The 144,179-nt window shown below is 44.0% G+C and overlaps 1 protein-coding gene across 1 annotated transcript; it reads right to left on the bottom strand.

Annotated features, from left to right (window-relative positions):
* Positions 1–57,613: 57,613 nt before the first annotated feature.
* On the bottom strand, positions 57,614–133,238 carry LOC134592149 (uncharacterized). Its single transcript, XM_063444501.1, has 9 exons — positions 133,185–133,238; positions 103,828–103,897; positions 88,772–88,942; positions 85,416–85,471; positions 81,289–81,396; positions 71,567–71,735; positions 66,208–66,302; positions 63,163–63,264; positions 57,614–59,053 (listed from the first exon to the last, which is right to left on the bottom strand). Exons 2-9 carry the CDS (start codon positions 103,862–103,864, stop codon positions 58,781–58,783), a joined length of 1,011 nt encoding a protein of 336 aa, XP_063300571.1. The 5' UTR covers positions 103,865–103,897; positions 133,185–133,238; the 3' UTR covers positions 57,614–58,780.
* Positions 133,239–144,179: the final 10,941 nt, after the last annotated feature.

Here is a 144,179-nt window from a genome sequence, read left to right as displayed (position 1 = left end):
ACAGGCTAATCTGTACTTTGTGGAAGCATAGGTATACAGACTCAATTATTGCCCACTTTAGAAATAGATGCCACGCTGACTGCAACACCCATATTATAGTATAAATTCTCCCAATAATTGCTTACATATACCTGTAAATTACCCACCAGACATATTATTCACCTGATATATTATGATGTATATTATGCTGAATCTTTATAGGCCATAATGGACTATAAATGGACTCTGTGTCCATTTTTGTATATGTGGATGAAGTAACAGGGTTGTTGTCTGTTTTAGAGGTTACACAGCATTAGTTTATGACTGTGTAGTGATCATATGTTTTTACCAAATCTGTTTAAACTCTAGATGAAGAATAAACAGATTGTGATTACAATCTCTTTAACATTTATCAGGTTTATTCAACCAAGTGTAAATTTTTGAAAATTGTCAGGAACTAAAAACATAGCTGCAGTAAGATTTTTTTTGAATCTGGCTATTATTTTGCCCTAAAATAATTAACTTTTAATTCACTTTGCGTCCCCAACAATTCACACTTTAGTGAAAACCCTGCATGATTATTGTGAATGTAAGATAAATTATTGCAGTAACTTATTTTAGGGAGTCTTTTGGAACACTGACATTTGAGATGTCCAATACTGCCACTGGAAAAACAGATTTCCAAGTGCTTTTTCAACGTATTTTTTTGTGAATATTGTTCTTTATTGTTTTTGTATGATAAGTTGTTGAAATAGTACACACTGGGACATTTAGGTCCAATCATTCTATGACATTTTGGTCGCTCAGGACCTGATTCCTGAACTTGTTTAAAAAAACGAAGGGGCACGCTGGTCCCCAGGCAGGAACAATTATATGACAGTAGCACAAGTCACCTCCAGGCAGGATAGGGGGGAAATTCATTAATTAAATAAACAAATACATTTGGGTGATATATTTTCCGCCAGCTATTGTAGATATTGTTTACCCACCTCATCACAACCAGTCAAAAATGTAGCGCATCACATAACTTTGTATGTAGCCATGTAGGGTGGAGGTGGTTGGTGTCCACCATAATGGAGAGTCAAATAAAGGTGGGAAATGGCATGTGTCCTTGGGTTGAGTTCATCACGCAGGTGTTTAAATGGGGTCTTTGTAGGTTTGGTTGCTGGTGAATTTGGTTTAAGAATCTTTTTAATTGTTTAGATCTGAATTTTTGCATGAATGTGCCAGTTAAGTTACCTAGAATATTGTATAGCAACTTTGCTATCTTTTACCAAGTGTCTAATTTGTAAGTTTGCATGGGTGAGGAGACTGTAAAGGCCCTAGTCTCCAATTCCAGACAAAAGTCCAGTTTGGAGTTCAGGGCATGGAGGGGAAATAGGAAAGAAGACAGCCCCATCTTGGGTGCCAGCATGTGCAAGATATGTAGAGAAGAGCGGACAAAAGGCTGCTGAGACACTATTTTCCTACTAGCTGTAGTTGCTACAAGAAGACTGAGAGAACCATTAATCTGGGTTTGTTCTACACTCTTCAATAGTTTATGTACGCTTTACTTGGCCCACACTACCACTGCTGCAAGTGGGTGGATTGGTAATATCATAGTAAGTCAGACATAGCTAGTCCGCTATCCTTCTTGGGCATTGTGAGGATCTGAAACCTCAATCTCGGTTTCCTGGAACCCCATATGTACTTTATCAATAAGTATCTGAGTGATGTAATGTATGCAGGAGGAATTTGTATGAGAAGTATCTGGAAAAGATAGAGGATGCACGGTAGTAGATTCATCTTGGTCACAGAGATACAACCTAGCCAGGATATGTATGGTAACTCCCAGGACATCAAGGTTTCCCAGAAGTAAGTCAGCATAGGCAGGAAATTGGCCTGGTATAGTTGGGCAAGGTCCCTAGCAATTTTCACACCCAAGTATTTCACTTCCTCGTTTCACCACTGAAAGGGGAAATTCAGGCAGATCTGGACTTCTTTTCTGTGTGGCATGTTGATGTTTAGAATTATAGATTTGGTGTAATTAATCTTAAAGTGGGAGAGGGTCCCATATTATTGGAATTCCCTCATAATGTAAGGAAGTGTTATTTCCGGTGTGGTGATAAAAAAGGTTAATCCACATAGGTGTCCACCTTATGTCCTTATGTGTGATGTCTCTCACCTGGACCACTTTTATGTCTTGGTTCTGCCTGACTGATTAGAGAAATGGTTCAGGGCAAGGACAAAAAGCTTATCCAGCCGAACCTGTTGGGATCCAACCCCTGCACTGGTAGATAAAGGAACAGGAAGTCACAATTTACTCTATTGAATGCCTTCTCTGCATCTGTGGACAACATAAGAAGATCCTCATAGCTTTTCTGCAACTGGTGGATTGATGAAACCTCTCTGAGAGGCTGGGGAGATGGGACTGCAGTCTGGAAGCTAGGATCTTTGCGAATAACATCATATCGCAGTTTAGAAGGTATATGGGTGTAAAATTGGTACGCTGCTCTATGTCCTTGCTCTCCTTGGGAATAAGAGATATGTTAGCTGCTCGGGTCTAGGAGGGTATTGCATGTTGAGTAATGAAGTTAATGGAGTTGAAGGGTGTAAGGAAATGTGGATACATAATTTCTGGACATTTTTGTAATACTGAATGGGGAATCCGTCTGATTCCGGGGATTAAATTGCCTTAGTCAGCGTCAGAAGGAGTCTCTCTGAAGGGATTTCCTATTGGGTGGTTTTGTGGAATGTTAAAGTTCCTATACTATAGCTCCAAGATGAGGGCCAGATTTACATGGGACAGAACTAAAGTTATAAGGTGCCCCCTGCTACCCAACCCAAAAAAAGCAGTTACAGTAAGTATAATGAATTTGTTAACTAGACATCGCAGGCCAAAAAATATCTAAAGCACATATATTCATATTTTACAACTGCATATATATACATTTATGTATAAACATATTTACATATTGTTTTTGAATATGTTGGTATAGTGAGTGCAAGCAGCTGTGTAAATGCATGCAGGTTTAAATATAATGTTAAAAGTAGTTAGAATAAGAGGGGGGGGGGGGTATGGCTTGAGTGGGTTTAAAGAAACACTACCGTCACCAGAACCACTATAGCTTAATGTAGTGGTTCTGGTGTCTATAACCTGTCCCTGCAGGCTGAGCACTGTAAACACTGCCTTTTCCTAGGAGAACCTCTAGTGGCAGTCACTCAGATGGCCAATAGAGGTGCTTCCTAGTCCAAAGTTGCACAGTGAGCATGGAGGCACTGAACTTTTCCCATAGAAATGCATTGATTCAATGCATCTTATGAGGAGAGGCTGATTGGCATAGCTCTGGGTTTTGCCGCGCATGGATTAGTTGAGATCATCAAGATTGGGTCAAAGGGTGGTACCTTAACTTACAGGAAACGGCGAATCCCACAAACAGAGGTACCGTATATACTCGAGTATAAGCCGACCTGAATATAAGCCGAGGCCCCTAATTTTACCCCAAAAATTGGGAAAACTTATTGACTCGAGTGTAAGACTAGGGTGGGAAATGCAGCAGCTACTGGTACATTTCTAAATAAAATTAGATCCTAAAAATATTATATTAATTGAATATTTATTTACAGTGTGTGTATATAATGAATGCAGTGTGTGTGTATGAGTGCAGTGTGTGTGTATGAGTGCAGTGTGTGTATGAATGCAGTGTGTGTGTGTATGAGTGCAGTGTGTGTATGAATGCAGTGTGTGTGTATGAATGCATTTTTTTTCGTGCCCCCTCCATGGCAGGGAGGGTGGCTCTCACTCCCTGGTGGTCCAGTTTCATTGGCAGTTCAGTGGAGGGGGCTGGCAGAGAGCATTTACTTACCTCTCCTGCAGCTCCTGTCAGCTCCCTCCTCCTCCGCGCCGGTCCGGTCAGCTCCCCTGTCAGCTCACAGTGGCAACGCTATGACCCCGCGGCTCTTGCGAGACTTACACTGGGAGCTGACAGGGGAGCTGACCGGACCGGCGTGGAGGAGAAGGGAGCTGACAGGAGCTGCAGTAGAGGTAGGTAAACGCTCTCTGCCAGCCCCCCTCCTACACTGCCCCTTGTCTGTATTATGGCAATCTAAATTGCCATAATACAGACATTGACTCGAGTATAAGTCGAGTTGGGTTTTTTCAGCACTCGAGTATATACGGTACTTAATAGACGTATTACTTAGCCTTAGAGTGCCCAGACTTAACGTAATAAAGATAGAGACAAAGTCAGTAATAGCCAACATCAGATTTAAGAGAAATATGGATATACAAAAATAACAAGCTGGGTCAGGATACAAGAAATACATGAAGTAAAATACAAGCCATGGTCAATATCAGAATATCAAGAAAGACTTACTATAAGCACTATATTTGTATCAAGGCAGAAACCATGATAGGGCACTGAATAAGGCCCCAAATTAGCATTATAAAGGCTTACAGGTGTTCAGATTGGTCCATGTAACCTCTGTGACTCCAAAATTATATAAAATGGGGTATCCTAGATGACACAGTCATTTTAAGCGCGGGCATGATGTCACAATATTCAAATTATCAAAGAATGCAACATTAAAGAGGACAGCATCCAAGTGAATGAAGGGAAGCAGCGGCTGTGTTATATTCGGTCCACACTAACCAGGAGGAGGTGTGGTTTGCCGGCGATGATTTGCTGCTTCCATTTTCAGACTTGGAGCATTCTGTCAGCATGAGCTGAGGAAGGCAGCAGCTCGGGTGCGAGGAGCAAATAGGTTTGTTACAGATTGATGAGGAGGGTCAGCCATAGCGAGACAGGCACACTATGGGATAAATGTAAGTAAAAACTATTTTTTACTGCAATCTAAGGGGGGCCAGGGACCTATATGTTTGTATTTCTGACACAATAGTGTTCCTTTAACATCAGCGATAGATTACATAGGGTGTTTAAGGTTAACAAGATTAACAGCTTGAGGAGGGTTAAAGTTGTAGTATTCACTGTACAGGGAGTGCAGAATTATTAGGCAAATGAGTATTTTGACCACATCATCCTCTTTATGCATGTTGTCTTAATCCAAGCTGTATAGGCTCGAAAGCCTACTACCAATTAAGCATATTAGGTGATGTGCATCTCTGTAATGAGAAGGGGTGTGGTCTAATGACATCAACACCCTATATCAGGTGTGCATAATTATTAGGCAACTTCCTTTCCTTTGGCAAAATGGGTCAAAAGAAGGACTTGACAGGCTCTGAAAAGTCAAAAATAGTGAGATATCTTGCAGAGGGATGCAGCACTCTTAAAATTGCAAAGCTTCTGAAGCGTGATCATCAAACAATCAAGCGTTTCATTCAAAATAGTCAACAGGGTCGCAAGAAGCGTGTGGAGAAACCAAGGCGCAAAATAACTGCCCATGAACTGAGAAAAGTCAAGCGTGCAGCTGCCAAGATGCCACTTGCCACCAGTTTGGCCATATTTCCGAGCTGCAACATCACTGGAGTGCCCAAAAGCACAAGGTGTGCAATACTCAGAGACATGGCCAAGGTAAGAAAGGCTGAAAGACGACCACCACTGAACAAGACACACAAGCTGAAACGTCAAGACTGGGCCAAGAAATATCTCAAGACTGATTTTTCTAAGGTTTTATGGACTGATGAAATGAGAGTGAGTCTTGATGGGCCAGATGGATGGGCCCGTGGCTGGATTGGTAAAGGGCAGAGAGCTCCAGTCCGACTCAGACGCCAGCAAGGTGGAGGTGGAGTACTGGTTTGGGCTGGTATCATCAAAGATGAGCTTGTGGGGCCTCTTCGGGTTGAGGATGGAGTCAAGCTCAACTCCCAGTCCTACTGCCAGTTTCTGGAAGACACCTTCTTCAAGCAGTGGTACAGGAAGAAGTCTGCATCCTTCAAGAAAAACATGATTTTCATGCAGGACAATGCTCCATCACACGCGTCCAAGTACTCCACAGCGTGGCTGGCAAGAAAGGGTATAAAAGAAGAAAATCTAATGACATGGCCTCCTTGTTCACCTGATCTGAACCCCATTGAGACCTGTGGTCCATCATCAAATGTGAGATTTACAAGGAGGGAAAACAGTACACCTCTCTGAACAGTGTCTGGGAGGCTGTCGTTGCTGCTGCACGCAATGTTGATGGTGAACAGATCAAAACACTGACAGAATCCATGGATGGCAGGCTTTTGAGTGTCCTTACAAAGAAAGGTGGCTATATTGGTCACTGATGTGTTTTTGTTATGTTTTTTTTTTTTTTATATTCTTTATTTTTGTTGTGCAAAAAAGTTTACAAACAGGTCTGCAGTGCCACGATAGCAGTAACAGGCAAATCAAGGCATTCAGTATCACGACATAGGATTGAACTGCACAATGTTTAAATAAGTAAACAGGGTAATGCAAGTCATGCCAGAAGATGAACAGGTATGAGTAGTAAAAAAAAAAAAAAGTTATGTAAACTGGCATTTTTGGTATTTAAAATAGGATAATAATATAATAAGATAATAATAGTATGCTTCACAGGTATAACCAGCTTCTGATTTACTTATATGTTAGCATGGGATTGTAGATGAACAGTGAAACGTTCAGGCAATTTGCAATTCGCTTTTCAAATGGGAAGCGTGTTAGGTAAGTATAATTATTAATGTTAGGCCACAACATGTGTAGCTGCTGGTCAAGGTTACACCTTGTATAGGTAAACAGGGCAAAAAACAAAAACAACATGCTATTATGCCACAGAGTAGGAACTAAAATACACAAAACATAGGAAACAAACACCACTGGGTAAGGCAATGTTTAAGAGAGTAGGGACAGCCTGTGTCGTCACAACTGCCAATTGTGGTATTTAAACATCTAGTGCAGCTCATATAATGCCACTGGGGGCCAACTATAAGAAAATATGCTATACAGGTGAAAACAAAACATCTGCACACTGAAAAATATATGGCTAACATATATGAGGCAAATAAGCTCCTCTGACAAGGTTTGTGGCTAAGTCAGTAAATTCCCAATGAGGGTGATAAGACTAGGACAGGAGGCCATTTGCTTAATGTAGCTTTACATCTCTCGTATTTACACTCTTTTAATTTCCTGAAGGAGTTATCTAAAGCAAATTCAGCAAGTGTGTACCTCACCTATAGTGAAATATTTCTAATAATGTATTTTATGTATCTTTCTCACAGGAGCTTATAGTGGTACATACCCCAACAATTTGTTATGCTTATCGATTCATGGTATTAAACATAAAGTAAGGGTAGATAAGTAGAGTATCTGTTACATATGAAACATGTAAGGGCTAAAAAGTATACCTCTCAGTAATATTGGTCAAAGTAAATCATAAGTGTTCATCTGAAAAGTATAAGATTAAAGTAAAGCAAAGTACGTCCCCCAGTCATTTACGACCTGACTCTCTACTCTGCGGGTCTGGAGTCCATGTGAATGGTAAGGGTGGTCGGTAGTTGTGGATGGTCCGGAATCAGGTAGGGTGCGCCAATCTCAGAGGCCCAGAGATTTAGCCGATGCCTCTACAGGGCCACTTCATGCAGTCTCTGTGAACTGAGCCTCCATGGATCGAGTCCCATATAGCGGTGCTCCACCGGCCCAGGGCTCCAGCATATTCCAGTGCACTCTGGTCCGCTGCCCGGGCGTAGTCGCCGCATCCGCCGCCTGTGACCTGTCGTGCATGTCGAGTCTTTGTTCTCCCGGGATGCAGACCGTGCCTTGGGACTTGTCTCTGGTTGGACCGAGGCTTAGGTAAGTTTAGGCTGCCGCCGGGGCGGCGTTTCTGCGGTCGCCGAGCTCTCTGCTTCCTCCTCTTCTGCCTCCCAGAGTTTGGCGCTGAGGTAAAGCGGTGAACTGTGGGTTTTGAAGGTTCGAGCAGAGTGGAGGTAGGAGCCCTCGGTGGTTGTCGCTGGGTTTGTGTGGGTGAGGTGGAGATGTGTGATCGGCTTTCTATGCGAGACCAAAAATCTTGGCATATTTTGTCAAATCTGTCCATAATGCATTCCAGCCGGTCTGGGCTCCCAAGGTCTGCTTGGTTTCTTGGGGCAGTCGGCGTGTCATCTTTGTTCCGCCACGCGGTCTCAGGGTTATCAGAGACCGCGGTTGCGGCAGCTTGATTAGCGTTCCCAGTGGGGACCGGGATCTCCCCCACCGGGTAGCGGGGCTTCAGGTGGTTCACTACGGGGTGTGCAGTCCCAGGCGGGAGATCGGCCGCCTCTCCCCACCGACGGTTCCACCGTCCCGAAAGTGCACTTTTTTTTTTTTTTTAATTCTTTATTTATATCCAGGCAGAGCACCAATAATGATACAAACAACACAATACAGTAAGACACAATGTAGTATAGCATACATCCAATATTGCACAAGTGAGGAAAACAAACACAGTGAAATAAGGTATTCTCCGAGTGCATGCGTAAATCGTGTACAGACTGTCATATCCCAAGTTCTGAAAGTGCCCCGCCAGGGTTTTTTATAAGAGAGATAATATAAGAGATGAAAATTATCGAGATCCGACCAGCTATCAAGTTCCGTATCTTCTCACACCATGCTCATATGTAGTTACCCATATAAAGTACAGGTGGGATCAGAATGTTTGAGGGAGCCTAAAACTTTCACAGAGTCGTCAGCACGTATCTGCCAGCATTACGCCAGTACCGCCTAAGACTCCACACCTGCGCACCTGAGCCCACCTACTTGGTGATAAAGGAGCACTATTATCGGTCAGGACCGAGAAGGTGACATATAGAAAAGTGGAAGCACATAAACTTCCAAGAAGTAGAGATAAAGGAGAGAGGGGTAGGAGGAAGGTATAAGAGGGAGAAAGGAGGGGGACAGGAAGGGGTGGACCAGGGAACCAATCGCCACGACCCCAACAGAGTCACGCGGCCCAGGCCCACAATGGAACTCGAGCAATTAGCAACATTCGTCCCTACGAAGGAGCGCCGGGTGGATGAAACAAGGTCAGGGGATGACGGCCAGCAAGAGACGCAAGGGGCTGGGGGAGAAACCTCCCCCCACTCCCCGAAAGTGCACTTTTATGAAGGTAAAACTTGCAGGCTTGGTGATCTTTGTTGAGAGTATCGTCTGTTTTCGGTTCCGTGCTGATTGTTTCTCTTTTCGTTCAGTTTTAGCCCATTTAGGCCTTGTGCTGGTCGGAGCTGATATAAAGCACGTCTGGCCCGCTTGAGGATCAGGCCCCGCCCCCCTTTTGTTATGTTTTTGAATGTCAGAAATGTATATTTGTGAATGTTGAGATGTTATATTGGTTTCACTGGTAAAAATAAATAATTGAAATGGGTATATATTTGTTTTTTGTTAAGTTGCCTAATAATTATGCACAGTAATAGTCACCTGCACACACAGATATCCCCCTAAAATAGCTATAACTAAAAACAAACTAAAAACTACTTCCAAAAATATTCAGATTTGATATTAATGAGTTTTTTGGGTTCATTGAGAACATGGTTGTTGTTCAATAATAAAATTAATCCTCAAAAATACAACTTGCCTAATAATTCTGCACTCCCTGTATAAGGGCTGTTTAGGATTGGAGTGGGGTTCAGTTTAGCATTTGAGTAAAGGGGATGTTATAGGATTTCTGAGTTTAGAGTTAGAATTCAGTTATATTTAGTATTTCGTACAATAACTGTTTTGTTTTAAGAGAATTTAAACATAGGATTGAGGTAAAGGATGTATTTCCAGGTTTATGCTTTGAGTGCTCAAGTTTAAAGGGTTATTTGCAAAGTACTCACTCTCCTATGATATCAGAGTTTCAGGAGCTAGACATGTGCAATTCGTTTTGGTCCGAAGTTAAATTCGGACAAATTTCGGCAATTTGGACATTCGGATCCTTCCGAATGTCCGAATTGCCGAAGTGCCGAACCAAAGAATTTCGGAAGTGCCCAACAGAATTGCCGAAGCACCGAATTTCAGAAGTGCTGAAATGCTTCGGATTTCTGAAAAGTGGCAAAACAGGAGAGGGAGGGAAAATTAAGGTAATGATGATAAGAATCTAACCGTAACCCTAACTCCAACCCCTAACTTTAACCCCTACTTCTAACCATACCCCCACTCCTAACACTAGTATGGGTAGGGGTGGGGTTAAGGTTAGGGGTAGGGTTGGGGTTAGGTTAGGGGTAAGGTTGGGGTTAGGTTAGGGGTAGTGTTAGGGTTGAGGATAGGGGTAGCTCTATTGGTAGGTTAAGGGTTAGGTTAGGGGTAGGGTTATGGGTAGAGTTTGGGTTAGGGTTAGGGGTAGGTTTAGGGTTAGAGTTAGGGTTAGTGGTTGGGGGTTAGGTTAGGGTTAGGGGTAGGGTTAGGGCTAGGGTTCCAAAGCCCCAAAGTGCTGAAGTCACGAAGTATCGAGCCGAAGTCACGAATTTCGAAGTGCCGAACCAAAGTACCAAATAGCCAAAGTCCTGAATAGCCGAATTCCCAAATTTCTGAAGTGCCGAACCAAATTTTTTGCCCATGCACATCCCTATCAGGAGCTGCTATACAGTGCACATCACTGAGAGCTTCCCCTGCTCATACTTAATTTCCTGTGTGAGAGGTTACTAGTGGGTAGATGAGAAGTAACTCCTTTCACTTTTTGTCCAGCCTCACACACACACTGGTGGAGCTGGGACAGAAGTTACACCTTATAACTGTTCCTATTATTAAGTCTGACTTTACTACACAGGACACTTGCCAAAGATTTTGGTACTTATCTCTCCCTTGATCGGTTTAATAGAGCCATATAGGACACCTATCCCTCCATCCCCCATTTTAAAAATATGATTTACTCACCTTTTTTCCAGCGCCGTGCGTGTCTCCTTATGGTTGACCCCGCCCCTGCTCCGCTGAGACTTCATCGTCAAATTTGTTTATCAAATTTATTTATCTCAGCCAATCCAATGCATTCCCATAGGAAAGCATTTGAAGGCTATTGCACATGTGTGGCAAAATGCTGTGCAGCACCAATCAGTATTTCCTCATATAGATACATTGAATCAATGCATGTGGAGCGTTCAGCGTCTCCAGTGCAGCACTAACCCAGCAAGCACCTCTTCTTTGTCTGAGTGACTGCCACTAGAAATGTTACTAGGCAGTAATGTTAACATTAGAAATCCTGCAGGGACAGGCTATTGACACTAGAACCACTACATCAAGCTGTAGTTCTGGTGACTATAGTGATACTTTAAACTACAAAAAAAGAAGATTATAAGTGGTGAAAACAGGGGCCCACTACTGGACAGATGCCAATTCTGACTAATGGGAAACCCAACTATGTCCAATGCATAAGTACATCAAGATGCTTAGGCGGCTTTATATACTTTAAAGGGACTGAGAGAGAGCTTTTATATACATGGACACACCTTGTATATTGTACGTAACCCGGAATATAATTTACCATAGAACAATGGCAGAGACACTGTTAGACAATTTCTATAATAAATCAAATGCATAGAGGCTTACAGTGCAACTGGTATATAAACAAGCAGGATTGGTAATCAATTAATAGAACTACTCACAGAGGCGGCTCTAGACTTTATGAGGCCTTAGGAGAAATTTAGGCATGAGTCCCCACTAACACCCAAAGTATGGTGTCATCGCAGCCTCTGCGTCATTACAGGGCGTGCGAGTGACCTGTGCAGGAAGAGCACAGAGATCCCAGCAGCAACCACTGACCACCAGGGACTGAGGATCCACTCCAGCCCTTCTAGAGCAAGGTAGGGAGGCTGGGTGGACCTCTTATTTATTAAATGTGTGTATGTACAGGGCCGGCGCTACCCGTAAGGTGGACTAGGCAGCTGCCTAGGGCGCCCCTTGGGAAGGGGCACCGCAAAGAACGCCGCCCCCCTCATGCCGCAGCCGCCCGAGCGCTCTGTAGAGAGCCTCAGGCGGCTGCAGCTTTGCTCTGGCTGGTACGTCCATGAGGGCGCACCGCCCGAGCGCAGCATGAGGAGAGGGGCTGACAGGAGGGAAGCGCTCAGCGCTCCCTTCTGTCACTCCCTCACTGTAGCGTGGCCGAGCCCTGTATAGTCCGCGGGTACAGGGAGCATCTGTCTCCTGTACCCGGCCGGACTAACAGGAAGTGCACACTGAGTGTGTACCTTCCTTTTAGTCCGGCCGGGTACAGGAAACAAAAGCTCCCTGTACCCGCGGACAATACAGGGCTCGGCCACGCTACAACAAAGTTAGGGGAGGGTGGTGGGATAAATGGAAAGGGGGGGAGCAATAAATGGAAAGGGAGGGGGGGTAATAAATTGACAGGGAGGGTGGGGGGAATAAATTGAAAGGGAGGGGGAATAAATGGAAAGGGAGGGGGGGTAATAAATTGACAGGGGGGGTAATAAATTGACAGGGGGGAATAAATTGACAGGGAGGGGAGGGGAATAAATTGAAAGGGGGGGGAATAAATGGACGGGGGATAAATTGACAGGCAGGGTGGGGGGAATAAATTGACAGGGAGGGTGGGCGGAATAAATTGACAGGGAGGGGGAGAATAAATTGAAAGGGAGGGGAAAGAAATTGAGAGGGTGGGGGGGAATAAATTGACAGGGAGGGGAATTGACGGGGTTGGGAGGGGGAATGAGAGTGGGGAGGGGAGAAGAGAGTGACAACGGGGGAGACAAGAGTGACAAGGGAGGGGGGGAAAAGAGAGGGACAAGCAGGGGAGAAGAGAGTGACAAGGGAGGGGGGGAGAAGAGAGGGACAAGGGGGGGTGGAAGAAGAGAGTGACAAGGGAGGGAGAGGGGGAGAAGAGAGTGACAAGGGAGGGGGGAGAGATTGACATCCATCACACACACACAATGCACCCCTTACACACAAAGACAATGCACCCCTTGCACACAGAAAAACACACAATGCATTACACACACACACACAAGCAATGCAATCCTTACACACAATGCATTCCTTACACACACTCAATGCACCCCTTACACACACTCAATGCACCCCTTACAGACGCACACACTGCATCCCGTACATACACAGAAACACACCTTGCAGCCCTTACACATACAAACACAGATTCACACAATGCATTCCTTACACACATATCAGGATATCCCCTACTCCACCTCCTGTGAACAAACTCATTGGTGGAACATGAAGGTGGACCCTGGGACCCAGACCTTGAGTTGTGTAAAGGGCGTTAAAAAAATGGAGCTGCCTCCCGTTCTCCCAGAAGATTGATTTTTGTGACCACAGTTACAAACAGCCTCCAGAGAGCCTGTTCTACACCAGACCAGTGGAGCCAGACTGCAGCTAGAGCCCATCATCATCCTCATCTGGTTGTAAGTAGGCAATCTAGTATATTATTCGTGGCACTAATCTCTAATTTACCTCACATTAAAGAAACACTATAGTCCCCAGAACCACTTCAGCTTAATGTAGTGGCTCTGGTGTCTATAGCCTGTCCCTGCAGGTCTTTTAATGTAAACACGGCAGCACTGCAGCACTTGCGTTAGTTAACATGGCAGATCATATGGGTGGGGCATTGTGATATCATATGGGGGGAGGGGGGCAGCAAACTTTTTTTTTGCCTAGGGCGGCGAAAATCCTTGCACCGGCCCTGTGTATGTATGTAATGTTTGTGTGTGTGTATGTGATTGTGTGTCTGTGATTGTATGTGTGTGGGTCTGTGATTGTGTTTGTGTATATCTGTGATTGTGTGTATCTCTGTGTATGTGTTTAGTAGATAGCTCCCTTATTTGGTGTACTTAAATATTGCAATCTAATATAAGGATAACAAATAAGGGATGTATCTACTAAACAACTGAAAATAAGAAAAGGTCTTTTTAAATTTTGATCTTTAGCTGTTTAGTAGATAATTCCCTGAATTGGTGCCCGTATACGAGATTTCCATATTTAAAGATACCAAATGAGGGTGCTGTTTAGCAAATAGTTCCCTTATTTGGTGTCCTTAAATATGACAAGCACACATAAGGATAGCAAATAGGGGAGTTATCTGCTAAACAAAGATTTAAGAGTTAAGAGGTGTCAGCCAGCCCACAACAAGAAATCTGGGTGCCTAATGTGAATTATATGTAAATGTGTTGTCAGATGCCAGCATGTTTCTGCGTGTGTGTATATGTATCTGCATGTGTGTATGTCCGTGTATGTGTATATGTGCAGACATCTCAAAATCTCGCCAACACTACACACAAATACACTCATGCATTTCAATATCAACACTACATATAAACCCCACACCATTATATATAACCACATCACTGCATTCAAATACCACACAACACACAAATGCATGCTTGCATTCAAACACCAACACTACATACAAACACACCCATACATTCACTCACACATACTCCATACAAAAACATGCATACATTCACACACAAACACTGCTCAGTGCTAAATACATGGTTGTTTTTTACATTTAAAGTTGAGAGGGGGTGCCAAAAATAGGACCCACCTCGGGTGCCAAATGCTCTAGATACGCCCCTGTGTATACTGAAGGGAATATCGAAAACAAATATGAAAATTTTGTTTGAGCAAAAAAAGCTTTAAAAAAATAATTTAGCAAAAAATAAAGTGTGCATGATTTATGTCTTCAGCTGGTGACTGTGACAGAGTGAGTAAAGGGTACCAGTGGCAGGGAGAGTGTGACAGGACAAAGGAGGCAAATGTGACAGGGTGGGGGGTTGTGAAAGAGAATGAGGAAGGGCGAGTATGACATGGTTTGATGAGGGAGTGTGACAGGGCAAGTGGAGGTAAGCGTGTCAGGGAAATGATGGCATCATAAGAGGGGTGACGAGTGTCACAGGATTGGAGAGGTTAATGTGACAGGGTAAGTGTGGCATAGTTGGGGTGTGAGGTGGGGACAGTTTGTGTGCAAGGGGTGATCCTGTGTGTGTGTGTGTGTGTGTGTGTGGAGGGGGTGATCCTGTGAGGGACAGTGGGGTGATCCTGTGAGGGACAGTGGGGTGATCCTATGAGGGACAGTGGGGTGATCCTATGTGGGACAAAAGGGTGATAGTGTTTGGGAGGGGAGTGATACGGTGAGGAAGGAGATGATGGTGTGTGGGAGGGGTTGATGGTGTGTGGGAGGGGGTAATACTGTGAGGGGAGGGGGTGATACTGTGAGGGAGTAGGGTCATGGTGTGTAGGAGGGGGTACTGGAAGAGAAGGGGGTGATAGTGTGAGAGGGGGGGGTAATACAGTGAGGGAAGGGGGTAATACTGTGAGGGATGAGGTGTGATACTGTGAGGGAGGGGGTAATACTGTGCTAGATGGGGGGAATACTGTGAGGGAAATACTGTGAGGATGGAGGGTAATACAGTAAGTGGGGAAATACTGGGAGGGGGAGGGGGGATACTGGGAGGGAGGGGGTGATAGTGTGAAGGTGGGGAATACTGATAGGGAAGGGGTATACTGGGAGGGAGTGGGGTGATAGTGTAAGGGAGGGGGATACTGGGAGGTAGGGGGGAGATAGTGTAAGGGAGAGGGGAATACTGAAAAGGAGGCAGTAATACTGTGAGGGGGAATACTGGTGGGGGGGAATACTGGGAGGGACTGGGGAATACTGGGAGGGAGGGGGGTGATAATGTGAAGGGGGCATACTGGGAGGGAGGGGGTCATGGTGTGAGGGAGGGGGTCATGGTGTGATATGGGACGGGGGGTCATGGTGAGGTTGGATACTGGGAGGGAGTAGTTGATGGTGTGAGGGCAGGATATACTTGGAGGGGGTTATAGTGAGGGGGTTACTAGAAGGGAGAGGATAATGATGTGAGGGAGGGGGTATACTGGGAGGGGGTGATAGTGAGGGAGTGATGGTGTGAGGGAGGGGATAACTGAGAGGGGGATGATAGTGAGGGTGATACTGGAAATGGAGTGATAGTGAGGGGGATACTGGGAGGGAGGGGGTTATGGTGTGATTGAGGGGGGATACTGAGAGGCAGGAGTGATAGTGTGAGGGAGGGGGTATACTGGGAGGGGCTGATAGTGAGGGGGGGTACTGTGAGGGAGATAATAGTGAGGGGGATACTGGAAATGGAGTGACAGTGAGGGGGATACTGAGAGGAAGGGGGTTATGGCGTGAGGGAGGGGGTGTACTGAGGGGGTGATATTGAAGGGGGTTACTGTGAGAGAGGGGGTATACTGGGAGGGGGTGATAGTGAAGGGGGTTACTGGGAGGGAGGGGTTAATGGTGTGAGGGAGGGGGTATACTGGTAGGGGGTGATGGTATGATGGAGGGGATATACTGAGAGGGGGATGATAGTGAGGGGGTATACTGGGAGGGGGATTATAGTGAGGGGGTATACTGGGAGGGGTTTATAGTGAGGGGGTATACTGGGAGGCGGATGATGGTGAGGGGTATACTGGGAGGCGGATGATGGTGGGGTGTATACTGGGAGGGGGATGATGGTGGGGGGGTATACTAGGAGGGGGATGATGGTGAGGGGTTATACTGGGAGGGGAATGATGGTGAGGGGATATGCTGGGAGGGGGATGGTGGTGGGGGTATACTGGGAGGGGGATGGTGGTGGGGGCTATCCTGGGAGGGGGATGATGGTGAGGGGGTATGCTGGGAGGTCTAGTTGCCTTCATTCCCTGGTGGTCCGGTGGTGATGTCTGGTCTGCAGCTCCGCGCAGTATGCAGAGCAGCAGACCATGTGTCTCGTGAGACCCTGTAAGAGCTTTGCCATGGTAACCCGCGGCAACGGTCTGATTGGCCAGATCTCGTGAGACACATGGTCTTCAGCTCTGCACACTACGCGGCTACAGGCGCTCTCCCTGGCCAAATTAGCCATCTAATTAGAGAGCCACCTGTGACTACTCACGTCCGTTGATTACCAGTTGATGTTATTACAAATGTTAAAAGATATCTGAGTCTCAACACCAGTCTTGTTTATTTATATACCAGTTGCGTTATGAACCTCTTTCCATTGTTTTTATGATTGGAATCGTCAGTGTTCCTGTCGTTAATCCACAAATAGGTGAGATCACACAAGCAGAGTTATATACTGTATATTGCTGTATATTATGGTTCCATGTCCATTGCTGAGATCATAAATATTAAAGATCTCAGTCAATCAATGCATTGGGAGGCTATTGCGCATCCGCGGCAAAACTCCATGCTGCACCAATCAGCATCTCCTCATATAGATTGCAGGTGCTGAACGGAGATAGGAAGCAAGTGGCCGTCTGAGTGATGGCCACTAGAGATGTTTCTAGGCAACAATGTAAAAACTGCCCTTTCTCTGAAAAGGCAGCATTTACATTGCTCAACCTGCAGGAAGAGGCTGCAGACATAAGCTGCAGTAGTTCTGGTGCTAGTGTTCCTTTAATGTCTGGTAATTTGTTCAGAGAAGCAATAAGCACCTCCATGGCAAATATGTCCTCTGTTTTTTGTTTTAAAACCTTTGAGAAAGTATTATTCAGGGCCTCCACAGTGTTTAAAAAGTTGTTTCATTAAAAATGTCCTTCTCTACACTCACATTTCATGCTACGACGCCATCCCAATATATCACACACTTATCGCGGCCCTCACACTAAGAGCCTGGAAAAACGCAAATACCCCCAACAAGCAAGCCCTCCTCCAACAGACAGCTACCAATCTAGACTACGAAAAGATAGCAAGGAAACAATATAAATCCCATGGGGATTTTTCAGCTTGTGCTGCTATTTTTCGTTTCAGTGTGAGAATACACTGCAATACCGGCGACAGCCAGTAGGTGAATGGAGAAAGGCAGGGATAAGAAGCTACAGCTTATCCCTGCTTCTCTCTCCTGACGGCATCCGCAGAGGAGCAGCACAGAGTGCAGCCAGTAACTCCCAGACTGCAGAGACAGCCTACAGATCAGGTAAGTGAAGGATGGAAGTAAAGGATTGGGGGGGCAGCCTACAGTTCAGGTAAGTGAAGGATGGGGGGGGGGGGCAGCCTACAGATCAGGTAAGTGAGGGATGGGGGGGCAGTCTACAGATCAGGTAAGTGAGGGATGGGAGGGGCAGCCTACAGATCAGGTAAATGAGGGATGAGGGGCAGTCTACTGATCAGGTAAGTGAGGGCTGGGGGCTGGGGGGAGACAGCCTACAGGAAGGTAAAGTAGAAGGAGGAAAAATGAGCAGAAAGGTTCTGCAAGGGGCAGAAGGGGTCAGCAAGGAATTGGAAGGGGCAGAAAGAAGCAGGAAGGGGTAGGAAAGGTTTGCAAGGAGCAGGAGGGTAAAGTAGAAGGAGCAGAAATGAGCAGGAGGGGTCAGCAAGGAGAAGGAAGGGGCAGGAAGGGTCAAGTCAACAAGAAGCAGGAAGGGTTCACAAGTTGCAGGAGGGGTCAGCAAGGAGTAGGAAGGGGCAGGAGGGGTTAGCAAGGAATAGGAAGGGGCAGCAAGAAGCAGGAAGGGGTAGGAAGGGTCAGCAAGGAGCAGGAGGGGTCAGCAAGGAGTTGTCAGGGTACCTGAAGCCTCTACCTCTGAGAGAGGTAGAGACTTAGAAGTTTATCCGTCCGGACGGCATGTCTCCTCGGTTCCTCGCGGTTCACCCGGTCTTGCAAACGCCGGCCGCGAGGGAGTCACTTCCTTTTATAGCAGGAGGCCCGGAGGCCGACGTCATGACGCCAACCCGGAACGCCCTGTCACTCAAATCTGTGGAGACGAATCAGGACTCGCCGGAGGCGTGTCTTCTCTCCCTAACCAGGGTATTTAACAGTGTCTCTCTCATTTACTCATTGCCCTGTCGTGGTTCTAGTCTGCCTAGTCACACAGTGCTCTGTTATTCTCTTGTCTTTTGGTTCTGACCCGGCTTTGTTATTTACTCACCTGTCTTTCTGTTATCCTTGACCCGGCTTGTCTCTCGCTTACCTGTCTTCTCGTTCCCTCGACCTCGGCTTGTCTCTGACCATTCTATACGTAGTTTTACGTTAAGTCCGGCCATTCTAAGGTCCGGTATACGTATCTGCTACTCTTTGTACTCTGCGTGTTGGATCCCTGACCCGATCCTGACATTACGACAGGGCCATGGATCCTGCAGGTACAAATTGTCAGCTTGGTTCTCCTGATCCTAGGTTTGACGCCATGGAGCATAGGATGGATCAGATGGCTCTAGCACTACAGGCGCTGCTATCACGTCCTATTAATCCACCTGAGGAGATGCGTAATACGTCTGCTTCTTCTGTGGGTTCAGGGCTAGAGGAAGCTACTGTAGGTGCTTCTTCCCGAGTTACCCCACCTGTACGTTATGCTGGTTCTCCTGAGAGGTGTCGTGGGTTTTTGAACCAGATCAGTATCCATTTCGAGCTACAGCCCCGTTCCTACCCTACTGATAGGGCAAAAGTGGGATTTATTATTACCTTACTCATTGAGAAAGCTCTGAGATGGGCTAATCCGTTGTGGGAGAATGATAATCCATTAGTCTATAACTATAATGCCTTTGTAGCTGCTTTTAAAAGAACTTTTGATCCCCCTGGCAGGAAGGTCAATGCAGCCAGATTACTGTTGCGCCTTAGACAAGACAACCGAACACTTGTGGATTACGCACTAGAGTTCAGGTCTTTGGCGGCAGAGGTAAAATGGAATGAACAGGCCTATATAGACGTATTTTTAAATGGATTATCCGATGTAATACTTGACGAGGTAGCGACAAGAGAGCTTCCCGAGAACTTGGAAGACTTAATTTCCTTTATCTCTCGCATTGACGAACGTCTAAGGGAGAGGCAGAATACTCGAGATAGAACCGGTAGATCTTCCTTTAGACTAGCACCATCATTTCAAATTTCTGAAACCAAAACTCCACAGTTTTCAGAACCTATGCAGTTAGGCCTTACTCGTCTGTCAGAGGAGGAGAGACAGTACAGGAGAAGGGAGGGACTGTGTATGTATTGTGGAGCCAGAGGTCATGTACGTTTGAGCTGTCCCAGTCGTCCGGGAAACGCTCGCACCTAAGTTTCTCTAGAGGACAGACCTTGGGTGTTTCGATTTTGTCCTCTACTCATAACTACAAAGAACATAGACTCCTATTACCTGTCTCTTTAACTTGGGAGAAGGGAACCTTAGAGACTATGGCATTGATAGACTCCGGCGCTGCTGAGAGTTTTATCGACCAAAAGTTTCTCACCAAACACACTATCCCATCCCAGTTAAGGAAGACACCCTTGGCTGTTGAAGCCATTGATGGTAGACCTTTAGTTGAGCCTGTGATTTTCCGGGAAACCACACCTCTTAACTTAACTACTGGTATTCTACACAAGGAGGAAATATCCCTACTACTCATTTCATCTCCTTCTGTTCCCATAGTCCTGGGATACTCCTGGCTTAAGAGACATAACCCCGTTATAGATTGGAGATCAGGGGAAATAGTTTCGTGGGGTCAGGATTGTCAAGAGAATTGTTTAAAGAAAGTGTCACCTCTCTGTAGTGTTAACGCACTTAATAACGCTACCGACTCTACCAAAGTACAGATACCGTCCTTGTATCAAGATTTAAAGGCAGTATTTGACAAAGGAAAGGCTGATACCTTACCACCACATAGGCCTTTTGATTGCAAAATTAATTTACTTTCTGGTACTATGCCTCCCAGGGGTCATGTATACCCTTTGTCTACGAATGAGAACTTAGTTCTAGAGGAGTATATTCGTGAAAACCTAGATAAGGGGTTCATTAGGAGATCCTCCTCTCCTGCTGGGGCTGGATTTTTTTTTGTTAAAAAGAAGGATGTTTCTTTAAGACCCTGCATTGACTACCGAGGTCTTAACAAGATAACCATTAGAAATGCATATCCGATTCCCTTGATCACCGAGCTTTTTGATCGATTAAAAAGTTCTAAGATTTTCACTAAGTTAGACCTTAGAGGTGCTTATAATTTGGTGAGAATTCACGACGGACACGAGTGGAAAACTGCGTTCAATACTCGATATGGGCACTATGAGTATACTGTAATGCCTTTTGGTCTCTGCAATGCCCCGGCGGTATTTCAGGATCTTATTAATGAGGTTCTTAGGGAGTTTCAAGATGACTGTGTTATTGTATACCTTGATGATATACTTATACATTCCAGGGATATTGAAACTCACCACGGACAAGTCAGAAGGGTTTTACACAAACTTCTTCAGCATGGCTTATACTGCAAATTAGAGAAATGCAGCTTTGACCAATCCCAAACTACCTTTCTTGGTTACGTGATTTCTGGAGAGGGGTTTGAAATGGATCCGGAGAAGCTCCAATCCATATTAGATTGGCCTTTACCTAAGGGTCTCAAGGCTATCCAGAGATTTATTGGTTTCTCCAATTACTACAGACGTTTCAATAAGGGATACTCCTCTATCATTGCTCCCATCACCAATATGACCAAACAAGGGGCTGATACTAAGAATTGGTCTACTGAAGCACTTCTGGCTTTTAAGACACTCAAGGAGCTGTTTGCTTCCGCACCAATTTTAGTTCACCCTGATACTACACTACCTTTCCTACTCGAAGTTGACGCTTCTGAGACAGGTATAGGTGCCGTTCTGTCCCAAAGGTTGGGTGTAGATAAACCATTACATCCTTGTGGATACTTTTCCAAAAAATTGTCAGGTACTGAAAGCAGATATGACATTGGTGACAGGGAACTCCTAGCGGTTATCATGGCCTTAAAGGAGTGGAGACATTTATTGGAGGGGACTTTGCATCCTGTTACTATTTTGACAGATCATAAAAACTTATCCTATATTGGAGAGGCTAAACGACTATCATCTAGACAGGCTCGTTGGTCCATATTCCTCACTCACTTCAACTACATACTCACATATAGGCCAGGTTCTAAGAATTCTAAAGCCGATGCCTTGTCTCGCCAATATGAACCTGCTGCCATATCTGAGCCGGTTTTGTCCTCTATAGTACCCAAGTGTAACATTATCGCTAACACTACTCTCAAAATCCACTCTCCGCTGCTTGATCAGATAAGGAGCTTGCAGCATCTGGCACCTAGACTGACTCCTGCTTCTAGACATTTCGTTCCTCCTGAACTCCAACTGGAGCTCTTACAGTGTCTTCACGAGAGTAAGGTGGCTGGTCATCCGGGTGTTCGCAAGACGTATTCTTTGATCTCCAAGGATTTCTGGTGGCCTTCGTTACGGAGGGATATTAAGGATTTTATCGGAGCCTGTGAGGTCTGTACTAAAACTAAACTACCGCATTCGCTTCCTTGTGGTCTTCTACAACCTCTGGAAGTTCCTGACAAACCTTGGTCCTGTGTGGCAATGGACTTTATTGTGGATTTGCCTGTTTCTAAAAGGCACACTGTTATCCTCACCGTAGTTGATAGGTTTACCAAGATGGCACATTTCGTACCTTTACCTAAACTTCCGACTTCTCCTGAATTGGCGGAGATATTTGCTAAAGAGATTTTTCGCTTGCATGGGATCCCTTCGGAGATCACTTCTGATAGAGGCTCCCAATTTGTTTCACGTTTCTGGAGATCATTCTGTTCTCAATTAGGCATCAAATTGAATTTTTCTTCCGCCTATCATCCTCAGTCTAACGGAGCTGCCGAACGAACCAACCAGAAGATTGAGCAATACTTACGTTGTTTTGTTTCCGAACACCAGGACGATTGGGTCGGTTTGATTCCTTGGGCGGAGTTTGCGCACAACAATCTCGTTTGTGACTCTACTCTTTCAAGCCCCTTCTTCATGAACTATGGCTTTCATCCATCTATTCTTCCCTCGGTTTCTCCTTCCCAAGGAGTGCCGTCGGTTGATGTCCATGTTGCCAATTTGAGGAAGTTGTGGGATCAGACTCGACAAATTCTTCTACACAATTCTATGCTGGTTAAGAAACATGCTGACAAACGTAGAAGGGCGGCTCCGAATTTTGTTCCAGGCGATAGAGTTTGGTTGAGTACTAGGAATATTCGCCTTAAAGTTCCTTCCATGAAATTCGCTCCTCGTTATATTGGTCCCTACAGGATCTTGACTCGAATTAACCCAGTGGCGTATCGTCTAGCTCTCCCAGCTACTTTACGCATCCCGAACTCCTTTCACGTGTCGTTGCTGAAACCTCTAATCTGTAACAGATTCTCCTCCACAATCGCCCCTCCTCGCCCTGTTCAGGTGGAGGGTCAGGAGGAGTATGATGTTAACTCCATTATTGATTCTCGTGTCTCCCGGGGGAGAGTACAATATTTGGTTGACTGGAAGGGTTATGGTCCTGAGGAGAGGAGTTGGGTACCACAAGAGGATGTTCATGCTCCTCGCCTTCGCAGGGCATTTCCCTCCCGCTTTCCATCTCGCCCCGGCTCCTTCCGCCCGGTGGGCGTATCTGAGAGGGGGGGTACTGTCAGGGTACCTGAAGCCTCTACCTCTGAGAGAGGTAGAGACTTAGAAGTTTATCCGTCCGGACGGCATGTCTCCTCGGTTCCTCGCGGTTCACCCGGTCTTGCAAACGCCGGCCGCGAGGGAGTCACTTCCTTTTATAGCAGGAGGCCCGGAGGCCGACGTCATGACGCCAACCCGGAACGCCCTGTCACTCAAATCTGTGGAGACGAATCAGGACTCGCCGGAGGCGTGTCTTCTCTCCCTAACCAGGGTATTTAACAGTGTCTCTCATTTACTCATTGCCCTGTCGTGGTTCTAGTCTGCCTAGTCACACAGTGCTCTGTTATTCTCTTGTCTTTTGGTTCTGACCCGGCTTTGTTATTTACTCACCTGTCTTTCTGTTATCCTTGACCCGGCTTGTCTCTCACTTACCTGTCTTCTCGTTCCCTCGACCTCGGCTTGTCTCTGACCATTCTATACGTAGTTTTACGTTAAGTCCGGCCATTCTAAGGTCCGGTATACATATCTGCTACTCTTTGTACTCTGCGTGTTGGATCCCTGACCCGATCCTGACAGGAGTAGGAAGAGGTAGAAAGGAGTAGGAAGGGTCTGCAAGGAGCAGGAAGTGGCAGCAAGGAGCAAGAAGGGGCAGCAATGAGCAGGAAGGGGCAGACAGAATCAGAAGGAACACAAAGGTAAAGCAGGAGAAGGAACAGAAAGGGTCTACATGGAACAGAAAGGGTCAGCAAGGGGCTGCAAGAAGCTGGAAAGGGCAGAAAGATGCAGGAAGGAGCAGCAAGAAGCAGACAGGGGCCGCAAGAAGCAGGAAAGGTTTGCAAGGAGAAGAAAGGGGCAGGAAGGGACAGTAGAAGCACAAAGGTAAAGGAGCAGAAAGAATCAGAAGGAGCACAAAGATAAAGTAGGAGAAGGAGCAACGAAGAACAGGGAGGTAAAGTAAGAGAAGGAGCAGAAAGGAGAAAGAACAGAAATGAACTGGAAGGGGCAGCAAGGAGCACAACGGTAAAGGAGCAGAAAGAATCAGAAGAAGCACAAAGGTAAAGTAGGAGAAGGAACAGAAATGGTCTTAAAGGAGCAGAAAGGGCAGCCATGAGCAGGAAGGGACAGAAGGAGTCAAAAAGGTGAAGGAGCACAAAGAATCAGGAGCACAAAGGTAAAGTAGGAGAAGAAGTAGAAATGAGAAGGAACAGAATTGAGCAGGAAGGGACATCAAGGAGCAGTGAGGGTCAGCAATGATCTGGAAGCATCAGAAGGAGCACAAAGGAACATCAAGGAGCAGAAAGGAGAAGGAACAAAAATGAGCAGGAAGGGAAGTCAAGGAGCAGAAAGGTTCAGCAATGATATGGAAGGGGCATAAGGAGCACCAAGGTAAAGCAGGAAAAGGAACAGAAATGAGCAGGAAGGGGCAGCAAGGAGCAGGAAGGGTCTGCAAGAAGCAGAAGGGTGCAGGAAGGGGCAGCAAGGAGCAGGAAGGGGCAGCAAGGAGCAGGAAGGGGCAGCAAGGTGCAGGAAGGGCCTGCAAGGAGAAGGAAGGGTCTGCAAGGGGAAGAAAGGGATCAGAAAGAGAGAGGAGCAGAAGGGCGCAAACTTAGCAGAAAGTAGCAGAAAGGTAAAGGAGCAGAAAGAGCCAAGGAGGAGAGAAGACCATGTCAGAAGAAAAAGAAGACTGTGTCAAATGAAGGAAAATAAAATGAGATTGGAGCAGGAAGGACAAGTGAAGTGATCCCTCCACTTTATTCTGGACACCACATCATAAAGATTTGGTACCTGGGTCTGGCAGGGAAACTTTGGACTTTCTCATCTCCCCAGGTTAAAAAAATATCCGTGTTAATGTGTTCACATTTATTTAATGAGTGTCACGAAACACAGAGGGCCGCTGGGTAGGAGTGCCGCTGATTGGCTAGAGTGGTCAGCTGGCACTCTAAGCCAACCAGTAGCTCCCCATTGATAAAAATTTACAAAAATGTTATGAATCGGGAACTACCGATTGGCTTAGAGTGTCAGCTGACCACTCTAGCCAATCAGCGGCACCCATGCCTGACGTCAATCTGCACTTCCTGACATTCCATTTCAGAAGCCGAATACCACTGAGTGACCTGGAGATCTGGAGCTGGAGGAAGCCTTTGGGGTTAAACCATTTGAGAGCGGTTTCACCCCTTAAAGGAAAGAGAGCGCCCAGGGGCCTCCTTGTATCATAGCATTTTCATTTAGATGAAGTTGTTATGATGACCAGAATATTCCTTTAACCCCTTAAGGACCGCTGACGGTTCAGGACCGTCAGCGGTAAAATGTGCGTTTGGACCGCTGACGGTCCTGAACCGTCATAACGGTCAGGGGCTACTTACCTGATCGCCGTCGGTCCCACGGCGGCGATCAGTGCTCCTCCCGGTCCAGGGGGACTGCCTGTCTGCCCGGGCAGTCCCCCCTCGGCAGATCAGGACCCCACGGCCATGTGATCACTCGATCACATGACCGCAATAGGGGTCCATGTGTCTGCCTGAGAAATCCAAAATAAAGTGTAAAAAACAACAACAATCAGTGTAAAAAAAATAATAATATGTGTATATATATATGATACCGTATATACTCGAGTATAAGCCGAGTTTTTCAGCCCATTTTTTGGGCTGAAAAACCCCAACTCGGCTTATACTCGAGTCAAGGTCTGTATTATGGCAATTTACATTGCCATAATACAGACTGGGGGAGAGGGGGGCTGGCAGAGCTGTAACTTACCTGTTCTGCAGCTCCTGTCAGCTCTCTCCTCCTCCGCGCCGTCCGTTCAGCACCTCGGTCAGCTCCCAGTGTAAATTCTCGCGAGACTTACAGTGTGAGCTGATAGAAGGAGCTGCACGGACGGCGCAGAGGAGGAGAGAGCTGACAGGAGCTGCAGAACAGGTAAGTTACAGCTCTGCCAGCCCCCCTCTCCCCCCCTCTGAACTGCCACTGGACCACCAGGGAAGGAGAGCCCCCCTCCCTGCCATGTATCAAGCAGGGAGGGGGGACGAAAAATAAATAAAAATATAAATAAAATAAGAAATAATAATAAAAAATAATAATAATACAAAAAATAATTAAAAAAGGGGGTATAAGGACCACTGTGGGGGGGGGGGGGTATAAGGACCACTATGGGAGGGAGGGGGTGGGATAAGGACCACTATGGGAGGGAGGGGGGTATAAGGACCGCTATGGGAGGGAGGGGGGGGATAAGGACCACTATGGGAGGGAGGGGGGATAAGGACCACTATGGGAGGGAGGGGGGGGATAAGGACCACTATGGAAGGGAGGGGGGGGATAAGGACCACTATCGGAGGGAGGGGGGTGGGATAAGGACCACTATGGGAGGGAGGGGGGGAGAAAAGGAACACTATGGGAGGGAGGGGGGGATAAGGACCAATATGGGAGGGAGGGAGGGGGGGGATAAGGACCACTATGGGAGGGAGGGGGATAAGGACCACAATGGGAGGGAGGGGGGATAAGGACTGTTATGGTACTTTTTCAGTAAACCAAAATGTTTAAGTGTCTATCTGTTCCTGTCCAAATTGAAGAGAATTTGAATTGCGTATATACGCTGAAGTAATTCAGTCTGACACACGGAGTTCAGGTTAAAATAACTTCGAGGAAATTTATTGGCAAGTGAAGAATCAGAGGGCGCGCAGGCCCTTTTAAGAGACATTTTCGTCATCATTGATTATCAAGATATCAGTGAATAAACATCATTAATTGGATTAATTGTTAAGTGTCTGGATTAGTGTCCACCTATCAATATAATTAATTGGATCAAAAACTAAGTGGTTAGTTCCGTGTCCACCCACCAAGAGGTGGTACTTTTTTGGATACGGGTGGGGGACAAGGGGTCTTGAGCGTCATTTTACTCGGTCGGTGATGTCAAATCTCGTGGTTAGGTGCAAGGTCTCTTATGAATAGAACATTTCATTACTACTGTGTTCTCATGGCCTTTAAATTATACTATGTTGCGAGTTAGGGGAAATTCAGCAGTTCCTGGGTTAGTCATCTCTTTATGGAGAATACAGTCTTTGTCTATTGTGTTAGATGTGCTGAGAAATTCTGTCATGTAATGTAGTTTTCATATGGAGAAGTCAGGTTATGGGGACAAAATGGAGGATTTGTCACAGCATTAGGTTAAAATGGAGTTAGTGCAATAATTCAATACAAGTACAATAAAGATTTTTTAATAATTCTACATCAGTCCCCCCTATGAAATGTTAATTCTTAAGAGATAAAAACTTTATTTTGTTAGTATCAGAAGACGTGTTAGCCCAAAGGCACAGAAACCCCGTGGCCGCTAGCTAGGTGTTAATGCAAAGTGCAAGTCTGTCCCTAATTCTGACCCTAATAGGCTAACTCATCTGTCAGTATGGCTCTCGAACACTTCACACCCATGGGTGTCCCATGGCGGCTAACCCACCACTTCTCCACACGGGGCCTTTACCATTCACTAACAGATGCTGTCCCTAAGGTGGTCCCTTCCTAGAACTCTCGCACTTTATAATCAAAAGGGATAGATTGCAGCGGCAAACAGGGTGAGTTGAGATCCTGGAAGTCTTGGTCATCAACTTCAAGATGTGTGAAAGTGGGTGCCGCTTGGTCAACAGTCTTCGTGAGGGCTTTTCTCAGACAAGGGAAGACACAACAAAAGAGAAGAGCAAAGATAAAAAGAAAAATTAGAATTGCCATACCAATATGCATTAAAGCCTTTTGCCAACCCGTCATCCAACCAAACCATCTGTCCCAGGGATCTTTTATCCCAGAATTTCTTTTTTTTTTTTTTTTTTTTATTTAATTCTTTATTTTTGCATGTGCATATGAATTACAGACAATCTTGCAGGGCCACAACAGCAACTGCAGGCGTATTCTTGGTGTTACAATGAGTGGCATTCAGAAACAGCACATTTTTATATATTAAAGAGCAAGTTTGTTACATTCTAGGCAGACGTATGACATTCCTAGGTACATCTAGGTTTGGTACTCTAGTAAGTGGAATCTCAGTTAATTGTATGCTAGGACAACAGTGTAGTTATCATATCATTAGGCTTTGGCATTCGTTATGGAACAATATTAAAGTAGATTATTCAAACTGAAACAATAATTATGCATAGGTAAGTCGCTTCAATGCTTGTATCACCCCAGCCGACCGGGACCACCATTGCTGCCTCTGCGGGTGGCCGTCTTCCTGGTAGTCCAGAGACCCCACACCCCACCAAAAGACCCCACATTCAGCGAGAGTCCCACTATCTTTAGATACCTGCTCTGCCTTATTTATATACCATGAAGTGAGTGTTCACCAGGGCAGGCATCAGGGAACAGTCCATCCATACTGCCCTGTGGGGTGCTCGTTGGTCCTGTGAGTCTGCAGCTGTACTGTAATGTGCTTGTCCCTCTCGGTTTTCAGAGGGTCGGCGTCAGCCGCGGAGGGGAGCTTGGCATAAGGTTGTCGGTTCTTGGGTTCCTGAGTTTGTCGCAGGCTTGGTGTGGGGTGAGAGGTTGGTCCGCTTTCGTGTCGGTGACACGTTCCGTTGAGTCTGGCGGCGGTAGCCGGTGTGCAGGTTACCTCCTACTCCCCTGTGTCGCCGTTGCCGTCGGTGATTAAAGTGGCTGCGGGGGTAAGAGATCTCTCTTCTCAGGTTAACTGTGGGTACCAGTGTTAAGTGTTGTTGCTCCCTTCGTCGCTTGCGCACATGGCGCCCGCCATCTTGGGCCTAATAGTCTGACCTCCCAGCTTCAGCCGCGGCATCCCGATCAAGGCCTTAAGGTGAGGACCGGGATCACCCCCCCGGTCCATAGGGGGGGGGAACGGGGCCGAGTCCGCCCAGCCTCGTGCCCCAGGTCGGGTGCTGTATGGCAGGATAGTGGGGCAGCGGCCGTCCGCCCCACTCACCGCCGGAGTAGGCCCCAGGTAGGTCATCGAGGATTTCTCCGCCAGGGGACTGTAGCTCGGAGAGCCAGCCTCTCCCTGGATCCAGCGGTCCCTCCGCTTTAGGCTTCGTAGCCGTTGGTCAGTTTTTGTTGGAAAAGCATGTTTTTAAATCATATATTTATGCAGTATTGCAGGAGCTCTGCTTGCCTGCGACCGACCAGCTCGGCGGCCTGGCCCCGCCCCCCCAGAATTTCTTTTTAACTCTTCAGAGAGGTCATTTAATTTTTCTATGGCTAAAGTTACTTTACCATTAGGGCCTGTGTTTTCTGGGATGTAGGTACAACATGTCATGGTGTCGGGCAAAATTTTACATACCCCTCCTTTTTCGGCTAGGATCATATCTAGGGCTATTCTATTCTGGAAGGCCATTTGGGATGTGGCCTGTAACTGTTCGGCTAATCCCTGGAGGGCGTCTCTGGTGTAATTAACAAAACGCTGTTGATTGTAATAAATATAATTTATCCAGTTTAAATTCTTGTTTGCGGTAACTATGGTAAAAATTGATTCAAATCCTGCAGCAACCTCATCTCTTGCTTTAAACTCGTTGGGTACCCCCCTAGGCACCCCAATGGCATCAATGTAAATATGAGGGTCAAAACTTCCTTTTACTGGGGCTTCACGCTTAACCTTAGTGTGGCTGGGCTCCTGGGTGTTGAGGTGTGTGTCAGAGATAATGTGTATAGGCATAATGGCCTTAGTCAAAGTACACTCTCCCCACCACTCTGTGTCCATTCTGGATCTTAGCTGTAAATCCCCACACAACCAGTAAATATCTCCTAATGACCTAGTGTGATGCTGCAGTAAACGTACAGGAACAGTTCTATACGTAGCACAATATCCTTCGGGAAAGTTACCCACAAATTTACCAATCCCATCGCGCTTGGCATAGCAAGTGTAATTACCTTTATATATTGTAATACCATTAGGAGGTCTGACATTTTTGGCTAGAAGAGGATACTCCGCTTTCCATGCTTGACATAGAGACCTGTTGAAATCATATTGGTAGGCAAAAAGACTTAAAACACAATTTTCTGCATCTACTGGTAAGGTTAAAGGTACAGTGCCCAGATGAGGCCGGGCACCACCACACACATAGCATGCGGTTCTGTTATGCTTGTTGGCATTATATTTCATCCATTCTAACCATAGGTTAACATCATTAAAACCTGTTTCAGCGGCCATGGTATCTTCAAAGGTGGGGTTAGCAATGGCCATCATGTCCTTAAAGGACTGGATGTGTGGTTTTAATGGATTTATGACCATGTGAGTGGCTCCTCGCCACTCAGGGGAATTACACATATCTTTAAGGTAGAAATGCCCTAATTTAGTGTAGGAACCCTTTTTCCAATACATCCCCATTACATATCGGTCTGCATCCGTTGGGCTTGGATGCTCAATATTAAGAATTAATTTCATTGGTGTGCCTCCTCCAGGCTTTCTCAGAGTCATTCTTTGAAGGAGGGACCTACCATGATCATCTACTTTAGATAAGGCACTTTTTGGCTTGTAACCCCAGGAAGGCCCGGCATTCCATCCCGCCGCCCCCCAACGGCCACAATTGTGCCCCCATTGTTTGTCAACTACACAAACATATGGGTCTTTTACATGAGGGATATCTCTATAGATATTCTGGATTTGTGGTGTAGAGAATGGGCATTCTACGATGTCACAATAATCAAAGGTATAGGTAGCCACCCGGGTACATGATGAATTATACCAGAAGGTGTATCCACTAACATCTTTAGTGATGGCTACCTGCTGGGCCTTAATTAAACTTATTAAGGGGACAATGTACCAGAGGTACATGGTTGTGCGGTATCTGCTTCCTCTGGGGCAGGAGACTTCTTACAGTGGGAAGCGTGGATCCAATGTGGCCTGCCGGCCAATTTGACGGAAGTTGCGGTGATCAGGAGAACTTGGAATGGCCCGTCAAATCTTGGTTCCAGGGTACTTTTCCGCACGAACTTCTTAACCAGAACCCAATCTCCGGGGAGCAGGTTATGGGTACCTGTGTCCAAATCAGGATCTGGAATTGAAGAGAAAACTTGGGCATGTATTTTGTTCAAGGCACTTGCAAGTTCAGTTACATAGTCTACTAAAACATCTGATTGAAGCTGTAACTGTTGTGGATAATAACAACCTAGCCTGGGTGCTGTCCCAAATAGAATTTCATATGGGGATAACGAATGTTTCCCTCTAGGTGTGTGCCTAACGCTGAACAAAGCTATTGACAGGCTTTCTGGCCAGGTCATTTTTGTTTCTTGTGACATTTTTAACATTCTGGCTTTTAGAGTGCCATTCATGCGCTCTACTTTACCACTACTTTGTGGGTGGTAAGGGGTGTGGAAGGCTAGGGTCACCCCCAGAGCAGTCCAAATTTCTTTAGTCACTGTTGCTGTAAAAGCTGGGCCTTGATCGCTTTCAATGACTTCTGGAAGTCCAAATCTACATACAATGTCTGTAAGTAGGCGTCTTGCGGTCGTTTTTGCAGTGATATTGGCAACAGGGTAGGCTTCTGGCCAGCCTGAGAACATGTCCACCATTACTAGTGCATATTCATGAGACCCACTCTTGGGCATTTGGATGTGATCAATTTGAATTCTCTGGAATGGGTACATGGGTTTTGCTAGGTGCTTTGCAGGCACCTTGATTGGTCTTCCTGGATTACATTTTGCACAAATGACACAGGCCTTGCAGAAGCTGTTGATCAGGGTTGTGATTCCAGGTGCTTCATAATATTTTTGAATGAGGGCGGCCATTAGGTCTTTTGACAGATGTGCAGGCCCATGTGCCCATTGGACAACTGCTGGGTATAAGTTTCTTGGAAGGCAAAATTTAGAATTGTTGTAATAAATTCCGTCCTTTAGGACAGCTCCTTTCTTCTTCCATCTCTGGATTTCTTCAGGGGTAATTGTAGCTTGTTGTTCTCGCAGAATTCTTAGGTCAGTAGGAAGAGTTTGCAAGGTAAAGATAGGAACTTCTTCTTCTTGACCGGACACTTCTTCATCCACTTCCTGCAAATCTCTGGCCGCTTGCTTAGCAGCCTGATCAGCCAAATGGTTGCCCTTAGCTTCATCTGAATCCAATTTCCCATGTGCCTTTATTTTCAAAACGGCCACTTCTTCAGGGAGTAGGAGGGCATCCATTAGTTCCTTGATTGCAGAGCTGTGTTTGACTGGTGTACCGGCAGTGGTAAGAAATCCTCTTGTCTTCCAAATGAGGCCGAAGTCATGTGCCACACCCAGAGCATATCTTGAATCTGTATAGATGTTGGCACGTTTTCCTTCGGAAATCTTGCATGCTGAAGTCAGGGCTTGCAATTCAGCTTCTTGCGCAGACATTGCTGGCGGTAAAGGTGATGACTTGAGAACTTCCTCTGTTGTGGTTACGGCATATCCTGTGTGGTATTTTCCTTCTTCATCAGCATACCTTGAACCATCCACAAACAGAGTAAAATCCGGATCCGGTAATGGACTCTCATGCACGGTTGGTAAGTGCACTGTTTCCATTTTCATCTGTTCGAAGCAGTCATGAGGAGTTTCTGGGTTATAGTCATTTGTTATAACTAGGTCTTTAAATTCTTTTTCTAGGAAATGGCGTGGCCATGCTTCAAGAAGGTCAGTTGCTGGGTATTTGGCAATGCCATTTTCCTGTAGTTGTGATTCATCCATGGTGGCCCATAATTTTGCCATGGGCCCAAGGTCATTCCATGATCTTGTCTTCAACTTGGTAACAGGAATATGTGGAATAGCAGTATCCCAATGTCGGTATAGGTAATTGAGTTCTGGAGGCAGTTGGATCAGGACCATGCTGTTGCCTTCCGAGTCACAATAGAAATCTTGGGCAGTGAGCTTTACTTCAAACCAGTGGTAGAGCTCATCTTCATAGCAAGGTTCAGGAGTAATGTCCGGCTTGTACCACATGGTACAGAAGGCATAATCCGGACCGTCACAGAGAGGTGTCTTGTCTTTGTGAAAAGTTAAATGTGGATGCATTTTCTTGATACATCCACAGAGAAGGTAGATGTAGGTTTCATCTGTGACAAACCCATAGTAGATACCCCCCTCAGGGAGTGGAAGAAGAGTGGATGGGTTAAGAACTTGACATCTTTGTATAGAAATGTTGTCAGGCAGAAGAAGATGACATTGCAGACGCAGGTGTCTAGCGGGAGACACGTGCTTGAGCTGGACTTGGTTGATAATGGCAGAGATGTCATGAGGGGCCAAAACAACCAAAGGGTGGCCAAGGACCAGGTCTGAGGTTCTTTCAATGAGTTCTCTTGCAGCAAAAACAGCCCTAAGGCAGGAAGGGGTCCCTCTAGCCACAATGTCCAGTTGGCATGAAAAGTAGCCAATAGGCCTCTGGCGGCCTTTTAAGTCATTAGTTTGGGTAAGAACTCCTGTAGCATGGCCTAGTCTTTCAGAGACGAATAATTTGAAAGGTTTGGTGTAGTCTGGTAGGCCCAAGGCAGGAGCAGAGACAATGGCTCGTTTGAGAGATTTGAAATTGTCCAAAGCTTCGTTGGTCAGGCCGAATGGGTCTGACTTGAGTGCATCATAGAGAGGTTGCATAAGCAGAGAGGCTTCTGGGATCCATGCCCTGCAGTAGGAAATGAGGCCTAAGAAGGCATGGAGAGATTTTGGAGTCCTTGGGGGTGGAATGTCCAGAATTGCTCTGACTCGGTCCCGAGTGAGATGTCTGGTGCCTTGGGATAGGCAATGTCCAAGGAAAATCACTGAAGGTTGACAGAACTGCAGTTTGAGAAGTGAAGCTTTGCATCCTTGTTCTGCCAAATAGCAAAGCAGACTAATTGAACTCTTTTCAGTAGTGGGTATATCATCTCCACAGAGCAGCAAATCATCCACATACTGGAGTAAAACAACTTCTGGGTGTTCAGCTTGCCATGGGTCCAGGATGGTACACATGGCTTTTGCAAATTGACTTGGAGAATTTTGAGCCCCTTGGGGCATGACAGTCCAGGTATACTGTTGCATTTCGTGGGTGAAAGCAAACAGGTATTGGCAGGATGGATCCAGTGGAACACTGAAAAAAGCATTAGCTAGGTCAATGACTGTAAAGTACTTTGCAGAAGGTGGGACGCCAGAGAGCAGAGTGTGGGGGTTTGGTACAAGAGGGGTGTCCAGGACAGTGGCTTCATTAACAGCACGTAGATCCTGAACCATTCTGTACTTTACTGGCTCACCTTTTAGAGTCTTCTTCTTTACAGGAAATAATGGAGTGTTACATTCTGATTTACACTTCACTAGAGCACCCTTTTCCAGGAGTGCTTTGATGTGAATAGAAATGGCTGCAGCCTGTGCTGGTTTTAGAGGATATTGTGGCTTTCTTGGTAATTTAGCTCCTGGAATAAGCTTAACCACCACAGGTGGGACATTTAGGTGACCTATATCCTCTGGGCCTGAGGACCATAACTTAGCAGGCACCTGAGTTTTTAACTCATCTGGGAAATTGGACCTAGGTTCTGCTGCTTCCTTATTGGGTTTTTCTAATTGCAGCATCAAAGGTAAGGAGCACAGGGCTGAAGTGTCAGAAACAGATAGAGGTGTAAACATCTCTACCTGTCCATCTGGAGTGAAGGTTATAGATGCCTGTAGGCGTGAGAGGACATCAGCGCCTAACAGGTTAATTGGGCATGTGGAGGAAACTACAAAACGAGCAAGTAAGCTTGTGCCAACCCGCAGAGGGGTTGTTAGAGGACTGTGTCTCGGTTGGCCATCCACTCCAACACAGGAGACATCAATACTTGACAAGAAAGATGGGTCTGGCAGGTCTTGTTCTCTAAGAACACTTCGGGCTGCGCCTGTGTCAATAAGAAATGTGGTAGGTTGGCCTTCAATGGGTAAAGTCACTGTGGCAAGTGCCCCCCCCCCCTTTATCCCCTGTAGACACTGCCATGACAGGGGTTAATGACACAGGTTTGCCAATTTCCTAATCATCATCTGGTTCCTCAACAATTGGAACCGTTTTCTCGGCCTTAGGGGCCGGGGCAGGCTTGGGAAACTTTCTAGGCTCCCCTGTGGGAAACTTTTTAGGCTCTCCCGGTTCCCTTTTGGGTTCTGGACAGTCACTTCTGTAGTGTCCCTTAGCCCCACAATTAAAACATGTTACATCCTCTATCTTGACACCCTTGGTGCCAGGGGTAATGGGGGCGGCACGGGCCACCATGAGAGGAGCTGGATTGGGTCTTCTGGGGGTTTGGGCAGATTCCAAACCTCTAGCAACTAGGAGTAACGTATCTAGGGGAACAACCTTGTATTCAGGGCGTGCAGCAATGATTCCCTTGCGTATGGAGTCTTTAACACCTTGAACAAACGCACCTGATAACATTTGTGAATGAATCTTGTCAGTGAGATCAAATCCCAAATCTGTAAACATTTGATATAGTCTTGCATGAAACCTTTCCACTGATTCACCTTTGTCTTGTACAACATCAGTAAGGCCAGCAGCTTGATCTGCAAGTTTATCTTTAGCCCAATCTTTTAATTGATTGCAAAAAGTAACTCCGGAGGGGTAATCAACATCACTTGTAAGTAGATCTGTACTGAGGTGGCGGGCCATGCTGGGCCAATATGCATCCCCTGCTTTAATAGCACAAATGCTCAGTAGGTCACGCCAGGCGGCGGAATAAGTTTTTTGTATCTGAACAATCCCTCGGTAAAAAGGCATAGGCTGTTTCTCTGGGTCAGGGAGAGATTTCATTAAAGCACTAGCTTGTGTGGGATTGAAAGCTACATATTTAGGAGGGGCTCGCTCTCCCCGACCCTTATGGCCGAAGGGATCTTCAATAGAACGATGGGTCGAGACTCTTGCAGCCTCTAATGAATCCTGGGACAGCCTGTCATCCTCTTCCTCATCTAATTCTATGATCTGGGCCCTTCTGCGTGAGGGGATCACCTGAGGTGACAGGGCCGGGGGATGAGAGGGAGTCCCGGAAGCGGGAGACACCATTGGGTCATAATCATGGGACTGGTAATCACCGGGAAGCACCGGCATCAGGGGTGCTGAATGACTGGGGGCCACCATATTGGAGGCGGGGAAGGAAGTTGCATTGGGGTTAAGGGAAGAAGTGGCGGCCATATTGGATGTGGGCACATCCGGGGCACACGGTATCGGACTGGGCATGACCGGAACCTGGGGAGTGGCTTGGGGAAAGGGGTATGGATAGGGCATGGTCATAGGGTATGGGAAGGGGTATGGCCAAGCCATCTGGGTGGGGGTTGGGGCGGAACCTGGAGTGGGCAGGAAGGTTGGGTAGGGGTTGGCAAAGGGGGTGGGAACTTGGGTTGTGGTAGGGACGGACAAGGGAGAGGATGGAGAAGAATCAGTAGAGGCGGGTGAAGAAGGAGGAGCCGGAGTGGGATCAGCAAGATTGTCAGTGGCAGGAGAGGAGGGGTTAGCTAACTGGGCGGACGCAGATGGGAGGGTAGGATTATCAACGGAAAGAAAGTGTGGGGAAGGGATGGCAGATAAAATGTTAGGATTAGACACAGAAGGTAGCTTAGGGATGGATGAGGATGGTGGGAGTGTTAGAGAAGGAGAAGGGGAAAAGTAGGATCCATCAGAATTTAGGACCGGACAAACGGGAGAGGTGACGGGATGGGGGCTGGGAGGATTGGGAGTGGGATACCTAGTCAGCTGGCAATCTCCCATTGCTGACTGAACCTTGGGGATAGACATCCCCTGGGCGCCATTTTGGGGCGCTGGCTGAGGACAGGCCCCAGCAACACAATTATTATGGTACACAAACATTTTCACACCCTTGTGAACTATTTCTTCCTCAATCCAACCTTCTTGCTGAATAGCCTTCGCTACTCTGTACCATGCTTCAGCTGTTTTTAATAAATCATTATTTGCAAGCTTGCCTCTCTTTTCCATCAATAATCTACGCCAACTTTCTGGTTGCAATCTGCCACATGTCGGCACAGCAATTTTACATACTTTTGCAATCTTTTCAACACCTTTAACCATCTCCTCACCCTCTCTGTCATCAACTAAATCACATGCTAACCAGCCCTTACTGGGCTTACTTAAATCCTGCCCCATAATCCCTTTCCCCCTACACCAGCGTCCTAGATATAGGGAAAGACAAGGAAAATTGAACCGGAACGTCTACAATGCTCGACTGCCACCTGAGAATCGTGGGTCTTTCTCAAGTGCGTCTTCCCAAAACGTAGACTAGTCACTGAATCCGCCTACCCGGGGTGGTAGACACGGATTGGAGCGAGGTGAGAAGTGTGTGACCAATCACTTCTCTATTAAGAGGAATGGGAGTGGATAGTATAATAGTACAGGAAGTGTAGAAAAGGTAAAGAGTAAGGAAAAAATCCTTAGAGACAGATACAGGAGTTTAAATGACTCCACATTAAACAAACAAGACAACAGTACAGTTGAAATACAGTGCATGCATCACAGTTCAAATGAAATCAACAGTAATCCCTTTCCTTTAATCATGTGCTTACTCCAAAGTCACCTTTCTCAACCTCGTAGTGTCCCCGCTCGGAGAATGACTTCCTCAAGTCTCACTACCAGCGGCCAAGGATAACAGCTAACACCGGTCCGAAATCCTTTCTAACCTCCCTCGTTACAGCAGTCCACTTAAAGTGGCCGCGCCACCCTCACTCCCGTAGTGCCCCTATAAAACCCACTTTATAAGTCTCACTACCACGTGATGCGAAAAACAAGCAATGCCTGCCTGAATCCCCCCAGGAAACAGAGTCCCCTGCCACAAGGCTAAGTCTCCTACCACAATTAAATAATCAGTGGACCTTCAACTCAACTAGAGCCGAAGGGTCCGGGTCAGGACGTCCCCAACTCAACTAGAGCTGGATGGTCCGGGTCAGGACGTCCCCAACTCAACTAGAGCTGGATGGTCCGGTTCAGGACGTCTCCAACTCAACTAGAGCTGGATGGTCCGGGTCAGGACGTCCCCAACTCAACTAGAGCTGGATGGTCCGAAAGCGCACAGTGAAGCTAGCTAGACTATCAAAGTGCCACAAAATTGGATCACAGGAAACTATGATTCTACACAGATCCCACAGTTCCACAAACTTCTTTTTCCTTACAGCCACAGCCACGAGGCTCCTAAAAGAAGTAAACAGGCAAAGAAGACCCCCAGGAAACTTCCACAGGTCAACCCCCCTTTTTCCCTACAGCCACAAACACGTGGCTCCTAAAAGGAGTAAAACAGGCAATCAGGACTCCAGGCAAATCCCCCGGGTCCACCCCCCCCTTTATCCCAAAAAAGGGGAAACAAATAAACATTCAGCCCGGGCAACCAAACTAGACACACCCAGGCAACAGATAGACTAAATGCAGGTAACAAATGGGTAATAAGACTCCGGGCAAGATATTACCTGTCTTTGATGTCCTCCCGGGAAGCAGTCACAGACACGTGGACGGGTCAATCAAAGGGGCCGGAACATACCGGTGGCTCTGCAGAAGTCTCTACCGTGTACCTGGAGGTGATCAATCTCCTTTCCTTCCCCCTGGATTCCTCCGTCCACCCTTGTCTTCCTTAGGACGGCTCACCGGCCAGACATAGCCTGGAGTCCCTGTTCGGGCGCCAAAGTTGTTATGGTACTTTTTCAGTAAACCAAAATGTTTAAGTGTCTATCTGTTCCTGTCCAAATTGAAGAGAATTTGAATTGCGTATATACGCTGAGGTAATTCAGTCTGACACACGGAGTTCAGGTTAAAATAACTTCGAGGAAATTTATTGGCAAGTGAAGAATCAGAGGGCGCGCAGGCCCTTTTAAGAGACATTTTCGTCATCATTGATTATCAAGATATCAGTGAATAAACATCATTAATTGGATTAATTGTTAAGTGTCTGGATTAGTGTCCACCTATCAATATAATTAATTGGATCAAAAACTAAGTGGTTAGTTCCGTGTCCACCCACCAAGAGGTGGTACTTTTTTGGACACGGGTGGGGGACAAGGGGTCTTGAGCGTCATTTTACTCGGTCGGTGATGTCAAATCTCGTGGTTAGGTGCAAGGTCTCTTATGAATAGAACATTTCATTACTACTGTGTTCTCATGGCCTTTAAATTATACTATGTTGCGAGTTAGGGGAAATTCAGCAGTTCCTGGGTTAGTCATCTCTTTATGGAGAATACAGTCTTTGTCTATTGTGTTAGATGTGCTGAGAAATTCTGTCATGTAATGTAGTTTTCATATGGAGAAGTCAGGTTATGGGGACAAAATGGAGGATTTGTCACAGCATTAGGTTAAAATGGAGTTAGTGCAATAATTCAATACAAGTACAATAAAGATTTTTTAATAATTCTACATCAGGACCACTATGGGAGGGAGGGGGGGATAAGGACCACTAGGGGAGGTGAGGGGGAAGTAAGGACCACTAGGGGAGGGGAGGGGGAAGTAAGGACCACTAGGGGAGGGGAGGGTAAGGACCACTAGGGGAGGGGTGAGTCAGGACCACTGGGGGAGGGGGGTGAAGGAACACGGGGGTGGGGAGGTAAGGACCACTGAGGGAGGAGGAGGGGAGGTCAGGACATATGGGGGGGGGGGGGCAAATATCCTTGCACCGGCCCTGCACACACTGCATTCATACACTGCATTCATACACACACTGCACTCATACACACACTGCACTCACACACACACACACTGCACTCATACACACATACACACACACACTGCACTCATACACACACACTGCACTCACACACACTGCATTCATACACACACACACTGCATTCATACACACACACACTGCACTCATACACACGCTGCACTCATACACACGCTGCACTCATACACACACACGCTGCACTCATACACACACTGCACTCATACACACGCTGCACTCATACACACGCTGCACTCATACACACACACGCTGCACTCATACACACACACGCTGCACTCATACACACACTGCACTCATACACACACGCTGCACTCATACACACACACTGCATTCATTATACACACACTGTAAATAAATATTCAATTAATATATTTTTTTTAGGATCTAATTTTATTTAGAAATTTACCAGTAGCTGCTGCATTTCCCACCCTAGTCTTATACTCGAGTCAATAAGTTTTCCCAGTTTTTTGGGGAAAAATTAGGGGCCTCGGCTTATATTCGGGTCGGCTTATACTCGAGTATATACGGTATATATACATGTATTATATCTATATATAATATATGTATATATATCATATATATAATGTCATACTAAGTGTATTTTTATATTTATATATACGTATATTAATATAAAAATACACTTATATTTAAATTACACACGAATATATACAATATATATAATAACTATATATATGGTATATATATATATTATAAAATACAAATAATATGTTAATAAAAATAAATAACAAAAAATTAAAATAATTTTTAATAATTAAAAAAAAATTATATATATATATGCAATTTTATTCTAACAGTATTTTGATATTGATATATATATATTTATATCAAAATACACTTAGAATGTAATGATATATATATCTATGTATAAATAAATAAAAATAATACGAAATATACATATGTCCACATACATAATTACATAAATAATTTCATAAATATACACGTAGACGTCAAATATATAAATATGTATATATATTAAAATTCTACGTGCATATTTATGTAATATTTTTACCTAATTAAGTAATTTTAATGATTGCAATTTGAGGGACCTGCCTGCCAACCCAGGCCAAAAGTCCAGATAATTTAATTTGCTAGCACTGTGTTTAACCCTGTAACTTTCTATGACACCCTAAATCCTGTACATGGGGGTACTGTTTTACTCGGGAGACTTCGCTGAACACAAATATTAGTGTTTCAAAACAGTAAAACATATCACAGCGATGATATTGTCAGTGAAAGTGAAGTTTTTTGCATTTTTCACACACAAACAGCTCTTTCACTGAGGATATTATTGCTGTGATATATTTTACTGTTCTGATACACTAATATTTGTGTTCAGCGAAGTCTCCTGAGTATAACAGTACCCCACATGTAGAGGTTTTATAGTGTTTGTGAAAGTTACAGGGTCAAATATAAGGCTTGATTTTACTTTTTTTTTTTTATTGAAATTTATCAGATTGGTTAGGTTGCCTTTGAGAGGGTATGGTAGCCAAGGAATGAGAATTAGCCCCATGATGGCATACCATTTGCAAAAGAAGACAACCCAAGGTATTGCAAATGAGGTATGTTCAGCCTTTTTTAGTAGCCACTTAGTCACAAACACCGGCCAAAGTTAGCGTTTTTTGCATTTTTAACACACAAACAAATATAAATGCTAACTTTGGCCAGTGTTTGTGACTAGGTGGCTACTAAAAAAGACTGGACATACCCCATTTTGAATACACTGGGTTGTCTACTTTAAAAAATATGTACATGTTAGGTGTGTTTCGGGGATTTATGACAGATAACGGTGTAACAATGTCACTATTGATACATTTAAAATATATTTATATTGAAACCGCAATTTCCTACTTGTATTTATAGGCCTATAACTTGCAAAAAAAAGCAATAAAGCATGTAAACACTGGGTGTTTTTAAACTCGGGACAACATTTTTAATCTATTTAGCAGTTTTTTTCATTAGCTTTTGTAGATAAGTAAAAGATTTTTCAAGTAAAAGTCCAAAAACATGTTTTTTTTTTATTTTTCACCATATTTTATTTTTTTTTTAAATACAATATATGACATAATATAAATACTGGTATGTAAAGAAAGCCCTTCTTGTCGTGAAAAAAACAATATATAACTTGTATGGGAACCGTATGTGGCAAAACTAGCCACTTCTGGACTGTAGTTCTTCAAGGTTGTCCGTAGGCTGAATATGTACTGTATATTTTAACCTGAGTATGTACCGTGTTGTGGCCGTTCGCAGGCTGGCCGCCGTATGCGGCCAGCGCACCAAGCAGTCATACGACGAAACACGGCTATCCTGGCCGTTCGCCGTACGAATCCGGGCTCCCCAGGTCGACCACACATTCCCAAGCCGTGTGGTACCAATTCACCGATTGCAACCTTGTTGCAATCGGTGATTAAGGGCTCTCCGAGGTGGCCGTCGATCCACTACCGACCATGCGGCGGTCGGCCATCTTGGATCCTTTGTCCCTGCAGCGGTGTTCGGTCGTCGAGAGCCTGGAACTGAAAACGGCTACTCGATGATCTGAACGCCGCTGGACTTCCAGCCCGTTCGGGAGTCCCGCGTTCGGTCCATTGTATGTCCCGTACTTATTCGGTGCTTTTAAACTCACTTTAATGTTTTGTTGTATTGTGTGCGGCGTTCGGTCAATTCAGCTGGGATCGGAGCGGTATTCTCCCAAAGTGTGCGCTCCGACCCCAGCTATCTACCGAACGTTCAACTATTGCAAAGTACCGAATAATGTGTAATTTCTGTATTTTAATGTAAATTGTCGGTTTCGCTGCACGAGGAGATAATCCACTTAGTCGTCCATTTTAGTGGGAGTATCTCCCTCGTGCAGCAAGGCCGGTTGGGAAATTCACGGTGCATGGTGGGAGAAATCCCCTGGAATTACTGTCTGGAAACCCCTTGCATGGGGAACTGTATAAATATACTGCCTGTGAATAAACCGAGTTCAGTTGACTCCCAAACTGTGTTTCGTCCGGTTATTGGGAGGATGGGGAATATTGCCGTGCTTTCTGTCGTGACTGTGGATTTCCTGAGGATACCAACGGGTATCGTGGACTAATATACTACGTTCCGTAACAATTGGTGGCAAGCGACGGGATCCGAACCTTACAGCCGAAAAACGGAGTTCGTGTAACTGGAACTACCGAACGAGGAAAGCAAAGGCAATTCGTATGGAGATTGACTATACCATACTGAAGCGACAGACGTTAAAGGAACTACTGGAAGCCAGAGGGAAAGTAGCCAGCAGCAAAAACAAGGCAACAATCATTGCCGAGCTGATGGAGGGAGACCAAGCCCGCAGCGCTACCCCCCCGGTAGTTATGGAGGAAACACTCTATGAAAGAGAAATGAGGACCAGGCTAGCGTTTTTGCCGCAACCGATATCGGATGCCATGTTAAATATGGTAATGGCAAATGTGCAGGAATATGTTATGGCACACAGCCCGCAACACACCCTGGCTCGAACCGAGTCAAACCCAGGGTCCCTCTACAACCCAGTAAAGCCCAAGATCCCGTACCAGGCCTTCAGGGCTTTTTGCGAGGAAAAGGACGAGATAGACGGGTACTTGCAGGACTTTGAAAGACTGTGTGATCTGCATGAGCTAGAACGGTCCGTATGGGTGCAACTGCTAGCAAGCAAACTAGCAGGTCGGGCAGCCGAAGCGTACCGTGCTGTACCCAGTGAGGACAGCAAAGATTATGCCAAAGTAAAGCGTGCAATCTTGGAGAGGTATGCCATTACCCCAGAGGCATACCGGCGCAAGTTCCGACACTTACGCAAACCAGAGCGAGATTCGCACGCAGAATGGGCACACAAATTGGATCAAGCCTCCCAAGGGTGGATCCAGGCCAGCAACGCCACCACCATGGAGGAATTACGCCAGCTGATGTTGCTGGAACAATTTTTTAATGGATTACCCCGGAGACGCAAGAATGGGTACGGGATAGGAAACCCCTTACCCTAACGGAAGCGGCTAGATTGGCCGATCAACATTTTGATGCCCGGAGACCCCAGGGACCCGTAGCCAAAAGCTACTCCCGACCCCCAGGACTACCTAGCGCTACAACACCCCTAGCGCCCACCGCTGCCCCGTTCCGTCCCTCACAAGGGCAGATACCGCCACCGTCCAGATACAACGGGCGGGCCAACATCCAATGCCATTCCTGCAAACAATGGGGGCATATGGCCCGAGAATGCACCCAGAATCGCAGCAGGCCCACCTGGAATCAGGGCCGTCCAAACCCCGCACCCAGGGCGGCTGCTCACCATTACCAGAGGGACCCCGCCACTCAGGATTTATGGAGTGTGCAGGCGGAGGAACCTCTGGGCATTTTGCACGAAGTCATGTCGGTCCGAGCCACTGATAACCGGCAGCATCACCGGCAACTGGTAACTCTTGAGGGAACCGAAGTGCAGGGTCTGCGAGATTCGGGAGCTACCTTAACCCTGGTAGCCCCCCATTTGGTTTCGGAGGGCACGCATACCGGCGGATCTGTGGCCGTTCGGGTAGCCGGGGGAGCTGTATACCGACTACCCACGGCGAAAGTACATTTGAACTGGGGTGCGGGAGAGGGGACAGTGGAAGTGGGACTAATGCAGAACTTACCAGCAGATGTTGTGTTAGGGAATGATTTGGGTCAGATGACCTCTGCCTTTGTTCCGCAGGCACCCTACCAGGAAGCCCATCCAGTAACCACACGGCAACAGGCACGCACCACGGCTACACCGATACACTCTGAGGCTCAGGTAAGAGACCACGACCCTCTCCCGACTTCCATATCCTGGGATACCCCGACTACCTTTATCACCGAAGTACAGACCGATCCCACTCTACAAGTCTATAGGGACCGGGCACAAGCTGCCCAGACAGGGCTAGAGGGGGAGCAGTACACGTGGGAAAAGGAGTTACTGTACCGTATCACGGCCAAGGATGTGGGGGGGTCCGTCACTTTGACGAACAAACAACTAGTGGTACCCCGGAAGTATAGGCAGGAGCTGCTCAGAATTGCTCACGATATTCCCTTATCAGGACACCTAGGGATGACCCGTACCCGGTACCGCCTAACACACGCGTTCTTCTGGCCCGGGATCTCACAGGATGTGCGACAATATTGCACGTCCTGCGACGTCTGCCAGAGGGTAGGAAAACGAGGGGATCGCCACAAGGCCAAGTTATGCCCCCTTCCCATTATCGCCGAACCCTTCAGCAGGGTCGCTGTAGATATAGTAGGGCCCCTGCCAAAACCCAGTCCTTCAGGGAAGAAATACATTTTAACTGTGGTGGACTACGCCACCCGATATCCCGAAGCAGTAGCCCTCTCTAACATTCACGCGGAAACCGTGGCGGAAGCTCTGATAAAAGTATTTTCCCGAGTAGGGTTCCCCCAGGAGATAATATCTGACCGGGGCACCCAATTTACTGCTGAGGTTACCCAACAGATGTGGAAGGTGTGTGGCATTAAGCCCATAGTCAATTCAGCCTACCACCCCCAGTCCAATGGACTATGTGAACGCTTTAATGGGACGCTGAAGCAGATGCTTCGGACGTTCGGGGAAACCCACAAAGACTGGGAGAGATTTCTACCTCACCTGCTCTTTGCGTATAGAGAGGTTCCCCAAGAATCGACTGGGTTCTCCCCATTCGAACTACTGTTCGGGAGAAGAGTACGGGGACCTTTAAACTTAATTAGGGAGCACTGGGAGGGGGAGAGTATCGCTAGCGAAACCCCTATAGTATCGTACGTGCTGGAGTTCCGAGACCGACTGGAGGCGCTAACCCAGGCCGTACACACCAACCTCCAGGCGGCCCAACAACGTCAGCGGCGATGGTACGATAGGGGAGCCAGGGACCGCAGCTTTCAAGTGGGGCAGAAGGTTTTAATTTTAAAACCTGTCCGCACAGATAAGCTGCAGGCCGTCTGGCAAGGCCCATACCAGGTAGTGGAGCAGCGATGCGACACTACCTATGTGATTGGCCCCTGCTCCGGGGTAGGGAAGAGACGCATGCTTCACGTCAACCTGCTCAAACCCTACCACGAGCGGATAGAGGATGTGACGGCAATCTGTGCCTCAGCCCTGGAAGATCAGGAGAACTTACCACTACCTGATCTACTAGAACAGGAAGAGCCGGTAGAGCCCTCCCGGGGGGTTCAACTGGGGGAGCGGCTAAGCCCTCGCGAGCGTGCCCAGATACAGGAGCTGATCGTAGCTAAAGGGGCTACGTTCTCTAATTTACCTGGGTACACTCCGCTGGCCACCCACCGAGTTGAAACCCCGGGACAGCTACCTATGCGGCAGGCCCCGTATAGGGTCCCGGAATCCGTCCGGACTCATATGAAGGCCGAGCTGGATGAAATGCTGCAGTTAGGGGTTATCGAACCCTCAGATAGCCCCTGGGCATCACCGGTAGTCCTGGTGCCTAAAAAGGACGGCACAACCCGATTCTGCGTTGACTACCGGAGGCTGAATGACAAGACCGTGTCTGACGCCTACCCGATGCCCCGTATAGACGAACTGCTAGATAAAATGGCACGGGGCCAGTATCTCACTACAATTGACTTATGTAAGGGATACTGGCAGATTCCTTTAGCCGATGATGCCATCCCCAAGTCGGCGTTTGTCACCCCGTTTGGCCTGTACCAGTTCAAGGTCATGCCCTTCGGGATGAAAAACGCTCCGGCTACTTTTCAGCGGATGGTAGATCGGCTACTGGACGGCTTCCAAGACTATGCCTGTGCCTACCTGGACGACATAGCCATCTTCAGCCAGACTTGGGAGGACCACCTCCAACATATAGGGGCGATCCTAGATCGGATTGGGGGAGCGGGGTTAACGCTGAAACCGAGTAAGTGCCATATAGGGATGGCCGAGGTGCAGTATCTAGGACACCGAGTAGGGTGTGGGCAGCAGAGACCCGAGCCAGCCAAAATTGAGGCCGTGGCCAAGTGGCCTACCCCCAGGACCAAAACCCAGGTGCTAGCGTTTTTAGGGACTGCAGGGTATTATAGGAAATTTGTACCCGACTACAGTACCCTGGCCAAACCCCTGACGGACCTGACCAAAAAGAACCTTCCCCGACTGGTTGTCTGGGCCCCAGAGTGTGAGCAGGCATTCCAACAGCTCAAAACCGCACTAACTAATGCTCCTGTGTTAATGGCTCCTGATCCAACTAAAAGATTTCTTGTCCACACAGACGCTTCAATGTTTGGATTGGGGGCAGTGCTGAGCCAAGTGGGAGCCGATGGCGGAGAACATCCCGTAGCCTACTTAAGCCGCAAGTTGTTACCCCGCGAAGTAAGCTACGCCGCCATCGAGAAAGAATGCCTGGCCGTGGTGTGGGCCCTTAAAAAGTTACAGCCCTATTTGTACGGACAACCTTTTTCTTTACTCACAGATCACAACCCGTTAGTGTGGCTAAACCGTGTGTCTGGAGACAATGCCAGGCTGCTGCGCTGGAGCTTGGCGCTGCAGCCCTTTGACTTTACTATCCATTACCGGCCAGGAAAACAAAACGGTAACGCTGACGGGTTATCTAGACAGACTGAACTCGAGAAGTGATCTGTGAGTACTCTCCCGGACATCCCCAAGCCGATCCGTTGGGATCAGACTGTGTATGCCGGCTTGGTTCTGGGGGAGCAGTGTGGCAAAACTAGCCACTTCTGGACTGTAGTTCTTCAAGGTTGTCCGTAGGCTGAATATGTACTGTATATTTTAACCTGAGTATGTACCGTGTTGTGGCCGTTCGCAGGCTGGCCGCCGTATGCGGCCAGCGCACCAAGCAGTCATACGACGAAACACGGCTATCCTGGCCGTTCGCCGTACGAATCCGGGCTCCCCAGGTCGACCACACATTCCCAAGCCGTGTGGTACCAATTCACCGATTGCAACCTTGTTGCAATCGGTGATTAAGGGCTCTCCGAGGTGGCCGTCGATCCACTACCGACCATGCGGCGGTCGGCCATCTTGGATCCTTTGTCCCTGCAGCGGTGTTCGGTCGTCGAGAGCCTGGAACTGAAAACGGCTACTCGATGATCTGAACGCCGCTGGACTTCCAGCCCGTTCGGGAGTCCCGCGTTCGGTCCATTGTATGTCCCGTACTTATTCGGTGCTTTTAAACTCACTTTAATGTTTTGTTGTATTGTGTGCGGCGTTCGGTCAATTCAGCTGGGATCGGAGCGGTATTCTCCCAAAGTGTGCGCTCCGACCCCAGCTATCTACCGAACGTTCAACTATTGCAAAGTACCGAATAATGTGTCATTTCTGTATTTTAATGTAAATTGTCGGTTTCGCTGCACGAGGAGATAATCCACTTAGTCGTCCATTTTAGTGGGAGTATCTCCCTCGTGCAGCAAGGCCGGTTGGGAAATTCACGGTGCATGGTGGGAGAAATCCCCTGGAATTACTGTCTGGAAACCCCTTGCATGGGGAACTGTATAAATATACTGCCTGTGAATAAACCGAGTTCAGTTGACTCCCAAACTGTGTTTCGTCCGGTTATTGGGAGGATGGGGAATATTGCCGTGCTTTCTGTCGTGACTGTGGATTTCCTGAGGATACCAACGGGTATCGTGGACTAATATACTACGTTCCGTAACACCGTAAATGAGAGAGCGGAAAATTACAACTAAACACAAACACCACAAAAGTGTTAAAACTGCTCTGGTCCTTAACGTACAAACATCGCAAAAACAGGCCGGTCCTTAAGGGGTTAATTTGATTGAAGGAACACTATAGTGTCAGGAAAACAAACATGTATTCCTGACACCATAGTTGTGAAAATGCTTTTCACCCTGGCTTTGTGTGATAATGACCAGGGCTGCCATCAGAAATTTTGGGGCCCCTGACAAAGCACAAGGTCTGGGCCCCCCCCCTCCCTCCCGGGCCCGCCCACGCCCTACCTAGTCCGCTGACAATGATGCAGGACTGAATGTGGTGTGTATGGTGGAAGTAAATTAGAATGTGTGTAATGGATGTAGTGTTTGTGTGTATTAGATACTGTTTGTGCAGTGAATGCAGAGTGTGTGTTTGTGTAGCGGATGCAGTGTGTATAGTGAACATAGAGTGTGTTTGAGTAGTGGATGTAGTGTGTGTTTGTGTAGTGGATGTAGTGTTTGTATGTACTATATGAAATGTGTTTAGTGGATGCAGTGTCGGTAGTGGATGTAGTGTGTGTATTAGACGCAGTGTCTGTGTATAGTGAATGCAGAGTGTTTCAATTTATGGTGGATGTAGTGTGTGTACTGTGAATACAGGATTTTTGTGTAGTGGATGCTGTGTGTACAGTTAATGCAGATTGTATGTTAGTGTTGTGAATGCAGAGTGTGTGTCAGTATAGTGAATCCAGAGTGTGTGCATAGTTTAGTGAATGCAGAGTGTGTGTTAGTGTGTAATAAATGCAGAGTGTGTGTTAGGGTGTAATAAATGCAGAGTGTGTGTTAGGGTGTAATAAATGCAGAGTGTGTGTTAGGGTGTAATAAATGCAGAGTGTGTGTTAGGGTGTAGTGAATGCAGAGTGTGTCAGTGTAATGAATGTAGTGTGTGTAAATTTGTAGTGAATGCAGAGTGTGTGTTAGTGTAGTGAATGCAGAGTGTGTGTCAGTTTAGTGGATGCAGTGAGTGTGTTAGTGTGTAGTGTATGCAGAGTGCATGTTGCATTAGTGAATGCAGTGTGTGTGTGTTGTATTCGTGTATGCAGTGTGTGTTGTGTCAGTGTATGCAGTGTGTGTGTTGTGTCAGTGTATGCAGTGTGTGTGTGCAGGGCCGTCTTTAATAACGACTGGACCCTGGGCAATCGCTTGCTTGGGCCCCCTGGGCCCTGCCGCCGTCGCCCCTCACTCCCTGGTATGCAATCACGGCATCCATCCCAATGCAGTGGCGGCATTAAATAGAATTAATTTTATTGGGACACCCAATTGCAAGATTGGACTAAAGGTAGAACCCATCTGTCGTGCAACTCTAACAATGCTTTGACAGGTGGGGCTCTACCAATTTCCCATGCTTGCAGGGTTGTATTTAGCACTGTTTTGTGTGTTTGAATGTAAGCATGTGTTTGTATGAAGTATGTTTGTGTTAATGTGTTTGTATGTGGTACTGGAGTTTGAATGCAAGTGTGCATTTATGTGTAGTGTTTGTTTTTGAATGTAGGAGTGTGCTTGTATGTAGTGTTGAAGTTTGAATGGAGGGGTGTATTTGTATATAAAGCTGCGGCTCAGATGCACAGGTACATACTCTGACACACAAGCAGATACACAGATACATACACTGACTACATACAGATAAGCAGGCACATACACTGACAGACATACTGACACACAGGTACATATATTGACACACACAGACACATACACTGGTAGACGTACTGACAGACACACACAGGCTTATATACAGACATACTGACACACACACTGATCAACATACTGACACACATACACTGACAGAAATACTGACACCCACACGCAGGCACATACACTGACAGACACACTGACACCCATATACACTGAGAAATACTGACACACATCCAGGCACATATACTGACACACACAGACACATACAGAGACTGACACATGCATGCACATGCACTGACAGACATACTGACACACACACATAGACATACTGACACACACAAATATTTTGACACACAGACAGACCTACTGACACACACAGATATATTGACACACAGACACACAGACAAACAGACATACTGACACACAAACAGACATACTGACACACAGACACACAGGCAGATATATTGACACACAGACACACAGACATACTGACACACAGACATACTGACACACAGACATACTGACACACATGTAAAATGTACATTTTTAAACCCACCCTCCAGTTTCCTACCTTTTGCTGGAGGGTGGATTCCATGGGGTCCAGTGTGGTGCCTGAGGATGATGGGAGTGAGGATCCCCCATCCTCACTCCCTCCCAGCCGGCTGCCGGAAAGCAAGGGGCCCGGTCGTGGGGGGAAAGAGCGCCCGACCGGGCCCCTGCTGATACAAGCCCTCCGGGTGGCCCTAAGTGCATGGGCCACCCGGTGGGACTCAGAGGACGGGGAACATTTTTTACATATTTTTTTTTTTTAATCTAATTACATGTTTCTCCCCCCTCCCTGCTTACCTTGTCCAGGGAGGGGGGAGATTCCATGATCCCTGGTGGTCCGGTGGGGGGGCCCCCGGCTCCCCTTTACTGCAGAGGGGGCCCAGGCAGCACACAGCTTCTCTTCTCTCCTCTGTTCCAATAACTCTTGCGAGACCCGCGGAGCGTTGCCATGGCAACCGGGTCTCGCGAGAGTTATTACAAGAGAGAAGAAGCTGTGTGCTGCCTGGGCCCCCTCTGCGGTAACAGGGAGCTGGGGGGCCCGCGGCTGCACACATAGATAGCGATATTCGCTATCTATGTGTGCAGGGAGGGAACGTGGGGCCCAGGACTGCCAGAGCAGTCCGGGCCCCCCCCAGGGCCGCCGGGCCTGTGACAACCGTCATGGTTGTCACCCCCTGATGGCGGCCCTGATAATGACTATGCTCCTCCCCTCCATGACACTGTCAAAAAGGGGCCAAGCATGGATGTCATTACAATTATGCCCCCCCCTGGAAAAATTCCTGCGGACACCCATGATAGATCCTATCACTTAGTGCAGCAATGTGCAAGCAAACTGGAAACATATATGAGTACCAACCCTTCCGAGATGCAGATGCAGGTGTAACTGGATAACTCTGTACCCTGGCTAGCGGAATGCTGCCCACATCACACTTGTGTGGCCACAAACATCAATAGCTTTTGTAACATGTTAGTAGGTCGCTTTTATTGCTCTTCTGAATTTAGATTTTTTTCTTTTCATATAAAGTAGACAAACTGATTTGTCATGACATGATGTTACTCATAACATGCAGGTAAATATTACCTTATTATTGCATACATGAATGTGTTTGATGACTTCTTTTTTCCAGTTCTTCCAATGGGTTTCCCATTATGTAAGTCTGGCTTATTGGTTTATCATCTTTAATCTGAGATCATGTTCATTTCTTGAATAATACAGTTATATTCACATTACTCTTGTCTATTCAAACATCTCGAAATGAATCCTTACAATATAAAAAACACACTGTGTGGGATGAGGCCTGGCAACCATGCTGAACAGAAGCAACTAGTACATAGAAAAAAGTAAGGATTATCAAAGGGGACTGACTTTGACACAATGAGTGTTGGATGGCATTTTGCGCTGCCTCTGGACCCTTGCAGGAAACTTGTTTTATTGTTTCGGCCCCCATTTATATGCACAGAATACTATGCTTATTATGTGTTTAATTGTTCGCTTAGAGTCATTGTTGGCTTAACCTCTCTATCTTTCCCTTCTCTATTATCTATACTTTGGTTGTTCAAGCTTTATCGCCTCATTATGTTACAAAATGGGGTTCTGACATCGCTAGCTACACTCAACTTTTACCATGATTAACTTCAATAAACGGACAGATTGTCAAAAAACAAACAAACACACTATGTGCATTACTGAAACAGTCTTTTAAAGTGACGCCACCAGTAGTTTAGGTTTAAGTAGGTACTGTAACCGCTACATCTCACAGAAGTAGTTAAAGTGTCTGAAGTCCAATGGTGTGGTCCTTCCATCAGAATTCAACCATTGAAGCCTTTTCAGCCTGTCCTTTGTCATCAACCAATTTCAGACTGCAACTTCTCAAGCTCGTCCGGTCATTATTCACTTACCAAACGTGCTGGCGCAGGAAACCCGCAGCTGTGACAAAGATAAAAACAAAGAAACACAACACAAAACATAAATTCCACAACAGAACAACTGGGGGAGGATGGGAAAAGTCACTGCCAGGCTCCCTCGGCCATGTTCACCAGCAGTCTGGTAAATTTCCCAGAATTACCCTCTTCCAATTGTAAAGACAACTGTATCCATTTGATTACTATGGCAACTCCTCAGGGCAACAGTCATGCTTCCCCCTCCACTCCGGTGGTTGGCCTTACCTTCAAGTGTGCTTGACTAATGAGGAAGTATTAGCTTGAGCAGCAATGGATGTCTGTGATTGGCTGAGAGTGTCACCATTGTGGGTATGAATTGTTATGGCAAGAAGGAAGTCTGTAATCTCTGCTGTAACCATATCTCCAGTCGGGGCTGGGTTTTGGGTAACCAGAGACCCTTTTTACACTGCTAAAAATGTCATGTCTATGTTAATTACAGTATCAATACATTTAATTACATAAGTAAGAATGGACCTCTGTGGAGAGGTTTTTAAAATGATCAGTGACATCATTGGGAATTACGTTGGCAATTGGAAGACGGGATACTGTATGTTAACATCGGAATTATAGTAACAAGCCAGCATGAGCATATAAGATTTTATGAGCAACACTAGTGTGCCTTTAACCCCTTAAAGACACATGACGTGTGACATGTCATGATTCCCTTTTATTCCAGAAGTTTGGTCCTTACGGGCTTAATGGGCATATCATATTATTGGTTTGAGGTTACTTTTGTAATTTTCTAACAAGGCATTAAAAAAAAACAACAACAATGAAATACGCTCCAAAAGGATGCCAATTTTGCAAACTTGAAGGTTCAATTTAACATTATAAGAAGGAAAAAAAGATGGGAAAGAGGAAAACAGAGAACATAGAAGGAGAAATAGTAAAAGGAGATGGACGATGTGCTACAAGGTGGATTAAACAGAGAGACCCGTGGGAAAGTCCACTGTGCATGCATTATGTAGCCATGAATTTGTGTGAACTTTTGATGACTGTGTTTGGTTTATTTAGATTGGTGTATTTAGATTCTTCCATCTGCGAATTTTGGCTTCATAAATAAAATTATTGCAATCTGGGTTTTTAAAATCTGTTGCATTTTCCTGTGTGATATTTCTGTTTCTACATGATTTATGTTATTTATTGAGTCTTAACCAGTTCATCTGCATATAGTATGAGCAGACCCTTGAAAATAGACAAAATCTCTATGTATTTGTTCATATCTCAATATTAATGTATTGCTCTCACACCCTCATGATGATGGGCTCAGTGTGGTTGTACAATGTATTATTACTGTGTTAACTTGTGTATATACTGTGTGTGTATCAGTTAAAGTCACATATTTCATCACCAGTTTGTTATAATTACTTTTATTTCTAAAATCTGAGTTATTCATAGGTTTAACCCCTCTTCCGCACCCCTCATGCATTCTACCCACTGAATTTATTTAACATTTTATTGTACATCAATTTAGTATGCAGTGCACAACAATTTATGTGTATCTACTGCAGGTGTTGACACATTTATTTTCATGCATAAATTTTTTTAGTTATTCTTTAATTAAAGGCTATCCTTTTCCTGGGATGCCCACTCAGAATTGGGTGGTTCTCGAAACTGACCACTAAGATTGTCAAAGTGTCCCTATATTTACAGTAAATAGTCTGTATAAATAATTCTGTAATTACATAGCTACCGGTATGTATTTGAAGCTAAAAAGAAACACATCTGCCAAATTCAACCAGTCCCAAATTACTGCAATTTTGCATGAGTGGTCAAAAATACAGACAATAATTCTAAGCTTGACTGTGTAGCAAGGCTGCTACTTCCTTTCTGCATACCTACCAGGGGACATGGGTTTTAAAATGTAGCCCCAAGAATATGATGCTGTATATAGTACTTCACAATTGTATTTTCTGTTTTGGAGATAAACTATGCACATTCGTAAGGTGGAATCCTCGGTTGTAAAGCTGTTCATCTGTGGATGGACAATTCCAGGAGTGTAACTCGAAACAGCAGGGCTCCGGTGCAAAAATCAATAAAGCTCCCCTTCTACAAACCTTGTGTGTGCGTATGATGGAGTTTGATTTTGTGGTGGTTGGCTGAATGTGGTGTGTTGGTAGGGTATGATTGGTGACCAGCTGAGTGTAATTGTTGGAAGGGGTTAGCTGAGTGTGATTGTGTGAGTGGTTGGCTGAGTGTGACTTTGTGTGGTAGAATGACCGTGTTTATTATTAACCCCTTAAGGACACATGACGTGTGACATGTCATGATTCCCTTTTATTCCAGAAGTTTGGTCCTTAAGGGGTTAAACTCCCTTTCTGCTTAGCTTTCCAGGTAAGGGAAGGCTAATCCCAGGTGGCCCTGAGACTTACCTAGGCTATCTGGCATCTGGGGCATAAATGTTTTTTGGCATACCCCCAGAACTGTAAATAAATGTTTTTGTCTCCCTGTATACCACCGCAACCCCCTTTTGTTAGCGAAACTACACACACAGTTACATTAATATAGACATATCCAGTAATTTACATACATTTTATTTTTCATATACATATACACGTTCATATGCATACGCAGCATCATACACAACACTCATGGACTCATATACAGTAAAACATTTTCAAAGAGGCAGGGTCCAACCAGTTTGGACCCTTCCTTGACAGGCAGAACACAAGGACTGTTCAGACCATGGTAGTTCTGCTACTGGACAACTTATTTTTTCCTTTAGAAACTGGTTTAATGTCTGTGCAATGATCTAGGGTCCACAGTAATGAAAGTCTACAACACTGGATTAGGAAGCACCTCCAGTGGCTGTCTGAATGACTCAATTAGAGGTGTAACTAGCCAGCAATGTAAACACTGCTTTTTCTACAGCTTACTGCATTAAGTTGTAGTGGTTCTGGTAATTATAGTGTCCCTATAATAACCCTGTGGGAGATTTGAAGGATAATGGGTAAAACAAGGTAGGTAGGCTGGAAGGGGAAACAGGAAATAACTGAAGAATCAGTGACAGAAAAGTATAGCAGAAGAGAAAGGAATTAATATGATTTAAAACTGAAGGAGAATAGGAATACATACAGAAAATGGCTAAGTGAATAAGGAAATTAACTGGCTCAGGAGAAAGAGTTTGTGAGGAACTGACATGCAAAAAAACATTTTAGTAAGGACAGTTTCTTGACATAATCCAAAGTCTATCTGTATTTTGTGTTTGAATATATTGCTAAGAAGAATGATTCCAGAGAAAGAGCAAACAGAAGTGTACAGATTCAATTTAATTTCTTTAAACCCCAACATGTTAGCATGAACTACAACTCATAATTATTAGAACAATATATAGGATATAGATAAAAATAATAATAAAAAAAAAACTCAATCACAAATGTACAGCATAATTTTATTTGATGGAAAATTAGAGTAGCAATACATTTAATTTCTGAAGGTTTATTACTTTTAACTAATTATTTTAAATAATTACTTAAAAAAAAAAAATATATATATATATATATATATAATGTGTGTACATATATTATATTCTGATGAAAATATCATGTGTGGGACTGAAACATTGAAATGTACGCTATAGCCTGCTTTTCACTAAATAAAACTGTTAACTATAGTCGCCAGAACAACTAAAACGTAATGTATTTGTTCTGGTGTCTATAGCGTGTCCCAGCAGGCCTTTTAATGTAAACACTGCCTTTTCATATAAAAGGCGATTTTTACTTTACTGTCTTGGGACATCTCCAATGGCAGTCAGTCACACGACCACTAGAGGTGCTTCCACGCTTTTCATGAGTCAATGCATTTCAATGAGGAGATGTTGACTGGCGCAGCGAGGCATTTTGGCTGGCATGCACAATAGCCTCCCAATGCTTTCCTAGGAGAAAGCATTGGATTGGCTGAGATTATCCAGTTTGATGAAACTCAGCCAATGGGGCGGAGGATGGATGGGGACAGCCATGACCAGCAAATCATCACCTATTTAAGCAGAGCCGGGAGGGGGCTGGGGGACTAAACAGCTATTTAGACCTATAGTGTCAGGAATACACGTTTGTATTCTTGACACTATGTTGTTTGTTTAAGATTTTCTACAGCAAATCCTGAGTGCACTTCCTTCTTTGATGTGTACATACAGGGTGGGCCAAATTTCAGAGTAGGATTTGACAGATAAATAACTTGTTAATAGTTAAATATTTTCATTTCATTGGTTGTTTCAATAAGCAAAACTGTAGTTTCTGGGATACACTATATCCAAATACAATTCATCATCGTCAATTGCACCCTACCAAATGCACCGTCTGGAGCGGTGTGACCTTGCAGGAAGTTATTGGGCATAAATTTAAGGGCTACAGTCTCAAATATTAACTAATGCAATTGAAAGAGCCCGACTTTTTGAGGCGGCATATGTAGCTCATTTAAAAGATGTCATTTTCCGTAACTAGTCAAACAAATTTCCATACATTAAGCATTCCTTGTATGTAATTGAAATTGGTTCATTATTGGTTCATTATTAAAAAAGCTATTGACGCCTCATACCTAATCTTAATTTTGGCCACCCGGTGTATGTATATACACACAAACACACACTAACCATATATCATCATATACATTACTTATTATGTTTTAAGAAATATAACTAGGTATGCGGCTATAAATATATCTGCTGTCTCTCTCTCTCTCTATATATATATATATATGTATACCAAAAAATAGATGGATATTCAAAATAGACTAACTATGCTCTAAAGGTTTTCAAGAAATAAAGTTGGTGGTAAATGTGTTATAGGTGATATAAGTCAGCCCTCTATACATATATGTTCTTTCATATCATTTTTACTCACTAGTAAAATTAAGTTATATTAAAAAATATAAAGAAAACTACTATTTTTAATTATGCCAACATTGCCTGACAACTGATCAAAATAGTTGAATCGCTGGTATCATTTAGACTAATTGCATTGACTGTTCTTGCAGCCATACAACCTGAAAGAAATTATTTGTTTGCCAAAGCCTTATTTTGATAATTTTACAAATATATAAATATATTTTATATCAAAAGAGTATATATAACATATTGATCAGTGGGCTAGGAATATTTTTGCAACTAATTTTCTCATTTAAATTTCTTTATTTTCACTATTTTTTAATATATATCTTTTCTTTCTGTACATCCTTGCATACGATGCACTATAGTTGCCTATACATAGTGAATATTATTTCAGCCTTTTTTTCTACAGTGTGCAAAAGTACTGACACAGAAAGCAGAACACACAATATTGTATTTTCTTGATGGAATTATTACTCTTTGTAAGACGCATAAGGGTTTATTCACTAAACACTTGAACTGTAGTAAACCTAAACACTGAATTGCAAATTGTACATTAAAATAGCCAAACTGAGATTAAAGCTTATTAGGATTCTGTTTCCAAATGAGCTATTTAGCCCATATTTTGAGATTTGTTTTCAATCTATTACAATTTGCTATTTAGTGAATGAACCCCGTACAAATTTGACCAACAAGGTTATATAAAATGCTGGCTTGCCCCAGAAACCAGCACATTATTATTAATGTACAAGTCTTCCAATAAATGTTTTTACAATTAAAAAAAGAAAAAGAAAAAAAAGAAATGCCTTTTGGGATATATTTACCAGTGACACTGTATTTCATCACAGTAAGATATATGAATATTTGTGGATTTTATATATATATTTTTATATATATATGGTGTTTTAATTTGAGATGTTAGCGGTATATAATTAAGATGAAAATGATGTTTATTGGCTGCATCTATACTACCGTATATTGCTTTGTAGTATTTTTTGGTTGGTAAAGGTTTGTATATGCTTTATGTATTGATAACTTATATATTGGAAGTTTATATTAATCAGATATGGAATGTGAAACAATAAATTCATATTATTGAAGAGATTACAGTTGTAGAATTTCCCTAGGCAGTGATGCTTGTAAGATATTCCCTATACTTACAGATTTCCATTTGTTGTGGTCATTTTAAGATAATGTACAGTTTGACCATATCCCTCTAGTACAGGACAGTGTCACTTTCTACACTCCTAAGGCAGTCATTTAATATCTTTTGGAATGAAATCAAAGTGAAAGAACAAAGCGGATTTGTGTGCTTAGTGTGTTCATCTTCGAGACGTACTATCCTAGAGTTACATTAAAAATTAATTTCTAAGCCCGCACAGAGGTGAAGAAACGAGAGGAAAAAATGACTATGAATGCATATGAGAATATCTTCAGGACGGAGTTCAGATTTACTCTAGAGGCCTCATTAAAATGGACCTGCCCATCCAGTTTCATGCAGCATCCTGTATTTGTAGCGTTGCAACACTCCTGGAAGCAGTTAGCATTGGTAATAGTGGCACAAGATTTTGTACTTGTAGCACACGTGTTACTGCAGCCTCCTTCATATGAGACAGCCGATCCAGAAACTTTTTTTTGGAGCTGCAACAAATATAAACCAAAGACAGATAAGAAGGCTTCTAAATTACATGTAGATTACAACTTCATCATGAAATAATAGTCGACTATTTCAGGTTTATAGCAGAGGTGAGGGAATTCAAATTGTTGTTGTTTTTTTCTTTAACCCCTTAAGGACACAACTTCTGAAATAAAAGGAAATCATGACAGAATATTTCCATCATGTGTCCTTAAGGGGTTAAAATTAAAGTAAACCAAGACTCAAAGTCTCAATTAAAAAAACACGTGAAGCTGACTGTTGTGGCATTCATTTTGTATTTAGGGTATTCCATATGTGTAAACTGAGAAAAGTATAGAACCCAAAGCCAATGTGAAAGACTGGGAAATAGTTAAAGTCTCAAAAGTATTGGATACACCATAAAACTGTATAAAACAAAAAACATATATATATTTACATAGTTACATAGTTACATAGCTGAAAAGAGACTTGCGTCCATCAAGTTCAGCCTTCCTCACATATGTTGTTGCTGTTGATCCAAAAGAAGGCAAAAAACCTAGTCTGAAGCGCTTCCAATTTGGCACAAACTAGGAAAAAATTCCTTCTTGACCCCAAAATAGCAGTCAGATGTCTCCTTGGATCAAGCAGCTATTACCCCACTAATTAGAAATTATATCCCTGTATGTTATGTTTTTGTAAGTATTTATCCAATTGCAGTTTAACCCCTTAAGGACTGGACTTTTTTTGCGATGTTGTACATTTGCGACCAGGCATCTTTTTACACTTTTGTGGTGTTTGTGTTTAGCTGTAATTTTCCGCTCTCTCATTTACTGTTCCTATACAAATTATATATTGTTTTTTTCAGGACAAAAGGGGCTTTCTTTACATACCATTATTTATATAATCTCATGTAATTTAATTTAAAAAAATGAAAAAATATGATGAAAAATTGAAAAAAATACATGTTTTTTGACTTTTATGTGAAAAATCTTTTACTCATCTACAAAAGCGAATGAAAAAAACTGCTAAATAGATTCAAAATTTTGTCCTGAGTTTAAAAATACCCAGTGTTTACATGCTTTTTGCTATTTTTTTGCATGTTATAGGGCTATAAGTACATGTAGGATATTGCGGTTTCAAAACATACATTTTTAAAATGTATCAATAGTGACATTGTAACACTATTATCTGTCATAAATCGCTGAATAACACCCCACATGTACATATTTTTTTTAAAGCAGACAACCCAGGGTATTCAATATGGGGTATGTCCAGACTTTTTTAGTAGCCACTTAGTCGCAAACACTGGCCAAAGTTAGCGTTCATATTTGTTTGTGTGTGAAAAAAGTAAAAAACTAAATTGAACGCTAATTTTGGCCTGTGTTTGTGACTAAGTGGTTACTAAAAAAGACTGGACATACCCCATTTGCAATACCTTGGGTTGTCTTCTTTTGCAAATGGTATGCCATCATGGGGGTAATTCTCATTCCTGGGCTACCATACGCTCTCAAAGGCAACGTAACCAACCTGGCCATTTTCAATGTAAAAATATTTGACCCATATATTTGACCCTGTAACTTTCAAAAACGCTATAAAACCTGTACATGGGGGGTACTTTTATACTCAGGAGACTTTGCTGAACACAAACATTAGTGTTTCAAAACTGGAAAATGTATCACAACAATTATATCATCAGTAAAAGTGCTGTTTGTGTGTGAAAAATGCAAAAAAAGTCACTTTCACTGACAATATCATCGCTGTGATATGTTTTACTGTTTTGAATCACTAATATTTGTGTTCAGCAAAGTCTCCCGAGTAAAACAGTACCCCCCATGTACAGGTTTTAGGGTGTCGTAGAACGTTACAGGGTAAAATACAGTGCTAGCAAATTAAATTCTCTGCAATTTCGGCGTGGGTTGGCAGGCAGGTCCCTCAAATTGCAATTAATAAAATTACTTAATTATGTAAAAATATTACATAAATACGCACGTAGAATTTAAATATATATGCATATTTATATATTTGAAGTCTACATGTATATTTATATAATTATTTATGTAATTTTGTATATGGACATATGAATAGTTCGTATTCTTTTTATTTATTTATATATACATAGATATATATACAATTTCATTCTAAGTGTATTTTGATATAAATATATATATATTAATATCAAAATACAGTTAGAATAAAATTTCGTATAGATATATAATTTTTTAAAAAATTTTTATTATTATTTTTATTTTTTTAATTTAATTTAATTTACTTATTATTTGTATTTTATAATAATATATATATACAATATATATAGTTATTATATATATTATATATATATGTGTGTAATTTAATAATACGTGTATATATATTAATATAAAAATACACTTAGCATGACATTATATATATGATATATAGACATATATTATATAGGTATAATATATGTCTATATATCATATATATATATACACATATATAATAATTTTTTTTATTAACTCTAACTTTAATTTTTTTTTCTGATTTTACACTGGCAGGGAGACTGCCTGTCAGCACAGACAGTCCCCCTGCAGGCAGAGACTAGGACACCTATTGTGACCATGTGGTCGCCCTGTTGGGCGATCACATGGCCACAGGGGTCCTAATCCGCCATGGGGAGACTGTCTGGGCTGCAGGCAGTCTCCCCACAACGGGAGCAACGCCGATCGCCGCCGGGGGAACGACGGCGATCGGGTAAGTACCTCTTAAATTTAGGACGGTTCAGGACCGTCGTCGGTCGGCAACGCAAAAATGCCGATGACGGTCCTGAACCGTCTAGCGTCGTTAAGGGGTTAAACATCTGTAGTGACTCTGACAAAACCACCTCTTCAGGCAGAGAATTCCATATCCTTATTGCTCTTACTGTATAAAAACCTTTTCTTTGCCTTATATGAAATCTCCTTTCTTCCAGCCTAAATGTGTGACCTCGTGTCTCTTGTATAGCCCTATTTATGAATAGATTTCCAGATAAAGGTTTGTACTGGCCCCGAATATACCGTGTTTATCAGCGTATAACACGCCCCGGCGTATAACACGCACCTCATTTTAAGAAGGAAATTTCCCCCCCTCCCATAGTATTCTTCCTCCCTCCCATAGTGTTCCCCCACCCTCATCCTATAGTGTCCCCCCCCTTTCCATAGTATTCTCCCCCCCTCCCATAGTATTTTCCACCCCCTCCCATAGTGTTCCCCCCCTCATCCCATAGTGTTCTCCCCCCCTCCCATAGTGTCCCCCCCTCCCCTTGTCCAATAGTGCACTTTCCCTCCCCTTGTCCCATAATTACTTACCTGTCTTGAAGCGTGGGCCGGCTTCACAGCGCGCACCGCGGTACAGGAACTTAAATTTCAGGTTCCGGTTTCCGGCGGGACTGAAAGGAACTGAGTGCGCACTTCCTTTCAGTCCCGCCGGAAACCGGAACCTGAAATTGAAGTTCCAGTACCGCGGTGCGCGCTGAACACCGGCCCACGCTTCAAGACAGGTAAGTAAACCTTCACATTCGCTCCATAAGACGCACAGACATTTCCCCTCACTTTTGAGGGGAAAAAAAAGTGCGTCTTATGGAGCGAAAAATATGTATATCGGCGTATAACACGCACACATCATTTGCCCACTATTTTCAGGGAGAAAAAGTGTTATACGCCAATAAATACGGTGTTTGTATAAAGTTATCATATCCCCTCTCAGGCGCCGTTTTTCCAAACTAAACAGATTTTATTTTTTTAACCTTTCTTCATAACTAAAATGCTCCATTCCTTTTATCAATTTTGTAGCTCGTCTCTGGACTTTTTCTAGTGCCATGATATCTATCTTTAGAACAGGCGCCCAATATTATATAATATAATGTGTTACATATTAGTATTCCATAGGTGGTATAGAACATTTTAAAGTATACTTTGTCTATTACCTTCTGTTTTATTTCCCAGTTTTAATATTGTGTAGAGTTTCAGAATATGCAGTCAGTAAATAAATTATGATAATTATAATAGTTATTATATGCATTTCTTGTGCTCTCTTACATGTTATATGACTGTGCCCACATCAGTATGGGATTCTATTTGTAGTTACACCAACACTTCTACGTGCAATGTATAGAGTTCATTACCTCACAATGGTTTATTCCCACTTGACATTTTTTAACAGCAGCACCTGTATTCGATTTGTAGCAGTCTAATCCATCACATGTAAATGATCGACATGTTTTATCCTGAGGAGATAGATATAAAGGAAAATAACTGACAAGCTCACAATCCTTGTTCATTTAAAACCCCTTCAATAGTGATTGGTTAGTATGTTTACAAGCCCAAACTTGTAAATCCCGACCTGCATTGTTTGAAAGACGACCAAAATGTGTCCTGAAACACTTAAAATACCACAGAAATTAATGAATAATTAATTCAATAAAGCTGTAGACTCATATAAACATAAAACAGCCACATATGCTTCTCTCTCATTTGCTATGAGTGTGCAATGGGAGGAGAATTAATCTGAGGAAAAGGCCTGAATGGTGGCTACTGGAGAAAATACCAGAATGTATCAGCATCACTGAGAAATTACACCATATTTTAGTGTCATATCGGATACTACATGTAGCTCACAGCAGTGTCTGTACATGACGTGAGCAAGTGCCGTAGGAATAATGACACCATTCACTGAAATTCACTCAGTTCTGGAGCATATTTAAACTGGTGAGTGGTAAAGGTTTACAATATCATCCCGTTTCCCTGAAAAAGTCAAAACCAGTTAAAAATTGTGTATATAAATCTAAGCGTGTGTATGACATTTCATATTGCCCTAGTTAATGGAACCTAATGGAACCTAAAGGAATCTTGTTTGTCACATGTCATTTGTAGAATCTGGACTTCAATAAATAGTGAGATTATTAGTTACTGATCAACCCAAGGACCAAAAAGGCAACCTGATGCTTTTTTTTTGTAACTCTTTATTTAGAGTTTAACATAGGTAAATGTCACTTCGCAGTTTTGCAAAATATAGCTGTAGTGTTCTTGTGAACTGTTGGTATTCTGTTAATTAGCACATATTGGTAATACAGATTTTGTTGGCAGGTTTTTAGCCAGATAAAGGTTTGTGATTGTTAGGTTGCGTTCACCTCAAGAGAAATTATATAAATCATCAACTAAAACCAAAAAACAAGCATCTTTTATATTTGAAATAACATAATTCACTAATTTGGTACAAACACTTCATTTGGTCTTTACACATATTTGGTGGTTTTGGCACCCATTATTAATCGTGTATTATGTCCATTTACATCCATATTTCCTATCCATTTGCATCGACATTTTACAATTATTATTTTACAGATACATTTTCATAGTTTTAACATCCTAGCTGCTATTCTAACAGATAAAAACATTGGGCTGTGGGGGGGGGGGGGGGGGGGGGGAGGGGGGTGGGTGGAGCCTAGCTTCCATACTGAGCAGACGTGCCACAATTGAGATCATGACCAAAATCACAGATTTGGGGGATAAACCCCAAAAAACTCAGCACGTCCACCTTCTGGAGGGCTACCAGCAAGCAGGGGACACCCGGGCGCACTCATCGCTACCTGAATCATGTATATTCCCACCCGGGAACCCGGAATACTCTGTTGAAGCCTACAGAAATTCGAGCCGGGGAGAGGTGACTGCTCTCCTCGCTCATGAACTCGCACAGATATCCCTCAGCGCTCCTGCATTCTATCCCACTCCCTTTGGACCATGGGGGACATCCTGGTTTGCACTGGTCATCTGGAACACCCTGCTCGGATCGAGTTTCAAGCCTTGAACACCGCACATGTGGCAAAGGCCTCCTGCAACGCACTCAAGATGGAGTCCGCTGACTCACTATATCTACACAGCATGCTCCCAAGCCAAAGGCCCCAACAAGGTACTGCCACTGACTCCTTGCAGCGCTTAGAGGCAATATTTCTCTGCTTCTGGGAGAGACTCAGGGAGCGCGGACAGGCTGCCAGGAACAAGTCTCGAAACAAGCCAGCCAGGGGTTAACAGGGTGGCATGCAGCAGGGAGCGAAGGGGTCACCATTGGGCGCAGCACCCGTACCCCCAACAACTCTCGCTCTCCATAGCCCACCCGGGCTGAATGCCACAAGGGCTAGGACCTGGAAGCATCACTCACACCTGCGGAGGCGCAAGTTCCATAAGCGTCAGCAGACCACCAGGCCCTCCGGTACTCCCACAAGTGGAGGAAACTCAGACTTTGGAAGCCACCGAGTTTGTGGCAACAAGATGCAGGCCTCTACACCAGCCTGGGGCTGGAGGGATACCCACACCCGCGCAGCAGCGGGCCTCCGAGGCACACCAGCAAACTCCAATTGTTTACCAGCAGAGGGAGTCGGATGACAGAGACAGTCACAGGCATGCTATCCTGTGTCTCAAGTGAGCTCTTCTATATTGCCTTCTTCCCTACATTACACTGGGGTGTAGTCCAATTTTCTTATAGTAGATATCTCCTGCAAGAATGTTGCAGGAGCTGCATAATGTTTGGCATAAATATAGTCTGGGCTGGTATGGTATGGCAATGCTGGATGGACCCTGTTCAGGCAGGTAATTAGAGACTGAGCAATTTGTTTACTTGTTTTGTGATTTGTATATGATGTATATTTACTTTTGTCCTTAGCTCTATTTTTCTGACCCTTGGCTTTATTTCATGACAATGTCTTTGAAACATAGAAACATAGAATGTGATGGCAGATAAGAACCATTCGGCCCATCTAGTCTGCAAAATTTTCCCAATACATCCTTTGGATTTGGCTTATGTTGTGACATTGGCTTTCTCATTAGAGTACTGCATCTTAAGGTCCTATCTTGACATTCATGACAATGTCAATTAACCCCTTTATGGACACAACTTATGGAATAAAAGGGAATCATGACGGAATAGTTCTGTCATGTGTCCTTAAGGGGTTAATGACTTGAATGTTCTTTGTATAATTTTGTAAATAAACAGGTCACCAGAGAGCTCTTTGTGCCATTACTGTATGCATGTGTATACATTGATCATATCCCTTATTAGAAGTATTTTTATAGAATTTTATAGACTTTACAAAGGTTTTAGACCTTGTTTAAAACTACTATCTTTCATTCCCATTATTTAATGTAGTTTACTTTTTTGTCTTCAATATACTTACACTGTATGCAATTGTGGTGGTTGTCGTTGTTGTAGTTGTTGCTGTAGGCACAGTCACAGTTGACATTGGCGGTGTTGTATTATTCTTCATCATATCTAGAACAGAGGAAAAAAAGGAATACAATGTCAAAATCAAAGTAACAGAATATTTTATTATCCATGTGATGTGTGACTCAGATTACAAGAATAGACAACATAATTGTACACAGTGGCGTACACACAACCCATGGGGCCCCGGTGCGAAAACTGATCCGGGGCCCCCCCCTCCCCCCTCGCGAGCGCTTACTCTGCGCAGGCTGGGGCCGCAACACATGGCGGCGGGCACCTGGTCGCAGGGCTGCGACCCGTGCGACCGCGGTATGTATGCCAGTGCATGCATAAACACATACACTTAAAGGACCACTACAGACACCCAGATCACATCAGCTCAATGAAGTGGTCTGGGTGCCAGGTCTCTCTAGTTTTAACCCTGCAGCTGAAAACATAGCAGTTTCAGAGAAACTGCTATGTTTCACTGAGGGTTAATCCAGCCTCTAGTGGCTGTCTCATTGACAGCCGCTAGAGGATTTTCTGCGATTCTCACTGTGAAAATCACAGTGAGAAGACGCTGAACGTCCATAGGAAAGCATTGAGTAATGCTTTCCTATGGACGGTTTGAATGCGCGCGTGGCTCTTGCCACGCATGTGCATTCGGAGCTGAGAGGCGGATGGGGACGGAGAGATCACCAGCATTAAGGGAGTCCGGCGCTGGAGAAAGGTAAGTGCTTAAGACACACACACACACACTCTCATGAACAGACGCACACATTTACTGACAGACACACACAAACATACTCAGTAACAGACACACACACTAACACACACTCACTAACACACACACTAACACACACACACACACTAACACACACACTCACTAACACACACACTAACACACACACACACTCACTAACACACACACTCTAACACACTCACTAACACTAACACACTCACTAGCACACACACTCTAACACTAACACACACATACACACTAACACACACACACTCACTAACACTCACTAACACTAACACACTCACTAACACACACACTCACTAACACTAACACACTCACTAACACACACACTCACTAACACTAACACACACACTCACTAACACTAACACACACACTCTCTAACACTAACACACACACACTCTAACACTAACACACTCACACTCACTAACACACTAACACACACTCACTAACACACACACTCACTAACACTAACACACACACACACTAACACACACACACACACTCACTCACTAACACTAACACACACACTCACTAACACACACACTCACTAACACACACACTCACTAACACTCACTAACACACTCACTAACACACACACACTCACTAACACTAACACACTCACTAACACTAACACACTCACTAACACACACACTCACTAACACTAACACACACACACTCACTAACACTAACACACACACTCACTAACACTAACACACACACTCACTAACACACTCACTAACACACACACTCACTAACACACACACTCACTAACACTAACACACTCACTAACACACACACTCACTAACACTAACACACACACTCACTAACACTAACACACACACTCACTAACACACTCACTAACACACACACTCACTAACACACACACTCACTAACACTCACTAACACACTCACTAACACACACACACACTCACTAACACTAACACACTCACTAACACTAACACACTCACTAACACACACACTCACTAACACTAACACACTCACTAACACACACACTCACTAACACTAACACACTCACTAACACACACACACACTCACTAACACTAACACACTCACTAACACTAACACACTCACTAACACACACACTCACTAACACACACACTCACTAACACTAACACACTCACTAACACACACACTCACTAACACTAACACACACACTCACTAACACTAACACACACACTCACTAACACACTCACTAACACACACACTCACTAACACACACACTCACTAACACTCACTAACACACTCACTAACACACACACACACTCACTAACACTAACACACTCACTAACACTAACACACTCACTAACACACACACTCACTAACACTAACACACTCACTAACACACACACTCACTAACACTAACACACACACTCACTAACACACTCACTAACACACACACTCACTAACACACACACTCACTAACACTAACACACTCACTAACACACACACTCACTAACACTAACACACACACTCACTAACACTAACACACACACTCACTAACACACTCACTAACACACACACTCACTAACACACACACTCAAACTTTTTTTTTTTTTAATCCCCCCAGCCTCCTTACCTGTGGGAGAGCTGGGGGGATTCCCTGGGGTCCAGTGGTGTTGCTGGCCAGGCTGTCACCCGGCTGGCTGGCGGGCGCGCGAGGGAGCACTGTCCCCTGGGTGCTCCCTCTTCAGCTCCCTCGCGCGCCGCGTACTGATGCCGGAGCCGGAAGATGACGTCATCTTCCGGCTCCGGTTTCAGTGCGGTGCGCGAGGGAGCTGAAGAGGGAGCACCCAGGGGACAGTGCTCCCTCGCGCGCCCGCCAGCCAGCCGGGTGACAGCAGGGCCAGCCTCGGGGGGCCCGGAGGTGGCCGGCTCCTGGGCCCCCCAGCAGAAGAGGCTGGCCCAGTGACCTACATACCTGGGTCGCAGGGCGGCCGGGCCCCCTGGTGGGCCGGGCCCGGTCGCAGCCGCGACCCCTGCGACCCTGGTATGTACGCCACTGATTGTACATGAAGAGTGAATCTCATATCTTTAAGTCACATACACTACGAATATGTTGCTGATGGTGAATGTATGTTCATCTAAGAGTTTCTTTAAAATGTGTTTCCTAACAATCAATGTAAATGTGCTCAATGAGGTTATTGATTATTGAATTGCCATTGGTAGCAAGAGCCCCCAACATTAACCTTGGCACACCAAGCTGACTCACTACCTCCAAAAATGCTCCAGAACTGCTGAAAGCTGTTGTAGAAAGTCTCACTGTGCCTCTGACTTTCTCCACTATAAATTTATGCTTCGCTCATAAAGCTTGGCTCTTTCCTCTGCAAAAGTAAATTACTTCAATACCCTCATAACCACACTCTCCCATGAACCCAAACAACTATTTCACACATTTAACTCTCTTCTTCGCCCTATTGTTCCTCCTCCACCTACTAACTTGACTGCCTCAGACTTTGCAACTCACTTCACTAACAAGATCTCTACAATTAGGGATAAGATCTCTCATCTTTCTTCTTCCCCTTACAATACTTCCCCTAACCTCACTCTCTCTGCTGTTCTATGTTCATTGGCACTCGCTACAGTGGAAGAGGTTTCTGCTCTGCTCCAGTCCTCAATTCTCCTTGACCTTTCTGCGGCCTTTGACACTGTTCATCATCAACAGCTTCTTCTCATCCTCCGCAATATCGATCTACAAGATATTGCTCTCTCCTGGTGCCCCTTCTACCTCTCCCAGCGCTCTTTTAGTGTTTCTTTCTCTGTCTCTGCTTCTTCTCCCCAGCTCCTCTCTGTTGGTGTCCCCGAAGGTTCAGTCCTTGGTACCCTACTGTTCTCTATTTATACTGCCTCCCTTGGTAAACTCATTAGCTTCTTTGGCTACCAATATAATTTCTATGCGGATGACATGCAAATCTATCTGTCCTCTCCTAATCTCTCCCCGTCCCTCTTCACTAGTGTCTCTGACTGTCTCTCTGCTATTTCTAACTGGATGGCTGCCCACTTCCTTAAACTCAACTTGACCAAAACTGAAATTTTGGTCTTTCCTCCCTCAAGTGTTACTACTCCTGTGTCTCCCTCTCTCCAAGTCAACGGTGCTACCATCAGCTCCACCACGCAGGCTCACTCCCTAGGTGTTCTCTTTGACTCCAATCTCTCCTTATGCCTCATGTTCAGTCTATCGCCAAATCCTGCCGCTTCCATCTCAAAAACATTGCGCTCATCCGACCCTATTTACCGCCGGATGCGACGAAGGTTCGGGTCCATTCCTCTGTCCTTTTTCGGCTTGACTACTGTAATATGCTTCTCAGTGGTCTCACGTGCTCCTAACTCGTGCCATTACAGTCCACAATGAATGCGGAGGCGAGGCTCCTCTTCCTGTCCTCGCGCACCTCCCATGCCTCACCCTTCTGTCAGTCCCTACATTGGCTTCCTGTAAGATATAGGGCTCAATTTAAAATTCTGGTTCTTGCTTTCAAATCTCTGCATAATGCTGCTTCCACCTATCTATCCTCCCTAATACACAAGTATAAACCCGTCTAGGCCCTTACGCTCTGCTGAAAACTTACGTCTATCTTCTGTCTGTACTTCCACCTCTGATGCTTGCCTTCAAGACTTCTCGAGGGCTGCACCATTCCTGTGGAACTCACTTCCCTCCTCCGTTAGATGCTCACCTAGTCTCCACACCTTCCAAATATCATTAAAAACCCACTTCTTCATAAAAGCATATCAACTAAACTGTTAATAGCTCCCGACTGATTCTTCTCTTGCAGCTGTCATTAGTCTAATACTATCCTTACCTTTTGTGTCACTTTACCCCACTCCCTCTAGCATGTAGGCTCATTGAGCAGGGCCCTCAACCCCTCTGTTTCTGTGTGTCCAACTTGTCTTGTTACAACTACATGTTTGTTCGTCCACCCACTGTAAAGCGCTGCTGAATTTGTTGGCGCTATATAAATAATAATAATAATAGGCTGCCATTGAGTATTATCTTTTTTAAACAGCTTGCATTTTAGCTCATGAAATATCTCATGGGCTAGTTAGTTGCTGTCAGGTCAATATAATATATTTTTATCTTAGCTGCCTGTGAATACCTTCAGACCTAGCTCACCCATGTTGTTGCAAACTTTCTTCTTAAACCTGGCTGATTACCTAAAGTTTAGTTATTCCTCCTTTGGTGACATTTGTTACCACTTGAAAAATAAACACAGTTCACAGTGAGCTTCACCTTCAAGTGGGGTCGACTGTGACACTATTGTTTTGCTATCCCATGTGGACCTTTGATACGTGGTTGCTTAATGGTGTCAGGTCTAATGGTAAATGTAAATGAATGACTTGCACAGTGACAAAAAATGGCTAGCATTGGTTTACCATAATTAATGTTATCCAAGTTTATTAGGCAAAGATTCATTACAATGATGCCTATATTTGCAGTGTAGTTTAACCATGGTATCAGACAATGGAAATATATATAGCTTTTCAGAGCAGTGACTTGTAAATGATCAAAGGAGTGGTAACAAGATAAATTATGGTTTTGCATGGACATTGTTCTTACCATTACTCATGACATTTTCCAAAGTGAGACACTTAGATGTGTTACAGCAATATATAGAACATCCATTCATTGAAGTTCCATTCTTCATAGTCTCATTTTGGCCACAGCGATGATGAATGCAATGAGCTCCACACCTTGCTTCGTAGTAACTGCTGTTATGACTGAACATCTGAAATGGATGTTAAGTTTGATGAATGCACATTGCTTCCAAGTGTTTTCTTGCATTACCAACAAACAATCTTATATTATTCTATTCTATTAAAGAAGCATATCATAGGTTTCATATACTGCATTGCAAAACCAAAGGAAAAAATATAATGGCATGCTGTGCTGTGGCCCCATAGGAATGAGTGAACTAATGAAAGTCAACTGGGAATTAACTGAAAAAAGATGAAATATCAAAACATGTATATTAGATTTCAAACTGGCCAAGAAATATCCATCCATTCTTTTTTTAGCAATATATAATATATAACATACACCTCTCTGATATGCTTAGAAATACATTATATTTACAAAAGGCTAGTCATATAATTCTTCCCAGTTTAATAAGGCAGAACTTGGTACATAGTAGGATTTGTAGCAGCTCGGCCCTTATCATTATTATCAATATCCACATGTACGAGTACACTGAAAACCATGGAATTCTTAGGACCCGTGGTACATGTAATGGCAGAGGTCCAGACTCCATATTGAAAGTAACAGAAGAAAATTTGTGAAAATGGAAACACAATAAATAATCACCTTGTGTAAAAGGTTAACATGTCAATACAATTTCAAATGCTTTATTTCAAATTATATAAAACTCAACAAATTATGACCCCACACATTTGGATATATTAGATTTTTTTTTAAATTATCCGATATGTTCCTGTTGCAATAGGTTCTTTAGAACCTAGAGCACTTGTTACATATCTAGTTAGTTATGTATTCAACTGTTACTAAACAGTTTATACATGGTGACATTTTCCCACCTTTTCTGTAAGACACCAAAATCATCAGTATTTCTGTCACTTCATAATCCCCTTTTATTACTCCTTTTTTCCTGACAATTTTACCATTGATTACATTCACAAAGACAAAAGACAAAATAATAATTTATCTAGGAAAAACAGTCATTCAGAATTTTAAGGATTTTTTTATTCTGTAGAACCAAGAGAAGACCGAAATTGCAATTCAGTTCCTGAACAATATGTCCTAAAAATAAAGTGCACCCTTGCATCTCTTTCTTACACAACAACAGTAGCACTATTGCATCTTTTTAATAGATCAACAGTGCCACTATTTAAAACATGGGTGTCCAACCTTTTGACTTCCCGGGGCCGCATTGAGCGCTTGGGCCACACATCAAATATATCATATAGATTATAGACTCCAGGGGGCCCGGTCACACTGTGGACCCCTGCTGTTACTATCAGATAATTACATGATTTTGCTATTACATGATGAAGAGTCATGATTTTATGAAAGACACGGAGACGAGTATTGCTTAACCCTTTCTTTACTGTCCACCAATAGCAGCAAAGAATATAAACAGTAAGAAAAAACGGTAACCATAGTGATAGACCACTCCCATACCAAGTCCCAGTATAATAGTCAGCACCTCCACACACAATTCCTCTTTCTTTGGAGATGCAACACCGAACCAGCCAACAGGAACCGGAGAACAGTCCAAACAGCGAAGGGCAAAACGTCCTAAAATCCAGCCAGATACTGTCAGGAACCAACTGCGAACTGGAACTAAACCAACGATAAGTGACGAAATGTCAACGATAGGCAGTCCATCACAGCACCATCCATAGATCTCCAGCTAACGTGGTGAAGTCTTGGGAAGAAGTGTGGATCTCTGAACAGCGTCAAAAGCGCAGAATCAACCTGTGAAAACATAAGAACAGCAGCCCAAACGTTAAATCGGTACTTAAACCAATTGCGCATGCCAAGACACAATATAGTGGGAATAAAAGACAACATAGTGTCCATAATGCCAGACTAAGAACCCCCCAGGCATATATAACATAAGTAGTACAGATGCACATAGCAGGTCATGAAAAGTGGAGCACAATGCAATACTCACCGATCTGGGATATAAACACAACAGGGGGGGAAGAACAAAGATAGAAAAAAACAATGTATAGGGTGGGACAATACTCGCCTCCGTGTCTTTCATAAAATCATGACTTTTCATCATGTAATAGCAAAATCATGTAATTTTATGTCAAGACACGGAGGCTCATATTGCTAGTTTAAAGCTGAGCAATAACTGAAGACAAAACGTGTGGCGGAGGCCGAAAGTAAAATTCCCTGAAGGTGGATTCTCTGGACCAGTCCACCATCCTTATCAGGTCTTCCAGGCGCGCTCCCGAAGATGCCATAGATGTGGCTGATGCCCCACGCGTGGAGTGAGCGCTAAAGATGGATGTAGCCACACCAGCCAGGGACATTATCCATTTCACCCAACGAGCCATGGTAGTGCTTGATACCGGGGCGAAGGGTCGACGAATCGAGAGAAAGAGCTGAGGGGACGATGCCGACCGATGGGCCTTCGTCCGAAGTTCATATTCTCTCAGGCCACTTGTCATAACATCGGGGTAGTTGGAAAACTCGGACACGATACTGAGCATATAGCCGTCTTAGTCCGTCTGGAGATGTTAAATGTCACCCCATCCGGGGTGAAAGACCTAGCATCGTAGTCCAGGGCCTGTACGTTCGAGACCCGTTTGCACGAAATGAGGCAGAACAGGGAAACCAATTTGTCCGACAGCTGTCGCAGAGTGAGTTCCGAATTAGGAGGCTAGGAAGTAAACAGTGACAGGACGCAGGAGACGTCTTAAGTAAGCGGCACACCAAAGGGTGTTGGCCTGCCGGACAGCCGTCGAAACTGTGGTGAGCCGAAGAGATGGCTGATCTATACAGATTAATCGTGCGATATGCCCAACCCGCTTCGAATAGTGAAGTGAGGAACTGGAGAATCGCCGTCACAGGAGCTGATCCAAGTCCCGAGCCAGGCACCAGCTAGTCCAAGCTCTCCAAGCGGTCCCATATGATCGTCTAGTGCCGGGAGCCCATGCATCTGCCAGGAGGCGTCGAGTTGCGTGAGAAACTCCTTGGATTTCCCAGGGGATCCCGAAATCCTCCATGCGAACCGTCCAGTAGGAGGGTGTGTCGTTGGCCCGATGGGTCCAGCAGAAGGTCCCGGTAGGGTGGTAGAAGTCTGGGCGCATCTATCGCCAATTCCAGGAGTTGTGGGAACCATGACTGGGTGCCCCAGAATGGGGTCAGCAAGACAAAGTCGGCCATCTGGCGTCGTACTTGGAGTAAAACCCGAGGGATCATGGCAAATGGAGGGAAAGCGTACAGGGGTGAGCCGGACCAGTCTTGCAGGAAGGCATCCACTGCTTCCGCAGCCGGGTCCGGGCGCCAGCTGTAGAACCGAGGCAGCTGGGCGTTGAGCCTGGAAGCGAAGAGGTCAATGGCAAAGGGTCCCCAGAGGGACGAGATAGTGGAGAACGCCCCTACATCCAATTTCCAGTCGCTGCTGTCTGACAGATAGCGTGAGCTCCAGTCTGCATTGGTATTGTGGAGACCGGGGAGGTATTCCGCCTGGACCATCAGATCCCTGGCCAAACAATAGGCCCAGAAGTCCTTTGCCAAGCGGGCCAGCATAGCTGAGTGCGTGCCGCCTATGTGGTTGACATAGCGAACTGCAGAGATGTTGTCCATGCGCAGTCTGATACACGCACTGACGGTCCCGTTCGCAAAGCTCCGGATCGCGAAGAAGCCGGCCAGGATTTCCAGGGCATTGATGTGGAGTCGGGATTCGGCCTCTGACCAGCAGCCTCCGGTAGTCCCATTGTTGCAGTGGGCACCTCAACCGTGGAGACTTGCGTCCAAATCCACCGAGAATTCCGGTTCTGAACCGAAGATGGCCTTGCCATTCCAAGCGGATAGGTTGTGGATCCACCAGGTCAATTCGTCTCGGGTTTCTGAAACCAGGGAAACCAAGCCCGCATATGAAGCCCCGTTGTGAAGATGTGCTATCTTCAGGCGTTGGAGGGCACGATAATTGAGAGGGGCTGGGAACACCGCCTGGTTTGGGGAGGCCAGTAGGCAAATAAGTCGTGCCAGGTGTCGCAGCGACAGCTGGGGGCGGGCAAGGGCGTGGCGTAGTTCCTTGCGGAAAGAACGTATTTTGGCCGAAGGGAGGCTGAGAGATTCCGCTTCTGAGTCCACCGTGAATCCGAGGAACTCCATGCGTCGGGAAGGGGACAGGCAGGATTTTTCCCAATTGAGGAGGAAAAACCCAAGCGAGAGAGTAGATCCGTCGTCCACTGTAGGTGCTTCAGGAGGACCACACGGTCCTATGTCATGAGGAGGATGTCGTCCAAATAGACTGTCAGTCATACTCCTCGGCTGCGCAGCCAAGCCATGGCAGGGCGCATCAATTTGGTGAAGCACCACGGAGCTGACGACGGCCCGAAGGGGAGGCATGTGAATCGCCAAGTGTCGCCTTTCCAGAGGAAGCGTAGTAAGTCCCTGAATGCCTCGGTCACTGGAACCGTTAAGTAAGCATCTTTGAGGTCGAATTTCGCCATCCAGTCTCCTCGTAGGAGTAAGTCCCGCAGGAGATGAATGCCCTCCATCTTGAAATGGCGGTAGTGTACTAGGGTGTTTTGGGCCCGAAGGTTGATAACTGGGCGCATCTGGCCACCTTTCTTTTTAACAAGGAAGATGTTGCTGAGAACACCTGTGGGGGACATCGGGACCCGTTCTATCGCTCCCTTCGTGAGGAGGGCCGATAGCTCCTCGTCTATTAAGGCGCGGTCTGCCCTTGAAAGTACAATAGGGTGAGGGGGAGGAATATGACACGGGGTGTTTACCAGTTCTATGTGAAACCCCCTCACTGTGGATAGAACCCAGGCGTCTGAGGTGATGTCTAACCAGGCATGGAAAAAATTACGGAGTCTGCCCCCTACACAGATATTGGAAAAAAGCTGAGGTAGGTGTAAGCTTACCGTAAGGGCGTCTGGAACCGGGGTTCCCTCGGAAGCCTCTGGAGCGCCATGGTCTTCCACGAGAGGGGAAGAAAGGGGACTGGCGTCTCGTCTCCTGATAGGGTGGTCTCTGGTTGTAGGAGCCCCGTCCCAATCCACGGGCGTGGTAGTTTGACTGGCCGGACAGACGGCCCCTGAATCTGCCGGCCCTGGTAGAGACCCGTCCCTGAAATACCCTCTTCATAGAGGATTGGGCCTTGTCCAGGGCTGTGAAAGCACCCACAAAGCGCCCCAGATCCTTAATAAAGGATTCTCCGAATAACAGGCCCTGGGCATCTTTGCCCGCCTCAGTGAGTGCGAGGTTAGCCAATTTGGGCTCAATTTTAAAGAGGATGGCTTTACGCCTCTCTATGGACAGGGATGCGTTCACACTGCCAGCTATGCAGATCGCTCTCTGTACCCAGCCGCGGAGTTCCTCCGGGTCAACCTGCCTGTATTCAGCTCTGGCTAGTTCAGCCAGGTCAAATAATTTAGCCAAAGGACCAAAAATGTCCAGGTGTTTGTCCTGACAGGACTTTAGTGTGGAATCTAATCCCTTGCGGGGATTCTAACCCATTTTGGAAAGAAACTGTGTAATTTTAGGGTCAACAATGGGGGTCTCACAGACTTTAATGGGAATCACGAGTCTAGGACATTCTGCCCTGAGTTTGTTGCGCGCCGCCTTACTAAGGTGGCGCCATACCCAGTTCTCAAGGTACTTCGCTACATGGGCGGCTGGGAGCCATTCTGCCGACCTCGGATGATGGAGAGCATCGGGGTCAAACATAGGTTCCCCAGACGGATCCATGAGGGTGGAACCCGCGGTAGCGGGGGAGACGTTGCGAGAGCCAATCATTACTAACCCTGATGGGGCAAGGGCAAAGGGGTCAGTGTCCTGCCCGCCAGTTTCATCATTGGAGTAATCTACGGACTCAGCTTCAGCCTCCTCACAAGACCCGATTTCTGAGTCGGAGTCACTCTCTGCATGTGCTCTGGCACATTTCCAGTGCCGCGCTCGTTCTGCCTGGTGCGGAAAGGCTCTCTTGCGTGACATAGGCACGCTGTCATGGGTGGATGTTTTCACACCAGTCATATTGGTTCTGGAGGCAGGGGGGCTTAAGTGTCTGGATTTGGCCGTAGCCTTTCTAGGAATGTCCCCTGTAGGGTTTAGAGCAGAACGCGCTAAGTGCGTTGTCGTGGCCAATCCCTCTGTGGGCACAGGGCGTGCCTGTAAGGCCTGAGAGATAGTCTGGGAAAGGGCCGAGGACATGGATCCCATGGCGGCCATAATGGCGTCCGTAACGGAGCGCTGCACTGCCAGGGCTTGGGCATCATCAGGTATCGACATAGGGTCACCTGCAGAGGAAGGGGGGCCAGAGCTGGCCGAGTTGGGGTTATCCAGCACATGGGGTACATCCATTTCCCCAGGGGAGAGTGGGGTGGCAGACCCTTTAGACTTGGGCATAATAAAAGGCTGTGAGAATAATCCCAATGACACAAATGAAAATTAATGATCAAGTTTAAACTGACAGAGGTAGCATCAACTAGCAGGAGTTAATCACCCCAGGCTAGCTATACTTTATAGTAGGGTAAAGTTAGGGAGCTCACCAGGATCCAGACCGGCAGACAGGAAGAGGACACGAGGAATAGCAAAAAAAAAAAAAAAAAAAGAGTGAAATAGGATGTAAGAAAATGGCCGCCGACAATCTCGCGAGATTCGCGGCAAAATTCTAACAATTCGCTGAATAACGGGTCGAATGTTCGGCAGAAAGAAGCGAATTCGAGTGATAAAATAGATGAAAACCATAGAAGGGGAAAAACAGCCGAAAATCGCCAGCCATTCACATGAAAAATCGAACGCGGCAATAGGCGAACCAGGTAGTGAATGAGGAAAACAAGCAAACAGTAAGGGATTCGTGAGAATAGCCGAACGTCAAGGTACATTCATGAAGAAACAGGCACAAAGGGCGCCAAAGAGACAGGGGAAGGAGTAATGGAGGCAAAAACAGCCTGAGAGATGTAAGTGGAAACGGAGGGGTTTAAGTAATAGGTGATACAGAAAATAATGCCAAAAGGGGTCTGGAACCCTGGGCTCAAAGATAACATACACAATAAAAATCCACATTAGGAAGAAGCATAATATATGGAAAGATAAATAAGTAAACCAAGAAGCTACAAGCAATAAGACAATTGAATGGTATAAGAAACCAACTGAGATTATGTCAAAAATGCAAATAAAACAGTATACATAACCATGAGGCAATAGTAAAATGGAAGAAAATTAGTCATGTACTTATTTGTTTGGTAGCAGCAAAGAAGGAGGAATTGTGTGGGGAGGTGCTGCCTATTATAGTGGGACTTGGTATGGGAGTGGTCTATCACTGGGTTACCGTTTTTTCTTACTGTTTATATTCTTTGCTGCTATTGGTGGACAGTAAAGAAAGGGTTAAGCAATACGAGCCTCCGTGTCTTGACATAAAATTACATTCTTCCTGGCGCTGTGGGCCGCCTCGGCAGATAGCTGGTCTGAGTCTCAGACTCAGTGATTGATGCAGCAGGTAAGCTGGGGCCGTATGCTGTCTGTTTTTAACTGTCTGACTGGGGCATGTGGTGCAGGGAGTGGGGCCCGGGGGGACTCTGGGGGTGGAGCCAGGGGGGGAACGTGGGGGTGGTAAGGCAGCCAGGAAGGAACCTTCTCCTCCTGCCCGGCACAAAATCAAATCTCCCTCACTGCCTCTCCAGCAGGCAGCAGCCCTTCAGCACTGCCACTGTCTGACAGCAGGAAGTGACAGACACAGAGAGTTGCTGTGCATCGTGCAGAGCAGAGTCCCCCCAGTCAGGCCAGGTCCAGATCATTGTTGGTAAGCCAAAGGGAGGGGGACAACAAATAGGAAGGTGTATTATTGTTTTTTGTTTTGCATTGCATTGTTTTAGTATTTTAAAGCCCTTAACCCCAATCACCACCACCACAGTGAGCCCCTTGGCTCTCCTGTGTGCTGAGCATCCCTCTTTGTGCAACCCCTTCCTCCTGTTTGCAGCCCTCTGTGTATCCCCCTTTTCCCTCTCTGTGCAGCCCCCTTTCCCTCTCTGTGTGCAGCCCCCTCCCCCTGTGTGAATTCCCCTTCTGTGCAGTTCATTCCCCCCTTTGTGCAGCCCACTCATCCCCTTTTATCAGCCCCCTTTTCCCTCTCTGTGCAGCGTGCGAGGGAGCTGAACAGGAGGATCAGTGCTCCTTCGCCGCCTGCAGGACCGGCCCCCTGGGAAATCTGGAAACCCCAGGGAAATCTGGAAACCCTTACGCACTGCCAAAGGTAGGGAGGCTGGGGGATAAAATAAAAAAAAATTAAAAAAAATTGAGTGTGTATGTGTGTTAGTGTTAGAGTGTGTGTGTTACTGTGTGTCTGTTATTGAGTGTGTTACTGTGTGTGTGTTAGTTGTGTGTCTGTTATTGAGTGTGTGTCTGCTAGTGACTGTCAGTGTGTGTGTTAGTTTGTGGGTCAGTGAGTGTGTGTGTCAGTGAGTGTGTTAGTGTGTGTGTCTGTTAGTGAGTCTGTTTGGTGTCTGTTAGTGAGTGTGTGTTTTGTAAGTGAGTGTGTGTGTCTGTCAGTAAATGTGTGTGTCTGTTAGCTAGTGTGTATGCGTCTGTTCGTGAGAGTGTGTGTGTGTGTGGTAAAAACCCCTTCAGCACTTACCTTTATCCAGCACCCGGCTCCCTTGACGCTGGGGATCGCTCCGCCCCAAACCGCCTCTCAGCTCCGAACGAGCATGCGTGGCAAGAGCCACACGTGCCCACACATTCAAACCACGTCCAGCTCTTCTTACTGTGATTTTCACAGTGAGAATCGCGGAAGCGCCTCTAGCGGCTGTCAGTGAGACAGCTACTAGAGGCTGGATTAACCCTCAGTGAAACATAGCAGTTTCTCTAAAACTGCTATGTTTTCAGCTGCAGAGTTAAAACTAGAGGGACCTGGCACCCAGACCACTTCATTGAGCAGAAATGATCTGAGTGCCTATAGTGGTCCTTTAAGTGTATGTGTATCTGCATGCACTGGCATACATACCAGGGTCGCAGGGGTCGCAGCCCTGCGACCAGGTGCCCACCGCCATGTATTGCGGTCCCGGCCCGCGCAGCGTAAGTGCGGGGGGGGGGGGGGGACACCACGGATCAATTTTTGCACCGGGGCCCCATGGATCGTGTGTACGCCACTGGGCTTATGGTTGATTTTGTTACGTTAAGATTATGTTGAATATATGGCATTACATTCCTGAGGAGTACAAACATTTATACATATACAGGATTATAATGGTTTGAATTCTTGCTTTAGTTAAGAATCAAAATGAGGGACTACTTTGTTTAATGTATGTTTCCTACGGTTGACCAAGTTTGACTAGAGGAGGTGTTTAAGTTAGGTTAATTTCCTGTGTCAGAGACAGTACTCACCATTCTCCTTGACAAAGGAAATAGAGCTGACTTAAACTCCTCCTTGTGTCAGACAATATCAGGCTGAGGAAAAATACATAAGACAAAGTAGTCCCTACTATATCTTATATTTTAAAGAAAAGTAGAAAGAAAGGAAGAAAATAAGAACAGATTCTGAGAGAGGAAGAGAAGATGAAACAAAAGGAGAAATGTAGGTTTGGCATGATAGTGTCACTTTAACTCCGAAACAGGAAATTACTTTGAGTACATACCTCACAATATGACATTGAAGGACACATAGAAAATGTAGTATTAACATATAGTTCCTTTCCTTTATAACACTGTTGTCCTGTGCACACAAAACTTTGGCAAGAAAAGCTCTGTTGAAAAATAGATTAAAGATTTGAATATTCAAAAAATAGTATTTTGTCTGGTCTTCAAACATATTTGCTTCAGATACTATATGTGCTCTTGTTAAAATATTTTAGATAAACAAAGAAAGACAATGTAGCTAAACCGATTAAACAGACCACTATATGTCTGTATATAGAGAGAGTGATGATGCGTTCATGGTGTCCTGGTGGATAGAAATTGTGTTTTGATAAAAGTAGTTTACTTACTGTCTTTGTATTATTTAGCAAAAAAAACAACATCTGTTTATTATTGCATTGTATGTTATATTACAACACGGGGGTTGTCAGCTTGATGCTAATGATCTCTAAACAGACATGTAACTGTGTCAGCCACTAGCTGTGTCCGCAGATGAGCTGAGCACTGTAAAAGCTTTCTTGGATGACCCTAAATCCTTACTGATGGCTTCACGCGACTAAAAATATGGTTGATTATATGCTTGTACTACACTAGTAAGGTTTTTTGTTTTACTTGCCCCAGAAGCAGGACACAAAAGAAAATAATTTAGCAGCAAGAAAATGAGTTCCATAATTGGATTTATCTGTTTTGAAGCATATATAATCTATAGACATCGTGATTACAATTCTATGCAGAATGAATCGCTATTCATTAAAAAAAAAAACGACTTCATTCTATAACAGTGAAACATTGTATGTGCTGCAATGTGGCTAAAATGCTGCCTTAAAAGCATTTCTGCTTTATGAAACTATTATTTAAATTAAATGTTGCATGTTTTACTTTCAGAATTATGCCTGGAAAATAATGAATTGAACATCCAAACATTGGAAATGATATCTACAGTTGTAATCAAAATTATTTATCCCCTATTGAAGAATGGGTTTATTGTCACAATTTACAGTTTTCAGCTATTTGCAATGATCAAATCAAACAAAAGCAATAGAAATAGCTTAACAGAACAAATGCTTCAATTGATTTAATTCTGCAGCTGAGTAGTTTTGTCTAAATAAGGTCTCAACCAGGACCTCTCTCTCCTCACCAGTGAACTTCTTCTGTCTCTACCTGGCCCTAATCCCAAAAACCCCACAACTTCTTGCTCTGCCTCCTGTGAACCAGCACTAATGATTCTATTTAATCTCCATGTACACATATACATATGTGCCCAGGTGTTGACACTGCAAGACATATAAAAAAACATTGTCACTTACATACATAAACTGAATTTTACATACATACTTAAAGGACCACTATAGGCACCCAGACCACTTCAGCTTAATGAAGTGGTCTGGGTGCCTGGTCCAGCTAGGGTTAACCCTTTTTTTTTTTTATAAACATAGCAGTTTCAGAGAAACTGCTATGTTTATACTGAGGGTTAATCCAGCCTCCAGAGCCTCTAGTGGCTGTCTCATTGACAGCCACTAGAGGCGCTTGCGTGCTTCTCCCTGTGAAAATCACAGTAAGAAGACGCCAGCGTCCATAGGAAAGCATTGTAAATGCTTTGTAAATGCTTTCCTATGAGACCGGCTGAATGCGCGCATGGCTCCTGCCGCGCATGCGCATTCAGCCGATGACGTCGGGAGGAAGGAGGAGAGGAGGAGGAAAGCTCCCTGCCCAGCGCTGGAGAAAGGTAAGATTTTAACCCCTTCCTCTCTCCAGAGCCCGGCGGGAGGGGGACCCTAAGGGTGGGGGCACCTTCAGGGCACTATAGTGCCAGGAAATCGAGTATGTTTTCCTGGCACTATAGTGGTCCTTTAAATGAGATAGTGTAGATCATTATAAAAAGTCATGTTCCCAGAGTATAGCAACAATGACATAATTCAAGCCAGTAAATGAGAGCCTCTAAGTGTGCATGGAGCAGATGGACAAAGTCCATATATAGTGATGCTAAATGTAACAGAGTCTTATTTGTTTGTCACTTTCTGCTGAGGTGGACTTTAGTAATGTCTTTTTTTTTTTTACCCATGAATCGCTATAGGTGGTAGATGGACAACAGGATACTAGTGTTTTATTTTATTTTATTTTTTGTATTTTTACATAAGGCAGATGTTTCTCAAAGCATCCATTTGATATTAAAAAAGATCATTGTCACAGTGCTTCATGTGACAGCCTGTAATGGATGTTATATGAAATGGTGGGTGGGTATTTTATTGCAGGGGTGGGTGTTACATGGAAGGGAATGGGTGTTATATGGGGTAGGTAGGGTTACAGGGTGTGGATATTATATGTTATGGTGTTAAATGGAAGGGGGTGAGTTTTATGTGACAGGGGAGCAGGTCTACTATGGCAGCGGGCTGGGTGTTATATTACAAGGTATTGGTGTTATATGGCAGGATCGGTAGGTATTATATTGTATAGGGGCATGTGGCATGGCATGAGTATAACATTATTCGACATTTATACATTTACCCTGTGACATTTCCTCTTTCTGACAGTCATAACACACACTCTTCCTTATAACTCCTATCTTAATACTGGCCATTGCTGCCCAGTCACTAGAAAAGGCCCCATACTTGTGAAACCATGGGCATTGGGTGAGGGCTACTTTCAATTTTAAACAAAATCCGTTACATTGATGAAATCCATCAACAATGTCTTGATTTTAGAAATACATACAATTAGTGGAACACACGTCTGATGATTCTAGAAAATAAGACAGAATGGCATAGTATAATACTGTTTAGTAGAGATATATATTAAAAAAATAAAGCAATATTACTCACAAGCCCAGAGCCAAATTAGCATATAGCTCTCATGGGAAGCGTGATGGGACACTTAATAGGATGTCCCCATCCTTCTTCTTGTTGTTCCTTAAATAGTAGTTGGTGAAGGATGCAATATTCAGATGTCTTTCAAATTGCAGATGTATCTTTATTTGATGAATAAAAGTTGTACAAAGGTAAAGGATAAAAATTCCAATTGAAAGACTGTATATACAGGACTTTTATTTATATTACTTTTATAAATTTTCAATTGGAATTTTTATCCTTTACCTTTGTACAACTTTTATTCATCAAATAAAGATACATCTGCAATTTGAAAGACATCTGAATATTGCATCCTTCACCAACTACTATTTAAGGAACAACAAGAAGAAGGATGGGGACATCCTATTAAGCGTCCCATCACGCTTCCCATGAGAGCTATATGCTAATTTGGCTCTGGGCTTGTGAGTAATATTGCTTTATTTTTTTCATATATATCTCTACTAAACAGTATTATACTATGCCATTCTGTCTTATTTTCTAGAATCATCAGACGTGTGTTCCACTAATTGTATGTATTTCTAATATTTCTGTATAAGTGGTATAAGGGGTTCCCACTTGGTGGTCTGTAGACATTTCTTGGCTACCACACGTATTTTACTACTGTATATTCACTTGTTTACTCCAATGTCTTGATTTTGCAGTACAAATGGCCCCATATGCAGCCGGATAGTTTTGCTCCATCCTGTTCAGAGCCATTCGGACTTTTGTGAATAACCCTGATAGTGTTTTATTATATTTCTACCAAAGAAATTAATAATGTATATATTAAAACAAATTCTATACATTCTAACTTGAGTCCTCCACTAGTACTGGTATTTTTTTAATTGAGTGAAACTGATCAAAACATTTAATTACATCTCTAAAATACAGGATGAAGTAATAATAATACAATTTAACAAATTCCATAACTTTTACTCACACACTTGAAGTCCTCTACATGTGCTTAAATATTTGAGCCAAAATGTATTATAAAATGCACTGATGTTCTAATGTTGTCAATGAAGCCAGTCTTTTGATATACTTATAATTGGACATTACAAATATGTTATACTAATTGTGTTGAAAAATATGTTTACTAGCTGCACTGCTCTTTACAGCCCTTGGTGCTTTTTGCAATTTCTGTCTATTGGTAATTGAACAGAAAAAAATAAATAACCATATCTATGGATCTAGACTTAGATGTTTGGAACCCTGTCAAACAACACAAAAATTACCTTTGCTGTGTATTACTAACACGTAAATGAAAATAAAAAGAAGTAATTTACCATTTCACTTCCCCTGTAGTCCGATGTATAACTTGAACTTGACATTGTTGGCATAGCTATATCAAAAAACAGAAAAATGCAAAACATTTCTATAAATCAAGGTATACAGCTTTAATGACACTAGCATATTTGTCAGGATCTATATGATTTTTTTGTTCCTTCTCAGAGTAGGGAAAACATGACCAGCTTTAACAACCACTTCCAACGTGTGGGTTTTTAGATCTGAATACATTTGTCTCAACTTTTTTAATTTATTTAATTTGTGATTGGTTCTTAAAAAACTAAGGTATATGTAAAGGCTTCCAATAGTACTGATCACAGTCTTTAATTGTTCAAAATAGAGGGCTTATTACCAGACCTTTGGATGCCTGGGCTTAGAATTTAGTTAGAATATTGAAATAGCAGAGCTATCTTAACAATTCTTACAGACCAGAAAAGAACAAATTTGGTACACCGAAACTCAGAGTACAGGAATAGGGATGTGAGACCAATACGTAATCAAAAGCTAGCAGGGGACAGCAACACACGAACAGTGGAACAAAAGGAACTGTAGACTGGACAAAGTCAGAGTCAAATCTAATAGTACAAATTAAGCTATCAGATATTTGGGATCTCTTTTATTGTATACGTTTTAGAGTAGTAGGATTATTCTCCACCCATAGGTATCTGTAGGTAAATTATAGATAAATATATATCTTTACTTTTATCCATAGTTTTTTTGTTCCCCATCACTTTTCTACTTCTGTAGTACACTGAGTAGTTAAGAGGGTGGACCATTTGGGGCTTTACTCTTGTTATCCAATAATTACTTTCTAAGACTTCAGCCATAAGGTTTTGCCTTCTTTCGTTTACCTACGGTCACCTCCATTTTCCACTGATATTTTTTATTTTTTTTAAATTCTTTATTTTTGATGTGCATGTATAACAATCGCTTGACTGTAATGCCACAACAGCATTCTTAAGTAGCATAAACATACAGGAGTTCAGACAGTTGTGAAGCATTTAGCAAGTGCGCACATTTTGTTTTTTTAAACAATAGCTGAGAAAACAGGTTGGGTACATGCTGGTTGTCCAAAATGAATTACACAGACTAGTGGTGACAGTAGCTGAAGGGTATTAAGTGAATCTTAGTCATGGCATTCAGTTAGACAGCACATTTTCTATGATAAGATACAAGCTAAAGTCTAAACTGGTGGAAAAGGTGCAGAGTAGTACACAGGTTTTAGAGGAGGAAATGGGAACAGAGAAAATGGGTGGGTTCCCTAGATTGACTGACTATCTATGTAACAAGAACTTTGTTCTTGCCGGGCACCGTTATAAATACAATCTGCTGAGTGAGTTTGGACAGTAGCACATCATTAGCTAAACACATATGAATTGTAGAGATTGTGTTAGACGGCAGCGAAATAATACGTGTCCCAAGATATATATGCCTGTCCTGGCAGATAAAGGTTAAAACAAAAATAGGTGGCAACATAACGTTACACATACAGTCTTCCAGGTAAGCCCAGGGTTCTGACATAGTCCACCGGTGCCCTGCCAGGTGGGTCAGCTGGTCTGACCGCCTGATATCTCTGGGGTATACCCGCAGACCGATTCGCTGTGTGATGTGGTCATGTCCTTGCCGGCGATTAGATGCCCCGCAGTGCTGTGCGTTCTGGGTACCATGCTGTTGCTGATTCCTCGTGGCCATCAATGGGGATCCTGTACAGGCTGGTCTTAAGGCCCAGAGAGGCAGTCGCGGCAGCCAAGCCTCCTCCGTGAGTAGGTAGGTAGTGTACTTTCAAGATGGGCCATCGCTTGTGTTCAGGCTTGTGGTTTGCAGGCAGGGGTCTTGCTCAGCAAGCTGTTGTTTCTGCCTGCGGGCAGGCAGAGCGGTGTTTTGCCGCCATTTTGGTGCCTAGGCTCGTGGTGCGCTGTAGGCTGGGTGGTTAGCCAGTGGAAGGCGGTATTTTCCTCCGTTGGGGACCGGGATAACCCCCCCCGGTCCTGAGGGGGGGGGAACGGGGCCATTTCCCGCCGAGTCTGGCCCTAGTTGAGCACCGATGGGCAGGATAGTGGGGCAGCGGCCGTCTGCCCCACTCACCGCCGGAGTAGGCCTCGTTTGCGCCAGTGAGGATTCTTCCTCCAGGGGACTGAAACCAGACAGGCCAGCCTCGCCCTGTGTCCGGTACTCTCCACCCGGTAAGGTCCACCGCAGATGGTCGGCTTTTGGTGCCTAAAGTCTGGTTTTCATGCGTATTTCATTTTAAGTTGCAGGAGCCGGTCCGACATGCGGCCATCCTGCTTGGCGGCCTGGCCCCGCCGCCCCCTGATTTTTTTTTGGTTTATTTTCTAGTCAACACTTTTTTTCACTTTTTTCTTGATATGCATGTATTGCCATATGTCTATTTGTCTTTTTTTATAGTTTAGTATACCTTTAATAAAGTTATTTTCAATCTTTTTATTTATTTTTATTCTGCAGCCCATTAAGCTGTGTAGATGTATTTATCCAATAGCTTCATTTATTCTATTAGATTTGTCTCGTACATGAGTTCAATCACAATCATTTAGGGTTGCAAATTTAGTGACTACTGTCTATTAATTTTTCATTTGCTCAGAGTCTAACTGGTTCTGAAACACTGGATACTGGGACAGGACAAAGGACTAGGAAAAGGAACTAAGTCAGGAACAAGCAGAGGTTTTGCACAGTGGAAATCACAAAAGCAATAATTTAAGACACTTAAGGACCAGAAAATCATTAAAGGACACTGCAGTACTGTAAAACCAAGTTTTACAAAAGCCCACACCCATCCACCAAGTTTCCATTAATTTTGCGCAATGCTAAATTAGTATGTAAACATCAAACCCAAAGATGGTAAGTTTGCAGATGCATCATTTATGCTAGTTTAGAGTCAGAATGAAGCAAGCACAAGCTTGTAAGAAAGAAGGACACTACATTGTCGTTGGCTGAAAGGATTGGAAATGAACACTTATGTTTCAATTTGAGAATGATAGCTCGTAGAGGGAGCAGAATGTGATGCAGACGTGTCACTAATATTCTAATAATATTGTATATTTTTTATACTGATGCGACAAAACAGGAATTGGCCTTGCAAGCACCCATAAATGCTATTCATGTACCCTTTCACCCATTCATTTGTATATATAATAGATGCTGCCTTAATTTAAGAGAGATGAGTCCTTGGAAAGTGGTTTGTACCAATGATGACGATCAGGAGTAGATAGGGCAGAGATATTGGCAATATTTTCCTTTAAAGGGGGAGGGGCCTGATTTGGACCAGAATGTCCCTTTAAATCTTATATGATCTTATTAACATTCTTACTCCTAACTAGCCTTCTCACATATGAAATACCTGCTGTAGCGCTGCTGTGTTCAGAGGCCCCAACTGTTTCAGTGTCTGCGGATATTACACTGACGGTACTTTCAGGGCCTGCGCTTTCTGTGACTGCATTTTCTGTGACTTCGTCTTCTACAACTGTTTCACCCAGCGATGAAAAAATCAACATCAATACCAGGAGATATCCTGTAATACATAAAACAATAGATAATTAATTATGGATTTTACTAAATGCTTATCTTATGGAAGCAATATACAGAAAGAGGCTTTTTCAATTAAAGAAACTTATAGATATCAAGCTAGAACTTAATTTGGAGGAGTTAGAACATTTAGTTAAAATCATTGACGTTTCCTGATATAAAGACTACTTGACTTCAACGATGATCTTGATATGTAAAGAGAAAAGAAAACATTTGCTATCCACAGGCAAGTGTAGGAAATATCAATAAAGCATAGCTTTTATTAGATACATAGATAAAAAGGTAGCGTAGTGAAACTAAATAAACCAAAATGTATCAAGAACAGGGAAATAGAAAAGAAGATTAAAATAAAGCCGCTCAAATCATCTAATACCACATATGGAGGTGTGAGCAGTAAGTAAGTGTTGGACCAATTAAGGTGCAATCATATATTGGTCACAATCAACCACTAAACATTCTAAATATCTGTGGAGTGATATCTCACAGTAACAGTACACTCTAATGTTCGCATATGCCCCTATGGGAGAGTACGTAACTAATAAGTCAATCGTGGAAGAGCTGTTATGGTAAACACTCTATATTGGTTGAGCCTAGGGCTAGAAAACCAGAAAGGTAAAACAGCAAGGGGGGATTTTGGCTAAACTGTCACAATAGATCGAGTTATAAGTACATGAGTTATATGTACTGGAAAAAGCGAAAAATAATAATAGAGAGGATAGATCAACGCAGTCACAGGGAACGTGTGAGAGCGTAAAATCTATCCTGGGTGGTGCCTCCCTCAGAGCTACAGAGTATGGGGTAACCCAAAAATATACAAGTAAATTGAGGAGACCCTTGTGGCAAGGGGATCCCGGTGGTAGCTCTGCACACACAGAAAAAACATACGTGGTAACCAGTTTATAAAAAAGGATTGGGCACTCATACAGGAGTAAAGTGTCAGGATCGGGACAGGGATCCAACACGCAGAGTACAAACAGTAGCCAGATACGTATACCGGACCTTAGAATGGCCGGACTAACGTAAGTAGTACAGTATAGAATGGTCAAAGACAAGCCGAGGTCGAGGGTAACAGAAGACAGGTAAGCGAGAGACAAGCCGAATCAAGGGTAACAGAGATAAGCAGAGTAAGGTAAACAAGCCGGGTCAAAACCAAAAGGGATAATAGAATACACAAGCACTGAGTGACTAGAACAAGCTAGAACCACGACAGGGCAATGAGCTAATGAAAGAAGCTCTGTTAAATACCCTGTTCAGAGCAGTAACCACGCCTCCGAGGCGTCCTGATTGGTCCTGCAGCAATTGAGTGACAGGTCGTTCCGGAGGAGTGTCCTGATGACAACTTCCTGCCTAGATGCTGTAAAAGGCAGTCACTCCCTCGCGGCCGACCTTGCATGACCGGATAGACCTTGGGGAAGGGAGCCATCAGGCCGTCTGGATGGAGGAACAGCTAAATCTCTACCTCTTTCGGAGGTAGAGACCACAGGTACCCTGACAGTACCCCTCCTCTCAGATACGCCCACCGGGCGGAATACACCAGGGCGAGAAGGGAATCGAGAGTGAAACGCCCTGCGGAGACGGGGAGCATGCACCTCCTCCTGAGGTACCCAACTTCTCTCCTCAGGACCATAACCCTTCCAATCGACCAGATATTGCAGTTTCCCCCGGGAGATTCGAGAATCAACGATGGAATTGACCTCATACTCCTCCTGACCCTCCACCTGAACTGAGCGGGGAGGGGCGATCGTGGAGGAGAACCTGTTACATATTAATGGTTTTAGCAAGGAAACATGAAATGAATTAGGAATGCGTAAGGCATTAGGCAACGCCAAACGATACGCAACTGGGTTAATTTGAGACAGTACCCTGTAAGGTCCAATATATCGAGGAGCAAACTTCATGGACGGCACTTTTAACCGAATGTTTCTAGTACTTAACCATACTCTATCGCCTGGAACAAACACCGGTGCTGCCCTTCTACGTTTGTCAGCGTGTTTTTTAACCAGCGTAGAATTGTGCAGAAGGATTTGTTGAGTTTGATCCCACAACTTTCTTAAATTGGCAACATGAACATCCACCGACGGTATCCCTTGAGAAGAAGACTCCGAAGGAAGGATGGAAGGATGAAAGCCATAATTCAAGAAAAAAGGGCTAGAATGCGTAGAATCACAAATGAGATTGTTATGTGCAAACTCCGCCCAAGGAATCAAACCGACCCAATCGTCCTGGTGTTCTGAAACGAAACAACGTAAATATTGTTCAACTTTTTGGTTAGTGCGTTCAGCAGCTCCATTGGACTGAGGATGATAGGCAGAGGAGAAATTCAATTTGATGCCTAGTTGGGAGCAGAATGATCTCCAAAAACGGGAAACAAATTGGGAGCCTCTGTCAGAGACAATTTGGGAAGGTATCCCATGCAACCGGAAAATCTCCCTGGCGAATATCTCTGCTAATTCGGGCGAAGATGGGAGTTTAGGTATGGGAATGATTGAGCCATTTTAGTAAATCTGTCTACCACAGTGAGGATGACAGTCTGTTTTTTAGAGATAGGCAAATCAACAATGAAGTCCATTGCCAAGCAGGACCAAGGCTTCTCAGGAACCTCTAAAGGGTGCAGAAATCCGCATGGAAGCGAATGGGGTAGCTTGGTCTTGGTACAAACTTCACATGCCCCGATGAATTCTTTAATATCCTTGCGTAAGTCAGGCCACCAAAAATCTTTAGAGACCAGCGCATAAGTCTTGCGGATGCCAGGATGCCCAGCCACCTTGCTGTTATGGAGACAGCGTAGCACCTCCAGTTGGAGAGCGGCGGGAACGAAGTGTCGATCCCCAGGAGTCTGTTTGGGTGCCAAATGCTGAAACTTCATGATCTCAGAAAGCAATGGAGAGTGAATCCTGAGATTCGTGTTCGCGATGATATTCCCCTTAGGAACTATGGAGGACAGAAGTGGTTCAGTTATAGTGGATGGTTCATATTGACGAGACAAAGCATCGGCTTTAGAGTTCTTAGAACCAGGTCTATACATAAGTACATAATTAAAGTGAGTGAGGAACAAGGCCCAGCGAGCCTGCCTGGCGGACAAGCGCTTAGCCTTCCCAATATAAGACAAGTTCTTATGATCCGTAAGAATAGTAACAGGGTGTAGTGTCCCTTCCAGTAAATGTCTCCACTCCTTTAAAGCCTAAATGACCGCTAATAGTTCCCTCTCCCCGATGTCATATCTGCTCTCAGGCCCAGAAAATTTTTTAGAGAAGAAACCACAAGGGTGTAACGGTTTATCCACCCCTAACCTTTGAGACAGAACAGCCCCAACACCTGTCTCAGAAGCATCGACCTCGAGCAAGAAAGGCAGAGTCGTATCAGGATGAACTAGAACGGGAACTGAGGCAAAAAGTTCCTTGAGAGTCTTAAAAGCACCAAGAGCTTCCTCAGACCAGAACTTAGTATCAGCCCCTTGTTTGGTCATATTGGTAATAGGCGCAATGATAGAGGAGTAACCCTTAATGAAGCGCCTATAGTAGTTGGAAAAACCAATAAACCTTTGGATAGCCTTGAGTCCTTTGGGCAAAGGCCAGTCTAAAATAGATTGGAGTTTACCAGGATCCATTTTAAAACCTTCCCCAGAAATCACGTACCCAAGAAAGTCTACCTGAGACTGATCAAAACTGCACTTCTCCAATTTGCAGTATAGACCATGTTGCAGAAGTTTGTGTAACACCTTTCTGACCTGTCTATGGTGAGTCTCAATCTCCTTAGAGTGTATTAGTATGTCGTCCAGGTAAACAATAACACAATCATGCTGAAACTCCCTAAGTACCTCATTAATCAAATCTTGAAATACTGCAGGAGCATTGCATAGTCCAAATGGCATAACAGTGTATTCGTAATGGCCATACCGGGTATTGAATGCCGTCATCCACTCGTGACCTTGCTGGATTCTCACCAAATTGTAAGCCCCTCTGAGATCTAACTTGGTGAAGATTTTGGAGCCCTTAAGACGATCAAATAACTCGGTAATCAGTGGGATAGGATAGGCATTTCTGACAGTTTTTTTATTCAAGCCTCGGTAATCGATACAAGGTCTCAGTGTGCCATCCTTCTTCTTAATGAAAAAGAACCCCGCCCCGGCCGGAGAAGAAGACCTCCTGATGAATCCCTTTTCTAAGTTCTCCTGAATATACTCCTCTAGAACCGAGTTTTCCTGAACAGACAAAGGATATACATGGCCCCTCGGAGGCATAGTCCCGGGTAGAAGCTTAATTTTACAGTCAAATGACCTGTGTGGCGGCAAAGAATCGGCATTCTTCTTGTCAAACACTGCCCTTAAGTCTAGGTAAAGGTCTGGTATTTGTCTTTCTGTAGACTGAGTAGGATTCTCCTGTATGTTAATATTAACTAATGGAGAAACCTTGCACAAACACCGATCCTGGCAGCCCTGGCCCCACGAGAGTATCTCCCCTAACTCCCAATCGATAATAGGGTTATGTTCTCTCAACCATGGGTACCCCAGAACTATGGGAACGGAAGGAGACGAAATGAGCAGAAGAGATAAATTCTCCACGTGTAGGATACCAACATTTAAATCAATGGGTATGGTCTCACGAAAGATAACAGGGTCTAGTAGTGGTCTACCATCTATGGCCTCAACGGCCAAGGGTGTCTCCCTTAGCTGGGATGGGAAATTGTTTTTACTAGCAAAGACTTGGTCGATAAAATTCTCAGCAGCACCGGAATCTATCAAAGCCATAGCCCTTACTACTTCCCTCCCGCAAGTTAAGGAAACTGGTAGCAGAAGCCTGTGATCTTTATAATTAGGAGTAGAGGACAAAATAGAAACACCCAAGGCCTGTCCTCTAGAGAGACTTAGGTGCGAGCGTTTCCCGGGCGGTTAGAACAGTTCGAGAGTAAATGACCCTTAGCTCCACAATACATACACAAACCCTCTCTTCTCCTGTACTGTCTTTCCTCCTCAGAGAGGCGGGTATACCCTATCTGCATAGGTTCAGGAAGCAAAGATACCGTGGAGTCAGGACTTGGAAAAGCGGGGGCTAACCTAAAAGAAGGTCTCAGGTTCCTCTCTCGAGTGTTCTGTCTTTCTCTGAAACGTTCATCTATACGAGAGATGAACGAAATTAAATCCTCTAAATTCTCAGGGAGTTCTCTGGTAGCAACCTCATCAAGAATTACTTCAGATAAGCCATTCAAAAATACATCCATATACGCCTGCTCATTCCACTTGACCTCTGACGCCAGAGATCTGAACTCTAGTGCATAATCCACCAGTGTTCGGTTCTCCTGTTTCAGACGCAACAGTAATCTGGCTGCATTAACCTTTCTACCTGGAGGGTCAAAAGTTCTTCTAAAAGCAGCTACAAAGGCGTTATAGTTATAAACTAATGGGTTATCGTTCTCCCATAATGGGTTGGCCCATCTCAGAGCTTTCTCAATTAGTAGGGTGATAATAAATCCTACCTTTGCCCTATCTGTAGGATAAGAGCGAGGTTGCAATTCAAAGTGGATACTAATTTGGTTTAAGAAACCACGACACTTCTCAGGAGCCCCACCATAGCGTACTGGGGGGGGTAATGCGAGAAGAAGCACCCACTGTGGCTACCTCTAGACCTGAACCGACAGGAGAAACAGGGGTATTACGTATCTCCTCTGGTGGGTTATTGGCACGAGATAATAGAGCCTGTAGCGCAAGCGCCATCTGATCCATTCTGTGATCCATGGCTTCAAACCTAGGATCAGGAGAAGCCAGCTGACTGTTTGTACTTGCAGGATCCATTGGCCCTGTCGTAATGTCAGGATCGGGACAGGGATCCAACACGCAGAGTACAAACAGTAGCCAGATACGTATACCGGACCTTAGAATGGCCGGACTAACGTAAGTAGTACAGTAAAGAATGGTCAAAGACAAGCCGAGGTCGAGGGTAACAGAAGACAGGTAAGCGAGAGACAAGCCGAATCAAGGGTAACAGAGATAAGCAGAGTAAGGTAAACAAGCCGGGTCAAAACCAAAAGGGATAATAGAATACACAAGCACTGAGTGACTAGAACAAGCTAGAACCACGACAGGGCAATGAGCTAATGAAAGAAGCTCTGTTAAATACCCTGTTCAGAGCAGTAACCACGCCTCCGAGGCGTCCTGATTGGTCCTGCAGCAATTGAGTGACAGGTCGTTCCGGAGGAGTGTCCTGATGACAACTTCCTGCCTAGATGCTGTAAAAGGCAGTCACTCCCTCGCGGCCGGCCTTGCATGACCGGATAGACCTTGGGGAAGGGAGCCATCAGGCCGTCTGGATGGAGGAACAGCTAAGTCTCTACCTCTTTCGGAGGTAGAGACCACAGGTACCCTGACATAAAGAGATTGAAAAGGAATAGGCAAAAAGAAAGCCCTATCTATACCTATGAACCATCTAAAACTCACTGTCTATAGGGGGAAAGAATCCTCAAAATAGCAGATAGTGAGAGGTACAGTATATAGGGAGAAAGAGGAGCAGTACAACACTCCAAAAAACCTTTCCCAATGTAGACAGTGTCAGGATCCCACGGGCGGCTGCGGGGGGAGGCTGCAGTCCACTCGTGGCACTCACCCTCCAGCCGTCCGCGGGTCCTTTCGCGGCATACGCTCGCTGGGCGGCATCCTCTCAGTCTTGGATGCCGCCCGCGTCCTCCTCTCCGTCCCCCAGCGGCAGCATGCATGACGCTGCATGCTGGGGGACCGCCCACTATTATACACGCCGCGGTCAGCCACCTGGCCCGGCGTTAAAGACACAGTATGACAATCACAGTGGGAGACATAGATATCTCCCACGTGTGATTGTTAATTCTGATTAGTTATCCAATCAGAATTAACCACAGGGTTTAAATACTTACCTTTCCTGTTCCTCCCTGCCCTGTTGTGGTCTTTGCTTTATAGTATTGATTCTGAACGTGTGCTTTCTGGTTACGTACTCTCTGGCTTGTTATACTGACTTTGTGACTTTCTCCTACCCTTTGTTTCTCGTTATTCTGTTTTCTGGTTCCCCTTACTCGACTTGTCTCCTGACTATTCTGTGTGTGCTTAGCCCGGCCACTCTAAGGACCGGTACTGCACACTTTCTGTGTGTGTGTCTGTCTGTGTGTGTGTTAGCGTGTTGGGTTCCCCGAATCGTGACATTACAACAGGGCCATAATGGAACCTGCTGACATACCACAGCTCCTAGTTAATCAGGAGGCTAGAATGGATGGCTTGGACCATCGTATGGATCAGTTTGCTCAAGCTTTGCAAACCATACTGGCTCGTACTGCACACTTGCAGCCTGCCGTTCAGGAGGCTGCTGCTGCTGTGCCCGAGCTCATTCCCACTCCGGTACCCGTTCCTGTTCATGTAGTGCATATGACGCCGCCACAGCCCTACAGCGGTGACCCAGCATTGTGTCGTGGTTTCCTCAACCAAATCGACATCCATTTGGTGATGAATCCACGTTCCTATCCCACTGACAGATCTAAAATAGCCTTTTTGATAAACCACTTGTCAGGGAGAGCTTTAGCATGGGCTAATCCCATGTGGGAGAATGCTTCCCCAATGTCCTTTGCAGACTTTTTGACCACTTTCAAACGCACATTTGATCAACCCGGTAGGGTTGCTTCTGCTGGCAAAGCTCTGCTTAGGGTACGACAAGGTAATAGATCTGTAGCGGATTACACTATCGAATTCCGCACTCTAGCAGCTGAAGTGGTTTGGAACAATGACGCCCTCGTAACAGCCTTTCAGGAGGGTTTGGCCGCTTACATACTGGATGAAATAGTATCCAGGGAATTGCATGTTCTTTTGGATGAAGTTATAGACTATGTGATCCTTATTGATAACCGTATTAGAGAGAGGCGTAGTCAAAGACGGCTGGATACACGGGTGTTACCTGCTCTACCCAGTACTGCATTACCTGAACCCATGCAATTGGGCGCTACGGGGTTAACTGAGGCTGAAAGAGCATACCGTAGAAGGGAAGGGTTATGCCTTTATTGTGGAAAGAGGGGGCACTACTGTAATGCCTGCCCTAAGGTACAGGGAAACTACAGCACCTAAGGCCTAGAGAGGGGTCGGCCTCGGGTGTTATGACTTTGTCCCCTCATGTGTCCATCTCCAGACCGTTTATTACGGTTTCTCTTTTGGTCAATAAAACCACCATAACAACTAAAGCCTTGATCGATTCAGGTGCGGCAGACAACCTTATGGATGAGAACTTTTGCCAAAACCGCAACCTTGACTTTGATCCAAAAGGCCACACCCGTTGAGGCCATAGATGGTAGACCGCTTGAGAAACCTCTGGTAACCCATGAAACCCAAGAAATCATTATGTCTGTGGGTGCTTTGCACAAGGAAAGGTTAACCTTCCAAATAATTGACTCCCCTACTGCCTCCATCGTTCTGGGTTTTCCCTGGTTAGTTAAGCACAACCCGGTACTTGACTGGGGTTGTTTAGATATACTCTCCTGGGGGGAATCTTGTCAACGAGACTGTATGGCTCATGTACGTCCTGTTTGTTCACTCAATGTGCCCACGGCTAAACCACTTTCTGTTTCTGTCCCTTCTGTATATGCAGACCTTGCATTGGTTTTTGAGAAACGGGAGGCAGATAAGCTTCCTCCACATCGGGAGTATGACTGTGCCATAAACCTGTTACCGGGTACTATGCCTCCTAGATGTAAGGTCTACCCTCTTTCTGAGAAAGAAAACCAGATCATGGAGGAGTACATACGGGAGTCCTTAAGTAAAGGTTTTATTAGAAGGTCCTCCTCTCCTGCTGGGGCTGGTTTCTTTTTTGTGGCTAAGAAGGAAGGCGACTTGAGGCCATGTATAGACTACAGGGGTCTGAACAACATTACGATTAAAAAGCCTAACCCTATCCCCCTCATCACTGAGTCGTTTGATCGTGTGAAAGGTTCTAAGTTCTTCACTAAATTAGACCTCAGGGGGGCCTATAACCTTGTCCGTATAAAGGAGAATGACGAGTGGAAGACAGCGTTTAATACGCGCAGTGGGCATTACGAATATCTGGTCATGCCTTTTGAATTATGTAATGCTCCTGCTGTGTTTCAGGACCTCATAAACGATGTTCTTAGGGATTTATTGCATGTCTGTGCCGTGGTGTACCTTGACGACATACTTGTGTATTCTCCTGATTTGAAGACACACCATAACCACGTTAGGATGGTGCTCAAGAAGTTATTACAGAATGGACTCTATTGTAAGTTAGAAAAATGTTTGTTCGATCAGACCTCTGTGCAGTTTCTTGGATACATAATTACTGAACAGGGTTTCAGTATGGATCCTGCTAAATTGGAAGCAATACTGTCCTGGCCACTTCCCCAAGGACTTAAGGCTATCCAGCGTTTTATAGGATTTGCCAACTATTATAGGAAATTTATAAAAAACTTCTCGCCAATTATCTCTCCTATAACGAAGCTGACTAAAAAGGGTCTACACCCTAGGGTTTGGACTCCCGAAGCCCTTAAGGCATTCGAAACTCTCAAGAAGGCATTTGCCTCTGCTCCAGTGCTGCACCACCCTAATCCTTCTCTTCCCTTTGTTATGGAAGTAGACGCTTCTGAATCGGGTGTAGGAGCAGTACTGTCACAGAGGTTGTCGTATGACAAACCCCTCCATCCCTGTTGTTTCTTTTCAAAACGGTTGTCTGATTCAGAAACTAACTATGATGTTGGGAACAGGGAACTACTAGCTATTGTGTTAGCTTTTAAGGAATGGAGGTACTTATTAGAGGGTTCTAAACACAAAATCATGGTCATAACAGATCATAAGAACCTCTCCTATATAGCTGACGCTAGAAGGTTATCTGCCCGGCAGGCTAGATGGTCTCTATTTCTTTTACGTTTCCAATACGTTATTACCTATAGACCTGGTTGCCGTAATGCCAAAGCTGACGCTATCTCTCGACAGCATGAACCGTTAGAATTTATTAACCCGACTCCTGTACCTATTGTTCCTGCGTCTCAGATAATAGCTGCTACCCGTTTGGTTGTTTCATCTCCTTTCCTTAATAGTATTAAGACTGACCAAACCCAAGCACCCCCTGAGACGCCGGCTGGTAAACTATACGTTAAAACTAAGGACAGAAAAAAGTTGTTAACTTTATTTCACACCGCCAAAACTGCTGGTCATCCGGGGGTTACCAAAACCTATAAGGGCCTCCTTCAACAGTTCTGGTGGCCAGTGGCGTACATACCGGGGTCGCAGGGGTCGCGGCTGCGACCGGGCCCGGCCCACCAGGGGGCCCGGCCGCCCTGCGACCCAGGTATGTACCCACAGGGCCAGCCTCTTCTGCTGGGGGGCCCAGGAGCCGGCCACCTCCGGGCCCCCTGAGGCTGGCCCTGCTGTCACCCGGCTGGCTGGCGGGCGCGCGAGGGAGCACTGTCCCCTGGGTGCTCCCTCTTCAGCTCCCTCGCGCACCGCACTGAAACCGGAGCCGGAAGATGACGTCATCTTCCGGCTCCGGCATCAGTACGCGGCGCGCGAGGGAGCTGAAGAGGGAGCACCCAGGGGACAGTGCTCCCTCGCGCGCCCGCCAGCCAGCCGGGTGACACCGCTGGACCCCAGGGAATCCCCCCAGCTCTCCCACAGGTAAGGAGGCTGGGGGGATTAAATTTAAAAAACAAACAAAAAACGTGTGAGTGTGTTAGTGTTAGAGTGTGTGTGTTAGTGAGTGTGTGTGTTAGTGAGTGTGTTAGTGAGTGTGTTAGTGTTAGTGAGTGTGTGTGTTAGTGAGTGAGTGTGTTAGTGTTAGTGAGTGTGTTAGTGTTAGTGAGTGTGTGTGTGTGTGTGTGTGTGTGTTAGTGAGTGTGTGTGTTAGTGAGTGAGTGTGTTAGTGTTAGTGAGTGAGTTAGTGTTAGTGAGTGTGTGTGTTAGTGAGTGTGTGTGTTAGTGTTAGTGAGTGTGTGTGTTAGTGTTAGTGAGTGTGTGTGTTAGTGTTAGCGAGTGAGTGTGTGTGTTAGTGTTAGTGAGTGTGTTAGTGAGTGTGTGTGTTAGTGTGTGTGTTAGTGAGTTTGTTAGTGAGTGTGTGAGTGTTAGTGAGTGTGTGTGTTAGTGAGTGTGTTAGTGTTAGTGAGTGTGTGTTAGTGAGTGTGTGTGTTAGTGTTAGAGTGTGTGTTAGTGTGTGTTAGTGTTAGAGTGTGTGTGTTAGTGTGTGTGTCTGTTACTGAGTATGTTTGTGTGCGTCTGTCACTGAGTGTGTGTCTGTCAGTAAATGTGTGCGTCTGTTCATGAGAGTGTGTGTGTGTGTCTTAAGCACTTACCTTTCTCCAGCGCCGGACTCCCTTAACGCTGGGGATCTCTCCGTCCCCATCCGCCTCTCAGCTCCGAATGCACATGCGTGGCAAGAGCCACGCGCACATTCAAACCGCCATAGGAAAGCATTGCTCAATGCTTTCCTATGGACGTTCAGCGTCTTCTCACTGTGATTTTCACAGTGAGAATCGCAGAAAATCCTCTAGCGGCTGTCAATGAGACAGCCACTAAAGGCTGGATTAACCCTCAGTGAAACATACTCAGTGAAACAACTTCTCTGAAACTGCTATGTTTTCAGCTGCAGGGTTAAAACTAGAGAGACCTGGCACCCAGACCACTTCATTGAGCTGATGTGATCTGGGTGTCTGTAGTGGTCCTTTAAGTGTATGTGTTTATGCATGCACTGGCATACATACCGCGGTCGCACGGGTCGCAGCCCTGCGACCAGGTGCCCGCCGCCATGTGTTGCGGCCCCAGCCTGCGCAGAGTAAGTGCTCGCGCGGGGGAAGGGGGGGGGCCCGGATCAGTTTTCGCACCGGGGCCCCATGGGTTGTGTGTACGCCACTGCTGGTGGCCTTCGCTTAAGCAAGACGTAGTGGATTATGTACAGGCTTGTCGGGTCTATACGCAGTGTAAGTCCCCTAATGTGAGACCCCAGGGTCTACCGATGCCTCTATCTATACCCAAGAAACCATGGACCCACTTATCCATGGATTTCATTGTAGACCTTCCTCTTTCTGATGGTCAGCCAGTAATATTGACTGTGACGGATAGGTTCTCCAAAATGGCGCACTTTATCCCGCTTAAGAAGCTACCTTCTGTGGTTCAATTGGCTCAGGTGTTTGCCGAAGAAGTGTTCCGCTTGCATGGGGTACCTCAGGATATTGTGTCTGACAGGGGTCCTCAATTTGTCTCTCGGTTTTGGAGGGGCTTTTGTGCTGAGATGGGGGTCTCCTTGTCGTTCACTTCCTCCTATCACCCGCAATCTAATGGTGCGGCCGAACGTGCTAATCAGTCTGTGGAATTGTATTTGCGCTGCTTCACTAATGCGCACCAGGATGACTGGGCTCGCCTCCTTCCGTGGGCTGAGTTTGCCAGGAATACGGTGTCTCATTCGTCTACTGGCTTAAGTCCTTTTGAGGTTGCTTATGGGTTTCGACCTACTGTCCTTCCCGGTGCGTTCTCCGACAAGGGAATGCCCGCCTTGGACCAGCACCTCGCTTCTTTGCGGAAGATGTGGGACCAGGTCCATATAGCACTGTCTCGTTCAGCGGCTGCTCAGAAGAAGTTAACCCCGTTTCCTACTCCCTGGACTTGCCTCCTTCCATGCGTATTCTGAAAAAGGTTTCCCACCTCCCTTTTGAAGCCCTTACTGTGTAACCGGTTCTCTCGTCCCCTCGGACGTCCAGTTTCCCCTCGAGCTGTCTCTAGTGACGTGTACGAGGTGGCTGCCCTCCTCGACTCTCGTGTTTCCAGGGGTAGGTTGCAGTATCTGGTGGATTGGAAGGGGTACGGTCCCGAGGAGCTGTCTTGGGTTTCGGTCTCTGATTTGCACGCTTCCTCTCTGGTCCGCTCCTTTCATGCCCGGTTTCCTCTGAAGCCTTCTGCTTCCCGCCCTCCGGGCGGTTTTCGAGGGGGGGTAATGTCAGGATCCCACGGGCGGCTGCGAGAGGAGGCTGCAGTCCGCTCGCGGCACTCACCCTCCAGCCGTCCGCGGGTCCTTTCGCGGAATACGCTCGCTGGGCGGCATCCTCTCAGTCTCTGATGCCGCCAGCCTCCTCCTCTCCATCCCCCAGCGGCAGCATGCATGACGCTGAACGCTGGGGGACCGCCCACTATTATACACGCCGCGGTCAGCCACCTGGCCCGGTGTTAAAGACACAGTATGACAATCACAGTGGGAGACATAGATATCTCCCACGTGTGATTGTTAATTCTGATTGGAAGTTATCCAATCAGAATTAACCACAGGGTTTAAATACTTACCTTTCCTGTTCCTCCCCGCCCTGTTGTGGTATTTGCTTTATAGTATTGATTCTGAACGGGTGCTTTCTGGTTATGTACTCTCTGGCTTGTTATACTGACTTTGTGACTTTCTCCTACCCTTTGACCTCGGCTTGTTTCTCGTTATTCTGTTTTCTGGTTCCCCTTACTCGGCTTGTCTCCTGACTATTCTGTGTGTGCTTAGCCCGGCCACTCTAAGGACCGGTACTGCACACTTTCTGTGTGTGTGTCTGTCTGTGTGTGTGTTAGCGTGTTGGGTTCCCCGAATCGTGACAGATAGTAAGGTCCCCTATAACTCAAAATAACTCAAACTGAGAGGATTAAAAGAGGTTAATACCTCACAGAGAGAGAGAAGGAGAGTGCCCACACTATAAATAGGAAGACAGTTAAGATAGCCGTAATAATAGATGGATGAGTCTTCAGGGGTGAGCAAACCCAGCCCCTAAGCTGGGACCAGACCACCCCAACAGAACTGATACTGTCTACCCACAAAGACCTAAATAAACTGATAAACTAACTTAACCAAAACATACTAACTACCTAAGTTCTACCTAGTGATAGGAAATAAATTAAAGTAAAGAAACGCTCGACGACTGTTCACTTACTACCTAATATATCCCACCCCTTGACAGGTGCCATTGAAATGATACAATCAATTTTATTCACTTCACCAGACAGTGGTTTTCATGTTGTGGCTGATCAGTGTAAAGGGAGGTTTAGTAAGTGTGAATTTCTTTAGAGATCATGTTAGGGAAGGGGGATGAGGTAGCAATGGATCTGGATACCTTTCTTGCGCTCTGTCAGCATTGGAGAGAACACTTTCTGGGAGTGCTGAAGAGTGCAATGAAAGCTGTTCATTAGGAGTGTTTCCAATTCCCTTCAAGATTTCAAAAAACCTTAATAGACTGTGTCTACTTGGTAACTTTAATATTCAGAGTTCCCCTATGTGTTTATTTAAGTCATTCATTTATTAATTTCTGCTGTTTCTTGTATGCAGACCTCTAACATTGTCATTGGTAGATATTTTATGCAAATAAATAAATAAAATGAATTATAGGCACAAATGTGCACAGTACTCAATGGAAATGTAATGGGCAGTACTAAGTATTTTAAGGGACATACCAATTGTATCTCATTGTAGTGGTTATGCATCTTAGAGTTCTACAGCCCAAGCCCAATCCCTCTCTACAGCTTGGACTTATGATTTCACATTTGCACGAGCAGCAATGGGTGACACTTAAGCCCATAGTTGGTATAAGTTGGCATTTCTAATGCAGAATTTTACTCAGTTTTAGTCTTACCTCTAGGGGTGGCCTGGCACAAGAGTGCAGGGACACTGATTCAGTGTTAAACCATTATAAAACAGTTTAACACTGAAAAGTAAAGCAGCTCCTGAAGACTCCAGGCACCATAACCACTTTATTGAGATGAAGTGATTATAGAGTCTAAAATGTCCTTTTTATGCAGAGTTTGGTGATAGACACATTATTAAGGAAATACAAACATGCAGAATGATACAGTTCAATTCAAATATTACGGTAAGCAATAAGAATAGGATTATTTTCCAGAACATAACTTACCTTGAAATAGATGTCTTTGATATATTTTTCCATCCATTCTTTGTAATGTTACCAGAAAGCCAAAATGTGCCTTTTAGAAAGAAGAATATAATGTAAGATGAAAGTACATTTTATTCAATGTAAATACTTAAATTAGAAAGTCCTATAAAAGCAAAAACATTAAGCTAATCATGGCGATAAATTTTCAATGCCTAAAGTCAGTAAAGTTACTACATCTAACAAACAATATTAAAAAAATCCCTGAGAAGTATCAAAATAAGTGCAATTTGCTATAACTTGAGGAAGGATGGATGTAAAATGTCTCCAATCCCTACGGGTGGAGGAGCTGGAGACATTTTACAGCAATCCTTTCTGAAATGTGTTGCTGTTAGTCATTTATTCACTTGGAAACAGCCTAGTATTGTGGTAAACTGCTCTGCTCCCCTTTTGACTAGCTGAGCTGATTTCTTAAGACCTATTAGTAGGCATGTGCATGGGAAAAAAATTTGGTTCGGTTCGGCATTCCGAAATTTGGGATTTTCACAATTCGGGACTTCAGCAATTCGGCACTTCAAGACTTTGGAACTTCGGGAACTTCGGCACTTCAGCACTTCGGAACTTCGGCACTTCAGAACTTCGACACTTCGGAACTTCGGCAACTTCGACACTTCGGAACTTCGGCATTTCGGAATTTCGGGACTTCGGCACCTCGGGACTTCTCTTGCAGCCACTTGGTAGATAACTCCCTAATTCCCACAGTATCAGGGAGTTATCTACCAAAAGGCTGAAAGATCTAAATTGGTCTTTCAGCCAAATTTACTAATACTAAGTAAAAATTTCTTGGTATTAGTAAATTTTGCCCCTACTCGCTATACCGCGAGTAGGGGCATGTCTAGTAAACAGTGAGCAGCCTGTGACTGCTCACTGTTTTAAAAAAAAAAAAAAGTGCCCCCCCGACCCCCACCCCTGAGCGGCGGGTTGGGGCCCTAAATACTAATAAGGGGGGGGATCCTAATGTCCTCCCCCTGGCCCCCACCTCTGAGCGGTAGGTGGGGGCCCTAAAAACTAATAAGGGGGGACCTAATGTCCTCCCCCCTGGCCCCCACCCCTGAGCGATGGGTGGGGGCCCTAAACTAGAATAAGGGGGGACCTAGTGTCCTCCCCCCTGGCCCCCACCCCTGAGCGGTGGGTGGGGACCCTAAACAAGAATAAGGGGGGGACCTAGTGTCCTCCCCCCTGGCCCCCACCCCTCAGCGGCGGGTGGGGGCCCTAAAAACTAATAAGGGGGGACCTAATGTCCTCCCCCCTGGCCCCCACCCCTGAGCGATGGGTGGGAGCCCTAAACTAGAATAAGGGGGGGGGACCTAGTGTCCTCCCCCCTGGCCCCCACCCCTGAGCGGTGGGTGGGGACCCTAAACAAGAATAAGGGGGACACCTAGTGTCCTCCCCCCTGGCCCCCACCCCTCAGCGGCGGGTGGGGGCCCTAAATACTAATAAGGGGGAACTAATGTCCTCCCCCCTGGCCCCCACCCCTGAGCGGCGGGTGGGGGCCCTAAATTGTAATAAGGGGGGGGGCAAGGGGGAGGTCCTTAGGTCCCCCCCTTATTAGTATTTAGGGCCCCCACCCGCCGCTGAGGGGTGGGGGCCAGGGGGGAGGACACTAGGTGTCCCCCTTATTCTTGTTTAGGGTCCCCACCCACCGCTCAGGGGTAGGGGCCAGGGGGGAGGACATTAGGTCCCCCCCTATTCCAATTTAGGGCCCCCACTCGCTGTTCAGCGGTGGGGGCCAGGGGGGAGGACATTGGGTCCCCCCCTTATTCTTGTTTAGGGCCCCCACCCACCGCTCAGGGGTGGTGGCCAGGGGGGAGGACATTAGGTCCCCCCTTATTCTAGTTTAGGGCCCCCACCCACCGCTCAGGGGTGGGGGCCAGGGGGGAGGACAATAGGTCCCTCCCCCATTATTTTACATTAGGGCCCCCACCCGCTGCTCAGGGGTGGTAGCCGGGGGGGGGGGCTTATTTATTTATTTTTTTTAAACAGTGAGCAGCCACAGGCTGCTCACTGTTTAATAGACATGCCCCTGCTCGCGGTATAGCAAGTAGGGGCATAATTTACTAATACTAAGTAATCTTTACTTAGTATTAGTAAATTTGGCTGAAAGACCAATTTAGGTCTTTCAGCCTATTAGTAGATAGCTCCCTAATACCGTGGGAATTAGGGAGTTATCTACTTATTCATTCCTGTCATTAAACTGACTGGCCAAGTAACTTACATTTTACATGAATGTATTTTACTTGATTGTTGTAAGTGTTGCAAATGCTTACAGGTGAATCCTGGCTATGTTTGTATACTTTTTATTTAAAACTGTATACAATGTAACATTCTTCTTCTTTTACTGGGTAAGTATATTAGTACTTAGGCAATACTGTGCTTCGGAACTTCGGCACTTTGACACTTCGGAACTTCGGCAACTTCGGAACTTCGGCACTTCAGCACTTCAGCACTTCGGAACTTCGGAACTTCGGCACTTCGGCACTTCGGCACTTCGGCACTTCAACACTTCGGTAATTTCGAGACATCGGCAATTCGGCACTTCGGCAATTCGGCACTTCGGACATTCGGAAGTACCCGAATGTCCGAATTGTCCGAAATTCGTCCGAATTCCTATTCGGACCGAAACAAGTTGCACATGTCTACCTATTAGATGCATCATTGTTCTCGCATCCAAGATTTTTTTCTCTGTGATCTTTACTTTTATGGTACAAAAGTTATCATGTTCTAGAAGGACAGTCAACAGCCTACTATTCTCAAATTAAAAATCATTTAACATTGGGTCTACAATTGTACCACAGACACTCAAGAAATTATTATTTATTATTTTATTATTTATATAGCGCCATCAAATTCCGTAGCGCTGTACAATGGGTGGACTAACAGCCATGTAATTGTAACCAAACAACTGGACGTACAGGAACAGAGGGGTGGAGGGCCCTGCTCAATGAGCATGCATTCTAGAGAGGGGAAAGCTTTCTTGGGATCCTTCCACGACCACTGGAAAGCCTGTACGCTCTCCTACAGATTGGCCTGAACTTGCTTTTTATGCATAATGCCAAACATACAAATATACTATGTTTCATTCTATTTAGAGCTAAAATGTTGAAATGACATGCCTCTCATACATACAAAGAGCCAACAAAGCTGAATTCTTGTAATAGGGAGAGAGGATACTACCAGCATTGACCCTTGGCTGTTTTTGGTTCTTGGACACATCTGTTTGGCTGTATCCTATTATATGCAACTGGATATTTGAATTTTGGAGCCTGACTGCACTTCATTTAACCCAGAGGTGCCCACACTCTTTAGTGTCATGATTTACTTTAAAATGACAAACTCAACAAGATCTACCTAATAAAAATAACAAATGTTTTCTTACAAAAAATAAATAATTAAAATCCTTATTAAGACTACTGCATGAATCTTCGGATTAATTTAAACTAATAAAATAAATGCCCCTGCCCCCCTTGTACAAAACCCCTGTCACCCCTCTACAAAACCCCAGCCCCATCTACAAAACCCCTTATCTCTGCCATTTAGAAAACCCCTGCCCCTCTTCTACAAAACCCCTGTCACCTTGCTACAAAACCCCTGCCCAGGCCCTTACAGTGGTATCCATTAAAAAACAATATTAGCAAGCAGACACTCCAATCAGAATTGATGAACGTCTGCTTGCTGCTCCCTGTACCGCCGCGTCACTGCCCGCACCCAGTGTCATAGCGGTTCTCCCACTGCCAGGAATCACTGAAGGAAGGCGGAGCATGTCGGTGTGGCATTGTGTGCACCTTCACGCTATCGCTTCAGGATCAAATAATGCTGCTTGGCTGCGAGTTGTGGCCCTTGCCCACCCATTTCTAATTAGAGTGTCAGCTGTGATCTACCAGCATCGCCTTTGTAATAGACTGGTAGATCGTGATGCACGTATTAGGCACCCCTGATTTAACCATTAAGCAAACTTATTTAGATCAATAATGTACTAAAATAATGTACATAGTTATTTTATAATAAGAACACTATAGTTAACCCCGTCTAGTTTGTTGTTTTTCACTGTGTTTGTGAATACACGCACTGTATGATTCTAGCTGGTATATTTTTGACATAATACACTTTTTGATATTGTGCCTGTTTGTTTCTTTGTTTTTTTGTTTCTTCATACATTTGTGGGTTTGGCCCATGACTGGGTCTAAAGGCAACAGTTTTTTTGCTTTGTAAGTGATATTATACTATAATCACTCACACCATTCTGATTTTTGTGCCTTTATGCGGTTTTGAATACCTTGGATGCCTTGACCTGATTTGTTTGTCAATCATGTGTTTTTCTTGATCCTTTGGATTATCATTTGACTCTCCCTAAGCCCTTTTATTCCTTTACACCCTAAGAGGTATGTCACCATCAAAGGACTGGCAATACACATTTTTTTAGTCTTGCTTGCTTTTCTATGTTCTGCTCAAGTTTTTGCTCTGTGAGGAAGGATGCAATAAGATTCTGAATAGATACATTTAGGCCACAAGTTAGCCTTTTGTAATGGATCAATGTCCTACTGACTTTCCCAGGTTGCATAGTTTCATAACCTCAGCTGCTTTCTGCAATTTGGTTACTTTGAAAAAGATAAAGAACTTGAGCCAGTTCTGGAACCTATGGTGTCAGTCTTCATGGAGGGGACCACACTATTTACATAGGATTACTCAATCCATTGTGTTGTTTCCTTATTCTTTTTATTCAGACTGAGCAATGCAGGACGATTTATTTTTAGTATGTTGCTGACTGTTTCCTTCTATGATCATCACTCTTTTAGGAAAACCACTAGGGCCAGATTTAGATCACCAGCGTCAGTAGGCACAGGATTCTCAAGCATTCCTGCAAGCCCCCTCTGATTAAAAAAATAAAATCTGGACCAAAATAAAATATAAAATACATTTTAAAAAAAATTAAAAGGCAAAAACAATTTAATTACCAAATAAACAATAAAATAATAAATAGTAAAATACTTTACAATCTCAAATCACAACGTGTTACGTCTCTTGGGCTTTTCAAGTGACAGGACCTGCTTTGGTCCTGCTTTTTATTTTCTTTAAACCTCTTAATCATCCTGAAACAAAAACTGCTGAAATTACTGCACCTTATCCAGTTGTCCTTACATATTCCAGGTGGGGATTGTACCACCCACGCTGTTACCACTGAGCCTGTGTATGCATTGACATTTTTAAGCTACATTTCCACTTCAAACAAAGAGCACTATTGTTTATATTTGTATTTTTTATTATATGTATATTGAATAAATATGGAAGAACACTCACCAAAAGGATGTGCTGAATTGGAAGCTCTTTGTTTGTCAGTGTATTTTTAATCTTCTTTTAATTAACCCTTTGGATGTTTTATTGAATCATGCAATTTCATTTTTCTCTATTTTTTGTGAGTTGCACATGTTGTGAAGGTGTCACTATACATACCGGTGTAAATACTTTTTATTATTAGTGTTGTTTAACATCTCTACACCAACATTTGGCGCAACCTGTTTTTTATCTCTAACTATAAAATGTGTTTATACCTGCATTCAATAAGCACCCAGACCACTTAATTTCAATGAAATGGTCTTGGTGCAGTGATCCTTTAGTTCTAACCCTGCATTGTAAAACAGGAAGACTAGAAGCGCTACCACTGTGAGAACTGAGTCAAACTCCGCTGTCACAGATAACCTCTATTTGTTTGGAGAAGTGGCCACACATGCACGCTTCGGCTCAATGCTCCTCTATGAGATGCATTGGATTTTATGAAGAAGATTGGTGAAGAAGAGTCGATGTGACATCACGGGAGGCGGATGGAGTGGCTGCAGGGACTAGATCTTATTGGTGGGAAAAAGGGTAAGTAATGCCTTCTTTTTCATTTTTTACTTAGATGTGGGGCAGGAACTGAATCTAAATGCAGATTCTATAAGGCTAGGAATATATGTTTGTATTTCTAATGCTATAATATTCCTTTAAATACACAAAACATAATTACACAAAAGCTGTTACTAGTATTTCTGTCCACACAGACTACCAGAGATTTACCCTCTATGCTGCCCTAAGGCAAGCTTCCTCAATGCACCCAGCCCATCAAATATATAAAGCTTGGTGTATGTGATTGAATGGAGGAATGTAACTAGTGTATGTATAGTAATTATGACTAGGTGGTTGGTTAGAGGGCAATAAGTGCAAGGTGTGTGGGGGTAGGGGACATGTTATGTGGCCAAATGTTTGTATGAGACAGGGTGAGTGTGTATGGCTGGAAGGTGAGATGGGCTATCTATAGGCATGGCTAGGGGAATATGGCTGGTTCAGAATATATAGGTTGTAATCAGGAAAGGAGGAATCTGCACTCATCTAATAAATGAAACCAGTTAACAAATGCTCTAAGTACGACCCTGATGCCTACTTGGTGTATCGTTTATGCCAGGAAAATGGCTTTTTGATCCACTAAAAACATGACACCAGTGAGCACCAAATTAAATTGTATTCTCCATACTATTCTTAGGTAACTTGAAACTTTAATAGGTAATGACTACAGGGCCAGATTTTCCAGTAGGCAGAGTAAACAGCTGTCTACAGGTGCGCCTACCCTGACCACGAATGAGCATTTATTCCTTTTGTAATGTATATCCCACTGGTGAGTAATGAATGAGACTTGGAGCAGGTATCAAGAAATAAAAAACATGTACATACATAACCCTTTTCAAAATAAGGGGTAAAATGTAATCACAGTTCCAAACTACATAATATTATGTGTTCCTGTTTAAGAAAGTTGATAAAAAGATTGAAACACAATATAAAAAGAGATGGCAGTATTATTTTTCAGTTTACTATCAGCCATTCTGTCACAGATACTATCTAGCCCATGACAGTCCAGTTCACATTCATGAGTGTTGAAAAAGACATTATTATCCCAATGTCTATGACGCATAATGGGTATAAATAACATTATTTATTTTTACATATTTTTTACATATTTCTTTGTATTGAAAAAAAAACGATAGCGTGTCTCAGGTTCTCCTTCTAAGCATACTTTACTGACTACACTTGTATTGTTCTAATGCAGACTGCAGGATGTAATTGTGATGATTCTTTTATTTTATGTTTCACTGCTGGATCATGCACAAAAATGTACTAGAAGGAACATTACTTGTCATGGGTTGCCTAAAATCAAAGCTATGTAAATACATACTAGGTGAATTCTGACAGTAAATTAAAGGGACACTGTAGGCACCCAGACCACTTCAGCTCATTGAGGTGGTCTGGGTGCGATGTCTCATGTCCCTTAACCTTACAGTGGTAATTATTGCAGTTTCTGAGAAACTGCAAAAATTACCTCCCAAGGTTAACTCTAGGGACTTCAGGGTACTTAGACGACTTTAGGTCATCTAAATGATGCTAGACGTACTCACGCTATGCATGAGGACTTTCAGCGTCCCCGGAATCCCTATGAGAAAGCTTTGATTAATGCTTTCTTATAGGGAAATCCTAATGCGAGCGCATCCATTGCTGTGCATGCACATTAGGTCTACACTGCTGGCTGACGCCAGCGGGGGAGAAGCCTTACCCAGTGCTGGGGGACATTGGCGCTGGATTCAGGCTCAGCGCCACGGGAGGTTTGGTGTGAGGGGGGCACTGTAGGAAACTATAGTGCCAGGAAAACAGCTTTGGATGATTAGAAGCAACACACATTCCAAAATTCTAGATGCATATTACATAATTTCCATTTGCTGGAACAATGAGGTTTCTTTTTTAAATTCACTGAGGTGGTTGGTCCCCATGGATTTTTTCCCTTGTTCCTTCCTTTGTTTTTCCAGAAGCAGCCTCTGATCCTAGTGATATTGCTATGGAGACTGGAGGTTGGCAAAGCACACATTAATAATGACACTCTAGGGACAAGTAAAGATGCCCAGTTGAAATGGCAAAGCACACTCATCTTGTTTGTTAATTAAAACCGAACTGTAGCACTGTGCATTATATTTCCCTTGTAAGTGTACCTTAAGCAATACACGTTTAAGCAAGTATTATTATGTAAAGCAATTGAGGCACGCACATAAGATCCTTATTATGCAGAAGAGATGATGAAATGGTAATGGAGAGAAAGAAATGAGCACCGATATGTAACTTCCTAATTTTTTTTAAGATTGCCAATAAGCTTAATTATGACACTGAATATTATGAAAAAAATACAGAGCCCAAATATGGAAATTGCATAAAGCAGAGTTTTTCAGTTCAGTATCCATATGAAATACATATAGATGTCAGATTCCTCACTCGCTTTTCATTCATTTTTATCATGAGGAGCACCAAATACAATATTTCTGTATGAATCTATTCTGTATTTAACCCATAATGCCAAGGGACTTTGGATGTATACTTTCTCCCCCCCCCCCCCCCCCCCCAAAGAAAAAAAATTGTATGAAGACCTAAAGAAATAAAGAAATGTTATATACAGAAATATGAGCAGTGATTTTATTTAACCATTCTTTCAACAAACGTAAAGGGTTACTTCAACCACTATGACCACTTCTGGGTTTTGAAGTGGTCATGGTGATAGGAGTCTGTATGTGCAACGTTTCAGCTTGAATATCTGGACAGATTAATCTGCATATTTGTTGCCCCCTCAGCACACATGACTTAGACAACCCAAAAATCTGTTCCGGGCTGCCTAATGTGAATGCTGTGAAAAAATTACATCTAGCAACAGACAATGAGCTTATGCCTTGCAGGCAGAGCACCTGCTAAGGGAAGCTCTAGTGTCCCTTCCCTGTGTTTACTTCCATGCTGTGTTTACTTCCATGCCTTCCTCCAATAAAAGTGAGCACATAAAAAAGAAATCCTCTCCCTCCTTCTCTCTCTTCCATCCAATAGAGAACTTGTGCATGTATTCTGAGATGGTAAAACGGCCCAATTAAATGCTTCTCTAAGAAGCATTTGATTGGACCATGGTGAGAGAATCTGTGATGTCAGACAAGGCATGGTATCCAGCAAAGGGAGCTTCACCTGGTGCTGGATTCCACGTAAGTTTACAGTTTCTTTTGAAGGTTTATGGGAGGAGGTTAGAGTAACTCTTGAACCCGTAGGAGGAGATATAGCGAGATGTGACATACATTATTTTGAGGTTTTGGTACAGTTGACAGTGGGACGCCCACCCATCCATTTAGGCTGCCGTCTGCTCATCAAGCTGATGTATCTGTGTGGATTATATATTTTAGTGTTATTTGTATTTTATGTTGCTTATTGTTTATTACACCTGCTTTTATAAGACAATTGTAAAGTACTGTTACTTTTTCAATGCACCTGTAGTGACATGACTTCAATGCTTACAATTGATGCATAATGTATCCCGTCTCTTGTTACTTTGGGACTCTCACTCAATTGTACCTATATGACTTTGTATGTGCCAATCTTGCAATAATGGGAGTGTGAACATATTCTAGGAAGAGATTTATATATAACAATATAGACAAAGCTAACTAGAGAGATAGCAAGAGTTATGTGTACAGGTCATGCGAAAAGATTGGAAGAGTCCTATAGTGAGATTCTATGACAAACGTCATAGAGAGACTTTCCATAGTGCAGATCTCTACTCCAAATTACTATTTTAGTGTAATTTGTAACAATAAATACACAGACAGAAGCTAGATGAGGCAGTTTTAATTATCTGGTTGCTGTTTTCTATTAACAAAATGATATGGTAGTAGGACCTAGAGATGTATTGGCAGTTTATTGTGGCTGGGTTTAGACAGACAGGTGGTTGGGTACATATTATTTATTCATGTGACAACAGCTGTCTTCATTATTGCTCATTATCATTTTTAATGTTTGTCTGTGAAGCCATGATAGCCACCAATGCCCTTATCATAACATTTGTGCTTATTTCGTAAACTGAGAATGAAGGCAATTTGAGAAAGGAACTGCAAACATTATGCTGCAACCGTAGAAATTGAATAATTATCCAAAACGTGTTATTTTAGCTACAATAAATGCAGCTCTGCTGCCAATAATCCACAATCCCTGGAGTATGAACTGTATCCAATCAGGATGGGATTTTGGATCTCTGGAAACTCTTCTAATGCTAGTACTAGTTAAAGGCAGGCTCACCATCGGATAGTGACTGCACCCAAAAATTAAACTATGTAATTATAGAAAAAGGGCTGGTGACCACGCATGAGCAGAGAGGCATTTATAACTCAAGCACACAATCCTCTCCCACACGAAACACCCAAAAAAACAGTGCTCCAAACAAACAAAGATAGCTTTTCTGAGTTGAAAAAAAAGCTAACAAGACCTAGGAAATTAAGTGAATTGGAGAAGGGAAGCAATATCCAAGAAAGGATCAGGAGTGCTAACAATCTGTGGAATAAATGGAATAGACTGGAAAATTGAGACAAAGCTGTACAGTGACAACAGCTTGAATCCTTTGTTTACCTGAGAATAACCTTATCTACCATATTCTGACTACTGAATACTAGCCTTGACCATTGCCCTAATCTTGGAATTGGTCTTCTCACATCGAAAATCTTCTAAAAAGTACCAACTAAAGATTTTCTGTAAAAGGAGAGCTTCTGTTCTACAAGTGGTAAAAATGTCACCTATTTTCTCTCAGTCCTACCCTCTTGAAAGCTGTGCAATGCCAGAGAACCTTTACATGTTCTTTTATATCTTCCTTCTATGGTCTCTCTCACAAAAGCTACATGCAGAATGTGTTTTGTTTTATTTATAAAAAAAAAAAAACATGAATATAGCTACTTGATAAACTACAGGAAGATTTTTGGCAGCTGTTATCAGTTAGCAGAGTAGTTTCATTCATATGTTTCATTAAAGACTATACTCTCATCAGCTGAGTTACATAACTCCTAAATTCCAGTAGGACAGTTACTTGAGAGATATGAACAGTGCTACCGAAGGAAACAGTGGTAGGAATGAGATTAGCTGATCAAGTTTAGCCTTGGTTTCTGCAGAGCATGGGCATTTACTTAAACTATGGGATATTTATTGGTTATATTTTTTATTTATTTTATTTACATATTTTCTTTTTAATCTACACCTGTAACCAGTGATGTAATATAAAGACTTTTTGAATTATAAAGAGGAAGAGGCTTCACTTTTACTTCCTTGGGAACTTGGACATTTGATTACAGCTGTGCTCCTGGATTCAATTACCTACTGGATTATTTACCTTTTCAGTAATGAAATTGTATATTGTAGTTAACCCGGATGCCATAAACCCTGTAATTATACATCAGAAATTATTTTCTACAATACCAGATTTTTTTTTTCATCTGGACCTAGCAATTCAATACCAATTCCACACTGTGCCCTAGAAAGGCTAAACAGTTTTTTGTTTTTTTTGTTGTTAAATTTAGCTAACATACAAAGAATATATGCAGGGCTTATTCACTAAACTGAGAACTGCAGCGAATGGAAATCCAAATGGCAATATGAAGGCTAGCATAGCCGAGTTGTGAAGAGTTTAGTAAATGAACCCTATAAATCTTTCTCATACTGTGTTTACAGCTTTTCTGTTTCTGTTTATCTGTTTCATCGGACTCTTAACACTGCACTCAAGGGATCGATTTGGTTACTTGCTGTCTACATTTACTGTTTGTTTTTTATCTACTGATCTAGCTTGTTCCACGAATAAAACTGTCAGAAATACTCTAAAATACTCTAAAGTACAGTTATTTCATTATGTTACTATAAACAGTTGCAGAATCCTGATACATATCTCTTGGCACACATACATGGCTTATAAACATGATGAACTTAGTATAATGTTGATGTGTAAGTAATGACATAGGTAAACAAATAAGTATTGGATCCAAAACACTGAACATTATATGAGGGCCTCTAGCTGCTGAATTAGTGTTCTGGCTTAGTTCCATCATGAACAGAGGTTAGAGGGACAAACTGGGAGAACCATAGATCAGAATACCCTACAACGCTGGGTACATGTTTCATGCTTAAAGACACTTGCTCATAAACCGGTACAGAAAATAACTCTATTTAGGCTTTATCTATTGCCACATTTGTGAAACTGCAAGTTTTCAATGCTACCACAAGGCATGTCCAGGATGCAACCACAACAGATGATCCAACGAGGGATGCCATTTTGTTTGCCTATTCAGTAGTGGACAATATATTTGCCCATAATGATTTTCTTTTAAGGTAGAAGAGACTGCATCACACTCTCAACCCAACACAAACATCTGAGTCATTCTACCTTAGCCTTTTTGGGGGACAGACACCATGCTGACCAGTTTATGCACTTTGATCACCAGCCATTTGGCTGCTTCAGGATGAATAGTCAGTAATGACTATACGCTACCCTAATACAGCCTATTGCGATAATGTGTTCTAGCTCAGCTGGTGCATCTGCACCGTTTACTCAGCAACACCAACATCTTTTCCTCACCTCCAGCAACATTATGTGTTGATTTACAGCCTCCATGGCTACAACACTATCATGAGTCTCTACAACTTAGGCATACACTGCACTAACATAATAGGTGTCCTCAGCTGGAAATACTAGCATATGCCAGGGCATTATTTATAAACAATAATTTCATCATTTAACTGCTGCATGTGTGTAGGGGTATCGACACTTAAAGATATAGACATCCTCTTCCCCAGATAATCTCTCCTCTCTGGGTGACATCCAATGTGTGTCTGATTAAAGGGAACTGCCACATCCAAAGATTTTATATATGATGTTTACTTATCTTCTATATTTAACAAATACGTATTTGTGAGGTATGAAAAAAAAAATGCAATGTAAAAATCAGCACCTGCTTATCCTGCAACTGGGCACCTCCATTTTAGCTCTCTGTCAGGGGTGAAAAGAAGCAAAGATCATATAAGGTTGCTCCAAGACCCTCCAATCAGGAGAGTCTGGTTCTGGCCTTTGGGGTTTCATTTTATTCCATAAACCTTTGTCAAGCAGATAGTTATTGAATACTTAGTTCGATCTGCTTCTATCAGATTAGAGACATACATGTTACTCTTATTCATCCTTCCGATAAAATAGATAAAATGAGTACCATTAAATTGGGTAATAGTAACAACCCCTGGATGGTGGGCTAAGGTAACATCCCCAGGACGTACTTAAAAAAACAGAGTAATCTAAATGTACCTTTCCTGGTTAAATACTTTGTTATTATTATTATTATTATTATTATTATTATTCCTAATAGCAAACAAAACATATATACATATATATATTTTTTTCATTGTTTCATCAGTCAAAGCAAAATAATTTTTAAAAAACAAACCCGTTGGAAGCGATATTCTGAAACATACAATAGAATAACATTTTACATCAATCGTACTTGCCCCATTTTCACCTTCTGTTTGCACTTATGTGAATTTTTTTGTACATTTTGCAGCATGATGAAATAGAGCTTTAGTAGGTGAAAAAAATATAACATGTTTGAGCTTCCATTGGATGCGTAATTAGATGTGAGCATTATAAAACATCTGAAAAGTACAGCCTCGAAGGGGCTCTAACATTCTATAGTTTGGAACATATACATTTTTTGGCAAGGTCACGTAGCATGCATAAAGGATCAAATTATGGAAGTGTAGTTCAGCACTAGAAATCTGGGTTTTGTTTAAATCCAACAATTATTATATTGAATGAAAAAAAGAAAAGAAAAACAAAGCCTTGAAAGGTGATATTCTGAAACATACAATAGAATTGAGTATATAGATAAAAAACAAAAAAGGGTCAGCGCTAAATAAAAAAGGTAAAATAAGGCAGCAACCCTAGAAGGGGATCCCTCTGAACCCTTCAAAATAACAGAAAAGAAAACAAATGGGGAAGGGCTGTGCAACCCTTCCCCATTTGTTTTCAGAATTGAGTATATGCTGTAACTTTTTACAGCTTGGTAAAATAGAGCCTTAGTAGGCGAAAACATATACCATGTTTTGCATTGAGGACTAAAGCTTAATAATCAGTAATATTTTTTAAACAACATAGTAGATCGCACAATATAAGATACTGCCTGTTGATATCTAAAGAACACACCAATAACACTATATTATGGAAATGAATGAGGGCATGTGGTCACACATTTAGGCTTAAAGAAAGGAGATTTCATCTAAGGCAAAGAAAAGCTTTTTTTACAGAGGGAGCAATAAGGATATGGAATTCTCTGCCTGAAGAGGTGGTTTTGTCAGAGTCTATACAGATGTTTAAACGGCAATTGGATAAATACTTGCAAAAACATAACATAAAGGGATATAATTTCTAATTAGTGGGGTAATAGCTGCTTGATCCAAGGAGACATATGACTGCTATTTTGGGGTCAAGAAGGAATTTTTTCCTAGTTTGTTGCAAAATTGGAAGCGCTTCAGACTGGGTTTTTTGCCTTCTTTTGGATCAACAGCAAAAACATATGTGAGGAAGGCTGAACTTGATGGACACAAGTCTCTTTTCAGCTATGTAACTATGTAATTATGTAACTATGTGGCTTTGTTATATGCCGCATGGTTTTGCCACCTTGAGTAAGCTGTGTCACACTAATATAGTAAACCTTGATGATCGATAGCTTGAGATTGAGTCCCTTCAATGAGAAAGACAACACCACTTCAAAATAACTTTAAAAAAAAAAGTGAGGTTTAATGGTTCCACTCTACCTCACAGGATCTATCAATTGGAACCTAAAGTGTCTCGTGTGTGTGCGAATGAGACATTGTTGAGAATGTAGTATAGTCAGGCATTCTACCAGCATGTCCTTAGTGATTTCATATGGGTCTAGCAACCAATTTTAAGGTTCAAATCACTAAGGAACTTCACCAACATACTGTGTGTTCCAGACTTGGGTGTATTGTGGAGGTCAGAGAGATTCAGACTACAGAGCAATGTTTAAGTAGTGTGTGGTCTTTAAGCTATGCGTACTTTGTGGCACCATGGAAATACAAATAACAAACAAACAAAACAACACAAGATGAAAAAAAAATACAGGAAATGTTCTCTTCCTTTCTCTCCTCTTTTCTTTTTCCCCATTTCAGTGTAGCAACACATAGCAAAGTAACAGGTGAGTAAGGGCTGTCCGCAGCTTGATAGCATTGGGCCCTCCATGGGGCTGAGCCCTCATCTGTCTCCCCCCAAGCTGAGAAAGGGACTTCAAATGAGGCAGAGCGTTTATCCTCAGTGGTCTTATGTTGTGGCCAAAGCTCTGACTCATGGGCCATTTTAACCCCCACCAGCCAGAGGGGGAGGAGCAAGGCCGAGCCCATGCCCCCAAGCAACCAGCAACGCAGCCTTGCGGTTTGCTGCCACCATTTCTTCTCTGTGTGTAGCATCTCTGGATGTGAGCTTGGTCAGCAGGCAGGCAATTAGCTGATTTATGTGCCAGAGGAAATGGAGATGGCTGCCACACAGCTCAACGGGCCAGCCCCGCCCCCCACAAAACGTATATGTCATTTTTGGGGTTTCCTTTTACCAAATGAATCTATTAGAATCCAAACTATATGCCTTCTGGTAGTGCTAGCAGCCATTAGGCAAATAAAAAATAAAAAAAACATGGCATAGCAATGGTTACGTAATGTGGCACAAAAACAATTACAATTAGTGGTGAGCAGCAAATGTCACTGGAAAGTTACAGTGGATATTCTAATAAATGTAATAACATCTTACCTGTTGGGGGTTAATAAAATTAGCAACTGCCCATTGTAAACTAAATATAAAAAGTGTTACTCCAGCGACAAGATGACAAAAAGAAACAGAATGGCTGCAATCACATTCCGAACGAGTGAATATAGATTGGGAAGTTGAACTGGATATGAAGTTATAAACTGATCTTTCACAAGGACCCTGTCGAACGATTATACAAAAAACAAGAATAATTCAAGAAACACTATAGGGTTAGGAATAAAAACCTATATTCCTAATGTTTTAGTGTTTACCTCTTTATTAAGAATCTGCGTCCCTCCTACATCTAAACAAAAACAAAAATTGCAAAAAATGTTTACTTTTCTTTTTTTCCAGCACCACGATTCAGTACCTGCACCCACTCGTTCAGCCTCCTCGTGACGTAACTCCGACCCTTATAACAGTCCAATCCAGCGGCAGCGCAGTGCTCCTATTGGGCGTTGTAAGAACCGAGATTGACTTAGTTTTAACAGCAGAAGCACTTCTAACGGCTGTCAGTTAGACAGCAATTAGAGGCTTATTTAACAGTGTAAGCACTTATGTATCTAGTAAGAGGCAATGCTTAACATCGCAGGGTTAAAACTAGATGAGCACAGCATCTAGACCTCTTCAATGGAATGAAGTTTTCTTGGTTCCTTTAGTGTCCTTTCATGTAAACATTTGTGTCTGCATTCTTTTTAGTTGAGAAGAAAGGGGTCCAGGCAGTCCAAAGCTCAATACGACACATTCATTTGGAACCAAGTAAATCCAGCAACATTTCAACCCTACAGGGGGTTTTTGTAAAACTGTAGGGTCGAAACGTTGCTGGATTCACTTTGTTCCGAATAAATGTGTCTTATAGAGCTTCAAAGTGCCTGGACCTTTTGCTTCTCAATTTGATTCAACTATTTGGGGTTTGTTCTAGCCCCAGATCTGGTTGCACCCCCTTTTTATTTTGCTTACATGACTGAGTGCAGTTCCTCATCTATTTGTTAGTATATATATATATATATATATATATATTGCATTCTCTTTAGTGACAATAGATGGTCTGTACATTTGCAGTAGCACACACTTGTGTAGATTTCATAAATGCTGAAAAGAAGACAATAAAAGCAATTTTTCAGTTTGTGGATTTTTTGTAAAAGGAAATGAATTCACAAAAGTCATCCTCAATGAAGTATAGTGTGGTTGGGTGTATATCTGATATTTTTTTTAAACAAAATAACTTTGATGTGTAACTGTGTGAACCCTTTATGTACGTGATCAAACAAGTGCTGCATCCTAAAGTTCTAGAGGATACGGCTGACCATACAATACAGAGATGTTAGAAAAGCCAAAGGATACTGTGACCTTAGGGTAAAGGAACTTCCTTAATTAGAAATAGGCTAAACAAGAATTATTTTACGACTGTATAATAATTCAAAACACTTCCACCTGTTATTCTGTTGAATATTGCAAATTGCTCTCAGAAGCTGGTGTAGCTTTGAGTAAATGTTGGAGATACATGCACGACAAAAATAAAGAATTTAAAAAAAATAATAATTCAAAACACTTCAACCAATGTAAGATGTAGCCATTGTACAAGCAGTGCTTTAAGGATAAAAATATGACCTCACCTAACCTTGGACGTTTTCCTTATGTCCTTACCAGGATATCTCCCCTAGCAGGAAAGGAATGTTAATATGTTAAGTCCTGGCTAAAGTATACACTGATACACACAAACAATATGGAGCTCGTTGAAAAGTATGAGAGAGAGATTTGGGCCAGACATAGGGACTGCCCTTCCTAAATAGGGATACTAAGGAGGTATATGATTGGATATTACACAGCAATGCAACAATATATATATATTTTATATATGTTAAAAAGTCTGTTAATGTTTCCTCAAATCTTCTCCTTCATTGTATGTAAGGTCTAGGAGACAGTGGTGTCATGCCTGCATATAGTCCCTATTTGCGGATCTTGTCCTGTCATTCCAAGCTTGTTTCTTGGCGTTTTGTATTAGGACTCTCTGCGTGGTTCTTTGTAAGTAGGGGCAGATAGGTGGTTGTCATTATGGGCGTTGCCAGTGATGTAAATTGCATCACTGGCGATGCAATGGAGTGGTGGCAGGGGTAGTGATGCACATGTAAGGCTGGAGGGGGTGGTATGAGACACAAGGAGGGGCAGGGGAGTAAAAAGACACACAGAGAGACCGGGGAGAAAAAAATACACGGAGGGGTCTGGGGAGAAAGAGACAGAGGGGCTGGGAAAGGGGAACATGATACACACAGAAGGGCTGGGGAAGGGGAGAATCAGACACACAGAGAAGCTGTGGGGAAAGAGACACACAGAGGTGCTGGGGTCAGAGAAAGAGACTCACAGAAGGGCTGGGGAAGGGGAGAACGAGAAACACAGTGGAGCTGTGAGGAAAGAGAAACACAGAAGTGCTGTGGCTTGGGAAAGAGACTAAGAGAAGGGCTTGGGAAGGAGAGAAAGAGACAAAGGGGCTGGGGCTAAGAGACATCTGAAAGGGGCTTGATGGAGAAAGACACAAACAAAATGCATCTTCACTTGTGTCTCCTGCTCTCTCTGTAATTTAGAGAGAGAAAGACTTCGTATTAAAGGGACACTATAGTCACCAAAACTTCTACAGTTTAATGTAGTGGTTCTGGTGTCTTTAGCCTGTCACTGTATGCCGAGCACTGTAAATGCTACCTTTTCAGAGAAATGGCAGTGCTTACATTGCTGCCTAGGAACATCTCTAGTGACAGTCACTCAGACGGTCACTAGAGCAGCTTCCTAGTCTAGTGCTGCACCTAGGTTGAGCATCTCCACGCTATGCATGGAGGCGTTGAATGCTCCCCATAGAGATGTATTGATGCAATGCATCTCTATGGGGAGATGCTGATTGGTGCGGTGAAATGCAGCATTTTGCCACACATTGCACAACAGCCTCCCAATGCTTTCCTTTGGGAATTAAATTGGCATTGACTGAGATCATGCAGTTGTCAGCCAAGAGCACACTCTTGATACTTCAAAATAGGCAAGATAACATCTTTTTTTTACTGCTGTGCAGCTTTCACAATTTCAGTCCAATTACAAAACGTTCCTTAATATGTCAAGGTAGTTGTACTGAAACATTGATTACATGCAAATGCACGTCTGCTTACAACAAATCCACTCTTTTGTTTAGTTTGAAGCCCCATGAGTGCTTTCTTTCACGTTTGAGTGATAGTTTTCAGTTTTCAGTTTTTTGTTTTTTTTAAGCTTTCATATCTGCACAGTATGCTGGCGCAATGCATTATGGGGCTGGTATAAAATATATTTCCAGCGCTTTTTCATTCCTAGTCTGGCCCTGCTTAGCTCATGACCTCTGTCACATGACCTCTGGGCACCATATTAGTTTGATGACCGAATGTCACCACACTTTACTTGTAGTATAGGGTTGGAGAATGGTTACACATCTGTTGCATTTTGTAAAATGATTATGTGTAGCAGCTATTGGTTCAACTGGAAATGAATAGGTGTGCCTTTACTACTAGATCGGCTTGTATGGGTCTCTCCTTGTATTTTCCCATTTTTTATTTAATTGATCTGTTACTAGTTGCCCGTTCCTTTGCATTGTTCTGTTCATTTCTTTGTTTGTGTTTTTTTTTTGTTTTTTTTTTTTTTAAGAGGTCACCATGCCTTATTTATGAAACAAACAAAATAGGTGTTGCACAGTGACAAGAAAGTCTTAGTGTACTTAATTGAAGATAATACCTATAGTAATGTAATTCTTTATGAAACATAAACATATTTGTTTATCACAATCAGGAAGGGAGAAAAATAAAATTAAAATAAAATATAAATTATATATTGTGCAGCATGCTTCTAAACCAATAGGTTCAATATTACACTTTTAATTGTATTAAACTCACTAAGGATCAGAACAACCCTGCATTCTGTATTTTTATGTGTGGAAAGCAGCCATGCACCTCAGACTACAACAGAAGTCTCTCAAGGTCTGTTACCTGAGATCTTAAAGGGAACCCTAAAACACAGCTTGCTGAAAAGCTATATGTGTGAAAATTATGTCCAATTTTTCATTTTGCCTTAAGTGCATATTTCAATAGAAATTGGCACTTTAATGAATTATAATGTTACACCTCCCCGGCTTTCATACAGACAACTTGTCCAGTTGCACGTCCTGGTTTGTTTAGCTCTGTGGAACTAAACTCAAGAGGCAGCAATTGCACAGAGCACCTGCCTTGCAAAGACTTCTCAGTTAGCTGCTTTGGGAAGTCTGTGATTAGACAGCCAGAGAAAGTCTTGGCGGGGTTAGAGGGGGAGTGCTTGCAAAGGAAGCAGACAAGAGAACTGCAGGTTTTGCAAGCTGTTTTTAGATATAACTCCAATGAAAAAATGCACAATAAAATGTATGCAAGTTTTCATTTGGGGTATATCTACACAACATGGATTTTTATGTATTTTGTATTTGGGCAGTGGAGTGTCCCTTTAATCACTTGGCCATATTTTTTTTACATGTTAGCACATGTCTTGACAAGGGGACAATACTTGAAGATGGCATAGGAGAAGAAATGCACAAGTCTATGGCTCCAGAAGGTATAGGCAAGAACCAAAACAAGCAAGCTGTGGCCTGGCTGTACCTAAAAACTTTCTCCTTAATTGCCACTCCTCCGACTGGTGCAGCCGATTGTCAAGGAGGTCCAGATCTGCTGGCTTACTTTCTTGTTTTCTAGAGACATTGGCCAAGGCAAATGCCATCAGCTTCGTTACTAATACACATAATTAAAGTATTTAACCAGCTGTATTTATCTATTTATGTCAAACTGTACATGTGAACAAAACTATATTTTTTTTCAGCAATGCAAAAATGTCAGACCCTGTCTGAAACATTGTAAAATCTGGGATATTGTCTGATATTTTCAATTTGTTTCCCCATCGTACTTCTATAAAGGAGGAATAAATTACAGAAAACTCATAGTTATGTACATATCATGTAAAATGTTGTCTCTTAGTTTATGTCTCTATGATTTATTTATTTAATAAAAACTCTGTAGTTTTAGAATCCATATAGAAAGTTATATCTTCACCATACATGTGTTCATGTGCTGGATGTTTTTCTGCACAATTAAATAGATCAAAAAACTATAGAGAAGTTCAAAAGGTTTGAAAATGAAAAACATTTTCAGACAAATTATATATTGAATGACTGTGTTTATTTTTAATAATATAATTGTAGAGAAATATACTAATGTTGACTGTGTTTACAGCATATTGGAATGAGTTAAATGCAGCCCTGTGTTTGAAATTTTACAAGGATGCAGCGGGTCATCCATTAGACTAGATAATTAACATGTTCTTTCAAGCATTGTTTAAGCACCTATCCTTAGGGGAAGCTAACAATGTAAACATATTCGCACTCCATGCGTAATGTTAATGGTACATATATAGTACATGCTCCTGGGGTTTAGTCACAGAGGACCAAATGCTTCTTAGAACTGCTTCACATTTACAGGAAATACTATAATACGATACAAAATGATCTTACCCCAGTCCTATTTAAAAGCAACTGAGCCACATTCAGTCATTAGTGTCCATTATGCAAAAAAGACAATGCCACATTAATAACGCTGAAAATCACTTGATTGAAAATATAAGAATGCAGGCTTTAATCAAAAGCACTAAACTTACCGAACTGCATTTTAAAGGGAATATTTCACAGACTTGCCTTACCATCCTCTACTGCACTTCATTATCCCACTTCTGGCCTGTCCTAGCTCCACCCACAATCGTTTTTGATTTGCCCTGTTTAGGGACACTTCCATGACTCCAACACACTGGCTTCATTGCCAACATGCGTCACTCAGTCTGTTACTATACTCCCTGGCCAGTGTTAGCAGTAGTGGCGGAAATACCGCGGTCGCAGGGGTCGCAGCTGCGACCAGGCCCGTCACTCCAGGGGGCCTGGCCGACCTGCGGACCCCGTCAACCGGGTGCCCGCCGACATGTGTTAGATCCGCCGGGGCCACACGTTAAGGGGCCCATGCTGTTAGGGCCACCCGATGGCAATGAATATACAGGGGGCCCGGTCAGTGCGACTGGGCCCTCTGTTTTGAGGTCAAAGCGCAGGGAGGAAGTTACTGTCCCTGTCACTTCCTCCCAGCAACCACCGGGAACCACGCTGGATGAAGAGAGGAGGGAGTCAGAGTGAGAACTCTGACTCCCATCAGGCTGAGCCACCACTGCAGCCCAGGGAAGTCACCCTCCTGCATCTAAAAGGTAGGAAACAGGAGGGTGACTTAAATTTTTTGCATGTGTGTATGTGTGTCTATATGTATCAGGTGCATACCTAGAGCATCCAGTGGCGGATCCGGGGGGGGGGGCAATGGGGCAATTGCCCCCCCCCCCCCGAGATTCTCCCCTGCCGGCTAATGCAGGGCTGGCATTGCCCAAGTGCCAGCCCTGCAATGTGCCTGCGGACCGGGGAGGGAGATCTCTGATCTCTGATCTCCCTCCCCGGTCCGCAGGCACATTGCTGACAGCCGGCAGGGGAGGGAGTGAGAGAGGACCCGGGAGCTCTTACCTGCAGCTCCTACGGGTCCTCCTCTCGCAAGCTTTGGAACCACGGCAACGCTCCAAATCTCGCGAGAGTGAACTCTAGCCCTGTAGCCACCACCGGACCACCAGGGAATCCCACTGGACCACCAGGGAACGAAATATGTCCCCCTCCCCATCAATAAAGGTAAGAAGGGAGGGGGGACATAAATATATTAATTTTAATTACATTTTTAAAAAAAGCCTCCCTACCCTCCTTACCCCCCATACACACACTACCCCCATACACTGCCCCCATACACACACTGCCCCACAAACACTGCCCCCATACACACACTACACACACTGCCCCACAACACTGCCCCATACACACATTACACACACTGCCCCACAAACACTGCCCCCATACACACACTACACACACTGCCCCACAAACACTGCCCCCATACACACACTACACACACTGCCCCACAACACTGCCCCATACACACATTACACACACTGCCCCACAAACACTGCCCCCATACACACACTACACACACTGCCCCACAAACACTGCCCCCATACACACACTACACACACTGCCCCACAACACTGCCCCCATACACACACTACACACACTGCCCCACAACACTGCCCCATACACACACTACACACACTGCCCCACAACACTGCCCCCATACACACACTACACACACTGCCCCACAACATTGCCCCCCATACACACACTGCACACACTGCCCCACAAACACTGCCCCCATACACACACTACACACACTGCCCCACAACACTGCCCCCATACACACACTACACACACTGCCCCACAACACTGCCCCCCATACACACACTGCACACACTGCCCCACAAACACTTCCCCATACACACACTACACACACTGCCCCACAAACACTGCCCCCATACACACACCGCCCCACACACACACTGCAACTCTCACACACACTGCCACCCTCACACACACACACACTGCCCCACACATACACTGCCCCCTAACACACACACTGCAACCCTGACATACACTGCCGCCCTCACGCACTCGCACTTCACCACTCACACACACACTGCACCTTTCACACACACTTCACCCCTAACACATACCACTGCTCCTATGCACAATATCCCAGCAGACCCCAGGTAAGTTGTCAAACTGTTCTTAAACGGTTTGACTACTTACTCTGGGATGGGATCCTGGCACTACTGGCGCCATAACTACTACACTGAGCTGTAGTGGTTATTGTGCCTAGATTATTTCTTTAAATAATCTACAAGTGCCCCTCCCGAGATCAGGTTCTGGATCCGCCATTGAGAGCATCTGGCACCATGGGTGGGCCCTGTGCTTGGCACTCTCCCCCTCCCCCCCCCCCCCCCAACCTCCCCATTGCTATAAAATGTAGAAAACACCCACAAGATTATTATTTTTTTAAAAAACCTTAAGGACACATGACATGTGTGATATGTCATGATTCCCTTTTATTCCAGAAGTTTGGTCCTTAAGGGGTTAAACTGTATATCAACTTGGAAAAAAAACTCATACTCCCTTCATATAAAAATCATGCACCCCCTTTACATAAAGTTCATACACCCCCTACACATACAAACCCTGCACCCCCTACACATCAAATTCATACCCCCTTCATATAAAAACCCAGCACCCCCTTTACATAAAGTTTATACACCACCTTCACATAAAAACCCTGCACCCCCCTTACACATCCCCCTTTTCACATAAAAACCCTGCATCCCCCTATACATCAAATTAATACCCCTCTTTCACATAAAAATCCTGCATCCTCCCCACACATAAAATTCATAGCCTCCCTTTATATAAAAACCCTGTACCACCCCTTCACATAAAAACCTGGCACCCCCTTTACACATCCCCCTTTCACATAACAGCCCTGCACCCCCCTATACATCAAATTAATACCCCCCTACACATAAAAACCCTGTACCCCCTTCACATAACGTTCATACACCCCTTGCATTCTCTACTCACAATTGATGAAGAATTGTGGAGAATGCTCTGCTCAAGCTCTGAACACTACTGCCGCCGCGGTGCCAACCTCTTATCAGGTTGGATCCTTCCGCACCTGGAATCCATTGAGGCGGACAAGTGGCAGTGGCGTGATGTTGGCACCAGGTTGCGCTTGTCCATGCGCCACCAAACTCCTCCCCCTGCTCCTCCATAATACAGCTGTATAATGTGGGCCAGCCGTGGCCCGTATTATAGGAATGGATGGGGGGGAGGTGACTCATGACACTGGCAGTCATGGAACCCCCTTAGTGAGTGGCAACTGGGGTGGGCCCCCCGCCCTCTGCCCACCCATTAGTACGCCACTGGTATGTATGTCTCTGTATATGTGTGTGTCTGTATGTAGGTATGTATGTGTGTCTGTGTGTATGTGTCTCTGTGTATGTGTCTCTGTATGTATGTGTGTCTGTGTGTATGTTTGTGTGTTTATATGTATGTGTATGTATGTATGTGTGTGTCTACATGTCTGTGTCTATGCATGTTTGTCTGTATGTATGTGTGTGTGTGTGTGTGTCTGTATGTATGGGCCTGTGTGTGTTTGTAAGTGTGTGTATGTGCGTCTGTATGTATGTGTGTTTGTATATATGTGCATGTATGTATGCGTGTGTCTACATGTGTATGTCTACATGACAGTGTGTGTGTTTATGTGTGCGTCTGCATGTGTGGGGTGGGCGGGGACGTTTGGGGGGTCGGGTACCTATGGGGTGGGGGGTAGACATATGGAGGGGACCCAGGGCAATTTTCGCACCGGGGCCCTGTGGTTTCTAGTTATGCCTCTGGTTAGCAGTGTCATGCACTGTGGCTGATATGCTCTGCTTTTTTCAATTAATTCTTTGTCATGGAGTTAATGCTGAGGTATTGATTGACAGGTGAGAGAAATACTATTTTTAAGTCTTTTTTCCCCCCCAAATTATACATTTGCTGTCAAAACTGCTAGCCCATTGTATAGATGAAATGTGATGCTGTTTAAAAAGAGCAAACACAGTGGTGACCATAACAGGTTTCCTTTAATTCAGATTCTGGAATTTCAGTTAGCATACATTTTTCAGATGAAATAAAACAAAAAAGAAACAAAAACAAAAGAATATACAACATTTACTGCACAGCAATAGCTGGGTGGAAAGCCCCAACCCATATTCTCTTACACAATAGGGTGCCCTGCGTGATTTAAATCGCTATTAAATCAAATATAGGGTGCATAGCCAACACATACAATTATGGCAAACTAGGGATATTGTTCATAGATTGCTGTCTACTTTTCACAAGTTAAAAAAATATATATAAATCTGTGCAGTGCCAGCTTATTGAATGGGAGCATAAACTGAGAGCTCTTAGCCAATGATCTAAGCCCTGTACAGCTCAGTACAGGGAGCTTCTGGAAGCAGAGACGGAGGCACCCAGGTACCGCGGGATGGTTAATGGTTATATATCCAATTCAGCGGACCAATCAGGATCCTGAAATGCCATAAGAAAGTAAACATTGAGCTTGATAAACATTCAAAACGTTGCTGCTTTTGCCCCAATCAAGCTGCTACTTTTGTTATCCTGGATTGCCTAAACTCTTATTTATTCTGCATATCTTGGAAGGGATGCCTGGCCAGCCCTGGGTTCAGAGCACCTGGGTTATTTGGTGAGTGCGGTATCCAGTATGTCTCTAATAAGAATGTAAACAGTGTCATACTTCTCATGATCGGGACTTATGAAAACAAGACAGAGAAGGACTAGTGGTGTTTTAGTGAAACATTAACTGTCACTAGTGATGCTGGTTGGGTGGAAGGGGCTGGCCCTGCCAAAAGGTGCCATGGACACAGTGCTATGGAATTTTACTGTATGAGTTTTTTATAGCAGGAATGAGGCTAATGATGCACTAGCTCTATATTATTGGGAAACATTCCATGGTGCACAAGAAGAGGGAACTAGAGAACTAGTTTCCAAATGGGGACTGTCCAACCAAATCTAGATTGTTTGGGGGTAATAGGGTTATGCATCTTTACTTGGAGTGGACATAACACCTGTACACTGTAAATACAGTTGCCTGATGGAATTTATGTGACACATTTGTATTGTTTCTTGGCAAACTTATAGCCTGTATCCATGCATTAAATCAGTGGTTCAAAATCTTTTTGACAGGGACCCAAATCATATACATGGCAATTTATTCTTCAACTGTAAATTAATGTAACAAAATGAATTCAACTTAACTCGTTCACTATACTTTTCCCAGTGTCGGGGAAAACAAATGATTGCATGCCATTACCTATGAACTGATGAATAATATGATGCATCTGTACCCGTAGGACTAGGCATATGTGAGAGGGCTAAGAATGGGCAACTGCTCCCTGGGCCACTAAAATGCAGGGATTTTGGGCTGCAGCCTCATCACATTCTCTGCGGACTAATATAGCAGGAGATGTGCTGCGTTGTCCATTACAGTTCAGTGGCAGCAGGCTGGAACTATCCAGGGATTTTTCTTTTGATAGCCCAGAAATGGTGGCAATGGAGTTACAGGAAAGAATTGGTCTTCTTTAGTCTCAAACAAATATCCGTGCATGCTCTTTCATGTTGCACAGGTTATTCTCATTTAGGTTGCAAGCATATATGAAGTCATACTATACAACTCCAATAGTCTCTGCCTGTCAAACTCATCTATCACATATTCATTGTGAGTAGGACCCAGCCACTCTCTCCTGATTTCAGTCATGTCAAATTTAGAACATTTGCCTAATTTTAGGCTGATAGATTTAAGAACCACTGGCCCAATGTGTTCAACAATCTTAATAGTATAAGTGCAACTAAAATGTTTCAGATGAAGTAAGGCTTATAATGGGGATTTTGGTTTATAGAGTGTGACCCCGCCTGTTTTTGGTTATCAAAGCTTCTCTTTACCTGCATGCTAAAGGTGGCTTTGTTCTGGCCTGTGCTTTCAGCTACTGTTTGTACAGATTGGGTTCTAAATCCCAAACATATATACTAGCAAACATTTAAGAAAAGTAAACCTAAGAATTAAATAGGCATAATATGATATTATACAAAATACACAGTTAAGCTGAGGGTGTGCAGGCACGGGCACATGCCCCTGATTTGGGCTCCTACATGTACTTTGACATCATTTTAGTTGCCGGTTATCTGGTTGAAGTCAGGATGTTGGCAAAATATATTTCTTTGTATTCACCTGGTTATCACTAATCAAACTGGTATTTTAAAATTTTAGATTTTTTTAAAGTAAATTTAAGCTGTAATTTAAAAGTAAGTCATTTTGCCATTAAAAAATAAGTTATTTTCATTAAATAATCAATAAATATCCTTGATATAAACATTTCACTGGGCTGCAACCTGCTGTGCATTGAAAGTACAAAACACAAATAAAGCATCCCAAATTTGATATTTTTTTGTTTAAAATACCCAACTATATTTACTATCCTGACAAGAATGAATATGGTCCAAAAATGTTGTACATTATTCAATAATCAGAGATAGTCATTAAAGTGTAAATTTTTGGGAACTCATTTTCAAATTTAGGTCAAAATATTCAAAATGGACATTTTTTTTTCTATTTTGCTTGTTGGGACCTAAAATTTTACATTGAAATTCAATTCCCACCAATTCACATTTACGTGAACCCTGAATATACATAGACAGTAAATCATAACGCTTCTATGCATCTCCAACACCTAACAAATTCCACAATTATTTTATCTCACAAACTTCTATTTGAATTAATTAGCTTTTAATATGATTTATAATCCATCCAGTTAACTACAAAATTTCTGCATCTCAATAACAGCTCTTCATGTAATTTTATGACGAATTCTAAAGGTAGTATTCACTAAATTCCAAACTGTAGTGAATTTGAAGTCAAATTGCTAAATTTAGGCAAAAATACCCCACGCTGTGTCAGTAACGATGATATTAAATTTTTTTCAATATCACCTCCTTTTGCTGAAATGTATTATTTTATTTTAATTCGCTACAGACAACAGTTTAGAGAATAAACCCCAAAGTGTTTCCATACTCCTAATATAATTAAATAGTTCCTTCAAAGGTACCTGACTAATGTTAACTCCAATATTCCAACCACAACTTTTTACAATTCAAAAACAAATAAATATAATTAGAACAGAAAAAATGTGTGATCTTAAAATCAAAATTGGATATAATTCGTATTATTACTTTTTAGCAAGTTCCAGAAAACTTCAACACTGAAGTTTTCTGGAATCTATCAAACAATAATAATGATTAATAAAAAAAAAAATTCCAAATCTATTTTAGCTTAATTTGCAAGTTGGTGTTTAATGCAATAAACCTTGCTTATTGTATGGAGGCTAGATTTTCATTTACCATTATTTGCTAAGCCAGTAATAATCAGGAAATAATAATAGTCAGGAAATTGAACATTTTAGTGCAACATAGCCAAACTGCTGCTTGGATATTTTAGGCTATAGTTTGCAATGTCCTGCTAATTTATTGACTCCTATAAATTAAAGATTCCCAAAAAACATACTAATAAAGCCAACACTGAATAAAGCATTTCCCCAATGTGATCTAGCTTTTCCTATATGTATAACATCTGTGCATCACCAGGTATTTAAATCAGCAAGAATGATGGCACTCTATAAAACAATAAAATAAAGAAATCTGGAAAATACTATTTCCTATCAAAAACGTGCTTTTACAACAGAGCTTCACAATTAGCAGAAGCCAAGGCTAGAGAAACTTGAGACATTTGCTCCAAACTTCATACCTGTGCCCCTTCACTGGCTCCTATGAAAATAAAACTGGTTGTCTCTTTCTTAAATCTTTATGTCCCACACGTCTATTAGCCATTCAGAAAAAAAAAAAAAACATTATTGGCCATGGCTTTCCTAGAATCAGGTATCCTGCATTATCTGAATATATTTTTATCAGAATTAACAATTCATTATTTGCTCACTTTTCAAGAAACTGCTATATTTTTAACATTTCAATATTAAATAGCTTCCCAGGTAAATCTTCTCCATTTTACTATTTACAAAAGTCTACCCTGTCTACACACTGTTACATAAATGCATTTGGAAGAAACAGTAATGCAAATTGGCAACTTACGTCTAGATGTGATTTCTGTAGCGAGCAGTAATATATTGCAACTGTGTGCACAAAGGTAGATAAGCAACAGAATGACTGATCTTTTCCACTGTTTCCAAAAGCATCTCATAGCTCCTCCCCCTGGGGATGCCCTGTCTCTTTTGTTATATGACCTTAAAGTAAGCATAGATCATTTGTAAATAAAGGCTGTTTATTTTCGTAATTTTTCTTTTCTTTTTTTTTTTTTTTTTTTAATACATCGAATGTGTTTTTTTTCATGTTTTAAAATATATATTTTTTTTTAAAAATAAAAAAATATATGATATTATGTAATTCACGGTATTTAAAAAAAAAGTTGCCATATTATTAACTGGTGACCTCAGTTTGCATTCTTCTGCCCACCTGATGCTTTTGGTAAGAAATCCTGGGAATCAGATTTTTGTTAGAAATGAAAATTTTCCGGGAGAGCGGCCAGGATCAAACAGGCGGCACAGGCACCTCTTACGTTCTTTGAGAGGATGTGCTACAAGGAACAGTTTCCGACTGGTCTCATCTCTTGTTTGTACGCACACCTGAGTACGCACACCTCGGAATGGGGGTCTATTAAATACACCGATCAGTGGGAAGCTGACTTGAAGGAGGTGTTGGAGGGGGTCGAGTGGCAGGAAATATGGGAGGCGGCGGCGACCTCTTCAGTGTGCGTGACCCTGCAGGAGCAATCATATAAGACCCTTTTTCGATGGTATACCACCCCGGTGACACTTTTCCCATGGGTAAAACTCCGACAGACTTGTGCTGGAGGGGCTGCGGCCAGAAGGGTACGTATATTCATATGTGGTGGGAATGCCCGATAGCGCAGGCATTCTGGAAGAGGATGGCAACATTGTTAGGAGAGGTATTCGACCGGGTAGTGGAGCCGGATCCGTGGGTATTCCTACTATCGAGATCCATAGAGGCTTGGTCGCGAGCTGAACAAACCCTCCTCCACAAATTAACCCTTGCCGCGAGACGCGCCTTAGCGCAACAGTGGCTACAGTGTGATGCCCCTACCATGGCATTCACAAAACGGAAAATTAAGGATACTTTTTTGATGGACAAATTGACGGCTCAGGTCAGGGGGACCATTAGGAAGTTTGAAAAGATCTGGGATCCGTGGGTTAATAGCGTAGCCAGCGCTTGAGACACGACCTAACACATCCATACCAGTCCTGGCCTAGCCTCAATAAGGAATTGAGGGGATTGGTCCTCCGCCCCCCCGCTAGACATAAAACCGACATAAAAGCGCTCATCGGACTGTCCTTCCTCCCGATACAAGCCCTACTCCCATTACCCTCCCCTTCCCTTTCACTCTCCCTCCATCTTCTCTATCTTTCTACTTCTCTATTATTTCTCGAACCTTCGAGGAGTCTCTCCTTTTTTACTGTTCCTGAATTCATACATATCGTGAACTATCTCTTGTAGACGATTATAAGAGTTCACTCGCAATTACCAGGGATATGGGGGGTCTGCTGTACTGTTGCGGTCGCCGGCCCGCCGAGCCTCACGGTCGTGCCCGACCGGCACGACCGCTCCGACTACACGAGCTTACCTGCTCGTCGGCGAGCCGGGAACCGCGCACATAGTTCTTCCGGGCATCGCGCCCGGATCCAAGATGGCGCCGACCACGTGGTCGCGTCTATTACCAGCCCCGCCCCCGAGAATTATACCAACGTGTGCGTGACGTCACGACGTCAACGCACACGCACGTTTTGGGGTCAGAGGTCGCCCTCTGACCAATCATAGCCTAGAGAGGGGTATTTAAACCCCTAGCTTTCCCCATTACTTTGCCATGTCGTGGTTTCAGTTTCCTGGTTTCCTGAAAGTGATATTCTCGTGTTTCTGATTTCCTGGTATCCTGATCCTTGGCGTTTCCCTGGTTATTCTGATCTCTGGTTTCCCTGACTTGGCTTGTTTATCGGTATTGAGTATTTTCTGGCTTCCTTGACCTCGGCTTTCCCTTTGACCATTCTCTGTCTCTAGCGTATTAGTCCGGCCATTCTAAGGACCGGTTTACGCTCTTTCCTATTATTTTCCTTTTCTTACTTATGTATATGTTTACATAGTTTCTGCGTGCTGGACCACATTACTAGTCGTGACATTACGACATGGCCATGGATCCTGCAGAACTATGCAAGCATATGATCGCATGTGAGAGTAGGGTGGAGGATATGGACCACAGGTTAGACCAATTTGCCCAGGCATTTCAGACCTTGCTCCAGAGGACTGCCTATTTAGAGGTTCCTCCGGTACAACCTGTGGTTCCGCCACCTGTAGTGGTTCCCGTACCACATAAACCACCATCCATAACCTTGTCACCGCCCCCACGCTATGGAGGGGATTCTAAGGAATTCAGAGGTTTTTTAAACCAAATTGAATACCACTTTGAGGCCTCTCCAGGTTCATTCCCAACAGATAGATCTAAAATAGGCTATCTGATGAACCAATTATCTGGAAAAGCTTTGACCTGGGCTAACCCCTTATGGGAAAGTGGTGACGCAGTAGCTCGTGATTACAATACTTTTCTTACGGCTTTTAAAGCTACATTTGAACCCAAAGGCAGGGAGAAGAACGCTGCCAAAGCCCTTATGCGAATCAAGCAAGGCAGTCGTTCTGTAGCCGATTATGCTATAGAGTTCAGGACATTAGCGTCTGAGGTTGATTGGACCAATAGCGGTCTGGTGGCTGCTTTCTCTGAAGGTTTAGCTGAGAATATACAAGATGAGACTGCAGCTAGAGACCTTCCGGTTAGTCTAAATGAGTTTATTGCCTACATGATAGACATTGACAACCGGCTCAGAGAGAGAGAGAAAAACAAACAACGTAACAGACGCTCTAATTTGTCCATAGCTCCTCGTTTCTCTAACCCAGTGGTGAGTAGCCAGACGCCTCTTCCAGAACCAGAACCCATGCAATTGGGTAGTGCTAAACTCACTGAGGCAGAGAGACAACACAGACGTAACGAGGGGTTATGTATGTATTGTGGCAAGAAAGGGCATCTAAGGTCATCATGCCCGGTTCGGCCGGAAAACTTGCACACCTAAGGCACGTACGGGGACCGACCTTAGGTGTGATGTATATGTCCCCTAAATTGACTAAGAACCGTTTCCTTATCAAAGTAACCTTATCTTTCGAAAACACTACTATTCAATGTGAGGCTATGATTGACTCTGGGGCAGCGGAGAATTTCCTAGACAAGGAATTCTCTGCAAAACATCTCCTGCCCTTAAGACATAAAGAGAAACCTATAGCAGTCGAGGCCATTGATGGGAGGCCTCTTACCCAGCCTTTCATCACACACGAAACTCTGCCAATCACTGTTTCAGTGGGTGTTCTCCATTCTGAAGAAATGACCTTTCAAATTATCTCTTCACCTACAGTTCCGATAATACTCGGTTTCCCTTGGCTCCTTAAACACAATCCGCGTTTGGATTGGATTGAAGGAGAGATTGTGAGTTGGGGTGAGAGATGCAAAGATGTCTGCTTTAAACAAATCCCACAACCTATTGGCACCATTAATGTTCCTGTTACACCTCCCTTGACCACACAAATTCCACAACAGTATATGGATTTGAAAGAGGTATTTAACAAGGTCCAGTCAGAAGGGTTACCTCCTCATAGACCTTATGACTGTACCATAAACTTATTACCAGGGACTATGCCTCCCAAGGGAGGAATCTATGCCTTGTCCCCCCAGGAAAATCTTTGTTTAGAGGAATACATTAAGGAGGCTCTCAGAAAGGGTCATATCCGTAGGTCCTCCTCACCAGCCGGGGCTGGGTTCTTCTTTGTCTCTAAAAAAGAAGGAGACCTACGCCCTTGTATTGATTATAGGGGTTTGAATAGGATTACCATTAAAAACGCCTACCCTATTCCCCTTATATCAGAACTATTCGACAGATTGAAGGGAGCTCGAGTCTTTACCAAGCTCGATCTCCGAAGTGCATACAATCTAGTCAGGATTAAGGACGGTCACGAATGGAAGACCGCATTTAACACAAGAATGGGACATTACGAATACCTGGTTATGCCGTTTGGATTATGTAACGCTCCAGCGGTATTCCAGGATTTTATTAACGATGTCCTAAGAGAGTACCTTCACATGTTCGTTCTAGTGTATTTGGACGACATTCTCATCTATTCCCCAAACCTAGAGACACATCACGAACATGTGAGAATTGTACTGAAAACCCTGTTACAAAACGGCCTTTACTGTAAACTGGAGAAATGCCAGTTTGACCAAACGGAGATACAATTCCTTGGATACGTTATATCTCCGTCTGGTTTCCAGATGGATCCTCGTAAACTGGAGGCAGTCTTACAGTGGCCATTACCCAAGGGCCTTAAAGCTACTCAACGCTTTATAGGTTTTGCGAATTACTACCGCAAATTCATAAGGGGATTTTCCTCCGTGATTTCCCCTATAACCAATTTAACAAAAAAAAGGAACAAATTGTATATCTTGGCCCAAAGAAGCAAGAGAGGCATTTGAACAATTAAAATTTTTATTTTCCTCAGCACCTGTCCTGACTCATCCTGATCCATCCAAACCATTTATCCTAGAGGTGGATGCATCAGAAACAGGAGTTGGAGCCATTCTGTCTCAAAGAGAAAGTCCTGATACGCCTTTACATCCCTGTGGATTTTACTCTCGCAAACTCACACCTGCAGAGAGGAATTACGACATAGGGAATAGGGAACTTTTGGCCATTGTACTTGCCCTTAAGGAATGGAGGCATCTCTTAGAAGGTTCCAAAGAGCCACTTTTGATCTTTACTGATCATAAGAATTTGGCTTATATTGGGGACGCTAAGAGACTGTCCTCTCGTCAGGCTAGGTGGTCATTGTTTCTCTCCCGATTCAATTTCTTAATTACGTACCGGCCTGGTACTAAAAACATCAAGGCAGATGCACTTTCTCGGCAGTTTGAGACAGATGAAGTACCAGAACAGGAGATATATCCTATTGTACCTCCTGAATGCCTCATTGCCACTACTGTTTCCGAAGTGTCTTCTCCACTCTTCTGTGCCATAATAGCAGATCAAACTCAGGCACCTGTGGGAAAACCTCCGGACAAACTATATATGTCACCTCAGTTTCAAAAGAAGATACTAGATTTGTTCCATGACAACCTTACAGCGGGCCATCCTGGAGTCCATAAAACTCTCTCAGCCGTCTCCAGGAGATTTTGGTGGCCTGCTCTCAGAAACGACATCAAAGATTATGTTGGGGCATGTCAAATATGTGCAGTTTCTAAAGTTCCTCCTAGATCACCTCCTGGACTGTTACAACCACTGCCCATACCTAATGCTCCATGGACCCATTTAGCCATGGATTTTATTGTGGATCTACCCAGTTCAAACGGGTTTAATACAGTCCTTATGGTTATTGATAGATTCACGAAGATGGCACATTTCATCCCACTTAAGAAATTACCATCTGCTCAAGATCTTGTTCAAATATTCTTGAGAGAGATCTTTCGGTTGCACGGTGTACCCAAAAACATAGTATCTGACAGAGGTACCCAGTTTGTTTCTAGGTTTTGGCGTTCCTTTTGCAAACAATTGGGCATCGAACTCTCCTTTTCATCAGCATATCACCCTCAAACAAATGGAGCAGCAGAGAGGGCGAATCAGTCTTTAGAAGCCTATTTACGTTGCTTTATAAATGCCAATCAATCTAACTGGTATGAGCTCTTACCCATGGCTGAGTTCGCCAGAAACAACGCCACTCATGAATCTTCTAATCACAGTCCATTCTTTGTTAATCAGGGTTATCACCCCGCTGTTTTACCTTCTGCATTCTCAGACACAGAAATCCCCGCTTTGGACACCCGTTTAGAATCGATTCATGATACCTGGGATTCCGTCCATTCAGCTCTGCAAAAAGCCTCATTCCGAGCAAAGGTCCAAGCTGACAAGAAACGGGGCGCTAATCCTGTCTATCTTCCAGGTGACAGGGTGTGGCTCTCCACGAGACATATCAAGCTTAAGGTCCCATCCATGAAATTTGCCCCTCGGTACATTGGTCCTTTTCGAGTTACCCAACGTATTAATCCAGTGACCTATTCTTTGGCACTACCGGCTCATATGAGAATAGCGAATACTTTCCATGTGTCTCTGCTCAAGCCCCTTACTTGCAATCGCTACACCAGGGTATCCACTCCTCCTCCGCCCTTGGTAGTGGGTGATCAAGAAGAATACGAAGTCCATTCTATCATGGACTCCAAATTATCCAGGGGTGTCTTGTCCTATCTCGTTGACTGGAAGGGTTATGGTCCCGAGGAACGTTGTTGGGTTCCTGCTGACCGGGTCCATGCGCCCCGTCTTATCCGGTCGTTTCACAACCGCTTTCCTCTTAAGCCGGGTCCTTCCCGCCCGGTGCGCGGTCTTCGAGTGGGGGGTACTGTTGCGGTCGCCGGCCCGCCGAGCCTCACGGTCGTGCCCGACCGGCACGACCGCTCCGACTACACGAGCTTACCTGCTCGTCGGCGAGCCGGGAACCGCGCACATAGTTCTTCCGGGCATCGCGCCCGGATCCAAGATGGCGCCGACCACGTGGTCGCGTCTATTACCAGCCCCGCCCCCGAGAATTATACCAACGTGTGCGTGACGTCACGACGTCAACGCACACGCACGTTTTGGGGTCAGAGGTCGCCCTCTGACCAATCATAGCCTAGAGAGGGGTATTTAAACCCCTAGCTTTCCCCATTACTTTGCCATGTCGTGGTTTCAGTTTCCTGGTTTCCTGAAAGTGATATTCTCGTGTTTCTGATTTCCTGGTATCCTGATCCTTGGCGTTTCCCTGGTTATTCTGATCTCTGGTTTCCCTGACTTGGCTTGTTTATCGGTATTGAGTATTTTCTGGCTTCCTTGACCTCGGCTTTCCCTTTGACCATTCTCTGTCTCTAGCGTATTAGTCCGGCCATTCTAAGGACCGGTTTACGCTCTTTCCTATTATTTTCCTTTTCTTACTTATGTATATGTTTACATAGTTTCTGCGTGCTGGACCACATTACTAGTCGTGACATGTACAATTGTAGAAGCGAATGCGATTGTTCATGGCACCCCTAATAGCCCGGAATTTCGGACTGACACACGATGGTTCTTTGTTATATTTGTTCATTTAAAAACACTTTGCGAGATGTAATGCGATACTCAAAACTGTGTTAGCACAACCGGAAATTACTGGCGACATCACACTGTACGAGCACGAATTATGGATCGCGAAGTACTCGGAAAGCACGTATGCATCATATGTATCAGCTGTCTTGCAAAGCGAAAAATAAAGAATATATAAAAAAAGAAATGAAAATTTTCTTTTCATTATATTGCTTTGCACTTTAATGGGTTAGGAATACAAAACTGTATTCTAAACACTATAGTGTCCATCTGCCTCTGCACCCCACCGCACGACGATTTAACCCTTTTAACAATTACCTGATTTCAGCGCCAAGGTGCTTTGGTACTGGATCGCACTCCTCCTCATCTCCTCGTCAGTGATGGGGTAACATAATGCACATGAGCAGTGAGCGCAATGGGTGCATTTGGTCTTTCTTTATTAATGCCTAGACACCTTGGCGCCTAATAACATTTATGTATGAAAAACGTGGTTCCTGCACCTGCATTCCCAAGCTTGTGCCCTCCCCAAAAAGTGTTTGGATCGGAGGTGTCAAGCCAGAGTTCGAGGGAGCTAGTTGGAAAGTCCCGGTCACTTTAAATGATGGCGCTTTCTGTTTGTACATCGAGTTTCCTCAAGCCCTTGGTACTGTTTGATGCCTCATCACCTGCCCTGTCAACCATCCAAATACCACTCTATTTGGTGGTCCTGAGAACGAGAGCACCCATAGAAAAGTTTTACTCGATCACAGCAACTCCGCAATCCGAGCTGGAGTTCACACTATTTGAAGGTTGCTCCCGGTCAGGCGTGCCATGCCTCTGCAGGTTCCCTCTGGGGTGATGACATACATGCCTAGGATCACTGGATGGTGTGTTGAGCGTGGAGGCACGATCTGGAGGTGTAAAGAAGTTGGTGATCATAGTCTTTTGAAGAAAAGGGGTGGTTGGGAACTCTGTACAAGTCTGGGTGACTGGGCAATCTGTCACACAGTAAGGATGTCCAGCATTGTTTCATAGAGCTAAGCTCTGTAAAGGCCATGAAACACCTCTAGTCTAAGAGACAGCCACTAGAAGCTGTCTTAACCCCTTAAGGACCAAACTTCTGGAATAAAAGGGAATCATGACATGTCACACATGTCATGTGTCCTTAAGGGGTTAAAGGACCACTCTAGTGCCAGGAAAACATACTCTTTTTCCTGGCACTAGAGTGCCCTGAGGGTGCCCCCACCCTCAGGGACCCCCTCCCACCTGGCTCTGGAAAGGGGAAAGGGGTTAAAACTTACCTTTTTCCAGCGGTGGGCGGAGAGCTCTCCTCCTCCGATCCTCCTCTTCTCCTCCCCGTTGGCTGAATGCGCACGCGCGGCAAGAGCTGCGCGCGCATTCAGCCGGTCACATAGGAAAGCATTCATAATGCTTTCCTATGGACGCTTGCGTGCTCTCACTGTGATTTTCACAGTGAGAATCACGCAAGCGCCTCTAGCGGCTGTCAATGAGAAATAGGGGAAGGCTTAACCCATTCACAAACATAGCAGTTTCTCTGAAACTGCTATGTTTATGAAAAATGGGTTAACCCTAGAAGGACCTGGCACCCAGACCACTTCATTAAGCTGAAGTGGTCTGGGTGCCTAGAGTGGTCCTTTAACCTTGAAATGTCAACATTGTATTTCTCTGAAACTAAAATGTTTTACATTGTAGGGTTAAGGGGACAGGGACACTGTAACCAGTCCACTTCAATGAGATTAAGTGGTCTGGGTGCCTATAGTATCTCTTTAAACTCTAACTCTCTCTGTTTCCCTGTATTCACCTAGTAAATTAAAGACACTGTCAGGAAACCTTAAAAACTTCATCAAAATTAAGTTGTTATGGTGACAGGAGGTCCCTGGTGCATCATTACAAGTTAAACTGTTCATCAAGGTGACTTCTAGAGCAGCTAACTGACTGCTCTACTACTAATGTGATAAAATACACATATTTGTGTTCAGCAATGTCTCACAAGGACTACAGTAACCCCCATATACAAGCTTTATGGGGTTTTGGAAAGTTACAGGGTCAAATAAGTTTGCCAGATTGGTTTTGGGCCTATGTTGCCTTTCAGATCGTATGGCAGCCCAAGAATGAAAACTAACCCCATAATGGCATGCCATATGCATTTTCAATTTAAAATGAGGTATGTCCAGTCTTAGTCACAAACCATGGCCAAAGTTAGTGTTCATATTATTTTGCATTTTCACAAAAAAACTGTAGTTTCACTGATGATATAATCAGCATTAAATGTTCTACTGCTCTTAACCCCTTAGTGACCAGACAATTTTTCAATGTTCTTACCATTAATGACCAGGGCTGTTTTTACATTTCCGCAGTGTTTGTGTTTAGCTGTAATTTTCCTCTTACTCATTTACTGTACCCCATTATATACAGTTTTTCTCACCATTACATGTTCTTTCTAAAGATACCATTATTGTCATCATATCATATAATTTACTATAAAATAAATTATAACATATGATGAAAAAAAAAACACACTTTTTTAAACTTTGACAACTGCCAAAAAACACCCATGATAAATAGTTTAAAAACTTTGTCCCGTGTTTAGAAATATCCAATGTTAACATGTTCTTAGCTTTTTTTTTGCAAGTTTTAGGGCAATAAGTACAAGTAGCACTTTGCTATTTCCAAACCATTTAAACCCTGAATAACCCTTCACATGTATATTGTGACAAATCACCAGGGCAAGTGCAAGGATTTTTGCAGCCCTAGGCAAAAGTAAAGTTTGCCGCCCCTCCATGTGACATCACAATGCCCCACCCATATGATCTGCCATGTTAACTAACGCCAGTGCTGCAGTGCCGCCGTGTTTACATTTAAAGGCCTGCAGGGACAGGCTATAGACACCAGAAGCACTTCATTAAGCTGCAGTGGTTCTGGGGACTATAGTGTTTCTTTAATGTGAAGGAAATTAGAGATTAGTGCCACGAATAATATACTAGATTGCCTACTTACAACCAGATGAGGATGATGATGGGCTCTAGCTGCAGTCTGGCTCCACTGGTCTGGTGTAGAACAGGATCTCTGGAGGCTGTTTGTAACTGTGGTCACAAAAATCAATGTTCTAGGACAGTGATGGCGAACCTATGGCACGCGTGCCACAGGTGGCACGCCGTGCCCTCTCTGTGGGCACGCGGCCACAGGTCCGCCATCACTGCAGAGTAGGCACCTGCCTGCCCGAAACGGCAGGCGCCTACTCTGCTTCCGTGTCGGGAGGCAGGGGGAGGGATCTGTGATGCTGATCCCCTGTCCTCCCGCGCGATGCTGTGTGGAGCGTTGCCGAGCGTTACCATGGCAACGCTCCACACAGCATCGCGCGGGAGGACAGGGGAGCTGCTTCAAAGATCCCTCCCCATGCCTCCCGACACGGAAGCACTGCCTGCCACCACCGGACCACCAGGGATGACGGTACCACCACCGGACCACCAGGGATGGCTGTGTCCCCCCCCCACTTCATTAAAGGTAAGAAGGAGGGAGGGGGGGGATACACAGCACCCCTACCCCCCAGAAGTACCCTTACCCCCCCACAGCACCCGTCTCACACACACACACAGCACCCCACACACACACAGCACCCCCCTCACACACACAGCACCCCCCCCAAACACACACACACAGCACCCCCCAAACACACACACACAGCACCCCCCCAAACAAACACACAGCACCCCCCCAAACACACACACAGCACCCCCCACACACACACACAGCACCCCCCCCCCCACACACACACACACAGCACCCCCTCACACACACACAGCACCCCCCAAACACACACACAGCACCCCCCCAAACACACACACAGCACCCCCACACC

Source organism: Pelobates fuscus, chromosome 1 (genome assembly GCF_036172605.1).
Source record: "Pelobates fuscus isolate aPelFus1 chromosome 1, aPelFus1.pri, whole genome shotgun sequence".
Classification (NCBI taxonomy): Eukaryota; Metazoa; Chordata; class Amphibia; order Anura; family Pelobatidae; genus Pelobates; species Pelobates fuscus.
This window is presented reverse-complemented; position numbering and strand designations above follow the sequence as displayed.

Coding starts and splice junctions, on each gene's coding strand:
- LOC134592149 (XM_063444501.1), bottom strand. CDS start 103,864: ATGGATGGAAAAATATATCAAAGACATCTATTTCAAG. Junction 85,472..88,771: donor ACACAGCAGCGCTACAGCAG/GTATTTCATATG, acceptor TTTTTGATATAG/CTATGCCAACAATGTCAAGT. Junction 66,303..71,566: donor GGAAAATGTCATGAGTAATG/GTAAGAACAATG, acceptor CCTCTGTTCTAG/ATATGATGAAGAATAATACA.